This window comes from Colossoma macropomum, unplaced genomic scaffold (assembly GCF_904425465.1).
Source record: "Colossoma macropomum unplaced genomic scaffold, Colossoma_macropomum, whole genome shotgun sequence".
In the NCBI taxonomy this organism is placed as follows: domain Eukaryota; kingdom Metazoa; phylum Chordata; class Actinopteri; order Characiformes; family Serrasalmidae; genus Colossoma; species Colossoma macropomum.
Genome location: NW_023494786.1, coordinates 33,872,023 through 34,016,201, shown reverse-complemented (window position 1 = coordinate 34,016,201; position 144,179 = coordinate 33,872,023). Strand labels below are relative to the sequence as shown.

General features: G+C 40.0%; 2 protein-coding genes across 2 annotated transcripts in view; both read left to right on the top strand.

The window, feature by feature from the left end:
- Positions 1–45,298, top strand: part of grin3ba (glutamate receptor, ionotropic, N-methyl-D-aspartate 3Ba) — a 149,422-nt gene extending 104,124 nt beyond the window's left edge. The window contains exons 6-10 of the mRNA XM_036597834.1: positions 7,565–7,680; positions 17,149–17,300; positions 42,045–42,209; positions 43,718–43,788; positions 44,761–45,298. Coding sequence (XP_036453727.1) covers positions 7,565–7,680; positions 17,149–17,300; positions 42,045–42,209; positions 43,718–43,788; positions 44,761–45,298 — 1,042 coding nt within the window. The remainder of the gene's footprint in view (positions 1–7,564; positions 7,681–17,148; positions 17,301–42,044; positions 42,210–43,717; positions 43,789–44,760) is intronic.
- A 30,675-nt stretch (positions 45,299–75,973) lies between these two features.
- plppr3a (phospholipid phosphatase related 3a) lies at positions 75,974–118,160 on the top strand. Its single transcript, XM_036565416.1, has 9 exons — positions 75,974–76,029; positions 91,635–91,735; positions 95,235–95,420; positions 96,102–96,231; positions 97,264–97,459; positions 101,921–101,978; positions 109,560–109,733; positions 114,069–114,446; positions 116,866–118,160. Exons 2-9 carry the CDS (start codon positions 91,658–91,660, stop codon positions 117,781–117,783), a joined length of 2,118 nt encoding a protein of 705 aa, XP_036421309.1. The 5' UTR covers positions 75,974–76,029; positions 91,635–91,657; the 3' UTR covers positions 117,784–118,160.
- Positions 118,161–144,179: the final 26,019 nt, after the last annotated feature.

Sequence of the window (144,179 nt, the reverse complement as noted above, 5' to 3'; positions counted from 1 at the left end):
CTCAGAGCTCACTTTTAAGAAGCACCTAAAAACGTCTCTCTTTAAACTCAGCATTTAACTAAAACTGAACGTCTCGTGGTTTTTATCTTCTAATTTAATCTTCTTCATTTTCTTCTGATTCAAATTAAGTACTAACAATCTTTTCTATAACTGTTTTATCACCTATCTGTAAAGCACTTTGAGTGGCCACCGGCATGAAAAGTGCTATATAAATAAAAAATAAATAAATAAAAATAAATAATTGTTGAATTAGTTGAACATTTCACAGAAGACATTGAGTACATTTACATGCACTTAATAATCCAATAACTGCAAAAACATTGATTTTGTTAGCAATCCGATCAACGTGTTTACATACACTTGAGTAGTCAGACAATGTGAAACTCCAGGTCTATATGAGTCAGACAGTAATCGGATTTCTGCTTTCCAACCAGCCAATAAACTCACAGAAGATGACGTAACAAACGTAATGTAAAATTCACTTTACCTGAAAACATGAATGTACATCATCTAGAAGATGAATATTCAAACCCTTCATTTCGTCAAGCATGTATTTGGTTTCAGTGTCTCTCCAAAAGTGTTTTACTGCGTCTCGCGGCGACGCTGCTCGCTTATTTCCGGTGCTGCCGTCTGGTTTCACACATGCTCAGACTGAGAAATCCGAAAGAAATCAGAGTAAGACTTTTCATGCACCGAGGAATCTGATTACTGAGCTAAAATCCAGTCTCTTTATTGAATTTCTTAATCAGATTTTAGTGCTTTCTCTGATCTGACATCAGAGTGTTTTTTACATGACCATTTGAATAATCAGATAACTGCAGAAATCTGACTACAATCGGATCGCGTGTAAACACACTCAGTGTTGATGAACTGTAACACAGATGGAGCATTTATGAGACCATAGGGCATCACGAGATACTTGTAATGTCCTTTTGTTGTAGATGCAGTCCTTCGTTAATCTGTTCTCAGGTACAGATGAGGCCGTAGGTGTTTCCTAGGCTCAGTTTGGTGTAGAAGTGTGCTCTTCTCCAGTGTAGCGGGCGCCAGTAGCTGGCACATAACAGCTGTTGTGTCATACATGCAAACTAGTGGCCTTTCTGCAAAATTCGCCATATAAAATGATCACGCTGTTCATGTGATTTGAGTTTTTCATTTTGGGAAGTGGAGTATGGGGTGTCTACTGATGGCAGATAACTCTGAGAAGAGATTGGCTCCTCTCACTCAAAACAAAATTGCAGCAGCTCAGTCATTATTTGGCCCAACTACTGATTTTGGGTCCGATAAGGTATATAAGATAAACAGGTCAATAAAAGCTATTCATAGAGTCGATGCGGCAGTGATTAGTTCACCAGTGTCTTTTTAGTGCTGTGGTATTTTCACTGGTGCCCTGGGCAAGAGCCAATCAAATCAAAATCCACATGTAAATGAGGTCATACATATTAAAGACCTGCACCACTTTGTTTACCAAAATGGAAATAATGTGTCAAACCACAATTCTCAGAAACAGAGCTACAAATTGTAAGTGAAAAAGTGCTGACAATAGAAAATTGATTGAAAAAATTGATGAAAAAGTAAACAATGGAAGAATGTATAGGAGACAATTGTGATGCTTAATGTGGTCACAAATGTTTTATGAACTGCTGTCAACTGTCAAAGGCCATGATCGAATGAATAAAAAGAATTTGAAATAAAACGTATCCACATTTAGCTCAGTCCCAGGTCTTTAATGAAACTATTAATCAGGAAATAAAGTTTCTTTATCAGAAAATGTTGTTGAAAATGATCAATTTATATAAAGTATAAGTTATGCGTAAGATTTCATTTCACATTGGCAAGAAGGTTTAATGCTCTGTCCAGACAGATTCAAACATGCCTTTTAAATATGAGTTAATCAGCTTAAATGTGCTTACTACTAGCATGTGTGAGCAAACGTTTGGAAAAATTCTAGAAATTATAATTTAATCCACATCAAAATTACCATCAGAGTGATTAGTTCATGAAAGAATCAACATGTTACCTTCATGCTATTTACTCTTAACGTCATGGTAAATCCACAGTGCGTTTCATGAATTTGGCCCATAGTGTTTAATAGTTATGGGCCAATTAGAACTATCAAAACTATCAGAATGTTTTGTTGAATGGTGAAGTTTTGTTTCAGTAGCTTTCGGGTGATGGGCAAAGGTTAATATGTGTAAATGATCAAGCAGCGAAGACAATAAGTCTTCATTTAGTTTTCATTTGAAAAAGATGCCATGAAAACAGTCAACAATTTACATCACAAGTGGCAATCATAGGGGTCCAAGCATGGCATGCCATTAAAGATTTTTAAAAGAACACATGATAAAGTTTTTAAACAGAATCTATTTTAAAAAGAGGTGAAGTTTCAAAAGATATCTGCCAAGTTTGTACACACTGACCCGTTGATCATGATATCGAGCAACAGGTTCTTAATGAATAAGTAAAAATACAGTATTTGGACATGACTTGTACTTGCATAGTCATTCAACTCTATAAACTAAATAATTCCGAGGGGTAAGCAGTTACCCTGTATTTCAGCCTCAGAATGCATCAGAATTTTTAAGCTCCCTTTACCTTGTTAAAATGTCCCAACAGAGATGCTTCAATGCATGGATGTCTATCTTGTTGGTAGTAAAATGGATGAGCATATGGATTTGGAGCTTTCTGTGAACTACCATGTTTCCTATCACACTACAAAAGAAGTGCCATGCTGCCTTTATCGGTGGATGCTTTTAGTTTCTAGGACACATTCAGAACGTAGTTCACATCACACAGGACATTTATTATCATTGATCTGCTTAATCAGAGGAACAACAAAAGCCCTCTCAAGTGTGAAGCCCACTACTGTTGAAACGTTGTTAACAGTATACAACAAACTTGATATCAGATAAAAGTCTAAAAATATATGCTATGAATTAACATCCATAGCATTCAAGTAATAGTATGAAGCTGTAAATAGAAATGGAAAGAATGTTTGCTGTCTCCAGATAACAAACTGAGCTGGAGAAGATTCTAAAATGACTGAGAAAGCTGTAGAACATATACATACAAACATGCCTCATATTTACTAATTATAATATAGAATTTACAGTATACAGTAACTGAAGATGCTTGAAAACTAAAAATACTGTCTGATGTGGAAATATTTATTTAGATGTGTTACTGTTGTATACAAAAGGACACAAATGATTCACATAACATGATTCCCAGCTTTTGAATGATAATAATAATAATAATAATTTTAATTTATACAGTATGATATGTTCCTATTCGTACAGTGTCCTCCAATAGTATATAGGCTAGGCCTATTCATTTGTTTTTGCAATGCACAGAAGGCTTTTGGGTTTGAGATCAAAAGATGAATATGAGCTTTTATTACTATGAGCTTTTATCTCCTGATATTTATATCTTGGTGTGTTAAACAATTTAAACATGACACTTTTTGTTTGAACCCACCCAACTTTGAAGTGTGCAAAAATGACAGGTGTTTCTTAAATTGATTGTTTCAGCAGTTAATAGCTCTGAATGTCTACTCTTGGTTTGAGCCCTGGGTCTCACCTGTGAAGAGGTTAAGCATGAAGACCATAGGGCTGTCTAAGGGAGAAAAGCAAGCCATTTTGAAGCTGAGAGAAGGAGGAAAATCAATCAGCGCCACTGCTCAAGCATTCAGCATAGCCAATACAACAATCTGCAATGTCCTGAAACAGAAAGAAACCACTGGTGTACTAACACCCAGACAGCGAAGGGGTCAATGAAGGAAAACAACAGCAGTTGATGAAAGAAACATTGTGAGAGCTGTGGAGAAAAACCTAAAAACAACAATCAACAACCTCCACAAGGCAGGGGTTGAAGGTATCACAATCCACCTTTCGCAGAAGACTTTAAGCGCAGACATATAGAGGCCATTCCACAAGATGCAAACCAATCATCAGCAATAAAAACTAGAAGGCCAGATTGGAATTCAAGAAAGACAAAGATGAGCCACAAAACTTCTGTAGCTTCTGCTAAAGTGATGGAAAGGCCAAAATTTGGAGAAAGAAGTGATGCTCATGATCCAAAACATACATTGGTGAAGCATGGTGGAGGTAGTGTCATGGCTCGGGCTCACATGGCTACTTCTGAAATGGGCTCACTAATCTGTATCGATGAAGTAAATCATGATGGTAGCAGCCGAATGATTCCAGACATCCACAGAAACATTCTGTCTGCCAGTTTACAGAGAAATGCTTTCAATCTAATCAGGAGGAACTTCATCATGCACCAAGACAATGACCCTAAACACACTGCCAACACAACAAAGGGCTTCATCAGGGGAAATTAGACTGGCCAAGTCAATCACCAGACCTTAATCTGATTTAGCTCACAGAGGAGAGGAGACTGAATGGAGATCCCTCCCCACAAAAAGCTGAAAGAAGCTGTGGTAAAAGCATCACGAAAGAAGAAGGCAGCAGTTATTGCAAGCAAGAGAAACAAATAATCAAGTTTTGCTAACCTAAAAACTGGGTGGTCTGCAAAAGGTGTCATGTTCTAAGCTGTCTCATCTACATGTGAATATCAGTTAGCTGAAACTGTGGTTTAATGTCTTATTCATCCTTTGATCCCAAAGCAAATGTCTTTAGAGTGTAGCAAAAACAAAAAAACATTGGCCTTGCATTTCGGTTCTGTCAGAGAAAGTTTATGTAGTGTTTATGTAGTCTTGTGTTTATGTATCCTATTCAACAAAAACGCAATGAAGGATTAAAGAATTTTTGCTTTGTTAGATCAAAGCACCATCCAAACATCCCAGCATTAAAGAAGAGGAGCAGATTAAAAGGCAGAAATAGATGCTTGACAGTCTATGCGAGGCTTGCGAACACCATCCTTCGGTTTTACAAAAAGCCCAACAGAGCTGGGAGAGGTTGATTTATTTATTTATTTATTTATTTATTTATTTATTCCTTTAAGAGCTCTTATGTGTTTACCCTGGGGTCTCTGCAGAATCACTCTCCTCTTCCCAAAAGAGGAACTAGAGGCATCAAGCAGATCCCAGCTCTCAAATAAATGCAGCATGAGAGGAGAAAGGCGGCTGGAACGAGCAGCTGCTCTCGTAATCCTGACACTTGTAAGTCTGTCTCCATTCGCCCCTGAGAGAAACACGACCTGAGCAGCCTCCAAATTGCTAAAGAGTCGACGGCAGTCGCCCCCCAAATCCTCTAAACCCACCGCAGAAGGCCAAAGGTTCTCTCTCTTCAGCGGAGACCGAAAATTCCCCAGAGAACACCCCCCTCCCCCCCTCCGTCTCCCTCAATCTATCGCTCTCTCGCTGCCTCTCTGTCACTATCTCTCTCCCTCACGCGCTCGCAGTGAAGTATTTCTGCACTTTCTCTCCTTTTTATGACTGATGCTGTTTTTTCCTCTCGTGTCAAAACCACCCCGGCTCACTCCTCCAGAGACGTATAACACGGTCAGCATCTTTACCGCTCACATCCCGGGCCAAAAACCTCCACAATGCCAGAAACTCTGCACCACCGTTCTGTCAGATTGGTTTCCTCGGCAGGTTTTATTGTCAGATATTGCTGGATGCTGGTTATATAAGAGTTCTATCTGCCAGGATCTCAATTATCCATCCTGCAGGAAGCCAGATGAGATTCTTTAACATGAAGAAACTGATTAAGAGATGAATTCATGACCCCGTTTTTCAATTTATGATTCTAGGAATAATTAATTAGCTGAATTTTTTTCATTTCTTGCTAGTGGTATTTTTTTTTTCTGAATTTAATGACCCTTAAGTTAACTTAATGACCCTGAATTTAGTGACCCTTTCTCACAGTAGCCATAAGATGCAATTCCCAATTTCCTTGCAGTTTTCCCTCAAGAACGTTGATGGAATATATTTTTATGTATATGTGCATCGTTTACAAAACTGGAAGCAAATTTGATTTTTGTCTTTGTAGACAAGCAAAGAAGTCAAGATTTATATACAAATGATGGATATTTGGGGGGGAGGCGAGGGGGGCACATCCCTCCCACTTTTTGGATAATGATCGTTTTAGGGATTGTGGGATTTTTGGTGAAAAAGGAATATAGCTGACTCGCAAAAGAGCAGCCAGATCATTTATTCGTTCTTTATTATGAAGCTGTCTATTGCATTTTCAAACTCAACTGAAAGTGTAGTTACAGCCAGAAATGACCCAACTATTTAAGCACTAACCTGATCTGGAATCAACACTTCTTTACTGTAATATTATGATTGTTTGTTAACTCATGCCATACGTTTTTAAAGGTCCTTCCCAGGGGTGATTCTAGGATCAGAGCTTTGAGACCAGCGTCTAGACTAGTCTAGCACCCTGGCTTTAATATCAACACACAGGCCTACCAATGACAACAGCTCGCTTCTCTCACTCGGATTCAAACAGTGGACGGTCGTTGATTGACAACCTGCAACAAAACAGGACGACTTTTTACTCTTATTATTAGGGGAGCTTGAGCACCCCTAAAAAGGGGCTGGACATGCCTATGGTCCTTCCCTTTTTTTCTTATCTTATTATTATCATATATATCATCATTGGGATATTTTGTTGAAATATTTCTAGCATCATGCAGATCAGACTGACAATTTTAGTAATAAATGAAAAGAAAAAATGATGTTATAATAAACAACAAATCTATCTATCCATCCATCCATCCATCTTCTAAGCCACTTATCCTCCTGGGTCGTGTGGGCTGCTGGAGCCTGTCCCAGCGTTCATTGGGCGGAATGCAGGATACACCCTGGACAGATCGCCAGTCCATCACAGAACATGTAAACTCCACAGAGAGAGGTCCCTGGTCGCCCGGCTGGGGAATCGAACCCAGACCCTTCTTGCTTGCAACAAATCTATTCTATCTAAATTTCTATAGAGAATATACATGATGGTATTCTTGTTAACAATATTGTGTTTTTGTGTTGTGATATTTATATGTAAATCATCTGATTTGCATTTTCTTTTACTAACTTTTTGGAAATTTGGTTAAAATTTGGAAAACGTTAAATAGAAACCCCACTGTCAGCAAAATGAAAATGTGAAAAAGTTTCATACTGTGAGCAGTTTTTTAATTCTGTCCACACTGCCAATGTGACTCACTGTACACTGTTAGAAATAAAGGTTCTGTTTAGGTACATTTTTCATTCATCAAGGTACAAACAGTGTAAATGTTCCCTCAAAGCTCCAACAGTGGTTTTAAGGTCTGATTGTGAACCTTAAATAAGTGTTTCCAGGTGAAAAGTTCGTATTTGTACCTTTTCATAACCGAATGTTTTAAACAGAACAGTAAAATAAAAGCCTGGAGGCGAGACGGGGTGTGTGGAGTCAGTACAGCTTAGAACATATCATTTCAGTGGATTATGGTTCAGTTATGTTCCCTGACTAAAGGTACTGAGATGGAGCCTTTAGGGAACCATTGCAGCTGTGAAACTAAAGACATTTAGTCAAACACTTTTGTTCTGTGTAAACGTCTGGCCTGTAATTATCAGCAGCTCATTAGCCGTATACGCGTGTCTGACCGCTCTGCTCTCGTTGTGTTGAAGGACAGATCCGGCTCAGTTGGACGCCTTCATCATGGACAAAGCCCTGCTGGACTACGAGGTGTCCATAGATGCCGACTGCAAGCTGCTGACCGTGGGCAAGCCCTTCGCTATCGAAGGTAAAGGGCTGTTCAGGCTGTGAACGGCGCTCCAGAGCGAACGTGGGAGATGATTTTATTTTACCTGTTGTTGATTTTAAAGTATTTTTTTTAAAGGGCCGGTATCATTACTTCACCAGCATAAACATTATTTCACTTATATTGTTCAGTCCATATAGTCCATAAATGGAAGCTAGGTGCCAAAATCAGCCTGTTTTGAATTCATTGCTTGTATGAGGTCACAAAAACCAATACATTTGCATATACCTGCCTCTTCAGCCTGCAGCAGTTTAGCCCCACCCAGTCACACTGAAGGCAAGGCAGCTTTTGTTTAATTATATGTAAATAAATGTAAAATAAAAAAGTGCAGTGCATATACGTAATCAAAATTGAAATAAACACAAAAATACTCTAAAATAAATAAACATAACTGTAAAGAAGACAAAGTAATGACGTAATGAAAGTTATAAGGAGTGTTTCAGTCTCGTCTGCTTTTTGAATGAGACACAGCCAATTGGAACAGAGCTCATTTACATATATCAGCCTCAAAGGTGCAGTAATTCTAAGAGATAAAAAGAGGATGGTAAAATAATGAATTATGACTCTTTTTGGTACAAAAAAGCACACAAATGTTATAAATGGACCTCAGGGGAAAAATAAAGTTCATGAAAAATATAAGATACAGGCCCTTTGGGTCATTAAAATGCATGTTAGCAACGAGACCACCTTTGAGAAGACACTGTTTATTTAATCATTGATAAGAACGGCACTATATAAATAAAACAATGTAGTGCTGTTCTCAGAGCCAAGGATGCTTTATCAGTGCAAATATAAACTAACAGGATGAAATCAAATAAAAATCAGAACCACTCTCCTGCGGATCTGTGAAGGTTACAGGGTTTATATTCAGGAGTTGTCAAAGACGGGCTGCAGTGTGGAGGTGAAAGAAGGCAGATTTACCGAGAGACGTGAGGTTGAAGTGAGAGTGTTCAGTCAGAAGGACGCAGAGTTCGCCTCGTAACCGGCGCAGCTCTGACAGCCACAGCCTCACTGTTTCTGGAGTTACTCTGCAGTGCGGAAATGAAAACCCTGGTCAAACTCCACGTGGTGTTGATTTTCTCAGTGAAGACATGAGTTAACCCATCCTCTGCCTTGAATGTGCCTTTTTCTGCTAGTTTTAGTGCACAATTAAAAAAAAATACTTATATAGTAAAAATATGTGCCATAATTTTAGCACAGGCCACGTTTTAGGTTTGATTTTTTTTTTTCATAAAATGTGGAGAAGTGTGTGTTAACTTTTCACTTAGAACATCAACAAAACCTCGCATTTGAGTGAGGTCATCCAAACTGTAATCTCATGATATTTTCACACCGTATGTATTTACAATGTATTTACAACACACAGTATGAAGTATGATAACAGACAAAATTCAACATTTTTTTAAAAAAAAGGACATACTTAAAAAAAAGGGACAGAATAAAATAAAACCATACCTGGATTAAAATCGCTCCACAATTATTACCGTCAGACTGTAAAACTACACACTGCAGATTCATACTGGATTAAAATCACTCCACAATTATTACTGTCAGACTGTAAAAACTACACACACTGCAGATTCATACTGGATTAAAATCTCTCCACAATTATTACTGTCAGACTGTAAAACTACACACTGCAGATTCATACTGGATTAAAATCACTCCACAATTATTACTGTCAGACTGTAAAACTACACACTGCAGATTCATACTGGATTAAAATCACTCCACAATTATTACAGTCAGACTGTAAAACTACACACTGCAGATTCATACTGGATTAAAATCGCTCCACAATTATTACTGTCAGACTGTAAAACTACACACACTGCAGATTCATACTGGATTAGAATTAAGCTCATAGATCTTATCGTTAATCACTGAAATGACAGAACAGCCCAGGTAGAACTAAACTAGCTCCAGCGAGGCTTTAGTTCTTGGATCCTGCGTTTGGTTCTAGATCCAGTTCTCTCAGGTATTGTCCTCAGTGTGACTGTTCATTATGATTCCACATCCATTTGGCTGTGATGTTATCTGCCTGTTCTCTGACCCACTGCTGTGATTTTAATAGAGAAACACTACTAACGCTCGCTCACGCTTTCACCCGCAGCCTTCCGCACTCTTTCATTACAGTTTTACAGCTTACCTAGGGTGCCAATAATTCTAGAGGGCACCATGCCTGTACAGGAGCGGCAGAATGCATCCAAACGCTCGTCTGTGAATGAATACAGAATCAGGCTCTGCCTGTAACTGATCTGACTTTAAAGGACGTTAGTAATCGTGCTCCATCTGGGCTGAAGGCTTTGAGGCGTGTCATGTGGGAAGTGAAGCTGCACCTGTTACCACCTGCTGTGTGTGCAGGATTTCCCTCAACTTCTGGACTCTACGCTCACACGCTGCTGAATTATTTCTCATTTGTGGTTCACTGAAGAAATGATGTGGAAAGTGCAGATGCTGAACTTTAATTCATATCATGCTTATGTTTGTGAGTGGAGGAGATTTTATTATGACTTATATTTGATAAAGTTATTATGGTAACACTTTCTATGAACGTCACCTTTGTAAGCATCTATAAACGCATTCATAACATGTTATAATGCAGGCATAAGACATTATAAACATAGCTATAAATATTTATAAAAATGCATTACACGTTATAGCCATGTTTATTATGCATTATGATTTGTTAACATAATACATTATAAGTACTGATCATAACAAATTATAAGAGCTCATAAGTGGTATTTGTCCGCTCTAAGTAAAGTGAAGCGTACTGTACTAAAGCCTCCTCCAGTGTTCAGAGTGAGGCTTCAAGTTGAAGTATTTACTGAAGGATTTACTGAAACACTAAAACATTCACAGTAAAGCACATTACAGGCTTCAAATGTCAGAGTTTAAACTAGAGCTGCCATCAGTGTTTTACCCAATGTGGGAAAGGTAATGTTCACCACCGTTAGCTTGGTATTTGTCTTTACTTTACGCTCTCCAAGCTCTCCATGTTATTAACACTATTTATAATGCATTGTATTAACAATTCATAATGTATAATAAACATGGCTATAAAGTGTAATTCAGTGTAATTCTTTTTATAAATATTTATAACCATGTTTATAATGCCTTATGTATACATTATAACATGTTATAAATGTGTTTATAGATGCTTACAAAGGTGACATTCATAGAAAGTGTTACCATTATTGTGTGTTCAGACTTGATTTGCAGAACGAAAAAAATCTTCTACAGAGGAAAAAATGCCAGATTTTAACAGAATGTAAACGAGTCATTCTCTATTTGTGGTGGGAAACCATGTCACAGAGGTTGCAGGGCTTAAACAGATGCTCAAAATATTAGGCACAGCTCCAAACGTCAGTATGTACTTTTACACAGTTGACCTAAGATTAAATAAGATTAACCTTTTCCTCATGATTCTCTGACTTTTCTTTCTTTATCCTGTTTCATAGTCGCTCTGCATCTGGAAAACAGCTTGTCACAAAACCAATTTTCAACATTTGGGAAACCATTTTAATATAAAACAATATTTTTAAGAGGTTTAACTCAGGAACTTGTATAAAACAGATTCATGTTTATTATTATATCATTAAAAATATGTATTTTATTTTAAAAATTAATTTGTCACAGATTTTGCTCGCTGGTGTCATCAGGATTCTTATTTTACATTCTAACACAGTATTTTCAGCTCTGTTAAACTGCTTCTTTGGGTCGAGGCTCATCAGAGAGGAAGCATCTCAAGGCATGAGAAGGCGAGTCACACTCGCTCACTATATTTCATTCATTTATTAATAATTTTGTTTAATAGGCAGCACATAACTTCTGTGTGTCACCAGTGTTATGTTCTTTAATGGCTGGGTGATTAAAATATTGTCAAAATAATACATATATCATTTTTAGTACTGATTTTAAATACTTACACAAGGTCACCTGATCAGCCAACGAGTCAGCCAATTTACAGAATCCTCAGTTTTAACCAGGAGTCACCGTCCCAGTTACACCATATTCATACAACACCAGTGACTGTAAAATATGTTTGAATTAAGCTCTCCTTTCTGCATTTATGATAACAGGAGATATTAATGGACATAATAAAGTTATTTAGTTTTGGGGTGAAAGAAAGAGATTTTTTAAAAATGTATCCACCTGAATTCCCACTGCAAATGGAGAACGACCCCTACTGAACATTTGATTTAATAGACTGGGATTTAATATTTTAGGACTGCAACAACTAATCAACATCATTGCTAATATCCATAATAAAAGACTTTTGGCAATGAATCATGTTATCGATGTAAAAAGACGGTTTCCTGTATGATGTGTAAACCGAGCTCGGAGAGATTATACACCCACGGCAGAAACTCAGCCCAGTGAGATACTAATATCCAATTAAAACCACAATGAAAAGTAAACACAGCATCACTGTCTGCCTTTCAGCAGCACTGCTGTGTCTGATCCACTCAGACAAGCGCAACACACACTAACACACCACCACCACGTCAGTGTTACTGCAGTGCTGAGAATGATCCACCACCCAAATAGTACCTGCTCTGTGAGGGTCCATGGGGGTCCTGACCACTGAAGAACAGGGTAAAAGGGGGCTAACAAAGTATGCAGAGAAACAGATGGACTACAGTCTGTAACTGTAGAACTACGAAGTGCACCTATATAGTAAGTGGAGCTGATAAAATGGACAATGAGCGTAGAAACAAGGAGGTGGTCAGAATGTTATGCCTGATCGGTGTATATGTTTAAAATGCATTTATTTGTATTTGTTATTAAGCTCACCAGACAAAAAATTTGTCACGTGTGACTGAAACGTAACTAATAGCATATAATATCTCCACCAGCACATATAACAGCTGAGATTCAATTTGGCCTGAACTGGATACATTTCTGGATGTAGGCGACATCAATGTTCAGCCACTCCTGCATCAAAGAACTGTGCAGTTCATCCAGATTCAATGGAGCGTTCCCTGGCGTCTTACTCGCTGTTCCAGGCCCTCCCACAGATTTTCAAGAGGATTCAAATCTGGGGATTTTGCGGGCCAGTCCAGATGTGTGAACGCTCCTGAATGATCATCATGCCAATCAGTCCCATTTGCAGCCTTGGAATAACGGGAATGTGATGTTTCTCGGTAAGACGATGAGCAAAAGCCAACACCTGGTTGTCCAGCAACTCAATGTCGGCACTGTGGTTCAAATTTACTGCCACCTCAACCAAAGAACCAATTTCCATGTAATTAAAACACCCCCAGATCATCACAGAGCTCCTCCAGTTTGAACTACACATTGAATGCAGTCCTCTTTGAAGGCTTCCTGAGGCCTCTTGCGTGGCACTCTGCTCCATATGTTCATGGTATGCAGTTCCGTGCGGAGAGTTCTTTCAGAAATTGGTTGTGAAGAACCTGCGTTGACTTCTAGAAGCAATTCTTGTCTCGAAGCAAAGTGAGTTCTATTCCCAAGCTGTGAAACACACCAGCGTTCCCTGTCCTTCAGTTTTGTCTTTCAGCCACAATTCTGGTGAGAATTTCCTGTAGACTGGGAATTTTGCGACTGCTGGTCGACCTGTATGACCGTGCGCTTCGATACAACTGCAAACTCAGCTACTTCCTTCACACTGTGGCCTTTGATACACGCAAATGCAGTCCCTCCTTTTTGCTGATCATTAACGTCTGCTTTGCGACCCATTTTCGTTTCCCACACATCGAACGAGACACTCACTGCACTGTACCACCTCTTCTCAATCTATGAATCCCGTCACATACCCGCAGGTATTTATAGCCCAATCATCCTTGTGCAGCGCCATCTACAGGAACCTGAAGTTATTACCACAGTACTGACTTTACATTAACCATGCATGTATGCAGTAAGACACTCATGAAATGTCAAATGAACAAGATATAAAATCATAACTGTATTTTCAAGAGTATCAGTACCTACAACACTTGCTTTTGTCTTATTACAGGTTTATTTACATGCATTTATTGTTATTATTTACATGCATTTATTTTTGCATGGTACATTTCTGTGTGTAATGTTTCCCCCATATATTTTAAAGTAAATGCATTTTAAAATATATTTGGTTAATACGGCAACATATTCTGAAATAGATTACAGTGCTTGGAATGTATTTTGGCATGGACTGCAATGTATTTGAAATGTTCAAATATATATAAAAAAAAATGTCCATAAATTTTTTTCCATGTGGGTAGAATAAGCAGCACTGGCTGAAGATGAGCTGCAGTTTGAATCTGCTTGTCTAAACTGCTCGACTCAACGTTGCAGATAACAGAGCTGCTTTTAGTCTAATGCACACAGACCAGCTCGGGTGGTTTAAGTGTTTTTCTCCAGGTTTTGTCCTCCTGCTTCCCTGGATGTGTTGTTCTTATATTCTTTCTGCACTTTACAAAAATAGCTTTCAAGAGCGATGCAGGAAATCTGTTGCAGTGTCCTTGATAAAAGCTCTTTTTATAAAATATGAATAAGAAGATGCAGTAGATGTTTAGTTTTTTATAAAGGAAGAATAAATTTGCTAAATGAAACATAATTTCCAGCCTAAGATCTGCAGGTTTTCTCAGCTAATGGATTAACTGAAGTCATAATGGACCAACTAATCGATTAGGAAAATAGTTGCTAGTTGCAGCCAGTGTGTAAAATCCCCCCTGGTATTCAGGGGGTCCCATGTTGGCTGGCTTCTCCAGCATTGGCTGGCTGCTAACTCACTCATCGTAGCGGCTCTGATTGGTTTATCGGTTCTTCTTCTGGAAAGTCTCTGTTCTAGTGCGGTTCTGCGCTCTTCCTCACAGTAACTGAGATCTTCCTCGTCTCCTCTTCTGTAGAGTCTCTGTTCTAGTGCGGTTCTGCGCTCTTCCTCACAGTAACTGAGATCTTCCTCGTCTCCTCTTCTGTCTTCAGTGTGAGAAATGAGGAACAGTCACTCTTCACTCCAAACTCTTGGGAAACTGGGCGAGTTTTCAGATTTACAGATCTGCTGCAGCTCATTGGAAAGTTTTTCAGAGGAATCCGGGCAGAGGTACAGTTTCTAGACTATGAAGGACCAACTGGGTGAACCGGTCTGCAGCGCCACCCTGAGGCAGAGCAGTGCTGCAGCTTTAGTTAGTTAAGAATACCAAGCAGGACTGCTGTGTCTGATCCACTCGCACCAGCACAGCGCACACTAACATGCCGCCACCACCACATCAGTGTCACTGCAGTGCTGAGAATGACGCAACACCCATATAATAGCTTCATTAAGGGAAAAAGCATTAATGGTCTTGAAAATTTGGAGGCATGTTGTTAAAATAGATATAAATAATAATAAATAAAAACAGTGAACGTATTTGAATGGCAGTAATAATGTGAGAATTAAACCTACAGCACTAGAGAGCTGATCAAAACTTGACCACTGCACTCCCACTGTCGTCCTTCAGTGGATGGTGCTTTTGTGCCGTGGAGCCGTGAGTGTGGGAGGTGGTCAATGAGAGCCGTCCAGCAGCCGGAATAAAACAGCAGGCCGTTCAATTAACAGCTTAGAGTCTCTGCAAACCTTATGATAAAGCCTGGTCTAATGGAGTCAGGGCTAATCAAGAGAAGCCACCATAGAGCCGTGCTCTGTTCACACAGAGACAGCAGGAAAATCCTTCAGCCGCCGTTTTATAGAGTGCTGAGCCATTTATGACTCAAATTCACTCCATTAAGAATATTACAGCAGGCAGCCAGCTCAGCCACCTCACCAACAGCAGGGAAAGTTCAAAAACAGCAGGTTTGTTGAGCAGAGGAACGTGATTGAGAGGAGACAACAGGAAATAGGAGAAGAGAAGAGAGGACAGAAGAAAGAAGCAAGAGAGGAAAAAGAACAGAGGAAAAAGAAGAAGAGAAAAGAAGTAGAGAATATCGCTCAAAGCATTCTGTAATCACTCCGCTCCAGGTTTTCCGTTTACCGCTCCTCACTCCCTGACTTAGCACCTCACTTCATAAGATATGATTCAATAATCTGTGCTACCCAGGAGTTTTTAGCAGCAATTATCCAACTACAACCCAGAAAAACTGTAGAGGACTCTGTGGGGTGAAAAGGACAAAGTCTAAGTCTGGGCCTTCACACTCCTCCAGTTATTCTCCTCTGAAGGGCTTCTGGGTCCCATCTCTGAGTCCATTCCCTTGTCCCGTCTCTGAGTCCATTCCTGGTCCCGTCTCTGAGTCCATTCCTGGTCCCGTCTCTGAGTCCATTCCCTCGTCCCGTCTCTGAGTCCATTCCTGGTCCCGTCTCTGAGTCCATTCCCTTGTCCCATCTCTAAATCCATCTCTTGTCCCGTCTCTGAGTCCATTCCTGGTCCCATCTCTAAATCCATCTCTTGTCCCATCTCTCAGTCCACTCCTGGTCCCGTCTCTAAATCCATCTCTTGTCCCGTCTCTGAGTCCACTCCTGGTCCCGTCTCTAAATCCATCTCTTGTCCCGTCTCTGAGTCCATTCCTGGTCCCGTCTCTAAATCCATTCCTGGTCCTGTCTCTGAGTCCATTCCCTCGTCCCATCTCTGAGTCCACTCCTGGTCCCGTCTCAGAGTCTATCCTTGGTCTTGTCTTTGAGTCAGTTCCTGATCTCCGCTCCAATTCCATTTCTGGTCTTGTCCCTGTCACCGTCCTGGTCCCTATCTCTTTCCATATCCTGGTACAGTGAGTGTTACAACATGGGTCAATCTCTGTCCCTGTCCTAGTCCCTGTCTCCATCCCCAGCCTTGTCACTCTTTCTGTCCCAGTCCTTGCTACTCTTTCTTTCCATGTTTTTGATTACTGTCACTCTACCCATCTCTGTCTCTGTCCCAGTCCTTGTCACTATCTTAGTTCCATACTAGTCGCTGTACCTGTTCCAGTCCCTGTGCTTCTCCTGTTTTTTTGTTTTGATGTTTTTGTCACTCTTCCAATCCCTAAACCAGTTCATGTCACTGTCCTGTTCCTTTTTACTTTGTCTGTCCCAGTGCCTGTGCTTACATCTGTCCCACTCCATCTTATTCTTGTTCCTTCTATGTCCCCATCTATGTGCCCATCACTGTCCCTGCCTCTGTCCTTATCTCTGTCTCCATGTAAATCACCTGTGTTTAACCAACAAGTTCATGGGTTCAAGGAAGTGTAAACCATTCAAGCAAGCTGGAGGGTGATGGATGAGTTTGGGAAATGCAGAGGCTGTGCGCTACTGAATATGCACTGTTATGAACTTTGTGTAATTCAGTTCAACAGTAAAAAATAAAGTGGAATATTTGTTAATTATTATTTTATATATATATATTTTTTTTGGTTTCATGGCAAGATTCTATTGGGGCACACGTCCTGGCAATGCCATTGATTAGCACTGTAAATTACAGACATAATATACATATACAATCAAGAATAAAGCTTATGGATTATTAAATAATATGTAAAACATCTCACTCTGTTTCTCAGGTTATGGGATCGGTCTGCCCCAGAACTCTCCTCTGACCCGTAATGTGTCCGAGTACGTTAGCCGCTATAAGTCTGATGGCTACATGGACATGCTGCACGACAAGTGGTACAAAGTGGTCCCATGTGGGAAGAGGGTCTTCGCCGTGACAGAGGTGAGAATAATGGAGAAATGTGTTTGTGAGACTGTATGCTGTGTGGCTGTGTATAACCTGATATAAATGAGTGGAAAAACATAATGAGTGCAGATGCTTCCAGACAGGTGATACAATTAAACAATTAACATCCAAGCGTGCTCTGTGGCAGGCATGAAACCTGAGCAGACCCAGCTGACTTCAATTTTGGATCAAGATGGCAAGTGATTTTGAAAGAGGATTCATTATTGGGCCATGATTGGAAGGAAATTCATCCACAAAGACTGCGTTCAACTGGCTCACTAAACTAAAGTGACGTGCTTTAGATTTGTGGGAAAAACATCAGTAAACAGGGTTGCTAACTGTAGTCGAAATCACTCATTCAGTGAGCATGATGCTCATTTATTAGTGCGATATGTAGAAAACAGAACAGCAGCTGTTCTTCAAGGGACTGAGAACGTCACTAGCCACGTTTACATGCAGGCTGATAATCCGTTAATAGTCCGATTAATAGCTCAATCGGAATAGAACACATCCATGTAAACACCTCAATCGGAATAGTCTAGTCCGATTGAGGCCTTTCAGAATACAATTTCTATCCGACTGAACGAGGTGGATAAACTTCTAAATATTCTGTTAAATAGAAGAATAATATCAGTGTAAACGTCTGTATCTGATTACATTCCCTATCGGAAAGTTTAAGTCAGTTCTGATCATGTTCATCGCGTCATAGTGAAAGTTTATACCGTTCAACATGGCGGAGCAGAAACTGGTCTGCAGAGGAGACGAAGTTTATGCTCTGATCTTTAAAAGACGGCGGTGGGACGGACGTCCAGCTTATGTGTCTCAGAACACGACGTCTTCCTCTCGGCCTTCTTCAATAAGGACATGTGAAGGACGTTTTCCTGAGTCTGACATCATTTTAAAGCAGTTAAAAACACAAGCGCTGCTCACTGCTGCTCATCTCACTCTGACTGGACTCACGTGATGTTCGCTGTCATGGTAACGTTTACTCTAAGCGCTACTCTACGCATGCACGTCATTTTGCATCTGATTACTTGTAGTGAGCATGTAAACGAAGATTTTCCATCAAATTGTTGAATAGAGTGAATATAAACACCTCAGTCTGAATCTGTAATCGGATTGTATTCAATCGGTTTGGCAAAAATCTTTGCATGTAAACACAGCCAATGCAAGGCATGATCAGACTGTCAGTAAGAACAATCCATCCACAACTACATTGAGAGGGAGATTATAGTAGGGCTGCAGCACATTAACCTCTTTTTATAAAGATGAATGACCATCTGAGAGGTCAGTGGTGTAAAAAGCATCAGCACTGATCTACTGGGAAAAAAAAAAGTTGTCTGGTTAGATGAGTCACCCTTCACCATATTGCAGTGTACACCAAGAGAACACCAGGCTTGAATGCCGCTACAGTGAGGGGGTCCAGTGGCTCTGTTATACTATGGGGGACTTTTGCCAGCATGGTTTGGGCCCACTTGTCATAAGGATTGTAAGAATATTGTGAGATTATTTAAGTTATTTCTAGACGTTTTTACTTGTTTTAAGTAGTTTTATCTTATAAAAGTGTCTTATTTCATTGGCAGATCATGTTACTTGTTTTAAACATTATTGCTTAAAATAAACAAAATTATCTTCATTATTTTTCCAAAACAAGTAAACTAATCTGCCAATGGAATAAGACAGTTTCACCAGAAAAAATCACTTAAAACAAGTAAAAATGTACAGAAACAGGTGGAATAATCTTATTTCTACAATAATCTCAATGAGAATTATTAGTTTTTTGACTACATTTAAGATGTTTTCACTTGCTAAGATATTATTTTTTACAGTGTACTAAATTGTTAAACAGTTAAACATATACAATTGAAAACAGTACAAAAACATGACATTTGATGTTTTGTTTTTAGTTATCAATATACATTTTCCTGGTCCAAATCCCCAAAAAGTCAGGAGAGAAGCTCCAGATGTTGCACTAAAATGTGTACATGCCTTTCAGTGATTAAGTTATCCATGCCATGAGGGCTAATATATATATATATTGGGTCTAAACTATGATAAAGCCAAGCTTTTGAACTTTACACTGGTAAAACTCTGGATGGTCCTTTTCGTCTTTGGCTCAGAGCACACAATGCCTGTAATATCCATAAACAATCTGAAATGTTGACTCATCAGATCACAATGCATGTTTCTGCTGTACATCAGCCCACTTCAGATGAGCTTGAACCCAGAGAAGTCGGTGGTGTTTACATGTAGCAAAAAACTCCTATATTCACAGCCGGTTTAAAAACAAATTAAATCTTTTGTCCCAGTTGTTCTTTAATTTGTACTGACGGTCTCACAGAACTTGGGATGTATCCACAAATTGTGTTTTCCCACAGTTAAGAATTGATCAAACAGCATATCATCAGAAAAGATGACAACAGTCTCTAGTATTCAGTATTTTGCTAAATGAAATGGAAAGCTCTCGCCAGGTGTAAACACTGTTTAATTTCATGCTCTTGTTTTCTCTCCAATGCTTCAGTGTTACCGGTCATAATCCAACAAGTTAATCCAAGATTCTAGAGTAAATCCTCGCTTCGTGGCGAATCCACTTTTCATGACTCTTAGGAACCTGTTATTCCTTCCATCGTGTCCAAACAGAGAAAGAATGCAACAAAAAGTCCTTCTGCAAAGGGAAACACTGTATATGTTAACCTGTCCATTCAGTGTTTTTAGAGTACAGATACATACATACATGTAATACACTAAACTTAAAACCATAATCGTTTCCCAATATAATGACTCTAACATGAGAAGCAACGTAACGTAAGTTTGCTACTCTCCCTCACAAGTGTAAAACAACTATATGCTACATAATAAGAGTGGCTGACACATATGGCTTCCACTACATAGTACAGCCTTAACCTATATTTGTGGATGCAGTGATGAACAGTGTTTATTCACAACTGTTTGTCATAGTATATCAGAGGCATGTCTGTTTTTAAGGCAGTGCTGTCTGAGTGGTAGAAGATCTCAGGAATTCAGTCTTGGTTTTCAGCCTTGTCCTTTACGCACAGAGATTTCTCCAGGTTCCCTGAATCTTTTAATGACATTATGCACTGTAGAGGGTGAAATACCAAAACAAAAATCCTTGCAATTGTTTATTGAGGACCATTGGGCCTCTTTCACCAACTGTTCTTAACCCTCTATTGCACAATGTTGCCTCAGGGCAGCAAACTAATTTTCTTCACTTTACAATAACGGTATACATATTTAAAGACTATAATAGGGTTAACAATAAAAGGAGGAGTTTGAGTAAGTCTATAAAAGGCATGTGCTTGGTCAAACTATCTCTTAGTGGACACATTTAAACCTCTTTTTAACATTCAGTATCAATTTTTTTTCATGTGAATTTGCTGAAATATGTTTGTTGCATAGAGGCAACACTGCACGACAGTGGAATGGATTTAGCCAATCACAAGCCAGGGAACTCACCACTTTAGGGAACACAGCTCTGTATCATTTCATCTCTTTGATGCACAATGTTGCCTCAAAGCAACATACTCCAGAAGGACCCCTGCACTCATTATTTTTAAATGTTTTTGAATTTAACAATTGGGTCCAAAAAATAAATCAAGGATCATTTTATGCGAGAAAAGTGAATTGAACTTTTTTTTATTGCTCTCATAATGCATGCAGTAGAGGCTTAAGAAGAAATTTCTTCTAAAAACCCACTTACGCAGTTTTCACGAAGATTCTGACTCACCAGTGTTCTCTTATCTGGGATTTGTTCTTGGGTAAGAACAGAATCTACACAACAGTTCTGTGTTTTCAAAACACGTCATGAATCTGACGTAGACTTTTTCTTAGGACCTTTCTCAACAACACACTTAAGAACAAACTTAGGAAGAAATTGGTGAATGAGGCCCTTTGTTCTTAAACTTCCGAATGCATTTTTCGATGGTGAACCTTGACCCATCCTTGTTCATTAAAGACTCTCTTTTAATACCCAAGCATAATTGCATCATCTGTTTAAGATGTTTTTGAACATTCCACTACATCCTAAATTGGCCCGTCTCAACTTTTTTGAAAGTATTGCAGGCATTTCAGAATACAATGAAGGTAAAACGCTCCGTATCATGTATTTGTACTGTTTTGTTTAAATACAGTCAAAGTGGATTCGCAAATGTAGTGTATGGGAATTAGACTGTGGCCCCTACATAAAGGTTTTCCTGATGGTCTGCAGGGAGACATTTTCCTCTAAAAGCTTCTTCTGTCTGACTCGGCTGTCTCCCGCAGTCTGATAGCCATTTCATCAGAGAGGCGCTGTGTCACTGCAATCCATTCTCATTCCTGAGGGGTGTGTGTCAGCTCTACCACCTCACACCTGCGGCTCCGAGCCACCAGCGCACACTCCATCAGCGGAGATGCGGTCCAGCACCTCGCAGGACCTGCAGCGCTCCTACAAGACATGACATTGTCTCAGCCGGTCGGGCTTCATTAAAGCAAGCATCGAAGTATTTCGTGCCATACAAATGACAAACTGTTATCCATAAAAATGGTCAAAAGTGCAGACGCAATCCAGACTTCAAGATGGGCTACATTTTACCACTGTGCAGCGCTTTCTTCTATGTTCATATATACCACTCAGAGGAAAATGCATTACTCATATGTTCATTGCTCATGTAGGCATGAGATACTTCTGGCTAAGATAAACATTATAATAGTCATCCACAACATCAAAACTGAGAATCAGTGTTCAAATTACACTGTGGCTTTTAGGGAGGGTCTCTTTTCAACAGTACTAGGGAGGTGGATGGTCCAACTTTTGTCTCTACCTTGAAATTTTAGCTTAATGATGACCTGCATGGGTCCCTACAGATGTTTTTGTTTAATTTGCTGCATGCACTTAAATGATCTATATCATACAGTACAAAACAGCTCTTGTAATAATAATAATAATAATTATAAAACATTTTTATTTATATAGCACTTTTCATGCTGGTGGCAGCTCAAAGTGCTTTACAGACAGGTGATAAAACATAGTTATACAAGAAATCATCAGTATTTATTTAGAATCAGAAGAAAATGAAACCAATCAAATTAGAAGATAAAAACCATGAGACGTAGAGTTTTAATTAAATGCTGAGTTAAAGAGAGACGTTTTTAGGTGCTTCTTAAAAGTGAGCACTGAGCTTGACTGTCTAATAAAAGGTGAACTGAGCTCCACAGTCTAGAAGCAGAATAACTGAAAGAGTCTCTCCATGTTTCCTGTATTGTACAGAGGGTCTCTGTAGAAGGCCACTATCTGCAGATCTTAGATTACATGCTGGAACATAAACAGACAGACACTCTGTGATGTAAGCAGAGCTTTAGGTCTTTTTGAGCTTTAAAAACTAGTAGCAGAACCTTAAAATCTATCCTGAATGATACAGGCAGCCAGTGCAGCCCTTTTAAAACAGGACTAATCTGATCTGTCTGTTTAGTTTTTGTTAGGATGCTGCTGCATTTTGTACGAGTTGTAAGGGACGTATAGTTTTCTTAGGAAGTCCAGTAAGAAGATCATTACAGTGATCAACTCTGCTGTAGCAAATGCATGAATAAGTTTCTCTGAGAGAGAAAAGGCTGAAACTTAGCGATATTTCTCAAATGATAAGAAACTACTTTAGTGTCTGTGTTTACATGCAGATAAAACAGAGCTCAGAGTCTAAGATCACACCCAGGTTTTGTACTTCAGGTTTGGTAGATGAAGCTAAATAACCAAGTTCCTCATAAATCATTTTTCTCTGAGTTTCTGTACCAACAATCAGTATTTCAGTTTTTTCATGATTTAATTGTAGAAAACTGCAAAATCCACTGAGAAATATCCGACACACAGCTGGTTAGTCTGTCTACAGAGTCTTGATCTTCAGAAGGAATAGAAATGTATAACTGGGTGGTGAACACATACACTGACCTACATGCAGTGCTGTAGTGACAGGGTGTACTGTGTCTTCGTTGGGACCCCCACCCCAAAATGCATGCATCCATCCACACACTGTGAGCCAAAACCATTACGTATACCTTCTAACTAAAGAATCTAAATATGGGCTTGTATGTAAAAAAGGATGTCAATATGGACTTAATACAGCATATTATAAGCATATAGGGATCATTCCTGGCATCCAACAAACCAAGAGTCGTCCATCAGACTGTCAGTGAAGCTGATTCATCACTCCAGAGAACACGTTTCCACTGCTCCAGAGTCCAGTGGTGGCGCTTTACACCACTCCATCCGACACTTGGCATTGCGCATAGTGATCTTAGGCCTGTGTGCAGCTGCTCAGCCATGGAAATTGGTCTCGTGAAGTTCCCAATGCACAGTTCTTGTGCTGATGTTGCTTCCAGACACAGTGTGAAACACTGTAGTGATGAAACAGAGGCCATTTTTACGCGCTACATGCTTCAGCTCTTAGCGGCCCCGCTCTGAGTTTGCATGATCTGCTGCTTTATTGCTGAGCTGGTGTTTCTCCTTGATGCTTCCATTTCACTGAGGCAGATCTAGCAGGGAAGAAATGCCATGAACTGACTTGTGGCAGAGGAGGCATCCTATGACCGTGCCATGTTTAAAGTCACTGAGCTCTTCAGTTTGACCCATTCTACTGCCAGTGGGTTTCTATAGACACTGCAAGGCTATGTACTTGATTTTATACACCTGTTAGCAATGGGCGTGGCTGAAACACCTGAACTCAATAATTAGGAGGGGTGTCCCAATACTTTTGGCCATATATTGTATCTCTGGTTGTATTTAGGTGAGTATATGGTAAATCAGAGGAGGGTACCCACCTAGACCTGCATATACACACCACTACACTACTGTTTATATGTAATTCATACAAACCGGCGAATGTGAGTCACGTCCGTGTGCATTTGCTCTGATGATATTCCTGACCACTGAGCAATAACTAACAATACGCACCGGCTATCACATCCATTCAGTCACAAGCATGAGAAAGCTACCACCTTCCTGCCATTACTCAGATATAACCTAGTGGTGAACTGTTGTTAGATTAGGACTTCAATTTTGACCATAAATTCCAAAAAATTGTCAAAATATGAGGGGAAAAAAACAGTGCTTTGATAATGCTAACTTCTGCTAACTTATACTAAAAACAGATATTTGGAGCTTCTAAAAGACATTCCATGTTTTACGTGAAGCTTGTGTGAAACATATTAGCATGTACACCAATCAGGCATAACATTCTGACCACCTCCTTGTTTCTACGCTCGTTGTCCATTTTATCAGCTCCACTTACTATATAGGTGCACTTTGTAGTTCTACAGTTACAGACTGTAGTCCATCTGTTTCTCTGATACTTTGTTAGCCCCCTTTTACCCTGTTCTTCAGTGGTCAGGACCCCCATGGACCCTCACAGAGCAGGTACTATTTGGGTGGTGGATCATTCTCAGCACTGCAGCAACACTGGTGGTGTGTTAGTGTGTGTTGTGCTGGTCTGAGTGGATCAGACACAGCAGTGCTGCTGGAGTTTTAAAACACTGTGTCCACTCACTGTCCACTCTATTAGACACTCCTACCTTGTCAGTCCACCTTGTAGATGTAAAGTCAGAGACGATAGCTCATCTGCTGCTGCACAGTTTGTGTTGGTCATCCTCTAGTCCTTCATCAGTGGTCACAGGACGCTGCCCACAGGACGCTGTTGGCTGGATATTTTCGGTTGGTGGACTATTCTCAGTCCAGCAGTGACACTGAGGTGTTTAAAAACTCCAGCAGTCCACCGCTGAGTAGGCTGTTGCTCATACTCACAGTGATGTATCTAGAACTTCCAGAAGGCCTAGAGTGATGATTTTTCTCATGAGATCCCACACTTTGGAAACCAAAATGTGATTGGTTGATTACTCTGCCATTTACTAATTATGCTGAAAGTTAACCTGATGCATTAGGACTTCTCTTCAGCTCCTGAAGTCCTAACCAATAGGCGAGCTCGCTAAGATGTATCTACCTACATATCAAAGAGGAAATCAATTCCTGATTGGACAATTTTCTGAAGAATTTAAAACCTTTTTCATCAAAAACTTAACAATAAAGCAAGAGAACTGCTGTAATACTAGCAGAGATTAAATGTAAGCATTATTCTATTGAATAAAAATGAACATTTCAGTTCCCAGCAATCATTAGGCCTTTTCCGAAGGCCTTGGTCCCCTCCGATAAACCCACAGGACACAAACAAGCCAGCTCTCACAGGGAACTTCAAATCACAAGCGCCTTTATTTTACATCCAGCTTGGAATAGACACCTTGTTGGCGGAGAGCCAGAGCAAGCATTTGGGAGAGACGGGAATCTGTGGAGTCTAATTTGATTTAATTTTTATTCTTCGCATTAACCGAAGATGCATAAACTGGCTCCCCTAAATTTGAGATTTTATTGTTTTCAGGGGAGCTCACGTCTCTTTCAGGAGAGCTCGGCTCCCTCCAGCTCCTCTGTAATTCTAACACTGCTGAGATGCCTTTTAGTCTTGGATGAGAAATGAGTTTCTGTCTTTAGTTGCAGATAAAGATGAGCGTTATTATCTCAGCAAATCTAATGTGTGACTCTATTAAGATCTCCACTGAAACTCAGCAGGACTGTTCTTTCACTCAGGGCTCTTTGTCTCAGGAGAAACAGGAGCAGCAGGAGAGACGAACATCAATCTACATCTGACATCACTGTTGTCTCAGAGAGACTACAGTGATATTAAGCAGAGGTTTTTAGGTTTTTATCTTTTCTCCTGGCTGGTTGCTTTATGTAGATAAGTGCATTTTTAAGCAGTAGAACCCGAGAGGGAGTGTGTTATGGCGAAATAACATCACAGCTGTGATTTGGTCACCGTAGATCATCACAGCCGTGATGTTATTGGCGATAACACACTCCTCGAGTGTTCTACTGCTTTAATACAACAGTTAAATAAATACAGTAATAAATTAATAAACTGGGCCGTGAACGCGGCGTTTAATATGTTTTAATGTTCGCAGTTCCTTCACCAAATTATAGTTCCTTAACGAGCAGCTTGTTGCTATGTCAGAGTAACAAGCTCCGCCCACTCGCTGCACAGCCGGCAGTTTGTTCCCCAGCTCCTTACACTAAATTCCCAAACTGTCATCACCACTGATGATGATGGGTTCATTTCTGGCTGATTCCAGGTTGTTCAGCTGTTCTTCTGTCACAGCTGCCGACTGAAAAGCTGCTCAGTGGTGATGACAGTGATAGTGTTATGGCGAAATAACAGCACGTTTAGAGCGCTTCTCAACCAATCAGCTTGCGTTGTGTAAAGATAAATAGTTTAATCTTAAAACATTTTTGAAGTTCAAAAGTTTCATAAGAACACTGTATAGATAAAAACAGTATTTTTATTATACTTTAGTATAGTATTTATAGAAAACAGTGAGTCTTACAGTGTCAGAAACCACATAATCAGATCTATTAGAGACACTGAACAGCTCCACACAGTTTGAGGTGAGTGTAAGGGAATTTAGCACCATGGTAATAGGTGGGGAATAAACGTATGTGTTACATTACGTGCTACATTAGCCTCGTAGCTCCAGTGCTAAAACTAAAGAAGCAAAGCTTAAACACCAAAAATATCTTGGATGATCAAATACATTTTTTATTTAAAAATTTAACTAAAATCTCATATCTTGAAGTGAAAGGTTTTAAATAAATCTAAATCTTTTACTTCAAAAGAAATCAAAATCTGTTTCTTTAAACAAAAAATGTTAGTATTACTTTCATAAGTATAAATTTAGGGGTCAGGGTTTGGGTCAGACCCCTCCCAACAGATAGTACCCTATAAATAATTTTGTATATATTTAGCTTATTAATATCTCTAATAATGCCTTTGGTTTAAATAGATCAGAACACAATCCTTGTAAATATCGAAGGTCTGAATACATTTTTAAAATAGTTAAATAGTGAAAATAGTGAACTATTTAAGTAGAATGATCCGTATACTTTTACATCGCAGTTCTATTATAACAGTGTTCACCCTGTCTGTCTGTTTCACTGTCTAAAACATTAAAAACTCAGATTTACACCAATCAGGCATAACATTCTGACCACCTCCTTGTTTCTACGCTCATTGTCCATTTTATCAGCTCCACTTACTATATAGGTGCACTTTGTAGTTCTACAGTTACAGACTGTAGTCCATCTGTTTCTCTGATACTTTGTTAGCCCCCTTTTACCCTGTTCTTCAGTGGTCAGGACCCCCATGGACCCTCACAGAGCAGGTACTATTTGGGTGGTGGATCATTCTCAGCACTGCAGTAACACTGACGTGGTGGTGGTGTGTTAGTGTGTGTTGTGCTGGTATGAGTGGATCAGACACAGCAGTGCTGCTGGAGTTTTAAACACCTCAGTGTCACTGCTGGACTGAGAATAGTCCACCAACCGAAAATATCCAGCCAACAGTGTCCTGTGGGCAGCGTCCTGTGACCACTGATGAAGGACTAGAGGATGACCAACACAAACTGTGCAGCAGCAGATGAGCTATCGTCTCTGACTTTACATCTACAAGGTGGACTGACGAGGTAGGAGGGTCTAATAGAGTGGACAGTGAGTGGACACAGTGTTTAAAAATTTCAGCAGCACTGCTGTGTCTGATCCACTCGCACCAGCACAACACACACTAACACACCACCACCACGTCAGTGTTACTGCAGTGCTGAGAATGATCCAAATATTACCTGCTCTGTGAGGGTCCATGGGGGCCCTGACCACTGAAGAACAGGGTAAAAGGGGGCTAACAAAGTATCAGAGAAACAGATGGACTACAGTCTGTAACTGTAGAACTACAAAGTGCACCTATACAGTAAGTGGAGCTGATAAAATGGACAATGAGTGTAGAAACAAGGAGGTGGTCAGAATGTTATGCCTGATTGGTGTAGATCTGTATACACAGCTCAGAGTGGTGGAGTTTAAGCCTTTATTTCTTGTTGACTGCACCAAACACATCATGGCTGACTGACTAAAATTGGATTGAAGGGAAAACCTGAAACTATTCCTCTAATTCCGTATGATACGTGAATGGGTGACTTCGTGAGGAGGAACAATGACATTTGTGTTGAGCGGACACTGCCAGCTGGAGGACGATATCTCCATGCTGAGGAGTTGTCTGTCCCTTTTGGAGCAGAGCCAATCCCCAGCAGTACAGACACCCTGTAAACCTGCTCCCCACGGCCGTAAATCTCCACTCAGCAGCAGACTGCGGCCAACACAGCCTCCTGCCCAAGGGCATAACTGTTAAAGCCACTGTTTAGCCAACACATTTACACAAGTTTCCCCTTACTTCAAATACAGCCGGACAAATAGATAGATGATGCACTGAACCAAGGTTTCGGACACTGTATGACACTGTTTTCTTTGGACATAGACTAAAGTACGTTAGCATAACTTAAAGCAATAGCAGCCACCTGGAATATGAACGTCACTCAGCGCCGCCCTCTAAAGTTGTCGTTAACGAACATCAAATAAACAAACGTCGCTCAGCGCCGCCCTCTAAAGTCATCATTAACGAACATCAAATAAACGAACGTCGCTCAGCGCCGCCCTCTAAAGACGTCATTAACGACCATCAAATAAACGAACGTCGCCCAGCGCCGCCCTCTAAAGACGTCATTAACGACCATCAAATAAACGAATGTCGCCCAGCGCCGCCCTCTAAAGGCGTCATTAACGAACATCAAATAAACGAACGTTGCTCAGCGCCGCCCTCTAAAGGCGTCATTAACGAACATCAAATAAACGAACGTCGCTCAGCGCCGCCCTCTAAAGACGTCATTAACGACCATCAAATAAACGAACGTCGCCCAGCGCCGCCCTCTAAAGACGTCATTAACGACCATCAAATAAACGAATGTCGCCCAGCGCCGCCCTCTAAAGACGTCATTAACGACCATCAAATAAACGAACGTCGCCCAGCGCCGCCCTCTAAAGACGTCATTAACGACCATCAAATAAACGAATGTCGCCCAGCGCCGCCCTCTAAAGATGTCATTAACGACCATCAAATAAACGAACGTCGCCCAGCGCCGCCCTCTAAAGACGTCATTAACGACCATCAAATAAACGAATGTCGCCCAGCGCCGCCCTCTAAAGACGTCATTAACGACCATCAAATAAACGAACGTCGCTCAGCGCCGCCCTCTAAAGGCGTCATTAACAAACATCAAATAAACGAACATTGCTCAGCGCCGCCCTCTACAGGCGTCATTAACAAACATCAAATAAACGAACGTCGCTCAGCGCCGCCCTCTAAAGGCGTCATCGACGAACATCAAATAAACAAATGTCGCTCAGCGCCGCCCTCTAAAGGCGTCATTAACGAACATCAAATAAACGAACGTCGCTCAGCGCCGCCCTCTAAAGGCGTCATTAGCAAACATCAAATAAACGAACGTCACTCAGCGCCGCCCTCTAAAGACGTCATTAACAAACATCAAATAAACGAACTTAGCTCAGCGCCGCCCTCTAAAGGCGTCATTAGCAAACATCAAATAAACGAACTTAGCTCAGCGCCGCCCTCTAAAGGCGTCATTAGCGAACATCAAATAAATGAACGTCGCTCAGCGCCGCCCTCTAAAGACATCATTAATGAACATCAAATAAACAAACGTTGCTCAGCACCGCCCCCTAAAGCGTCATTAACAAATATCAAATAAACAAACGTTGCTCAGCGCCGCCCTCTAAAGGCGTCATTAGCAAACATCAAATAAACAACCGTCGCTCAGCGCCGCCCTCTAAAGACTTCATTAACAAACATCAAATAAACAAACTTAGCTCAGCGCCGCCCTCTAAAGGCGTCATTAACAAATATCAAATAAACAAACGTTGCTCAGCACCGCCCTCTACAGGCGTCATTCACAAACATCAAATAAACGAACGTCGCTCAGCGCTGCCCTCTAAAGGCATCATTAACGAACATCAAATAAACGAACGTCGCTCAGCGCCGCCCTCTACAGGCGTCGTTAACGAACATCAAATAAACGAATGCCGCTCAGCGCCGCCCTCTAAAGGCGTCATTAGCGAACATCAAATAAATGAACGTCGCTCAGCGCCGCCCTCTAAAGACATCATTAATGAACATCAAATAAACAAACGTTGCTCAGCACCGCCCCCTAAAGCGTCATTAACAAATATCAAATAAACAAACGTCGCTCAGCGCCGCCCTCTAAAGGCGTCATTAACAAATGTCAAATAAACGAACGTCGCTCAGCGCCGCCCTCTAAAGGCGTCATTAACAAATGTCAAATAAACAAACGTTGCTCAGCGCCGCCCTCTAAAGGCGTCATTAACAAATATCAAATAAACAAACGTCACTCAGCGCCGCCCTCTAAAGGCGTCATTAACAAATGTCAAATAAACGAACGTCGCTCAGCGCCGCCCTCTAAAGGCGCCATTAACGAACATCAAATAAACGAACGTCGCTCAGCGCCGCCCTCTAAAGGCGCCATTAACGAACATCAAATAAACGAACGTCGCTCAGCGCCGCCCTCTAAAGACATCATTAATGAACATCAAATAAACGAACGCCGCTCAGCGCCGCCCTCTAAAGGCGTCATTAACAAACATCAAATAAACAAACACCACTCACCGCCGCCCTCTAAAGGTGTCATTAGGAAACGTCACTTGCTGCCACGCTCTTAAGCCGTTAGTGCTCTCATTAGGAGCTACATTTGTTGTCTCAGTGAACGTGTTTTTCTGCTTTCTTTATTAATATTTTTTTTTATCCTTAAGGGGAACAAAATTACTTCTGCTTTTACATCGTAGGGCTTTGTTTCTCTCCTCCCAGGCTGAATACATAATTATTGTTTACTTTTGTGCTGTTTACAGATACACTCCAAATGCCCAAACGCAGACGGAGAGCATTGTATCTCCTCCTCACTCTCCTTCTCTCTTTTTTTCCCTGTTAATTAAATTAGCCAGAGCTCTTCAAACGGCTAATTGGTCCAAGTCCAACAGTAAAATCAGGAGAAGGAGCGAGACGTGGGATTGGACAACCAACACGAAGTGCTAAATTTGGCACCGTGTCAGGACAGACAGTCGATGTGTGCCATACCTGGATTAGCACGTGGGTAAAGGACTCTGATGTACAACAGCAGCAGAGACTTGTTTTGCTGCAGATCAAAGTCAGAGAGGAAGCTAATTGGATCTCAGAGTTTGCGTCTGTCTTCAAGGTGTTGAAAAGTGTCTTTAGCGACGGACGATACAGGCTACAAATAACGTTCAAATGGTGAAATCTTGAGCAGAACTCATGCTGACAGATATTTGAATACTGTGATGTTTTTACATAGGCTGTTCTCAGCTTTCAGCTGTGTTGTTAGAGAGCTGTGTGTGGCCGTGTGAGATCATATCTACCACAAAACCAAGGCCAGTATTGACAAAGATATTGATATGCTGCAAAAAATGATATCTTAGTGAGAGTAAACATCTTAAATGTAGTCAATATATCTACTATTTCTCATTATGAGACTGTTGTAAGAATATTGTGAGATTATTTAACTTATTTCTAGACATTTTTACTTGTTTTTAAGCAGTTTTATCTCATAAAAGTGTCTTATTTCATTGGCAGATCATGTTACTTTTTTTAATTATTATTTCCTGAAATGAGCAAAATTATCTTCATTATTTCTCTAAAACAAGTAAACTAATCTGCCAATGGAATAAACACTTTCACCAGATAAAATCACTGAAAACAAGTAAAAATGTAGAGAAACAGGTGGAATAATCTTATAATATTCTTACAACAGACTCATAATGAGGAATATTAGATTTGTTGACTACATTTTAGAAGTTTTTACTTGTTAAGGTCATACAATTGTGTGTACAAACTCTCAAGCTGTCTTCAGTCTTTCTTTACAGATTAGTTTCTCAATGTTATGCCAATCGAGCTGTGTTTCATTGTAAGTAACTAATAAATACACATTGCCAAATGAGTTTATTGCTAAAGCGTTTGGCAATAAATGAAATGCCAAATGTTGTCAATCAGCCAAGACATGCAAGATTAGGGCTGTAGTCAAGACCACCTTTGTTGAGTCCAAGACTATGACCAGTAGAGATCGATTCAAGTCCAAAGGCTGAGTGAAGCTCAAGACCCGAAAAAATCAAGTCTCTGCTAAACACAAAGAACAAAGTATTATAGTGGAAATACTAGACAAGATTAAACCAATCCCACCGCAAGCTGCGTAAAACTGCACTGCACTGAACTATAGGCTTGTAATCCAGACCAGGTAGGTTTAGAGAACTGCTGTCTCTTATAGGAAAGGGCTGATTTAGTGACATGCAAAAAAAAAAGCAATTGAAGAATGTTTAGCGCACCATGCATGCAACAAAAACAAACTTTGAATAAATCAAGAGTAGAGGTTTGCTGACGCCTGGAAAACTCACGTTTTCACGTGTTGTTTTTTTTTATATGGTTAAACATTACTCAGTAGTCGTCTACTTTTTCGAATGATTCATTGAGTGTGTTTGTATGCACTAGGAATCCGATAACTGCAGAAAATCAGATTTTGTCAGTAATCCGATCAATGCGTTTATATGCACTTGAGTAATCAGATGATAGGGAAAGTCCAGGTCTACTGAGTCAGACAGTAATCAGATTTCTGCTTTACAACCAGCCAATAAACTCGTGACGTAAAGGACATGAAGTAAACGTAATGTAAAACTCAAACTTCGTGCTGCAGCTTTTTTTTTTAAACATCGCGCCACTTTACCTGAAAAGATGAACATACATCATCTAGAAGATGAGGAGTTATTTAAATCCTTCATTTCGTCAAGCATGTATTCCGAAAGAAATCAGAGTAAGAGTTTACAGCACTGAGAAATCTGATTACTGAGCTAAAATCCAGCCTCTTTATCAGATTTGTTAAAGATCTCTAGACTTACTCCGATCTAAGAAATCAGAGTGTGCTGTTTACACGACCATTTGAAAAATCAGATAACTGCAGAAATCTGATTATGATCAGATCATTGAGTGCAGGTAAACAAACTGATGACTAATAAAAATTAAGTCATGCAACTCACTGTGTGAGCCTGTTGATCCTGCTGAATCCAGTAACTGTCTGCATCACTTTATCCCCCCAGTCAAACTCTCTGTGAGTGAACTGCTGTCTGTGATAAACAGAGTGTATCAAAACCTTCCACGAACTGAAGATGAACTCGGCCTCCCGGCAGCTGTGGGTGTGTTTATGTGTGATCAGCAGACTCTGTCACTTTAGCTCAAGGTCACACTCTGGAAAATCACAGCAAACAGAAAGATGGAACCACAGTTTGGTCTTATTCTGCCTCATGTGCTGTATATGTGCAGGTAAACGTCCTTTGACTGCTGTTGTTGACTAACATAAGCTTGGCTCCCACATTAAAGATGTATTATCAATCAACACAACTGCAACTTTCTTTAATGCTGCCTCTTCATGATCAGCCTTTGTGTTTAAGTGCTTTGTAATCAGGATGTCAAGAGAACATTTTCTTCACTGTCCTGTGCTGGTCAGCATGGACACGTTCACACAGTTTTGGCCCATGAAACACAAACACTGTCCACTTCCATACACTCTGTAACTTACATGCTTTTATTATTAACAGATTTAATACAAACTATTAATAGAAATCATATAAATAACACTGAGTAACTCAATGTTTCTCGTTAAACTTTTTTCCCTCTGGTTTTGAAAGTGGTAAACATGGGTTGGTTAGATCCTGCTGGTGTGGGTTCATGACTGTCTCTTCTCTAAATGAACATTAAAGCAGCTTGTGTGCTAATAGTGTCCCCTGCTGGAGAAACGTCAGACTGTAGGTCCACACGCTTTTCTGTCATTATAGCAGATGCCTTTAGAAACCCTAAAGGAATTTAGATTAAAAAATAAATGTAATAATTTTATGACTTTTCCAGTTTTGAATGTGTCCTTAGATTCATTAAGAATTTTGACCCTTTTGCTGGTGAACTAGCCCAACCTATTGTTGTATCTTCCCAAAAGTTTCCCATGTATAAATATACAAAAAGTAACCATATCATGTAATCATGAAGTTTTTGTGGTTAAGTGCTTTATAGTCAGCCACACGTCAATCTACTGAGAGAGGCATATATTACCTGATATGTAAACCGTGTTAGTATGTTTTTGTACATTACATTTACATGAATAATGCATACATGTGTATTTCTTTTTTCTCATGTCTGTCAGAATAATGCTCATCCTTTAATCATTTAATCATCAGAATAAAGCTGAGCTTATTTGGTAAATACACTGCTAACGTTAGCTAGCTAGCCTGATCTTCTTTGCTATCTTGATAACATTTTTTACACACTCCCAAAATGTACATGATGTAACTAACAGTTACTGAAGTTAGTGACGCTCTGATTGTTGATTTTTTCCGATTTCTGATTTCTTTACAGCCAAAATGACCAATGTACAGTTTACCTCACAAACCTGCAACACAGATTAGCCAAGATAAAAACAATAAACTGGACCCTGATTTCATGTTTTGAGCAAAAACCTGCAGATTCCGATCTTGGCTGATCCCGATTGTGCTTCCCTAGATGTAAGCAGATGTCTAGTCCAGGGGTCACAACCCAAATGTTAAGAAGAGCCATTTTGTCCTTCAACAAAAATCAAACACCTTGGGAGCCTCAACATTTTATATCCATCTTACCATCTTAGCTGTAAATATGTCTCAGTATGTGCTGATGTCCTAATATAGGCTAAAAATATAATATAAACAAAAACACAGACTCACTTTGCTCTGCTTTAAGCTTTAGCTCAGCTATAGCCGCTTTTCTCACATCTCCGGCAGGAAACTTTCCACAAAAGTAGAACAGTTTCTTGTAAAATGTCTCTCAATGTTTGACTTTACAAGACTGAAGTCGCTTCTCATTCTCCAACTTCCTGTTTGAATGAGAAGCTGGTGAATGCAAAGCGACTTCAGCTTCGTGACTTTTTAGTGTTGGTCAGTTTCTCGTTGCAGATTTAACGTATCAGGAAACCAGCTGGAGTGATTATAAATGCAAATAAGTCCATTTGTCTCCAAATTATCGTTATTCGTATTAAATCTTTCTCTTTGCCATTTCGTTAGCTACTAGCTAGGTGAGACTGTTGTCTGTGTTGCTATGGTGACCAGCAGTCTGCACTGATCTTCAGGGTTAAAGGGTGAATTAGCAGTTCTACATTAACTCCAGCATTTTAAGACCATTTATTGTTAAACTGTGTTGAACGATCAGCAGAGCTTTATTTTACTGTAAAGGAGGATTATTTTATTTTTACCTACTAATCTAATTCAGCTGTGGAGCAACAGGGCAGTAAAAGTTGCTGACGCGTGGTCCAGGGCCTAATCTGTGACTACTATTACAAGTTGCATTTTGAAAAATAAAGAATTACGTAGCATGGACTGCTGAAACGGTCCTTTCCTCAAACATGATGAAAAGTCAGTACAAAATCAGAAAGCTACTATTTTTATGCTTTCTAGGCCACAAACCCACATTGACGATAAAAGCATAAAGGCAGCGTTAAAACCTGAGTGACACTCACGTTTCTGCTTTGTATCCTTTAAAACAGGCACCAGAGATTCTCTACTGCTCTGTGTAAAGTCAGCATAACCTTAGTATGAGTTAAGAAAGCCGTGGAGTGGTTAGTTCTAGTAGAGTCATTATAAAATAGGACAGTTTGTTATGCTCAGTAAGGTGGGCTGTAGTACAGAAAGCCCCCCCGTTAAATGAAAAGAGACAATTGCCTTGTTGGTAGAGGCGTAAGCTGGAAAAATGCCCCCCGTGCTGTGATGTGCGCATGTGTTGAAGCCCGAACACCCTGAAAAATGCATGTTTTGTTCCTTTGTGCCCAAAACCAGAAATTATTTATTTGACTTTGACAGATTTTCAAATCTGTTAGCTTGGATATCAGTTTGGGCTTTGTAGGTGTCTCTGTACTCAGGTAGAAGAGTCTGATCTGTATGACTCCTAGAGTCCTAGAAGGCAAGATTTCTCCTGTTTGGTGCCAGAAAGCAGTTTTCTCCATAGACTTCCATTCTAACTAGACAAAATAATGCTTTTACAATGATATTTTCATCTCTATTTGCTTTTTTTTATCAAAATTATTCTTCTTCCTTCTCCCTTTGTTGTCATTGTCTCATACACGAGAGTGAAGAAACACAGCTTAGCTGTTGTCAGGACCACCGAGGTGAAGATGCTGATGACTCTCTGCAGGTCCTGTAGCTGAAAACTGCCTGGGGGCGAAACCAAACATCAAAACTCTCAGTGGTTCTTCCCTATGCTATTAGGGTTCTCCTTTTGAGTCTTAGTTCCCCTCAGTGGTTCTACCTCATGGCCTTAGAGAGGTTCTCCTTTTGAGCCTTGCTTCCTCTCAGTGGTTCTTCCTCATTCAATTAGGGAGCTTCTCCTTTGGGGTGTTGGTTCCTCTCAGTGATTCTTCCTCCTGCTCTTAGGGAGGTTCTCCTTTTGAGTCTTAGTTCTTCAGTGGTTCTTCCTCATGCTCTTAGGGAGGTTCTCCTTTTGAGTTTTGGTTCCTCTCAATGGTTCTTCCTCATGCTCTTAGTGAGGTTCTCCTTTTCAGTCATGGTTCCTCTCAGTGGTTCAGTCATTGTCTTGCTCAGTTGAAAGTTGGACGTTAATTTCAGTTGTAAAACTCGCTGTACAGAGACGTTTAGATTTGATTTGAGCAGATTTGATTTAACGCTGTTTCGGCAGGTGTCTCGTCTCCTCAGGTGTCTCGTCTCCTCAGGTGTCTTGTCTCCTCAGGTGTCTGTAAGATTGAAATCAATTTCTGGATCAAGAGAAGAATCAGTAACTCCTGGAGTATTTGGACGCAGCCGTTGGCCTGTAGTCAGCAGGAATGAAAGTTCTTGCTGGATATTGACTCTGTGGTCATACAGCTCCGTTCCCTGAGCCGCTCTGCCCCCTGTTGGCTGATACTGGAATCATCCATCATCCACTGATGCTTATCACAGCGCTGCTGAGAATCAGGCGCTCTCCAGAGTGACAGGCTGAAAAATCACCTGCAGATAAACCATCTAAATAGGCAGTGAGGTTCAGGCAGCTGGGAGATGATGCCTGAGGGGTGTGTGAGTGTGAGATGGTGCTGGAGGGGCTGCGGGGGGCTCAGAGCCCATTTAGCAAAGATACAGTGGCTAAAGTACCAGAACATTCCTGATTTAGTTGCTGCCTGAAACCATCCCTCTCTGTGTGGACGTTTCCGACTGTTGTGTACTGTAAACATTAACCAACACATAAACAATTATTCAACTATCTGCTTCCCATTAAACCAGACCTGCACTTCCTGGAGGAAATACAGACCCAGCAAAGCAATAAAACTGACATTAAGGTCATCATTCTGAGCCATGAGTCACAGAACTGAACTGTAATAAAATAAGAGGAGAAAAAGAGAGAAAGAGATAAATAAAGAGAGAAGGAAAAAGGGAAGAAGGGGAGAAAGGAAGTTAGAAAAATAGTGAAAGAAAAAAGAAAGAGAGAGAGAACGAAAGAAGGAGAAAAAGGGAAGAAGGAGAAACAGAGAAAGGAAGAAAGAGAAATAGTGGAAAAATGACAAAGAAGGAAAGAAAGAGAGAAGAAAAAGGAAGAAAGAAAAAGAGATAAGGGAAGAATGGAAGAAAGAAGGGAGATAAAGGAGGAAAGAAAGAGGGGAGAAAAAGAAGGAAAGAAAGAGAAAATAGGAAAGAGAGAATGGAAGAAAGAAAGAACTAAAGAGAAATAGTGAAACAAAGAAAGAAAAAGAAAGAAGGTCCTTGGGGAACGGAAGAAAGTGAAAAGGAAAGGGCAAGAGAAGAAAGAAAGAGAAAGAGGAAATAAAGAGAAAGAAAAAAGAAAATGGAGGAAAGAAAAAGAAAAAAGCAAAAGAAGGAAAGAAAAATGAACGAAAAGATTAATAAAGAAAAGGGAAAGAGAGAAAAAGCAAGAGAATGGAAGAAAGTGAAAAGAGAGTAATAAAGAGAAGAAAGGGGAAGAGAGAGAGAAAGAAAGGAACAAAGAGGGAAAAAAGAAAGCAAAAGAAAGAAAGATTAATGAAGAGGAAGGAGGGAGAAAGGAAGGAAAAAGAAGGAAAAAAGTAAATAAGGATGGGAGAAGGGAAGAAAAAAGAAAGAAAGAGATAAGGAAAGAAGAGAAGAAGGGAAGAAAGAGAGAATGGGAGACTGAAAAAGAAAGGGGAAGAAAGAAAGACAGAAAAGCAAAAAAGAAAGAAGAATGAAAAAGAAAGAAAGAAGATTAATGAAGAGGAAGGAAGGAAGGAGAAAAGAAGAAAAAAAGTGAATAACAAGGAAAGAAAGGAAGGATGGGAGAAGGGAGGGAAAGAAGAAAAGAGTAAATAACAAGGAAAGAAAGGAAAGATGGGAGAAGGGAGGGAAAGAAAGAAGAAGAGAGAAAGAAAAGGAAGGTGAAACAAAGGATGGAAGTAAAAAGAAAGGAGGAAGAGAGAAAAGGAAGGTTAGAAGGATGAAGCAAGGAGAAAAATGAATAATTGAGGGATAAAATATTAAAATGAGCTGCTTTAAATGCGGAGATGGAGGAATAAAAGCAGAAGGGATGATGAAGAGAAGAGAGGAGGCCATAAAAAGGATCTCCAGCTCCACTGAGCCAGAGCGCCGCTCAGGGTGTTTATGTTCGCTTTAACTCTGGCTGTAAAACAGATAAATAGAACTGTAGAACTTTAGAACGCAGAACGTTCAGTAGCTCATCAGCACATATTCCACTCATTTCATCGTCGTCTTTAGTTCTCTCTGTAATACAGTAATGAGCCGCCGTCAGCCCCTCCGATTAAACACCGCCGGGGTCTTACCTACGGTGGGTTTAAAGCATCGGGACGTTTTCTTCATAAACACACCGATTCCTGATTATTAATACTACGTTCCACTCTTCATATGAGCAACATGTTTTAATATCTCAGTGCACGAATACAGAACTCGTATATTAAAGCAGTGTTTAAAAAATTATTTTTAATGTATTTTAAATTATATTACAGTGGATAAGCGGTTTAGATGACGTATGTATGTATGTATGTATGTATGTATATTACAGTGATGTTATCACAGGGAAGACGTAAAACTCCTTCCCTGTTATACAATCACTGTAACGCATGGTCTCAAGTGGCTTATTGCTTTTATAAAACGGCGGCCAACATAAAATATGATAAAATACACATTTGTTCAGTAAATAATTTAAATTATTATTAATAACAATCGACATAAACAAGTATTCCGCCAAGAAATGTAGTTCCTTTAGAGTACAGATGAATGAGGAGAATGTTCGGTCACTGTTCACTGCGGTCATTTCATTGACTTTTTAACTATTATTCATATAACAGTGAACATATGATATCACAGCACTGTTCAATGCAAAAACTTTCACTTTATAAGAACTTTTTGGTTCTCAAATCACCACCACAAGTCTTATTTAAGACCAATCCAGCGGCGCCCTCTTCTCACACTGGGGCTGAATCTCTAAACTGCTCCCTACATAGTGCACTACGTAGGAGTTTAAATACTGGATGCTGCAGCCCAACAGAGCGAAATACAGCTAAGAAACAGTCATTTGGGTCTCAGACTCATCCACACTGGATCAATGATGCACAGTTTGGCTGTAGAGGCTAGAATCTCTAAACTTTCATAGCTAGAACACTATTTAGGGAGTACAGAGCCGTTTGGGGTTCAGTCTGGGTTTGACACGACTTCTGACTGAAACACGAACATTTGAAGTGTGTAAAACATTCAGGTGACATTTTTAGACTTTTATACTGTAGTTTTACAGTGAATCAGACCGCAAGTCCTTTAATTCAAGCCTGTGATATTAATGATGGAGCTGTTTAGGCTGTTTTCTATCTTTTAGCCTGTTAGCTAGCTGACCTGCCTAGTTCTAGTTAAGAACATAAGCTGTCAGCCCCTCGATTTCAACAGAAAACGGGTTCCTAGTCCATCAGTTCACTCGGTGCTCCATGTGAGCAGCATGAGAGTCAAAGATTATTCCATTAACAGCCCAAGGTTTTTTTTTTTTTGTGGTCATTGATGTGCATATATCATAGATTTTACAAAGGCTTTGAACACAGCTCAGCCAATCAGATTTCAGAGCTGTGTGTGTGTGTGTGTGTGTGTGTGTGTGGTGTGTACATACATACTAGCTGTTAATCAGCAACTAATGGTCAGTTACTGATCAAAAGTATTTGCCAAAAATTGATCTGAAATCTTTAACTTAATCTGTACTGAAGCAGGTTAGACATGCAGCACAAGTTGCCATGGTGATGCGGCCCGGGAAAGTGATCCACCAAATCCGGGATTAGATCAAACTATGCTTAGAGTTAGCTGACTTAGCAAGAAATCCTGCTTTATTAGACAGACCCCAGATCTGTAACAGGCCTGTGATGATATGTGTAATATACTATCAACTGACTGCTCTCTGTAGCAAATGCTAATTGACAGTAGCACCGTGGGGGCGTGGAGGCGGACAAACGTGAGCTGCTTTTCAAAAAAATGTAAAGTGCATCGCAGAGCAGCGCCGCCAGCACACGGTGTCCATTTTCATTAAAAAGAGCTGTGAAAAAGATTCTCTTAACTGATTTCTGCAGCTGCTTTCTCCAGTAACCTGTTTCAGCACAGCGGGTCATGTGGTAACACCACACAGAGGCCTGGTTACGCCACCTTCTGCTCAGAAACCTAGAATCTAACTGAGTTCTGGTTATGGTTTGGTTGTTCTCTGTGTGGTTTGGTAGTTATCTGTATGGCTTGGAAATTTTTTGGTATAGTTTGGGTAGGTTTTTGGTAGTTCTCTGTAGGGTTTCATTGTTATTGGTATGACTTGGTAGTTTTCATTATGGTTTTGTAGTTTTTGGTATGGTTTGGTGGTTTTTGGTATGGTTTGGTAATTCTCTGTGAGGTTTGGTAGTTTTTGGGTATGGATCTGTAATTCTCTGTGAGGTTTGGTAGTTTTTTGGTGTGGATCTGTAATTCTCTGTGAGGTTTGGTAGTTTTTTGGTGTGGATCTGTAATTCTCTGTGAGGTTTGGTGGTTTTTGGTATGGTTCAGTAATTCTCTGTGAGGTTTGGTAGTTTTTGGTATGGTTCAGTAATTCTCTGTGAGGTTTGGTAGTTTTTTGGTGTGGATCTGTAATTCTCTGTGAGGTTTGGTAGTTTTTTGGTGTGGATCTGTAATTCTCTGTGAGGTTTGGTGGTTTTTGGTATGGTTCAGTAATTCTCTGTGAGGTTTGGTAGTTTTTGGTATGGTTCAGTAATTCTCTGTGAGGTTTGGTAGTTTTTTGGTGTGGATTTGTAATTCTCTGTGAGGTTTGGTAGTTTTTTGGTGTGGATCTGTAATTCTCTGTGAGGTTTGGTAGTTTTTGGTATGGTTCAGTAATTCTCTGTGAGGTTTGGTAGTTTTTTGGTGTGGTTTGGTAGTTCTTGGTATTGTAAGCTTATTGTGTGAAATCAGCCTGCTGTTATTGTAGTTTTTCTTTATTGGGGCATACTGTTTCTAATAAGATATTATAAACAATAGGCTCTGTCTTTTTTATTTTTATTAACTATTATGAGAAGATAATTATCATGAGACATATTCATTTTGTGCATCTTAAATCCACAGGCAGTGCGTTTTCTGACCTTTAACCCACCCAACTGGAGTGGCAGTGTGAAAGATGAAACCTGTTGCTGATTCATGATGCAGACAACGGGCAAATGAAATGGATGTTCATGAATGTAGACGTTTGATCTAACGTGCGTCTGTGTGTGTAGACTCTGCAGATGGGTATCCAGCATTTCTCCGGGCTGTTCGTGCTGCTGTGTGTGGGCGTGGCCGGGGCGTTACTCTCCCTGCTGGGTGAACACGCCTTCTACCGCTTCATACTGCCTCACCTGCGCCACCAGCACAGGCTCAGGTACTGGCTCCACACCAGCCAGGTGAGACACAGCTTCCTCTGTCGGCTTTTAGTATAGTTCAGCAAATTGTCACAGCAGGACATGATCAGTGTCTTCTGTCTGCTTCTTTAGTTTTAGCTCTGGAGCTACAGGGCTAGTGTTCTGTTCTGTTCTGCTCAGGTCTGTTCTGTTCTGTTCTGCTCTGTTCTGCTCAGTTCTGTTCTGCTCTGTTCTGTTCCATTTTATTCTATATTTTTTTTGTTCAGGCTTTCCTGAAAACATTTTAGCATAAAGATAATCCTACAATGGTAGAGCGAGCATCACATGGAGCACTTTCTCTATCAGATAAGATTATTTCAATACTATGATGTTTTTGGGAAACTGGGCCCTTTTTTGTTCTGTACTGTACTCTTCTATACTCTTCTGTACTGTACTCTTCTATACTTTACTGTACTGTACTCTTCTATACTCTACTCTACTGTACTCTTCTATACTCTACTGTACTGTACTCTTCTATACTCTACTCTACTGTACTCTTCTATACTCTCTGTACTGTACTCTTCTATACTCTACTGTACTGTACTCTTCTATACTCTACTCTACTGTACTCTTCTATACTCTTCTGTACTGTACTCTTCTATACTCTACTGTACTGTACTCTTCTATACTCTACTCTACTGTACTCTTCTATACTCTTCTGTACTGTACTCTTCTATACTCTTCTGTACTGTACTCTTCTATACTCTACTCTACTGTACTCTTCTATACTCTACTCTACTGTACTCTTCTATACTCTACTGTACTGTACTCTTCTATACTCTACTCTACTGTACTCTTCTATACTCTTCTGTACTGTACTCTTCTATACTCTACTCTACTGTACTCTTCTATACTCTTCTGTACTGTACTCTTCTATACTCTTCTGTACTGTACTCTTCTGTATTTGTACTTTTCTGTATTGTTCTGTTCTGCACTCTTCTGTTCCAATCTCTTGTTCTGTATTCTCTTGTTCTGTATTCTCCTGTTCTGTATCCTCCTGTTCTGTATTCTTCTGTTCTGTATCCTCCTGTTCTGTATTCTCCTGTTCTGTATTCTTCTGTTCTGTATCCTCCTGTTCTGTATTCTTCTGTTCTGTATCCTCCTGTTCTGTATTCTCCTGTTCTGTATCCTCCTGTTCTGTATCCTCCTGTTCTGTATTCTCCTGTTCTGTATTCTCCTGTTATCTGCTCTTCTGTTCTGTACTCTTTTGTTCTGTTCTCTTCTGTTCTCTTCTGTTCTGTTCCGCTGTTTTACATTCTGTTCCATTCTATTGTTTAAACGATTTGTTGATCATTGTCTTTGTTTTGTTTATATGGTCAAGCTTTCTACACTTATTTCACCAAATCTTGATAACGATCATGCTTCCCATATAAAACATGGAGCTTGTGCCCCCTCTAGTGGTAAAGGGGTGTGAGCACAGGTTACTGCATGGTGGAGCTGATTCACACTGTGCTGTCATTACTGTAGAACACATCTAACACATTTCACTGTTTGTGCTGTTGTGATTGCAGAAGATCCATCGGGCCTTAAACATGGTGTGTGATGAGGACAGTAAAGCAGAGGCAGCTATTACAGACAGAAGGTGACCAAACACACTAATATACCTCACTGTACAATTTAACACTTCACACAGAGGTCTGCCTCTCTCATTTATGAGCTGTAATTGTTATTAAAAAAGCATATATTGTGTAGAAAATCTGGTAATTATGTGTACAAACAACTTTTCATCAGACTTAAATCACAAAATATCCCTTCTTCTATATATAAACACTAAACTGTTTAAATTGAACATTCAGAAACTGCACTTTTCCACAGCCCTGCTCCTGAAAATGTACTCATCCTGTATCCAGTGTCGATTTCCAGCCCTAATCCAACATACTTGATCCACCTAATCAAAACAATGAAGAATGTGTTGGGCTGGGCTGCCTTGTTGGGCTGGGCTGCTTTGCTGTAGAATATAGAATTTTTTATATAGAATATTTATTTTTGGGTAGCATAAAAAAAGAATTCTACTAATTTATCATTATTTCTAAATTCAATTTCTGTTAACATGTAAACAGAGTGATTCAGAGCAGTTTGGTGTGAAATGGTTCAGATGTCTTTACAGTGGTGGTGATAGGGAACCAGGGGTCGCCATGACTACAACACAGATATAGACATTTTATTTACTATCCAAAGCCACCAGTGAACCTACACGAGTCTTCTGAGTTTCATATATAATGTTGATGATGGGAAAATAGTTGAAAATCTGAAATAATAAGAAAACTTTTTTGCCCTGTATGTACCTCCTTCACCATAAATGGATTTAAAAGTATGTTTTAGGCAAAAATCTTAATAAAACAATCATTAAACAGTGTCTCAGACATCAGGCAGCGTGTTCATAACCATTTCATGCAATAACTTTCTCTAAGATGCATTAAACTCTTGGTTCCAATCATTACGGCATCTTGAGCATTTTATTAAGCGGAACTTTTGACACAATGCTGGAATTCCCTTTTAATACAGTTCCAGAAATGTATTTCAGCAGGTAATTAGAGCTTTTCTTTCCCTCCAGCCCCTCTTTGTGTCTGTCAGAAAACTGTAACCTCCACCGCGTTCGCACTGCTGTGCCCTCCATCTCCACCTCCAGCAACTACAGCTCTGCTCCGAGGTGGAACAACGAGAGCACCAAGGCTGAGCTTAAGGATGCCAACCATAAGCGTGTCCACTTCAACCTGGAGACCCTAAACAGTTACCGGCTGGACCAGGGCAGGAGGGGTTTGGTGGGCAGCCCCCCGACCCAGCTGTGTGCCAACGGTGGTCCCACTCCCGGACTCAGCCTGGTTCTCTCCCCACCATCTGGAGCCTCTGGACGCCCCTCCTCTCCTTGGGAGCTAGAGCTCCAAGAGCTCCAGGTGAGGATCGAGGAGTTTCGTGGCCAGCTCAGGGCCGCCCTGGCCAGGAGAGCAGAGCTCCAGAGGACTCTGGAGAAAGAGAGACAGAGCAGGACAGAGGGTCAGAACCGGGGGATTTCAAACACCATCCCTGCTGGACTCTCTAACTCGTCCACTGCCTCCAATGTGGCAGCCAAAGACATCAACAAGAGGAGATGATGAGAGTTTGTATCTGCATCATACAAGGCAGAGTAATGGAGCGCAAGTGAAGTGCAAAGTCTGTTTATGGAGGTTCATCATGGTCATTAGCATTAGCATGGATGAAGGCACAGAAAGACAGGGCTATCCTGTGCATATCTGAAGTGGTTAACAACCTGGACAAATTAAGGAGTAGCCAGCAAGCAAAGAGTAAGGCTAAACAAACCAGGCTTAAACATGGGACCAGGCTAGGGATTGCAAAGCTGGTGGGAAGCCTTCTCAGAAGAAGCGAGGCTGTTACTGCAGTATAGTGGAGACCAATACCCTGTTAATACCCTTGATTTTGGAAGAAATGTAAGATGAGCAGCTGCCTCGATACAAATAGTGTACTAGGCAGTGAAATAGGTTGCGTGCAGGTCTGTTTACTGAGGTTCATCCAGATCATGGTGTCCATTCATAGCTAGGTTCAAGGCACAAGCAGATAGGGCTAACCTAGACATCTGCAAAGTCGACAAACAACAAACAGACAAGGTCAACAACCTGGAGAAACAGCTCTGGGCTGCTCTGGCCAGGAGAGCAGACCTGCAGATAAAGCCAGGAGCCTCTAACTCCATCCCTAGACACTCTTACCCTTCCAACGCAGCAGCCAAAGGCAGTATTGAACGTCTCTGTAGCATACAAGACAGTAAATTGAGACATTGGCAAGCCAAGGTCCTGGAAAACACCAGGAAACAAAGCGAAATTGCTTAAGCAAGAGACTAGAGTTAAACCAGCAACAAAGCCTGGAAATTGCCAGGATAGACACACAGTGAGCTCCAGGTGATAGTAAAGGAGGTTCATAGCTGCTTAAGACTGCCCTGGAATGGAGAACAGAGCTCCAGATGAGCCTAGAGAAAGAGAGACAGCCGTGAGTTTTTCAGTCCCCACTGGACATTCCAGTCCATCCACCGTGGCAGCCAAAGATGTCAACAGGAGATGATGAGAGTCTGTGTCTGTTACATGTAAGGCAAGGGTAGTAGGAGCAAGTGAAGTGCAAGGACTGTTTATTGAGATTTATCTAGTAATTATGGTCAAGTTGTAAAATAAGACAGAGGAAGGCAACGCCCAAGAAACCAAACAAGGGAATAGGTTTAAACACAAGGACAGTGCTAGGAACTGCAAGACTAATCAAATATGGAGCTCCAGGTGAGCTCAGAGATCTCCTAGCAAGGCAACTGGAACGCCAAAGGAGCCTGGAGAAAGAGAAACAGAGCCGGACAGAGGGACAGAGATGCTGGATTTCCAAAATGATCCCTGTTTAACACTTATAATCGTGATATATATCCATTACATGGGTCAAGGTACAGGCAGGCGGGGCTTACCCAGCCATACCCAAACAAGTCTTAGGACGCCCAAGGTCATAGTAATCAAAGAACAAGGCTTAACCGTGAGACTAGGGTTAAACCAGCAACAAAGCTAGGAATTGGCTAAACACACAATGAGCTCTAAGTGAGAATAAAGGAGGTTCATAGCTACTCAGGGCAGCTTTCACATGGAGAGCCAGCAGAATGAAAAGCAGAGCTGTGGGCCTTCCAACACAGTCATGCTGGACACTCCAATCCATCCATTTTTTTTCTTAATACAGTAATCATAGTCAATATCCAGGGCATTGTCCCTGGTACCAGCCGACCGGACCATCCTAAGGCATAATCATGGTCAAAAAGTGATACGTCAGCAGAGAAAGTTTAACAAGCAGGAGAAATTTCTAGAAAACAAAGAACAAGGGTACAAATATAGACAGTATGAAGTACTGTTAGGTGAGACTGTCTACATTCGTAGTCAGAATGACAGGCGATGGCGGTACCACAGTTAGGCCTTATTCACATATACTGCGTCTGTGTGCGGTGAGCAATGCGAAAAGTTAAATGCACTGAAACTGCACGGTATTTAGAAAATAGGCTATGCGCCCATTTTTTTCGTGTGCTGTGTGCATCACACAGCAAAATACACTGAAATAAGCCATTAAAATCAATGAAAATTAAACAGAATTTAATTTAATTCAATTCATGAAAATATACTAGTTATTCTGCGCTGCAAACAGATTTCCTGGTTGGTCTAGCAGGCTTTAAACTTTGGCCTAATCACAAGTTAGAATGCTGTCGAGGATAAACAAACATGTCGCGCACTTTTATAAATGGTATATTTGTTGATCAGAGTGACTGATGTGAACATTTATCTGTCTGGAAACAGGAATGTCTGTATAATTATATAATGATATTCTCACTTTTCTGCTCTGCAGCTCAAATGCTGTATGTATGAAAGGGCAGCACGTTCCAGCTGTAGCGCTCATGCTGCACAGATGCAGTATGTGTGAATTAGATCTTAGTGGCTGTGCATTTCCGTCAGTGCCTGTGTCTGTGTGTGTGTTAGGCCTGGGTGATGTTGAAAAATAATTAGCATGACATTTTCTTCTAAAAAATTGTGAATATCTGTTTTATCCCCCCCTCCCAGCCCACAGAAGACACACATGGTTTGCTACTTAAGCCACTTTTCCACTGCGTGATACAGACTCGTCTCGACTCTTTTGGTTCTCCTTTAGGCAAATCTGGTACCTGGTACTATTTTTAGTATCACCTCCATCAAGGTTCCAAGCAAACTGAGCCAATACCAAAAGATGATGTGGAAAAACTGCAGAGTGCTGATTGGTCAGAGAGAATCATCAATATCACCCTAAACACATGATAATGTTAGCTACCAGGTTAGCGTAGCCTCTTGCGTCACTTTTGAGCACCAGAATCATCTCGTCGTCTGAACTCTGATGTAGTTTTTCCCAAACTTTGTCAGCCCCTTCTGAACAAAACTTGTCTCCTTCACGTCATGGTAGCTTCATTTGGCGTTGCTATGACGACTGGCTACATTGAGGGGGCGCTATATCTGCAGTGAAAAACCAGTAGCTGGCACCAAAAGCAAGTCGAGTAGAGTTGAGCCGGTACCACGGAGTGGAAAAGTGGCTTTAGACCGACTTTTTATGCTATATACTTCTATACTTATATATACATTTTAAGTGTTAATTGATTTGATACATCTTAATGGAAATCACCTATGAAATAATACAATTCTGTAAATAGAATATTTCACCTCTCATTTTGAAAGCTGCAAACGCAAGTTCATGAGCTCCTGCTATGTGGGTTCATTGCTGTTTCTTCCCTTTAAAGCTTCACACACAAAAGTGACATGCTAATAGCGCCCCCTGCTGGAGAAATTACAGACTGTGAGTGCATCGGTTCCAAATCTACGTCCCTGTGCTTTAGATCTAAACAAAATAAGCCGTTTTCCATCATTATAGCTGAGGTACTCTAATTCAGCTGCAGATGCCTGTGGGAAATGGTGAAGTAATATATTTCAGAATATTGAAGCTCAGGGTTGAACCATTGGGACACTTCAGATGTATGGAAAATGCTTACAATTTTACTTAGACGATATGTCACATTCTGGGAAACCTGAAGCCGAGACAGCGGGGAAATCTACTATGCTAATAATTCACCCTAATAATAATCTTTATTTATATAGCTCTTTTCAAAACAAGGTTACAAAGTGCTCTACAGTGCGCAACAGAATACCAGATGAAACAACAATAAAACAATAATTAAAATGAAAAATAATGCTAACGATCAAATTATGCAGTGGGAGGCTGCATCACTATTCAACATGCCAGAGTTTCATTTTTTGGAATTAGCAAAACAAATTGCTAGACCAGTTAGCCTCATGGCTTCTTAATGCTCTGTAATAATCCATTTTTTAAAAGTATGTAAATGAATAAAACATTAAATACCACATAAAAGCAATATAACATGAGAGGGAGTGCATTATCCTGAATAAAAACCTCCAGCATTCTATTGCTTTTATACCACAATTCTGCAAAATAAGAATGAAGATGCCTTGAATATTGTATTAAATGTGCTTTAATATTGGCAACACCTTACAAAAAAGTCCCCATTTTCATTACAGATACTGTTCCAATATCAGGTTCAGCTCAGCTTTTTTCAGCATCTTCCAGGTAAACCAGGTGAATGTGGTTTTATGGTTTTATTTCAGTCTGTAAAGCATTTAAAAGTGTTTACAATTTATTTTTCCTCTCTATCAGTTTTCTTTTTCAACACAGCGTTTATCACCTCTGAAGCCTTGTCACTGGGTGACCCTCACTGAAATTCACTCAATCACCCAGGCCTAGCGCGTCCCTGTGTTTATGTTTTAAGTCTGACCGGTCCAGCACAGCTGTCTGAGCAGTAGACTATACAGCTGGACATTGCTACCATGAAAAACACTTTTGATTCAGCTGGGAGAAACTGAAATCTCCGTCCACACGCTGTCCAGTCTCCCAGAGACAGAGGAACGGGGTTATACAGGTTGCACAGACAGTGGGTCATCAATCATCTCCTAAAATGGACACAGCTTTTGAAACCTCAGCAAAACCACTTCAAATCTTGCAGTGGTGCGTTTTTACCTGCCTAAATCTGTAAATAGATGTGGGGTTTACTCGTCTGTAGAGAAGTTCCAGTGGTGATACAGTGCGGTTCTGTTGGAGGTCTTATACAGTGGATGGTGAGTGTGTATTACATCATATTATCTAAATGTAATAAGTCTTGTTAATACACTTTCAAATAAATATTCTTTCTACATAGAGTGACGTGTTCATTTGAAGTTAAACTTTCTTCAAGCGTGATCAACGATCTGAGGCATGAAATTCTGTTCTATTGTCCTGGTGATGTACCTGCGTATCTAATCACTACGGGAAGCAGTATTCTGGTTTCACAGAGCTCCAGCCAGAGCTACTTTTGCACTCCTGCGAGGTTTTGATGCACAGCACACTGCAAAAAAATGATATCTTAGTGAGTGTAAACATCTTAAATGTAGTCAATAAATCTACTATTTCTCATTAAGAGACTGTTGTAAGAATATTGTGGGATTATTTAACTTATTTCTAAACATTTTTACTTGTTTTAAGCAGTTTTATCTTGTAAAATTGGTTTATTTCATTGGCAGATCATGTTACTTGTTTTAAGCATTATTTCTCGAAACAAGTAAACTAATCTGCCAATGCAATAAGACACTTTCACCAGATAAACAAGTAAAAATGTACAGAAACAGGAGGAATAATCTTATAATATTCTTACAACAGTCTCATAATGAGAGATATTAGATTTGTTCACTACATTTAACGTTTGTGATGCTAGTAAGCATCGCCCATTTACAGGCTATACATTTATATACATTTAAATGTATGATGTCAGAATTTTTGTGCTGGAGATACACAGATGAGCCAAAACATTATGGCTGTGCACAGATGACACGAATAATGTTATCTCGTAACAATAGTGCCTGTCTAGGTTATATTAGTTGGTAAGCAAAGTCAGTTCTCAGAGAATGATTTATAATGGGTGGGACTTTCAGGTCTTTCAGCCACACCGATTTCTAACAGGTGGAGTGGAGTAAAGCGCCACTGGACTCTGGAGCAGTGAAACGTATTCTGTGGAGTGATGAATCAGCTTCTCTACCTGTCAGTCTGATGGACGAGTCTGGGTTTGGCGAATGCCAGGAGAACGTTACCTGCCTGACTGCACTGTGCCAGCTGTAGAGTTTGGTGGAGGATGGGATGATGATACGGGGCTGTTTTTCAGGGGTTGGTCTAGAACCCTTAGTTCCAGTGAAGGGAAACCTTAATGCTTCAGCACCAAGACATTTTGGACAACTGTACACTTCCAACTCTGTGGGAACAGTTTGGGGAAGAACCTTTCCTGTTCCAGCATGACTGAGCCCCAGTGACCAAAGCAGCTCCATAAAGGCCTGACTGGGTGAGTTTGGTGTGGAAGAACCTGACTGACCCTCACAGAACCCTGACCTCAACCCCATCAGACACCTTTGGGATGAACTAGAACGGAGATTGTGAGCCAGGCCCTCTCGTCCAACATCAGTGTCTGACCTCACAAATGATCTTCTGGATGAATGGGCAGAAATTCCCACAGACTCTCTCCAACATCTTGTAGAAGCTTCCCAGAAGAGTAGAAGCTGTTAGAGCTGCAAAGGGAGACTAACTAATGTAGCTAATGTACTTTAGTCCATGTTACTATACATCAGTGTGTCATACGACACATAAGTAAGTCTATTAGAGATTAATGAGCAACTCCACACAGTTTGTGATGGCATGCAGTTAGCACCATGCTAATTGGCAGGGTACAAGTTTCCATATTTGTTAGCTACATTAGTCCTGTAGCTTCAGTGCTAAAACTAGAGAAGCAAACTTCAGACACCAAATGTCTTTTGGAGTAGGAGGTAAAAAATGGGCAAATCAGTGTTTTCTTCTATAGCTTTAAGCCTAGCAAGCCTGCAAAAGCTCGATTAGGAAGGAAAAGTGGGTGTCTCGTCTGTTTAGCCTGATTATTATTCAGTATAAAAGTGCAGCTGTCTTGTACTGTCCTACTAGACTGGAGTTCGAGGCGAGTCCGGTCTCGTTTCTTCTTACGTCAGTCATTAATGCAAAATGTATGACTCAAATCATGTACAATGACACCTGCAGTCTTTACTCTGTGCTGAAGAGCCTGTAACAACGCCAACAGCCTGCAACACATCTGTCAGCCCCTCAGCCGAGACAAAGAAAGCACTCCTCTCATCTGTTTTCAGAGGAGACGTCAGAGTAACTTTTAGCGAGCAAATTGTCTGGGAGTAGACGGTGCGGGGGCTGAGAGCGGCGCGTCCGTCTGATTGAGGAGCCGTGTGAGTTTTCTTGAGGGACGTCGCTGAACAATGGCTTCATTAAGCAGAAGCTGTTCTCTTTGAGAGCGAAAGCATGCTTGGCTGCCCATTAACAGAGTGACAAAGTGCGCAGTGTCAAGCGGCTGTAAGTGGATGTGGGTTCCCACCGTCTCCTGCCGCTCAGGAACACAAACATCTCCAAGTAAACTTTTCGCTCAAACTCTGGAACGTGGACTTAAAGTAGGAGTTTGGCAAAAAATCAAATGAACCCACTCCCCCCACCCCACTCCCCCCACCCCACTCTTACCCCAGATGTAGCTATGAGGCTAATGTAGCAAACAAATGCAATGATGTGTAAATCATTTAAACCCTATATTTCACTGAAAATAGTACAAAAACAACATATCAAATGTTGAAACTGAGAAATTATATTATATTTTGAAAAATATTTACTCATTTTGAATCTGATGCCAACAACACATTCCAAAAAAGTTGTGACAGGGGCAACAAAAGGCTGGTAAAGTTGTGTAATGCTTACAAAACACCTGGTGGTTGATTGGCAACAAGTCAGTAACATGATTGGGTATAAAGAGCATCTCAGAGAGGCGGAGTCTTTCAGAAGTAAAGATGAGGAGGGGTTCACCACTCTGTGAAAGACTGCACCATCAAATAGAGCGACAATTCAAGAATAACGTTTCTGAACGTAAAACAGCAAAGAACTGCTTCTCATCATCTACGGTACATAATAACATTAAAAGATTCAGAGAATCTGGAGAAATCTCTGTATGTAAGGGACGAGGCTGAAAACCAGTATTTGCTGGCCGTGATCTTTGGGCCCTCAGGCTGCACTGCATTAAAAACAGACATGACTCTGTAGTGGAAATCACTGCATGGGCTCAGAAACACTTCTGAAAACCACTGTCTGTGAACACAGTTCATCACTGCATCCACAAATGCAAGTTAAAACTCTAAAACGCAAAGAAGAAACCAAATATAAACAGGATCCAGAAACACTGCCGCCTTCTCTGGGCCTGAGCTCATTTAAAATGGACTGAGGGGAAGTGGGAAAGTGTCCTGTGGTCCGACGAATCAACATTTGAAATTCTTTTTGGAAATCATGGACACTGTGTCCTCCGGGCTAAATGATATGAGTGGCGTGCTCATCTGTGAAGGCGCCATTAATGCTGAACGATATCTACATGTTTTGGCAACACATGCCTCCATCCAGATGACGTCTTTTTCAGGGAAGGCCTTGATTATTTCAGCAAGACAATGTAAAACCACATTCTGCATGCATTACAACAGCATTGCTCCGTATTAAAAGAGTCTGGGTACTAAACTGACCTGCCTGCAGTCCAGACCTGTCACCACTGGAGGCCAGTCCATCACAGGGCCTTTTTTGGATCAACAAATACTTATTAAATAATACAGTTCTGACCACCATCATTGGCACCCTTTTCTTTTTTATATCAAATTTACTGTATCTTCAAAAAAAATTTATTTTTTTTTATCGTTAGAATGTTTTAATGGATGTCAAAAGTTATTAAGCAAAAAAGTAATTTGTAGGATTCTTTTTTTTAAAGAAAAGAAACAAAATATGACATGGACAGTAGTAATGGCACCCTTTCCGAATATTTTGTTGCACACCCTTTAGCAGCAATGACAGCCTCCAAAAGTTTTTGGTAGCATGGTAGCATCTACAAGTTTTCGTATTCCTCCACTGCAAACCTTTCAAGCTCTTGGAGGTGTCCAGGGTGTCTCTTCCCTATGGCAGATCTCCAAAGATTTTCACTGGAGTTGAGATCAGGACTCACTGCTGGCCAGTTTAAACCAGTCCATTTCTTCTTTTGCAGCCACGCTGTTGTGCTTTTTGTTGTGTGCTTTGGGTCTTTATCCTGCTGGAGGACCCATGATCCTTGACCCAAACCTAGCGTCCTTACACTAGGTAGCACATTCCGCTCTGAAATGCCTTGGTCATCTTCTGATTCCATTATTCCTTGAATTGTTGAGGCCTCCATTACCTGAGGCAACAAAGCAGCCCCACAACATTATGGATCCACCACCATGTTTGACTGTCGCTAAGGTGTTCTTTTGCTTATAAGCTTCAATATGAAAAAACAAATTGCCTGTCTGCATCACCAAAAAGCTCTGTTTTTGTTTTGTTTGTCCACAAAAATTTTGCCCATAAGAACTGTGGTCTGTCCAGGTATTTGTCCATGTTTTGGCGAAGATCAGTTGTGTCGTCTTATGTCTTTCTTACAGCAGCGGAGTCTTCTTTGGCCTTCACCCATGGAGTAAACTAAAAAAGCAGACTTCAGACAGCAAACACGTCTTGGCTGATCGGCTACATTTGGAGTAAATATGATTTTCCCCAAACTATCACTTTCAGTCTGAGCACAAAAATAAATCTAAAGAAATCAGAGTCGTACAAAGACCTGGCGTTTTTCTGGCTCTGTTAGTTATTGCTATAAAAGGCTTCTGGGGTTTGGCAGAACTAATGGCTTCCTCAGGAGCCGTCTGCCTTCTGTTCATTTATGACTAACTTCCCAGGGGGGATAAATAAATAAATAAAAATACCACACAGCAGATAAGCTCAATGCTGCTCATCAGTATTCACCGTGATGCGCAGGAGTGCCGCCAGAGACTGCTGAACAAAAACTATTTGGGGAAAAGGAAATTCACATGATGATTTGATGGTTTTTGATATGAACCTGTTAACTGTGGACATGACCCGGTCACTTTATCTGAAACAGCTCCCTGGTAGCTGCAGCTTGACGTTGTACAGTTAGAGCCACTCTTGACTGGTAAGTTCTGGGTGGTGGGCCAATCTGGAAGATGTGATTAACTTTCTGCTTGTTTTGTTTTGTTGTTTGTGTACGAAGAACTCAGACTTGTTTTCGTGCCATTTTGCGAAGCTTCATGCTGCTGTTTGTAAGAGTAGCTAAATATGAAACATATATAGTTTGAAAATCTGGAATAAAAGAGTTAATAAGATTGTCTATACAGCTGAAGAACGTAGGTAGGCTTCAAATCTACTCTTTACAAATATTTTAAAATATTATATAATTTTTATATATATAAAAATATATAGTCGCTGTCCAAAAAGAAATCAGCATTTTTGTTCATTTTTATTTGTCTTTATCATTTGAATTCAGTGGTGGTGTGTTAGTGTGTGTTGTGCTGGTCTGAGTGGATCAGACACAGCAGTGCTGCTGGAGTTTTTAAACACTGTGTCCACTCACTGTCCACTCTATTAGACACTCCTACCTTGTTGGTCCACTTTGTAGATGTAAAGTCAGAGACGATAGCTCATCTGCTGCTGCACAGTTTGTGTTGGTCATCCTCTAGTCCTTCATCAGTGGTCACAGGACGCTGCCCACAGGACGCTGTTGGCTGGATATTTTTGGTTGGTGGACTATTCTCAGTCCAGCAGTGACGCTGGGGTGTTTAAAACTCCAGCAGCACTGCTGTGTCTGATCCACTCAGACCAGCACAACACACACTAACACACCACCACCACGTCAGTGTTACTGCAGTGCTGAGAATGATCCACCACCCAAATAGTACCTGCTCTGTGAGGGTCCATGGGGGTCCTGACCACTGAAGAACAGGGTAAAAGGGGGCTAACAAAGTATCAGAGAAACAGATGGACTACAGTCTGTAACTGTAGAACTACAAAGTGCACCTATACAGTAAGTGGAGCTGATAAAATGGACAATGGTGGTCAGAATGTTACGCCTGATTGGTGTGTATATATACATATACATGTTATGCATTGTGTCACAAAAGACATTTAAAAACCACTGAAATTCAATGCAGTCTATGATCCACACTTACTGCCAGGGAGACATTATGTCTCTTATATGTACATCTGTGGCTCCTTATAATGCAATAAGTAAACACAGCTGCCATGTGAATGAAGTGAGTGACGAATAGAGGTGAATAATTGTGCATGGCAGCCGATGGGCTACAGCAGGGATGACCTGGTCCTGGAGATCTACCACCCTGCAGAGCTTAAATCCACCGTTAATATTATATTCCTCATCCAGGTAACGAGGGCCTTTAGGAGCATCTGAAGATCACAGCCAGCGGAGGTGGATCTGAACTCTCCAGGGTGGTAGATCTCCAGCACCAGGCCTGAGCACCCTAGGCTACAGTCTATAACTGTACATCTACATAGTGCATGGTGAGTGGAGGGAAAGTGCAGAACTACGCCGCCTGCTGGTTGCGTTCCAAATATATTGTCTTGCCATTAATTTCTGCACAAGGGAAGTTTTGATTAAAACTACTTAAAGCTTAAAATGAATATCATATAATAGCAGAATATTTTCCCCTTTTTGGGGAAATGCACATAAACATTTTATTTCTGTCTTTTACTGGCAAATAATCACTTCAGTCACTGACACAGTGTCAAATATAACTGGAAATATGCAGCACCTCAAATTCACTTTCCACTGAAGAGCTGAGTCAGTGTTGCCAGATTGGGTGGGTTCCTGCCAAATTGGGTGGATTTTGGTTGAATTTGGCGAGGTGTGGGGGGGGTGCTTTGGCGTGTGGGCCTGTTTGTCATTATTTTGGCAGGTTTAGAAAAAGAATAAATTTAATAAACTGCATTACTTAATAATGCAGCTGCAGTTTGAATAGATCCACACCTCCAATCAGTTATGAAAGCTTTGACTGATATGTTAGTCACTTCTTTTGAAAGACGGCTGTTGCCAAGCCCATCTGTATTGTCCATAATTGACATCGGCGTTTAATGTACAGGGTTTATTATTGGTATCGGTATGGCAAAGATGATCCAGATCACTCTGCAGTACTGACTGTACAGAGTTCTGTGAGTAGAAAATCTCAACAGATTCACAAATGTGTATGAGAAATAGTTACGCTTGGAGAATTATTGCTATTCATTTGCTCCTCTGGTTGCATGGGTTTTATCATAAACAGTGCATTAAAAAGGTTAATACTCTGAAACTTTGATGAGCTTGCACGAGCTCTAAGTTACTTTGTCCAAGTATTTCTTTGATGTTTGACTGGGACACTAAAAATTCTGTAAAAAGCTTTTTTTTTTCTTCATAGCAGCGATAAAATAAAAGGCGGCAGTGCCATCTAGTGATAGCTTAAATACTAACCTGCACATTTTTGAAGGCAGGACATCAGCAGTTAATGTACCCAGACATTTATTATTGATGTCATGTTGCTTAAATGCTGTATTATTTCCCTGCTAGACAAACCAGCATAGCTGGTCACCAGCAAAAGCAGCATAGGTTGTGTTTTGCATGCTGGTATGCTGGTCACTTGTGTGACTTGCTAAACCAGCACCAGAAAAGAATGGACTTCATGTTGGTCTATGTTGCTTTGTTCCGCAGTATTTTAGTTAAAATGACTTTAGACTTCAGTGTTTTTTACGCCTTTAAGAAGAGTTTTTGAACGTTTTTTTGTCTGGGATCTGTAAATGCAATCTGGCAACCCAGAGCAGAAGGATTCACATGGCCGTATGGTGCTGTTTTGTTTGAGTGTAGGCTCATGAGACCTGAGCAAGGCAGCCCCAGACCATCACACTACCACCACCATGTTTCACTGTTGATATGATGTTCTTCTGGTGGAATGCAGTGTAAGCTTTACGCCAGATGTAACGGGACCCATGTCTTCTAAAATATTCCAGCTTTGACTCATCAGTCCACAGAATATTATCCCAAATGTCTTGGGGGTCATCTTGATGTTTTGTGGCAATTGTGTTCTTCCTTTGTGTTCTTTATGGTCAGCAGTGGTTTGCACCTTGCAGCTCTCGCATGGTTGCCATTTCTGCCCAGTGTCTTTATTATTGTGGAATCGTGTACATTGACCTTAACTGAAGTGAGTGAGGCCTGCAGTTCTTTAAATGTTGGTCTGGGTTCTTTTGTGACCTCCTGGATGAGTTGTTGATGCGCTCTCTGTGAAAATTTGGTAGGCCGGCCACTCCTGGGAAGGTTCACCACTGTTGTGAGTTTTCTCCATTTGTGGATAATGGCTCTCGCTGTGGGTTGCTGGAGTCCCAGAGCCTCAGCAGTGGCTTTATAATCCAGACTGGAGGATTTCAATGACTTTGTTTCGCATCTGTATTTGAATCTCTTTATTACGTAGCATCATATGCAGCATTCTGAGACCTTCCAGTCTGCTTCACATTGCCAGACAGGTTCAATTTAAGTAATGTTTAGTTTCAGCAGGTCTGTGAGTGATCAGCTCGGTGTGGATAGTGAAATTGAACCCAGTAGTCAATTGAATTGGTTAACTGGTTGATTTAATAGTTAAAGGGGCACTTACTTTTTCACACAGGGCCAGGTAACAGGCTGAACAACTTTTTTTTATTCAATAAATGAAAATCATATAAAAACATAATTTTGTGTTTACTTGGTGATCTGAAACATTCTGGTGTGCAAAATATGCAAATATGCAAAAATAGAAGAAATTGGAAAGGGGCAAATACTTTTTCACAGCACTGTATATGAACTTCCCTTGTATCCAACTAAGATTTTGTCATGTATGGATATATATGTCACATATATGCCAACTTTTTGAAATTGACCATTTTCAAATATGAAACATATATTTCAGCAATACATCAACAATCATACAAATATTTCTGTGAAATACACATATTTAACAATATATGATAGAAAACATTGATCATATACATGGATGGAATATAATACTCTTATAAGCTTCATGTTATATAAGATTTTGTCTTATTTTGATTTTTTGCTTAAACATCTTTCAGTGTTTGTATCAGATGGACAGTTCATGTGTGATCTACATTTTATGCACGTACACCATATGGACAAAAGTATTGGGACACCTACACGCAATGGTGGACAGTAACTAAGTAAATGTAATTTGTTTCTGTACTTAAGTAGTTTTTTCGTGTATCTGTACTTTACTGAAGTTTTTCCATTTTGGGTGATTTTTTCCTTTCACTCCACCACATTTCAAAGTCTAATATCTCACTTTTTACTCCACTACATTATGAGAAATCTGTCGCTCCTTTTGGTTTATGTGTGTATAAAAACGTAACATGTCAAAACTAAAGAAGCGCAAAGTAAGAACACCAATCAGGGCACAGCGGTCACTTTGTTTAGAGCTTGTTTTGACCTGTTGGTCATACCGACCCAGTGCAGCACACGGTTCAACATCAGTAATAAATGAATAAACATAAATGATGAACTAACCTAACTTTGTGTAAATAGACCACAATATAGAAATATGTACTCATATACAGTTGAGACTGACGTGTCTTTATTCTGAATTTATACAAACACATTTCATTTTATAGTAAATTAGTTTTGGCTAGTTTATGTTTATGAACAGAGACCTACAGATGCAGTTTAGTAAAGGAAACTCATTTGTGAATCTGAGTTTAAAGTTTTTATTAATCTTAAACTTGTAACTAAGTTCAAATAAATCTTAAACTGAAACTTTGCTTGTTTGTAAAAAGTGATTTCAGAGCCACTCAGTTCTACCTGATGGAAACTGTTTGCCTTCAGTGTTTTGAGCTTATGATAATTTTAATAGACATCAGCGTCACTAATTAATGACTCTATTAAAGACTGGTTTACCAAGAGAGACACTGGAGTATTTTCACCTGAAATGAGTTAATGAAGCGAGTCTTGTTATAAAAATGATAACAGGACATTAAAGTCATAATTAATCTTTTAGTACTTTTACTTTTGATACTTAAGTACATTTGAAGGTGAATAGTTTAGTACTTTTACTCAAGTGGAGGTCTAAAGGGAGGAACTCCTACTTTTACTGCAGTAATATTTTACCTTGGGTGTCTCTACTTTAACTCAGGTACATGGTTTGTGTACTTCGTCCACCACTGCCTACACATCACACCTACAGGAGCTTTTATGAATCCCATTCTAAATCCATAGGCATTAATAAGGAGTTGGTCCCCTTTGCAGCTGTAACAGCTTCCAATGTTCTGGGAATCTTTCTACAAGATTTTGGAGTGTCTATGGGAATTTTTGCTCATTTATCCAGAAGAACATTTGTGAGGTCAGACACTGATGTTTGACGAGAGGTCCTGGCTCACAATCTCCACTCTAGTTCATCCCAAAGGTGGAACCGTGTCCAGTGGAAATACCACTGGAATGGTTGCTCTCCATACTCATAGCCATTCGGCCGTCGGCGGAAAAGAGTGGAAACAGCACGGGGCAGTTATTGCTGCCAAATCAAAAAGAAGCCTTTTTTCATTTGAAATCATTTCACTGTATTACAAGATAATTCTGCTTTCTTTAAGCATGTTTCTGAAAGCAAAGCAAAAATACACGGATCAGGGATAACATTATGACCACCACCTTGTTTCTGCACTCATTGTCCATTTTATCAGCTCCACTGCAGTAACACTGACGTGGTGGTGGTGTGTTAGTGTGTGTTGTGCTGGTGCGAGTGGATCAGACACAGCAGTGCTGCTGGAGTTTTTAAACACTGTGTCCACTCACTGTCCACTCTATTAGACACTCCTACCTTGCCAGTCCACCTTGCAGATGTAAAGTCAGAGACGATAGCTCATCTGCTGCTGCACAGTTTGTGTTGGTCATCCTCTAGTCCTTCATCAGTGGTCACAGGACGCTGCCCACAGGACGCTGTTGGCTGGATATTTTTGGTTGGTGGACTATTCTCAGTCCAGCAGTGACACTGAGGTGTTTCAAAACTCCAGCAGCACTGCTGTGTCTGATCCACTCAGACCAGCGCAACACACACTAACACACCACCCCCACGTCAGTGTTACTGCAGTGCTGAGTATGACCCACCACCCAAATAGTACCTGCTCTGTGAGGGTCCATGGGGGTCCTGACCACTGAAGAACAGGGTAAAAGGGGGCTAACAAAGTATCAGAGAAACAGATGGATTACAGTCTGTAACTGTAGAACTACAAAGTGCACCTATATAGTAAGTGGAGCTGATAAGATGGACAATGAGCGTAGAAACAAGGAGGTGGTCAGAATGTTACGCCTGATCGGTGTGTATGTTAGTATAGTGGGAATTTAATTTAAATAATTATAAATTATTAAAGTAAAGTAACTAAGTAAATATCTAAAATGAACTTAAACAATCCTATAATAAGCAACACTCTCTACATGATACTATTAGACATATTGACTGATATAAAACAGCATTTGTGCAGTGAATATTTCATTACCAATAAAAATGGTCTGATAATCTCTCCACATTACAGCACATTAAAGTTACATATGTTTGTTTTCCATTTCACTGATGAGATTTTGTACAAACAGTGATGGCATGCTAATCGCTCTGGTTAGCCCCCACAGAGGAGCGCGATCGCAGCACTGACAGCCATGGAGGTCCTGTTCCAGCACTGTCTCTGCTGCCACAGCCAGGCGCTCCACGTGAATCGCCCTCCGGTTACCAGCCTCACCGTCGTCTCCTTTCATTTCCGTCATTCTGATCAGCGCAGTCACGCCGTCAGCATATTTCCCCTCAGCGCTCGCTCAGCCCTGCTGCCTCGCTTTGCACAACACGGCCAGGCCAAGCGCTGCCATATGTCAGTGCGATTAGAGCCGGCAGCCACTGCTGATCCCTCGCTGGAGATAAATCTGTCACTTTTAGCTCCACTCCAGTTCTGTACGCTCCCTGTACTGGACCAGCACAGCACCACTACAGGCCAATGTGTGGGAGCAACAGTGGCTTTGTACAGATAGACAGGAAACCAGTATTTTTTCAGGAAATAAGACAGTTTATGTGCTTATTAACAAAAAAATAAGAGTCCTGGACTGGGTGGCACCAGTTTTGTGAGTTTGTACTTAAGCTGGTGTGTAGAGTCTTTACTGAGTCCTTAGTTTAGACTGTTTGGATTTCAAACTGCCATTTTAGTAAATTCAGTTACCTAGCGGTTTTGCTTTCTAGTGGGAATTGGCTTAATCTTTTCCAGCAGAGACCACTAGCTTCCAGTAGAACACCTTTAGATCCCATTAGGAAACCATCAGATGCATTTAGAATCAGCCACTGGTCACTTGTCAACCATTAGGAACCTTTACACTGTAAAATCAATCCATTTAAAAAGCCAAAACACATTGCAAAACTTTCAGGAACCAACAGGAACATTTAAGCTACATTCACATTACAAGCCTTGTTGCTCAAATCCGATCTCTCTGACACGATGGTTCACACTCGTTTAGGTAAGTGATTCAGATCCGTCATTAATGTGAACGAACCGGCATCCTGAAATGACCCTCATGAGCTCATCCTACTCAGTAACGTCACGTTAATGAATCACGTTCATCATCAGCACAAACTAACGAGCAGAACGAGCTTCGCTGAGAAGATCATTAACTCTGATCAGCTCTCAGCTTCATTATTAGAGCGAGACGAAGGAGAAAAAGGTGAGATGAGCTGCTTTTCCACCGTTTACAGGCTTTAACTTCTGCTCGGCGCTGCTGCCATGGTAACGCTGAATGATGGCGCAGTGGGGAAAAAAAGCACATGAATTCCGATCTGAGCGTCACATTAAGGTCACATGGCCACGAATTGGATGCGTATCCGATCTAGGACCACATATGAAAGTGGCTCAGGTTGGATTTGACGAGATCAGATTTGTGTCCACACAGCTCTGAAAACATCAGATCTGAGTCACATTAGGGCAAAAAATCAGATTTGTGCCACTTCAGCCTGGTAATGTGAACGTAGCCTTAATGGTTTTTAATGGGTTTTTCAGCAGGGGCATCACAAATCAAGGCCCAATCCCATTTCATCCCTCGCCGCTACCACTGAGCCCTTAGCCCTCCATTTCGCGTGTTCACGTCTAGGGGTAGGGTGTCCCGATTCTTGTTGAGATAGAGGGGGAGGGTGAAGTGTTGGGGCTACATGACCCTCCAAACGGAGGATTTTCAGAGACTCCAAACAGAGACTTATGAGAAAAAAAGAAAAACTGGCAAGATGGAGAACAAGAGACCAAAGAAACACACAATTGTGAGAATTTTCTCCATTAAAAAATTACGATAATCACTGTATTACCTTAGTTTAATGTAGTTTCAGTGTATTATGGTCCTTTTCTTCATAACAAGCATAAAAAATCTCTAATACTATACTAATGTCTCAGTAGCTAGCTAACTTTCCCATTCCACCTTAAATAGTCCGGCAGTTCTGACGCCTGGGGCCCAGAATGTTACTTCTGCTCCATTTAAGGTGGAACGGGAAAATTCTAACAAGAATCTGGTGAATATCTGACTTCAGCTTCATATCACTGAAGAATTAGGGGTGGGTGATAATAAATAATTGCCCCCCTGTTTGAAGTCATATGATGCCCTAAATGTAACTAAAGCCCAGCAGTGAGGAGCTGAACTTTACCCTCCTCTGCTGTCACTGCAGACTGGCAGGGTCGCCTACAGAGCAGCGCTGGTAGCTGTTAATGAAGTGATGCTCTTTTTATTTGAGGGTCCCATTTCAGAGGGAAGATTTCAACCACTACCCTGTAACTCAGCTCCAAGGGGTTAAGGTGACACTGGAAAACAAGGGGTAGGGGTAAAACTAAGAAATGGGACTGGACCCAAGTTGTCTTAACTAGTAACAACTGACGAATAGCGCACATCACTCACTTTAACGTGATGACAGCATGTTCTGAAACAGTCTATAAACCTGCTGCCATTGAAACATGATGGCAGCTTGTGACTTTTTCCATGGAAAAAATATCCAGTATAGAAGAGAACGATGTGTACAAGACCAACTGAATAAAACTGAGTACTGTAGCCACTGTCTGCTCTTTAATATTCCCTCACCAAAACCAAATAAGCAGCATTTTAAAGCATTTTTTTTTTTAAGCAGTTTCTGGCTAACAGACACAACAGCAGCCTTAGTTTAGAGTGTCAGCAGCTGCTGAGTCTCTCTGAGCTGGAGCTGTGGGTGTTTAGATTCATGGTCAGAGTTAAAGCCACAGTAATGATTAGAGCTGTGAGGAAAATCAGCAGCGATTAGGTTTTTTTGCTTAGTTAACCGAAAAAGGTCAAGGTCTTTATGCTGTCTGTGGTTTCCATTGCTTTCCCAACACTTACAGCTGCTGAGAGGGGGTGTATGTATTTAATAACAGTTAAGTTCAGTGTTAAAACAAGTTTATGTGATGCAACTAGTTTTGGTTTAGTAATACATGAACCTGAACTTAGTAAAACGTATAAAAAAATTATTATTATTATTATTATAAAGTTACAACAAGCCTACATTTGATCTTAAATCTAGCTGGTTTAACTGGCCCCTGGGGCCTCCTGGGGCTCAGACAGGGCCCCTAACCAAGTTTCAGTTTACTGACCATTACAAACACAGCTGTGGTTTTCATAACTTTCTCTGTTAATCCAGATTTAGATATTTAGGCTGTGATTTTGCTGTGTGGTAAGAAGGCTGTCCCTGATTGGTCAGAAGCTTAACCCTGAGTGGTCAGAAGGCTGTCCCTGATTGGTCAAAAGGCTGTCCCTGATTCGTCAGAAGCTTAACCCTGAGTGGTCAGAAGGCTGTCCCTGATTCGTCAGAAGCTTAACCCTGAGTGGTCAGAAGGCTGTCCCTGATTCGTCAGAAGCTTAACCTTGAGTGGTCAGAAGGCTGTCCCTGATTGGTCAGAAGGCTGTCCCTGATTGGTCAGAAGCTTAACCCTGATTGGTCAGAAGGCTGTCCCTGATTGGTCAGAAGCTTAACCCTGATTGGTCAGAAGGCTGTCCCTGATTGGTCAGAAGGCTGTCCCTGATTGGTCAGAAGGCTGTCCCTGATTGGTCAGAAGACTGTCCCTGATTGGTCAGAATGCTGTCCCTGATTGGCCAGAAGCTCAGACTTTAAAAGTGATCCACGTTTGTGAGACAGAAAATCCAGTGTTATGTCGACCTGACCTGAAAGTTTACTATATAAAGAAGTCCTACGTAGTGAGACAGACTCCTGTAGGCTGCCGTAGACATCTGTGACTGTATGGATCACAAAACAGCAAAGTTGCTCTTGATTTCTTCACTCTAGAACAAAAGAGTTTGACTAATTTGACTTGACATCAAAAACAAGAATTCAAAGTCAATTTTTGAAAAATAAGTCTGTTTTTACAGTTTAGCTTCCATATATGGTCTGAATGGACTGGGGAGTGAACAGCACAGTACATATGAAAGCTTTAACAGTGTGTACAAACAAACAGTCTCATTTATTTTAAAAAGTGAGGAAAGTTCAGTTTTTATGATTTGGGTTCTTTAAACAAACTCCTTCCTCACTGGCGTGTGCTTCTGCACTGACGGTTATTTGCGGCGGAGCTGCTGGAGCAGATCCTGGGAGGCAGACAGAGACAGATTCGCTCCATCTGATCTGATGGTGTATAAAAGCTCAGACGCAGCGTCAGACAGAGATGCGCTTGATAATTGTACAGCAGCGGGGATTATTTTTAGAGCTTCTTAGAGCTCCAACTGGGTTTAGGGACGTCTTAGCTGCATTTTAACTTTACCTGCTGCATCCCACATGGGACACTTTGAGTAATCTGGTGCCAGAATGCAGCTGGGAGAAAATGTGGTGCTTGTTCTTCATCAGCTGAAGAACACTGCTTAGTCGAGGAGCCTTATAAAAGCGTCTGAGTGTTAATGCGCCGAGAAAAATGTATTTATATCCATATATAAATATGTGTACTTGCATTCAGCGAGATTATAAAGACTCTTTTCTTCATGTTCTCAAGAAAGGCTTGTCGTTCCATCTGTGTATAAGAATATCCTCGCTTTCGTAGGGGAATCTCATATATCTGAAATGGCACAAACATTCAAACTAATGTAAGTTGATGAACTGAGATTTAATTTCAAGTGATTTTGGTTTATTTCTATTGGTTTCTATAGGTTTTCAAAAATATACAGAGAAATAAAATAAGTGAGTAAGACACAGTGAATTAAGGAAGAGGATATCAGTCTTTTCCACCTCAAGGCCCATCTGTTTATCAGTAGAAAGCATGAAAGCCCATAAAAAAAAACTATTTTTTTGCTTAAAAATGTAATTTATGGGAAATGTTCAATGCAGTGATATATGGGGGCCTACTCTAGCAGTATGTGAACTGCAAAAGATAATACCTTAACAAGTGAAAACCTCTTAAACGTGGTCAATAAATCTAATATTTCTCATTATGACACTGTTGTATGGATATTATAAGAGTTTGCTTCTCCTAGTTTTAGCACTGGAGCTACAAGGCTAACAAATAGCAGAAGCTTGTACCCTGCCAGTTAGCGTGGTGCTGACTGCATGCCTACATTATCACAAACTGAGTTGTTCGGTATTTCTAGTAGACTTATTTATGTGGTTTTTGACACTGTATGACACACGAACATATATGAATATGGACTAAAGTACATTAGCGTAGCTAAAAACAGCAGGAGCTGTCATTTAGAAACCTGATTCATGTCCATTTTTGTAGATAATGATATGCAAGTGCATGGTGAACCATGGATAAAGTTAGGTCTTCATAGACACTGCAAAAAATAATATCTTAGCAAGTGTAAACATCTTAAATGTAGTCAATAAATCTAATATCTCTCATTATGAGGCTGTTGTAAGAATATTATAAGATTATTCCACCTGTTTCTGTATATTTTTACTTGTTTTTACTTGTTTTAAGTGATTTTATTAGTGAAAGTGTTTTATTCTACTGGCAGATTAGTTTACTTGCTTTGAGAAATAATGAAGATAATTTTGCTGATTTCAGGAAATGATGATTAAAACAAGTAACATGATCTGCCAATGAAATAAGACACTTTTATAAGATAAAACTGCTAAAACAACTCTTAATGATTCTCCCTCTCTCTCTCTCTCTCTCTCTCTCTCTCAATTCAATTCAATTCAATTCAATTCAATGTTGCTTTATTGGCATGACAAATATTAACACTTGTATTGCCAAAGCTTTTGTTGGGAGATTAAGAACAAAGTACAACATATACAAAAAGCAATAACAGATATAAAGCAATAACAGATATAACAGGTCTCTCTCTCTCTCTCTCTCTCTCTCTCTCTCTCTCTCTCTCTCTCTCTCTCTCTCCTTCTTTCTCTGTCTCTCTCTCTCTGTCTCTCTCTCTCTTCTCTCTCTCTCTCTCTCTCTCTCTCTCTCTCTCTCTCTCTCTCTCTCTCTCCTTCTTTCTCTGTCTCTCTCTCTCTGTCTCTCTCTCTCTCTCTCTCTCTGTCTCTCTCTCTCTCTCTCTCTCTCTCTCTCTCTCTCTCTCTATCTCTCTATCTCTCTCTCTCTCTCTCTCTCTCTCTGTTGTGATTCATTGATCTATTAATTTGTTGCTTCACCGATGTTCACCGTTCTGTTTAGTGAAACCATCGAGTACAGAGTTCCGCGCTGCACAGTCCACGCTCTCGTCTATCTGGGACGGAGGAAGAAAATGGAGCGCGGAGGGCACCTGCAGTTTAGGGTGGGCTGGCTGTGTTCTCATTTACTTTTTAAGAGAGTGAAATATGACACACACACTTCCTGTCTTCCAGCCAGGTGCCCACATCTTTGGTATTCATCAACTGTTATGTTTTGCACAATAGATTCAATAACTTAAGTCTCTTAAACATTAATATAGTGACTGTGTTTACATGCAGGATAAAACAGCGTCAACTCATTCTGAAACTGTGCCTGAGAGGCCTGCCCAGTTTTCAAGATCTGGACTTATCACATCGCTCATCAGTAACGTACTGCACTGTAAACGGCCCTCTGTGTGTTTACTGTACTTATACATACTGACAGCACTGTAATGTGGTGCACAAAACTGTATGGCTTAATTCAGGACTTCTCAACCACCGGGCCGAGGACCACAAGTGGGCCGCAAAGTGGTCCTTGGACCTGTACTGAGCGGAGCCAGTGGTCCGTAGTGGGCCTGAGATGGCACTTTGTCAAAAAAATCAAAAATATTATTGTCTTAACAATTAAAAGAAACATAAATTGTTTATAGATGGTTTACAACATTAATACAAGCCCCTCAATAACAGCACACAAAGACAGCTCTCTAAAACAAGTAAACTAATCTGCCAATGGAATAAGACACTTTCACCAGATAAAATCACTTAAAACAGGTAAAAATGTGCAGAAACAGGTGGAATAATCTTATAATATTCTCACAACAGACTCATAATGAGGAATATTAGATTTATTGACTACATTTGAGATGCTTTCACTTGTTAAGATATTATTTTTTGCTGTGTGGACTGTAAGAGTTTACAAGGTTAATGATCTAAAATAAATTTGCAAATATATGATACCAATTTGAAGTCTGTATTGCTGTAATGCCAGTGTTTGGCCACAGGGGGGCTGCTGGGCTCTTCTGGAGCTCACTAAACCCATCAGAGGCATCAGGACATGGAGAATGAAATGGGATTATTCTACATGACTGAAATCTCCCAGAGCACAAGCTGCAATTTTAATTTAGAATATCACAAACTGACCAGCGGCCAATCGTTATTTCATTAAACTGTGTGCAGAAATGAAGGAAACAGTGCTGCGTTGAAAACTCTGAAGGTCACGTCTTCGTTCTTTCATAGTCTGAATTATTCAGCAGCACACCTGTCTGCTTCTTCACTTTAACCTTGTCTAAATCAGGGTCATAATTATGTCACCTGGGAAAACTGAGAATGCCAAACATTTAAGCCACTGGCTTTTAAACATTGAATGGATCTGTGTTTTCTCCAAATGTTCACACAGCTCTACTCTAACACAAGTGGACCCATCCACAAAAGTATATTATAGACATATTGTTTAACACAATGTCTGCTCTGTGATGGACTGGCGACCTGTCCAGAGTGTATCCTGCCTTCCGCCCAATGACAGCTGGGATAGGCTCCAGCACCCCACCGCGACCCAGAAGGATAAGCGGTTTAGATGATGGATGGATGGATGTTTAACACAATTTCCAAAAAAGTGGGGTGCTTTGCAAAATGTAAATAAAAACAGAATGCCATCATTAAAACCCTGTATGTAATTGGAAATAGTATAAAGTCAACATCAAATGCCAGCAACGCCTTCCAGTCACTGTTCAGCAGCTGTTGCCATCCACCCTTACCTCAGCTTTCGGTTCATTAGCAGCTCGCCAGCTTTTCCCATAAACATAGTTGGAGTTTGATGCTCCAAATATGGTTGAGAGATGTGCCTGGGGGACTCGTCTTCCACCCGCTTCCACACCTACAACAAAGACGAGTCGCTTCATTCATTTCAGTGTGTAACATCTTCATATGAGCTTTAGGATATTTGAACTGCATTTCATTTTGCCTACCAAGCAGGTCGGAAACAACAATGACTCTGCCTCCTTTCTAAAGTTATACAAACCTAACACTAACAAACTGACCAAAATAAACAACATTGGAAATAATAAACTGAGTCTGTTCTACAGTTTCTCATTAGGCTGAATGAATAACTGACTCTAAATGTAGGTATTGTGATATAAACCGAGTCTGTTCTACAGTTTCTCATTAGGCTGAATGAACAACTGACTCTAAATGTAGGTATTGTGATATAAACCGAGTCTGTTCTACAGTTTCTCATTAGGCTGAATGAACAACTGACTCTAAATGTAGGTATTGTGATATAAACTGAGTCTGTTCTACAGTTTCTCATTAGGCTGAATGAACAACTGACTCTAAATGTAGGTATTGTGATATAAACTGAGTCTGTTCTACAGTTTCTCATTAGGCTGAATGAACAACTGACTCTAAATGTAGGTATTGTGATATAAACTGAGTCTGTTCTACAGTTTCTCATTAGGCTGAATGAATAACTGACTCTAAATGTAGGTATTGTGATATAAACTGAGTCTGTTCTACAGTTTCTCATTAGGCTGAATGAACAACTGACTCTAAATGTAGGTATTGTGATATAAACTGAGTCTGTTCTACAGTTTCTCATTAGGCTGAATGAACAACTGACTCTAAATGTAGGTATTGTGATATAAACTGAGTCTGTTCTACAGTTTCTCATTAGGCTGAATGAATAACCGACTCTAAATGTAGGTATTGTGATATAAACTGAGTCTGTTCTACAGTTTCTCATTAGGTTGAATGAATAACCGACTCTAAATGTAGGTATTGTGATATAAACTGAGTCTGTTCTACAGTTTCTCATTAGGCTGAATGAATAACCGACTCTAAATGTAGGTATTGTGATATAAACTGAGTCTGTTCTACAGTTTCTCATTAGGCTGAATGAATAACCGACTCTAAATGTAGGTATTGTGATATAAACTGAGTCTGTTCTACAGTTTCTCATTAGGTTGAATGAATAACCGACTCTAAATGTAGGTATTGTGATATTAACTGAGTCTGTTCTACAGTTTCTCATTAGGCTGAATGAATAACCGACTCTAAATGTAGGTATTGTGATATAAACCGAGTCTGTTCTACAGTTTCTCATTAGGCTGAATGAATAACCGACTCTAAATGTAGGTATTGTGATATAAACTGAGTCTGTTCTACAGTTTCTCATTAGGCTGAATGAATAACCGACTCTAAATGTAGCTATTGTGATATAAACTGAGTCTGTTCTACAGTTTCTCATTAGGCTGAATGAATAACTGACTCTAAATGTAGGTATTCTCAAAATGGCATAAAATGTTTTATGAAGTTCATGTCACTGTAATATGGACTCTTTTCCATTTGTAACTCTGTTATAAAGCATTATTCTTAAGTAGCCTTTTACATAACTTGTAAATGGTGTTCTTTCGTCTGTCTACCTTATAAATTCAATTACTTGGAAATGATGCTTCATAATAGTGTTGTAAATGAAAGTGTCACTTTAGTTTGAGGTCCCCATGTCATTGTCAGATACTTCATAAAACATCTTACATCACCTTGTGAATATTTCACATATCATAAATAAGTTCATAAATACTGTCTGTGTTTACATGCAACGATTTTTGCCAATCCGATTGAATACAATCCGATTACAGATTTAGACTGAGGTGTTTATATTCACTCTATTCAACAATCTGATGGAAAATCTTCGTTTACATGCTCACTACAAGTAATCCGATGCAAAATGACGCGCATGCGTGGAGTAGCGCTTAGAGTAAACGTTACCATGACAGCGAACATCACGTGAGGTCCAGACCAGTTTCTGCTCCGCCATGTTGAGCGGTGTAAACTTTCGCCGTGACGCGACGCACATGCGCAGAACATACTTACACGTTCCGATTGGAATGTAATCGGATTCAGGCGTTTACACAGCTATTATTCTTCTATTTAACGGATTATTTAGAAGTTTACCCACCTCGTTTAATCGGATAGAAATTGTATTCCGAATGGCCTCAATCGGACTAGACTATTCCGACTGAGGTGTTTACATGGACGTGTTCTATTCCGATTGAGCTATTAGTCGAATTATTAACGGATTATCAGGCTGCATCTAAACGTGGCTACTGAAGTATTTCTTTCTCCATTCAATCATTCCATTCATTGACTTCTGAGAAAGCGTTACCCAAAACATTTTAGTGACAAAATGGATAGTAACAAAATGATATAGTGAAGTATATTTCACTTTATTTTAATATTCTGTTTTTCTGTTCAACAGACCGCATTACAAATTATAGAACATGCTTTAAAACTACTTACAGAACAGGTTCTAAGCTTAGCTATATCAAACATACTGAGCCACACTTTACAGTATCACATCTAATTGTACGTTTCGTTGTTGCTAAATTGTTCAAAACAAAAAGGTAGAGGAGTACTCGTTAGACAATATGGCCAAAAATATGTGGACACATGACTATCACAACGATATGCGTTCTCCTGGCATCCACCAAACCAGATTCGTCCTTCAGACTGCCAGTGTGAGTGCATCCAGTGCTCACACTCCAGAGAACACGTTTCCACTGCTCCAGAGTCCAGTGTGCTTTACACCACTCCAGACGACACTTGGCATTGCGCATAGGTTTGTGTGCAGCTGTTCGGCCATGGAAACCCATTTCATGAAGCTCTTGACACTCAGTTCCAGTGCTGATTTTGCTTCCAGGCGCACTCTGTATCGAGTGATTCAACAGAGGTGATTTTTACATGTTATGTGCTTCACAACTTGGTGAGATTGCATGGTCTACTGCTTTGCGGAGGAGCCGTTGTTGCTTCTAGACACTTCCATTTCACAAAGATGGCACTTACAGTTCACCAGGGCAGATCTAGCAGGACTGAAAATTTACTAACTGACTTGTTTGAGTGTTTGTCTATGGAGTTTGCAAGGCTATGTACTTGATTTTATACACCTGTAAGCAATGGGTGCGGCTGAAACACCTGAAGTCAGTAATTAGGAGGGGTGTCCACATACTTTTGGCCATTTAGTGCATGTAGTGACCTAAATAGAAAAGAAATGAAAAGGAAGTAATGAGGTCAAAGGTCACTAGTGACCCACGGTATGCCTTTGAGGGTTAAAAGCACATGTGGGCGTGAGAATATCTGCTCTGCAGCCGGAGCTCCAAGCAAAAATCAATCGCAACACAATAAGTGACTGCCAGGGCCGTAAACACAGAACTTAACTCGGTGTGTTTCAGACGCTGTAATCGGGTCAGTCGCGCGAAAAGTCAAGAAGCTTCTTAATCAGAACGAGAAACAGATTAACCCCTGAGGCCGTCAATTCCCACTCAAGAGGATTCTGTGCTTCAGCCTCCAGAAGACATAACATTTAAGTGCACTTCAGTGACTGCTATGCTATTATACTATTGCACTTTTGCTTACACTGCAAAAAATGGCATTGAAATCTAGTTGATGTAGCTAATATCTCTTCTGTTGATACTCAGTTTATATCACAATACCTACCTTTAGAGTCAGTTATTCATTCAGCCTAATGAGAAACTGTAGAACAGACTCAGTTTATATCACAATACCTACATTTAGAGTCAGTTATTCATTCAGCCTAATGAGAAACTGTAGAACAGACTCGGTTTATATCACAATACCTATATTTAGAGTCAGTTATTCATTCAGCCTAATGAGAAACTGTAGAACAGACTCAGTTTATATCACAATACCTACATTTAGAGTCGGTTATTCATTCAGCCTAATGAGAAACTGTAGAACAGACTCAGTTTATATCACAATACCTACATTTAGAGTCGGTTATTCATTCAGCCTAATGAGAAACTGTAGAACAGACTCAGTTTATATCACAATACCTACATTTAGAGTCAGTTATTCATTCAGCCTAATGAGAAACTGTAGAACAGACTCAGTTTATATAACTGACTCTACATTTAGAGTCAGTTATTACTGCTACTGAGTGCTGATTGGTTGACATTATTGGTTGACAAATTACAATTTTGCTCAAAAGCTCCACAGAAATGCATTCATTTTAGGCAATCTTTAGCGCCCTCTAGCGTCAGCCAAACCCCCGAAGACACTGACTAACAATTCTCCCCACTACACTTTATCTTATTAACTTAGCTAGCTAGCAAAGCTAAAATAATTTAACAACAAAATAAAACTGCACCTGATCTAACAGTGTGAGATTTCACACACACAAATAAATATCATTTCAAATTAATGCATTTTAATCAATATATATCTGCAAAGCCTGAGTGCTGCGCTAACATTTCTCTTTAGGTTGAAGGGGATTTTGGCTAATATTCTCTGACGCTTGTCCAACACTAGCTGTAAAAGGACACATCTGTGGGCGGAGCCCGGGTCGCTCAATTAGCCAGACTGGACACAGGGAGCGGGGCAGAATCACAGACTGATGAGGTTATTAGCCGCTCCACAGCTGGGTCCAACCGTAAGGTACGGCAGCGCTGCCCGAGAGGCCCAGCTCAGTCTCCTGGGAAACGGAGGGAAAATCCTGACTGTGGAGAGAAAGAGAAACCCCCACTATTCTGGCAGTGTGGGGGAGAACAGAGGGGGCAGGAGGGGGGCAGGAGGGGGTGGTCCTTTCCCAGCTCACTCTCCACTATACAGTGTTAGTGCACTGCCTGGGAAAAAGCTCTGAATGTGAGCGTATTTACATGCAGCACGACTACCTGCCCCTCTTTAGACTGAGAGGGCTGAAGGTTAGAGGATGTGGACAGTCATCAACAGCAGACCGGCTGGATTGTAATATGAGACAAAGAGCCTCTTTTATTGTGTAAAATGCATATAAAGTATTAATAACCGTGGGATTTTTACCAGGTCAGTGGTTTGTTTACATATAACCACACCTACATGCAGCAACATTATTGAAAAACCTTTATATTTATTTATTTTTTTAAAAGTACTACCAGGCAAAAGTTTGGACTGGATTTAAATTCATGGTCAAAATCCAATTTAAATAATTACTATATTTGTAAGATAATAAATACTGATATATTATCATAATTATATCATCATGCAAAATGATATATATAACAATTTTGCATATAATGAGTTTTTGAGAGGAATAAACACACAATGGAAAACACATTTTATCATCTCTAATAAAGTTAATATTAATTGTAATTTATCCCTGATATGTCTTGTTTGTTTAAAGTCCACTCCAAACAATGGATAACAGGGAAAAAATCTCTTTGGAATGAAACCCATATATGAATTAATGAATGTAATGAATCAATATATTATATACTTGAAATATTCTATAATTGAATGTATTCTATAATTCTATATATTCTATGATTTGATGTATTCTGTAATCCAATATGTCCTATAATTTGATATTCTATAATTGGACATATTCTATAATTCAATATATTCTATAATTCTATATATTCTGTGATTTAATGTATTCTGTAGTTCAATATGTCCTATAATTTGATATATTCTATAATTTCATGTAAACCGTAATTAAACAGATTCTAAAATTTGATATATTCTTTAATTCAATATATTCTGTAATTTGATGTATTCTGTAATCCGATATGTCCTATAATTTGATATGTTCTATAATTTGATGTATTCTATAATTCTATATATTCTATCCTGTTCCAGTGTGAGCAAAAGAAAAGACCATTCATATAAAAATAAACTAATATTATAACATGTTTACAGCTTATGGATTCCTGGCAGGTTTATTTTGAGAACTTTGAATTATTCCATTTGAAATGATTTCAGGCACAAATGCTTACAGACCATTATTACTACTAATAATAATAATCATCAGAATGATGACAGTATTCATTTATATATCACCTTCCACTCAGTGAAATGCAGCAGTCTTGTTTCAGGCTGGCAGTGTGACCATGTGCTCCTCACACACACTGAGACACAAAGACACGCATGGCTCAGACCAGCCCAACACCACCCAGCACCACCAATCACCCACCACACAACCCAACACCGACCCCCCAGCACCCCCCAACACATAGGGCTTCAGCTCAAACCCATCACAGCATCTCTAAGCAGCTGGACAGGGTGGAAAGGAGAGAGTTTGGATCTCCAGCTGAAAGCCGTGCTCGTCTCCACCATCCATTTCCAGTGTGTGTGTGCTGGGGGGAGGAGACCGGGAGCAGATGGTGCACAGGCGCGTGAAGACAGGCCACGCGCTCCTGAACGGAACTCCCCCACGGCCACACAGCCACACGCTCTCCTCCCTATTCTTCCACTATCCCTTCATAGTAAACGGATGGAGACAGTAGATAGAGAAGCACTGTGGCTCCAGTAGGTACGTATACGCATGTATGTGTTTAAGGATGTGTGTATGTGTTTGTGCATAGTAGCCCTCCTCCTCCTCCCTCATTTACTCTGTCGCCTCCCTCTAACCCCCCCAAAACCCCCCTCTCCTCCCCTCCCTCTACCCCCCTCCCCTCCCTAAAGTCTTTGTGTTCACGTTTCTCTCCACATTCCGTTCAGCCGGAGTCCTTCAGGAGGCTGCGAGGAAGTCACTGCACCTCCATTCATTCATTCAATCATTTATCGTCCTACCTTATCTTCTGTCCATCCATCTACACACACACACACACACACACACGCCCAGTGGAGACGGCTGCGGAGCTTCACACACTCCAGACTGAGATGGATTAGACTCTACTGGGTCAAACTGGAGCATCACAGACGGAGAAAACGACGGGGACGGGGGCGCAGGGAGACGGTGTGCGCTCACCATCACCACCAGAGAGAAAGAGGTGAGAGAGTGTGTGTGTGTGTGTGTGTGTGTGTGTGTGTGTGTGTGTGTGTTGTGCTCTATGAGGAAGTATTTTAGCCTGCTGGCTTTCAGAGTGTAGTATGGATTATTGACTGTAATGTGGCGTGTTGGGTGTAGCGTAGCTCATTGAGTACAGTGACTCATTGAGTGTGGTAGAGTATAGTGTCGCTTATTGAATATATTGTGCCAGACTGAGTATACTAGAGTATAGAGTAGCTTATTAAGAATACTGTGACTCATAAAAATAGTATAGTGTGACTAATTGAGTATGGTGTGGTTGACTCAGTATACTATAGTTTAGCTTATTAAGTGTACTGTGACTTATTGAGTATACTAGAGTATAGTGTAGCTTATTAAATGTACTGTGACGTGTTGAGTATACTAGAGTATAGTGTAGCTTATTAAGTATACTGTGGCTCATTTTAAATAGTATAGTGTGGCTAACTGAGTAAAGTGTGGCAGACTGAGTATGCTAGAGTAAATGGTTGCTTATTAAGTGTACTGTGGCTTATTGAGTGTACTAGAGTATAGTGTAGCTTATTAAGTATACTTTGGCTCATTAGGGTATAGTAGAGTCTACAGTGGCCAGTTGTTTATTAGAGTATGGTGTAGTTTATTAAACATACTGTGGCTCATGAGGTATAGTAGAGTATTGTGTGGTATATTGAATATAGTCTGGCTGACTGAGTGTACTAGATCATAGTGTAGCTTATTCAGTATACTGTGGCTCATTAAGCTTATTACATATACGGTGGATCATTAAGTATAGTAAAGTATAGAGTGGCTAACTGAGTTTGTGTGACTGAGTATACTACAGTAGAATGTAGCTTATTAAGTATATTCTGGCTCATTAAGCTTATTAAGTCTACTGTGGCTCATTAAGTGTTAGAGTATAGTGTGTCTAATTGAATTCATTGACTGAGCATACTGGAGTATAGAGTGGCTTATCAAGCACAGAGTGGATTATTAATATAGTGTTACTCATTGCAGAGTATATTTTGGCTAATTGACTAAAGTGTGGTGAGAGTATTGTGGCTTACTGTGTATAGTTTGGTTTTCTGAATATACCATGGCTTATTGAACATAGTTTGGCTTATTGAATGTGGTGTGGCTAAGTGAGCATTATGTGGCTCACTGCATATACTGTGGCTCATCGAATATGAAGTGGCTTATTGAGTATATACTGACGATAGTACAGTAGAGTATAGTGTGGCTAACTGAGCATGGTTTGGCTCATTGATTTACATGGCTCATTGAGTATAGTTTAGTGTTGCTTATTGAGTATAATGTGACTCAGTGTAATGATATATATTGCACTTCATTGAGAAAATAATAATATATTAATATTAATATAATAACTATGGTATGGTTTACTGAGTACAGTATAGTGTAGCTCATTGAGTTTACTGAGTATATTGGTTGTAGAGTGACTCAATGATATATTGTCATCCATTAAGTATATTAGAATACAATGTGGCCCACATACTACTGTATGTGTTCCATTGAGTATAGTTGAATACAGTGTGGTCCATTGAGTATAGTAGTATGTGGTCCACTGAGTATAGTATAATACAGTGTGGTCTACTGAGTATAGTATAATACAGCATAGTCCATTGAGTATAGTAATATGTGTCCATTGAGTATAGTAGAATACAGTGTGGTCCACTGAGTATAGTAGTATGTGTTCCATTAAGTATAGTATAATACAGTGTGGTCCATTGAGTATAGTAGTATATGTTCCATTGAGTATAGTAGTATGTGTTCCATTGAGTGTAGTATAATACAGTGTGGTCCATTGAGTATAGTAGTATATGTTCCATTGAGTGTATTAGTATGTGTTCCATTAAGTATAGTAGTATGTGTTCCATTGAGTATAGTATAATACAGTGTGGTCCATTGAGTATAGTAGTATGTGTTCCATTGAGTATAGTATAATACAGTGTGGTCCACTGAGTGTAGTAGTATGTGTTCCATTGAGTATAGTATAATACAGTGTGGTCCATTGAGTATAGTAGTATGTGTTCCATTGAGTATAGTATAATACAGTGTGGTCCATTGAGTGTAGTAGTATGTGTTCCATTGAGTATAGTAGTATGTGTTCCATTGAGTATAGTATAATACAGTGTGGTCCATTGAGTATAGTAGTATGTGTTCCATTGAGTGTAGTAGTATGTGTTCCATTGAGTATAGTAGTATGTGTTCCATTGAGTGTAGTAGTATGTGTTCCATTGAGTATAGTAGTATGTGGTCCATTGAGTATAGTAGTATATGTTCCATTGAGTGTAGTAGTATGTGTTCCATTGAGTATAGTAGTATGTGTTCCATTGAGTATAGTATAATACAGTGTGGTCCATTGAGTATAGTAGTATATGTTCCATTGAGTGTAGTAGTATGTGGTCCATTAAGTATAGTAGTATATGTTCCATTGAGTGTAGTAGCATGTGTTCCATTGAGTATAGTAGTATGTGTTCCATTGAGTATAGTATAATACAGTGTGGTCCATTGAGTATAGTAGTATATGTTCCATTGAGTGTAGTAGTATGTGTTCCATTGAGTATAGTAGTATGTGTTCCATTGAGTGTAGTAGTATGTGTTCCAGTGAGTATAGTAGTATGTGTTCCATTGAGTGTAGTAGTATGTGTTCCATTGAGTGTAGTAGTATGTGTTCCAGTGAGTATAGTAGTATGTGTTCCATTGAGTATAGTAGTATGTGTTCCATTGAGTGTAGTAGTATGTGTTCCAGTGAGTATAGTAGTATGTGTTCCATTGAGTGTAGTAGTATGTGTTCCAGTGAGTATAGTAGTATGTGGTTGATTGAGTATTGTATAACACATTGTGGTTCACTGAGTATAGTAGTGTGTGTATTGTACAGTATGGTGTAGCTCATTGAGTACAGTAGTATGTAGGGTGGCTTATTAAGTACCGGCTTACTTATAGAGTATAGTGTTGCTCTTGTAGTATAATGTTTTTTGAGTATAGTGTGCCTTCTTGAGTGAAATAATGTAGTGTGATTAGCTTTTTTTTAAGAAAGCTATTCACTATTATATCATGTGATCATATTGACAGATTAGCCCAATGTAATCTATGGTGCATGTTCACCATCAGCACGAGAGAAAGAGGTGAGATCATCATGTGTGGTGTGGTGTGGTGAGTATCCTCTCTGCCCTAGGGAGGCTATATCAGCTGACACGACGAAATAAGGTGGAGTATCAATAGCATTGTGATCATTACTGCATGACTGTGCTGCTTTCTGGTCATTTTATTACACAGATGTGGATCAGCGAAGATTTTAAAGTGGGCTGAGCTGCTTTCTTAGACCCCTGATGTGATTTTGTACAATTTTTAATGAGCTTGTAACATATTTTCAATATATTTTATATGGATGAGAAGAATCCCAAGCTGCTTATTGTTCTCCCCCTCAATAGATAAGAAAAAGAGAGAGAGAGAGAGAGAGAGAGAGAGAGAGGAGATGCATTCATAACTTTGTAGCTTTAAATCTTATTTCTCCTGTTCTGTGTTTTATTATTAGCATGCACTAAATCCAAAATATCCAAAATGTCCTTTTTCATGCTTAAATTTATACTTTTATGTATGTAATGATTTAAAATGATCAGCTGTATGGACAATAGACTGTGCATGTCCAGCATAATTATGATATAAAGAGAATATTACGGACATTATATACAAAAAAAATGTATAAAAAGAACAAAGAGTCTTCCTGTTACAGCGTGTCTAGGGGGTGCTCCCTGCACCTCCCTCCAGTTCCCCCACTCAGGCTTCACATTCACTTTCTTTGGGTTTCTCTGGATGCCAAAAACACTCACCATCATTTAGCATTTGACAACAGTTAATGAAATGTTGTGGGATAGTTCTGTGGACAGTGCTGGACTGCTGACCACAGTGGCTCTGATTTATAATCCCATTGCAGAAATGACAGACTGGAGAATCCAGTGCTGTGCAAAAGTCAAAGGAAGCAAAAGGACGTTTGTCTGGGCAGTGTGTGTTTACCAGTAAAACCAGTAGATAATATCAGAATAAACATAAATAAACAAAAAAACACAAATAAAGAAGAACCATTAACGCGAAAACTCTCTCTTGAAACACTTCTACAGTCTGCTAGCCGTTTACTGGATCTTGTTTGTATGTTAGCGTTCATATAACAGCCATTCACATGAACATTTTCGTCCATCCTTGATTAAACACGGACATGTGAAGCTTGTGAAAGACGTTCCACACGTTTTACATGAAGCTTATAATATACTTTAATGTATATTAGAGCTTGTGCTCTGCAAAAAAGCTGTTATTGCAATGAAATTATCTAATATGTAGTCACTATGTCTAATATTTCTCGCGGGGAGACTATTTAACTGATTCCTAGGCATTTTTCTTGTTTTAATAATTTTATCAAGTAAAACTTTCTCACTATATTGGCAAAGTTTTGTGCTTATTTTAAGATAATATGCTGCCAGTATAGTGAGATCACTTTACCTGACAGAATTACTTAAAATAAGAAAACATTTAAAATAATTTAGCTGATTATTTTAAGTAAGTTTATCAAGTTATTAACTGATATAAGAAATATTAGACATATTGACTAAATTTGAGATAATTTCACTTACCAAGATACTTTTTTGCAGTGACGATATTTGAGTGTAAATATAAAATCTAGTCAATATATCTATTATTTCTCATTATAAGATTGTCATAAGAATATTGTGAGATTATTTAAGTTATTTCTGGACATTTTTACTTGTTTTTAAGCAGTTTTATCTTATAAAAGTGTCTTATTTCATTGTCAGATCATGTTACTTGTTTTAATCATTATTTCTTGAAATGAGCAAAATTATCTTCATTATTTCTCAAAACAAGTAAACTAATCTGCCAATGGAATAAGACACTTTCACCAGATAAAATCACTTAAAACAAGTAAAAATGTACAGAAACAGGTGGAATAATCTTATAATATTCGCTACGGCTCGTATTCACAGACCGTGGCGCATCTAGAACCTCTAGAAGACGTATTTTCTCACAAAATCGGTCCCATTGTAAATCAAAGTCCAGCTCCTGAAGTCCTAACCAATGGGAGAGCTCGCTCGGCTGTGCCTACCTAGATATGACAGAGAGAAGAATCCTGATTGGGTCATTTTCTATTGGGTGTTTTGAGGATTTAATCCTTTTAATCCAATCAAAACAATCCAGTCAATCATAAGAGTATTACTACAACACTTACAGAGTTTAAATACAACAAGCATAAAGATCATATTAAATATGAATAAAATAAAAAATGTCAGAAATTGTCCTGCAAACGATCATATGTACAGTAGTCAGTGTCAGAATGTGCTGTAAGTCAGTAAAGTTGTGAATATGTAGATTAGTAGATCTCAGGTTTGGTGCCTGACTTCTCACTGCTGTCCAGACATCACATAGATTATTTAAACCCTCTACTGCACGCATTGTGAGAGCAATTAAAAAATCCATTCAATTCACTTTTCTTGCATAAATGGTCCTTGATTTATTTTTTCGAACTTGATTATTAACGTTAAAAACATTAAAAAAATGTGTGCAGGGGTCCTTTTGGAGTATGTTGCCTTGAGGCAACATTGTGCAACAATGGGAAGAAACGATATAGAGCTGTGTTCCCTGAAGTGGTGAGACCTGGCTTGCGACTGGCTAAATCCATTTCACTGTCACACAATGTTGCTTCTAGGCAACAAATATATTTCTGCAAATTGTCATAACAAAAAAACAATTGATACTGAATGTTAAGGTTTAAATGTGCCCACTAAGAGAGAGTTTGACCAGGGATAAGTTTTTTATTGACTTACTCAAACTCTTTCCTTTATTGTTAACCACATCATTGTCTTTAAATATGTATAATGTTATTGTTAAGTGAGGAAAATGATTTTGTTGCCCTGAGGCAACATCGTGCAATAGAGGGTTAATTTAATTTAATGAAGTATTGAAGAGATAAAGCAGGTACTGGGTGGTTACTGTAAGTAGAGCGATTTGGAAATTATTGAACCCATAAAACAGAACAGTGATAATGCAATGTTTATTTGCACTTATTCTAAAATTAGTGTTTTTTACTGCTCAGCTAAACAGCTGTACGGGTCATTTTCTCAGACTGCACAGTGCTTCAGGCCATAACATGAGAATATTACCACCTTTATTATATCCAGGCTGAGAACTCTGGAACAAACACATCTGGATTTCTGTCATTTCCCAGTATTATTATATCCTGAGGCTCTTTATTCCATATTTACATACACGGTGAGTTGTAAGAGTAAAGAATAGAAATCTGTAAATCTCAAGTCTAGAGTAAATATTGTGGTTTTAATATACATTAGATTTGTGTGATATAGTGATTTTAACTGTAATTGCATTGTTAAAATGTTAATCAAATAGTTACATCATAAATTACATTTATATTCACTCTCATTCTGTACAGACAGGTCCAAACCTGCACATCTCTCATTTGTGACTAAAGTGACTAAAGGACGTCTTTCTGCAAAACTAGATCATAATAATTGTAATTTAATATCTTCTCCTCTGCTTATGAACACTGATGTGGTCTGGATTGAAAGATTACAATCTGCACTTTCCACAGCTGTTTCGATGAGCTATGAGGCTAAATAATTCATATAAAACTGCAGCCTGATTTTATCGCTGGTGATATCTGTGGATTTTATCGCTGAAGTACCTTTACATGAGCAGTAACACTTTATCTGAATGTGACCTACACAGAGACGTCAGAATACAAGCATGAGGCGACACTTGTTTTGACGAGTGTAAGCTGAACTCCTGAGAACAGGAAAAATAGGAAATCGAAGCTGAAACAGCTTTTCAGAGTAATTACAATTTCAGTGAGTCAGTTTTTTCAGTTGTGTGGAAAAAAGAAATTCCACATGTTAAACAAGTTGTGTTAGTTTGAGCTTTCACTGCAGCTCTAATAAACTGGATAAAGACTTGAATTCTTACCAGTGAGGAATGAAATCTTTCATGCCAAAAATTATTATTCTGACAATTAAAAGTTAACATGTCAATTTTTAAATACACATATATATATATATATATTTTTTTTTTTTTTCTTATTTTTTGGATGGACTGAAAGTTTACAGTCTGTGTTTCAATGAACTGTGAGTCAAAAATGATTCCGATAAGCATGACTTTATCACTGTTTTTTTGTTTTTTTTTATATTGCTGAAGCACCTTTGAATCAAACAGTAACTCTTTATCTGATTGTGACCTACACAGAGACGTCAGTATACAGACATAAGCATCAAATAACCCATGAGGCAACACTTGTTTTGACGAGTGTAAACTGAATTCCTGAAGAAGAAGCTAAAAGGGTTTGCCATAATAATTACCATTTCAGTCATTTTTTTAATTGTGTGGAATAAAATCCAACTTGTTAAACTTCAATTCGTGTTAGTTTGAGCTTTCACTGCAGCTCTACTAAAGCTTGAATTCTAACAAATGAGAAATTAAATCTTTATTATTTCCACAATTAATAGTTAAGATGTCATCAATTTTTATACGCATTTTTTTTTATTTTTTGGATGCGTTTCAATGAGCTACAAGTAAAATGGCAGCATGACTGAACGATGGCTATTTTTTTATTGCTGAAGCACCTTCGAGTAAACGCTAGCATTTTATCTGACAGTGACCTACACAGAGACGTCGTTATACAAGCATAAGCATCAAATAAAGCAGTTATGAAGCAGCTCTTGTGCATTTATGTACAGCTTTAATCAGTATCTGCGAAACGTGAGACTACTAGAGGGGCCACAGGAGCAAATATTGTGGCAGATTACAGACGTGTTTTACCCCTTGTGTGACGAGAGGCGTGGCCGTGTGTTCATTTACATATTAATTTAATTGCGATTCATAACAAAAAATAACACCTAAAGCTCTCTGATGGTAATTTACTGCAGTAAAGTGGATTAAATTTGATTTTCTACAATGTTCTAACATGTTTGTTCTCACCTGCATGTAATCAATTCATGAAGCACATTCTGCCAAACAGCCGATTAACCGATATATAACAGACACGTATTGATTCTCGTGTTCAGTTCAGACTGAACATCAGCAGAGCTTCTAACTGCTGCTGTAGGAGAACAAACAGGATTCAGATCAGCAGGTTTGACTGCGCTGTATTTAAAACAGCCTCTTCTTCCTGCGACAGATTCCATGTTTGGTGAATCTCTAATCTGTGTGGAGAGCAGGTTTAGCTTATTGTAACCAGTCAAATCAGAGGCTCGTGGATAAAAACCAGTTTTGAGGTTCTAATGAAAAAAGGGAAATCCAAACTCACAGTGATTAAACAGGTGAAGGTCAAAACCGAGAGAGAGCGAACCAAAGCCAAAAGGGACGCCCAGCGAAAGATCAAACAACACAAGCAGAGTCAAGAACCAGCGAAGACAAAACAGAACAAAAAAGGGAGTCAAAAGAACAAAACAGGTTGAAAACACTACAGGCCAGGCAGTAAACACCACTCAGTACACTCAGTGAAACTTCACAAAGAAGGAAGAAGGAAGGACAAACAAACAGTATATGCTCTGCTATAACAGGGGTCGCAACCCAAAAAGAGCCATTTTGTCCATTCAACAAAAATCAAACCACCTTGGGAGCCACAACAGTTTATGTCCATTTTATTATCATCTTGGCTGTAAATATGCCTCAGTATGTGCTGATGTCCTAGTATAGAGTAAAAGATATTAAAAAACAGACTTAAGCTTTAGCTCAGCTACAGCTGCTTTTCTCACATCTCTGGCAGGAAACTTTTCCACGAAAGTAGAACAGTTTCCTGTAAAATGTCTGTCAATGTTCGACTTTTTACGAGGCTGAAGTCGCTTCTCATTCGCCAGCTTCTTGTTCAAATTCCCCAGTTCCACCTTAAATGGTGGCTGAGATGCCAGAATGTAACTGCTGCACCATTTAAGGTGGAACGGGACTGGTGAACGAGACGCAACTTCAGCTGTACGACTTTTTAGTGTTTCAGTTACTCACTGCAGATTAAACATATCAGGAAACCAGCTGGAGTGATTATAAACACAAGTAAGTCCATTCGTCTCTAAATTATCGATGTTCATCTTAAATCTCTCTCTTTGTCGTTTCGTTAGCTACTAGCTAGGCGAGACTGTTGTCTGTGTTGCTATGGTGACCAGCAGTCTGCGCTGATCTTCAGGGTTAAAGGGTGAATTAGCAGTTCTACATTAACTCCAGAGTTTAAGACCATTTATTGTTAAACTGTGTTGAACGATCAGCAGAGCTTTATTTTACTGTAAAGAGGATTATTTTATTTTTACCTACTAATCTGACTCAGCTGTGGAGCAACAGGGCAGTAAAAGAGCTGCATGTTGCCGACCCCTGTGCTAAACACAGGTGAGGAGAATGGCTAATCGGGTGAACCTGATCTAGGATTGGCTAGTGCCTGAGAGTTCTGAGTCATGTGATCCTCCTTGGAATTCTGGGAGTTGGAGTTTGGGAGCACAAGAATCCGAGTAGCGGAAGAGTCGGAGGGAGGCGTGTCTTCTAAATCAGTGAAGAGACTTGACTTGTTGGGATATTATTTACAAGTTTGAATTGATTTTATTGCATAAAGATGTTTTATGATGTAAGTGAGATTGTATTGACATAGAGTTGAGGTGGCAATCATTTGGTCCCTTTATAACAGTGTTATGAAGCATCATAGCAAAGTAATGTAACTATCTAAGAATGCTTTATATATTTTTTTTCAATGTAAATCACTTTGGTGATGTCACTTTGTCAATACAGTGTCATTTAAACATCTAAAACATGAAACAATACTGTCATACGCTGTTCATAAACGCTCCAGTAATGGTTTATAAATAGGTGATTCAGCAGTTATGCACACTGTGCAGCTCATAAATAAACCAAATAAACCTTTCCAGATAAAATCTGAGACGAGCGTCTCTAAATGAATGAATTTTGCACGTTTTACTGAGGGATTTTAAAGCCTTATGTGTCCTCTATGCTTTCTGTGCTCTGTAGATGTTTGACCACTGACTGGCCACCAGCTTGAAGCATTGTGGTGGAGATATCCGCTGAATGGAGCGGCTGCTCTTTTCCAGATTCCCTCTCTTTCTTTAGTCCGTCCTCTAGTCTCTCCGAAGACAAACAGGACAGAGGAAGACAAACAGCCCCCTCTACACTAAAGACTGCCTCCTTTGTGTGGAGCGTAGAGCTGAGATGGTCACTATGTGGGGGGTTGAGCTCTGCTTAAAGGGGAATTCCACCAGGTTTCCAAATTTTCCTCAATAATTCAGTGGTTAAGCTGTAATCAGAGTCGTTCAGAGTGGTTTGGTGTGAAACGCTCTGTTCTAGAGAAACTGACCGAGTCAGAACTGTTCACAGTGGTGGTGATAGGAACCAGACGTCCACCTCTAAAAGCTCCCTCACAGAAAGTTCCTACATGAAATGGTTATGAATTCACTGCCTGATGACTGAGACACTGTTTTAGGATAGTTTAGAGAAGATTTTGGCCTTAAACTCCATTCATGGTGGAGGGATACATGCAGGGCGCTGAGAGTCAAAGATAAGTTATCATTTCAGATTTTCCACTATTTTACCGTCATCAATATTTCAATTTTTCAAAAAAAAACCAAAAAATTATATCTTAACAAGTGTAAACATCGTAAATGTAGTCAATAAGTCTATAATATCTCATTATGAGACTGTTGTAAGAATATTGTGAGATTATTTAACTTATTTCTAGACATTTTTACTTGTTTTTAATCAGTTTTATCTTATAAAAGTGTCTTATTTCATTGACAGACCATGTTCCTCGTTTTAATCATTATTTCTTGAAATGAGCAAAATTATCTTCATTATTTCTCGAAACAAGTAAACTAATCTGCCAATGGAATAAGACACTTTCACCAGATAAAATCACTTAAAACAAGTAAAAATGTACAGAAACAGGTGGAATAATCTTATAATATTCTTACAACAGACTCATAATGAGAGATATTAGATTTATTCACTACATTTAAGATGTTTGCACTTCTTAATATAATATTTTTTGCAGTGTAGGTTCACTGGTGGTTTTGGATAGTTAATAAAATGTCTATATTTGTGTTGTCATGGCGACCCCTGGTTCCTATCACCACCACTGTAAGAAACTGTAAGAAAACTGAACCATTTCACACCAAACCACTCTGAATCTCTCTGATTATTGATGTTTATTATGCAGATCTTCTGAAAACTAGTGGAACGTCATGTTGTTCTGCAGTTTTTGAGACGGTGTTTGTGTCCTGGTCCAGCACACGGCCTTCGTCTCAGGTTCCTGCCTCTGTTCCCAGGACCTGAAGGCTAAATGACTTTTTTACGGCACAGATGAGGCCTTTTCAGACCGGCTCAGACTTTCTTTTGTATGTGTGAGGAGCGTTTCTCCATGCTCTGCCCCACTCTGTAATTGATTTCTATCTGCTCTGAAGATTAAAACTGAAGTGCTCAGGATCAGAGGAGCTGCTGTTATCAAATTTAGCCTCCAGCCAGTGAAAGTTATCCACTTTTTTTTGTTCTTTTAAACGATTTAAACAGATTGTTTTGGATTTAGTTCTTGCGTTTCTGATTTTTTAATCTGATCGTTTTATTAAAATGGCAGATGGAAGAGAAACGTGTGTCACACACCTCTCAGAATGTAAACAGCGTTAATAGTTTAGTAGGTCAAGCTTAAAGTGGACGTAATGGGTTTCCCTATGGACCGAGAATGAAACCATCTGCATGAATCACACATCACTGAGACGTGGTTAATAAAGCATTCACTAAACTGATTTATCCACACACCCCCGAGATATTTACCATCAAACCAGGTTGGACTTTAAAAAATGACTGTTTTATACATTTTAGGCTGTCGTCATCTTTAGATGGCATTTTGATGTCTTATTAAAACTCAGAGCCCCTCAGAGACCCCGGTGTCCCCTCTGCACAGGCCATAGTTAAAGGAATAATTCGGTGAAAAATCTAATTTGCATTTTTCCTCTTACTGCAGACGTAGGAAATGCCAATTTATGCTTATTTAGTTTAGCACTGGACCTACGAGACTAATGTTGCTAATAGAAGTCAATAGTCACCCAAATCTTTCCTCTAAGTTCATCCCCAACACTTCCCTCAACACACTCAAACCGCATCCAGGTCTTCATTAAGGCGGCACAGACTTGTCAGTGTGGTTCAGGACACAGTATGACTTACTGTGAGCTATAAACATGAACAACACTTGACTGCGTAGCTGAACGCCGTGGGCAGACACTTTAGACATCAGCGGCCGTGTTACAGAAACTTCCTATCTTTTTGTCTTAAGATCTGACAGGTCAAGATAAGATTTTCACAAATCCGTATTACAGAACAAATCTTATCTTATCTTACAGCATCTTTTCTTATCTCAAGTTAGGAAATCTTAACTTACTCGATTGAAGTCGACAATCAACTGTCATGTCTGTTACCTAGCAACCGACCATACAGCACAGCTGAAACATAAACATGTAATCTAGTTAGTTAGCCAGACAGCTAACGTTAGCTACTGTTACTGATGTAAAAAAAAAGGCAAATAAAACTAAAGTGTGATAAACTGAGAGTTAAGAATATAGTGAGAGCGCCCTCTGCTGTTTATCAGAGTCACTGCCCCATAGTTTCAGTCTCCATTTCCCAAACGCTTTAGCCGAGCGCGCTAACGTTACTCCTCCTAATAAACAGACACACGTTCAGCTCCATCTCCTCATTATTCACCACCATCGCAGTAATATTTGGTGGAGATCAAGTCTGCAGCGTCTGGGCTTTTAAACGCTGTTAGAAAAAACTCACAACTCAAAGCACCGTTTTCAGTGTAGATAAATGTGGAGTCATTATGCTGGTTATAGTGAACTGTGCTGCCTGTCACAGCACAAAAACAACTGTTTATGTACAGTAAAATAAGTTATAAAATAAGAGCTATGATATGTATGGTTGTACACTTTCCATATATGCAATATGTGAGTCTAAGGTAGATAAATGAGATGCTTGGTACACTTATATAGCATTTTATTTATTTATTTTTTTGACGTTTTTCAGTCTTTTATATAATTTGAAAATGCCTGTTACTCTTTACATTGTATGTAAATTTCATGACAAATGGACTAAAAGAATTGACCAAAAATGGCTCGTAAAAAAGTCTGGTTCCATTGACTTACATTAAAAGTAAAGTATGTTTTTTCCTTCTCCTGTAAAGTTACCATATTGGAGATAAAAGGTTTTCTTCCAACAACAGCGATGTGTATATATATATATATATACATATGTATATATATATATATACTAAATTACAAGATATGGATAGAAAATGTACAGGATGCCAATCTGTATGTGCAGGTATAGAATTGCTAGATTCAAGCTATAGTAAGAGTCTGAACACACTACAAAGCTAGCAATGTAGCAAGTGTTTACAGCAGACTCCAGAGTCCACACAGAGAAGAGCTGTGGTGTTTCAGGGTGAGGCGAGGAAAAGGGGGTCATGAAACCCAAAAACGCTGTTCTACTGTGCGCTGCCCCCCAGAACCATTGGCAAGCTGCCAGTAGTTGGTACAGCAGATTTGCTTAGTAACCAGGTTTCTTAGCAGCCTGTTACATACATTTTCATGTGAACGCACTGCTAACACCACTCTCAGTTCAGCCTCGGTATAACTTCGGTGCAACTGGTGCAAAGTCCTCTCTGAAAACTGGTCTTAGCTACAGCCTGCTTAGCAGTTAAAGGGGAACTCCACCAATTTTTCAAAAGTTCTTCATAATTAAGTGGTTAAGATGTAAACGGAGTGGTTCAGAGTGGTTTGGTGTGAAACGCTCTGTTCTAGAGAAACTTAGAGTCAATCGTTCACAGTGGTGGTGATAGGAACCAGACGTCTGAGGAGTTTAATGATTCTTAAAATTACATCACAAATAGTTTAATTACAGGAAATGGTTATGAATGCACTCCCTGATGTCTGGCACATTGTTTTATGATAGTTTTGTGATAAAGTTTTGGCTTAAAGTGTTAAGCCATTTATTTGAAACTTTTCATGGTGGAGGGATACATGAGGCAAAATAGTCCCCAAAGAAAACTTGGTAACACTTTCTATGAATGTCACCTTTGTAAGCATCTATAAACACATTTATAACATGTTATAATGTATTCATAAGGCATTATAAACATATACATTTTTATAAAAAAGAACTACACTGAATTACACTTTATAGCCATGTTTATTATACATTATGAATTGTTAATATAATGCATTATAAATAGTGTTAATAACGTTATAATGTCAGTGCCAAAGAAGTCAGTCCCAGCTTGGAGACTGCAAAGTAAAGACAAATACCAAGCTAACGGTGGTGAACATTACCTTTCCCACATTGGGTAAAACACTGATGGCAGCTCTAGTTTAAACTCTGACATTTGAAGCCTGTAATGTGCTTTACTGTCAATGTTTTAGTGTTTCAGTAAATCCTTCAGTAAATACTTCAACTTGAAGCCTCACTCTGAACACTGGAGGAGGCTTTAGTACAGTACGCTTCACTTTACTTAGAGCGGACAAATACGACTTATGAGCTCTTATAATTTGTTATGATCAGTACTTATAATGTATTATGTTAATTCATTATGCATAATAAACATGGCTATAATGTATAATGCATTTTTATAAATATTTATAGCTATGTTTATAATGTCTTATGAATGCATTATAACATGTTATGAACGCGTTTATAGATGCGTACAAAGGTGACATTCATAGAAAGTGTTACCAAAAACGTATTATTTCAGAAGGGTCAGTGATATTCTGTCTATCTTTACCACCAAGTACACCGTCAAATGCATCATCATCACAAAATTGAGTAACAGTTTGATGGGGTTAATCAGTGTTAGCTTCACATTAGCTTAAGTCAGTGATGCACAACTCCAGTCCTGGTGTCAGTTCTTCTACTCAAATACACCTTTTAAATCTGGCAATTAACAGATGAGATCAATCAGGTGGTTTTGAGCAGGTAAAACACCAAACGGCCCTCCAGGACTCAAATTGTGCACCTCTGGCTTAAGATATGTGAGCCCTGCTAATGTCCTGCTGTTAACAGCATTCAGTGTTGAGCTACAGCAGAAGAGATCTAGACATAAATAGTTGCATAAGTCAATCATCAATCAGTGTCAGTTATCAGTGGTGAACACTGTGAAGTGATCAGAGCTGCAGAGCTCCTCCTCCTCCTGACTGTCCAGCTGTGTCAGACTGATGAGCTCAGACTCTGGTAGTGTTATGAGGAGATGCTGAAAGCTCCTCCTGTTTATTCTCTCAGTTGAAGATCTTCCTCAGCTGGAGCTCTTCAGCCTCTTTCCCCTCATGGCGTCGGACAGCCGGGATGCTAAAAAAGCTCACAGTGTTTCGTTTACTGTTGCTGGTGTTACTAAAGCCGTGAAGCAGCGGCTCAGCATGGCTTTACTTCAACTGTCAGGATGCTTTATTAACTAACGCTTGACCGGTGGTTTGTCAACAAGTGTGACGTCATTTGATCTATAATCCTGTGTTACATGAATTCTCTTAACTGTCTGATTTCTGCTCCCAGCGCATTCCCGATCCAACCCCAAGATGATGTCTCCCAAAGAGAAACCCAAGAAGCCGCCCAAAGACAGTATGACGCTGCTGCCTTGCTTCTACTTTGTGGAGGTAGGAGCTGAATTTTGAGTTTTTTGGGGTGAAGAACTTCTGTAAGATAGTATTTGACCTGCAGGCGGTTTGGTCAGTGAAATGCTTTACAGACTAACTGGGCAAAACAACATTCAGGTTCATCTGGCAAACAGTGATAAAGCTGAGCTGAACCTGCGACTGAATCACAGCCGTGATGCTCACGATAATGTGTTCCCTCTTGTGTTGTATGGCTTAAAAAGCACACTTGATGTAATTTCACACCAGACTCCGAAAAATGATATCTTAGTGAGAGTAAACATCTTAAATGTAGTCAATATATCTAATATTCCTCATTATGAGACTGTTGTTAGAATATTGTGATTATTTAAATTATTTCTAGACATTTTTACTTGTTTTTAAGCAGTTTGATCTTATAAAAGTGTCTTATTTCATTGGCAGACCATGTTCCTTGTTTTAATCATTATTTCTTGAAATGAGCAAAATTATCTTCATTATTTCTCTAAACAAGTAAACTAATCTGCCAATGGAATAAGACACTTTCACCAGATAAAATCACTTAAAACAAGTAAAAATGTACAGAAACAGGTGGAATAATCTTATAATATTCTTACAACAGTCTCATAATGAGAGATGTTAGATTTATTGACTACATTTAAGACGTTTACACTTGATAGGATATTATATTTTTTGCAGTACAGTGTTCTATCGGTTACAACAGTATTGCAAAATGAAGAAAAAGTAAAGCAAGCAAGCCCTGAAAAATTGTACTGAATATTTAAATATTGTCAGATTATTCCACTAAAAAGTAGTTCCAGCAGCGTAGAGTGTTGTTGCTTAGCGACCAGTGGTCAGTGGAATGACACAGTTATGGTAACATATTCAAATTGATTCTCTATCAGAGTAATCAGATTGTACAGTAAATCAATTCATGATGCCCATATTAGCAACTCCAGATCTAAGTTGTTTCTTCTTTATGAGAAAAATGAACAGCATTTTCAAAAATTGCCTCCATCATGTACTGAGATAAAGAAAACTACCCCAAAGCTGATATATGTACCTTTTCTCCTCGACCGTCACTGGATTCTCTGAATTAGGAGGTTGTTTAGCAGTTATAACACTAGTCTACATACTACAAGCACACTAACTCTTCTGAAATGACGTCACATGAGAAAAAGTCTGCTAATAAACTTGTTTAATACCAACACCAGTTACTCCTAATGTGCTCTACTGCTGCCAAAGCCTCTTAAGGTCAATCTCAAATCAAAATGGACATTTTTACCATGTTAGTTTATGTACTTGGTCATTTAAAGCACAATCAATTGTGTCGTATCATTCAAACGATGAAATTCTCTTCTCTCTGTAATCTTTGATCGAAGTGTAGTGCCTCTAAATGGCATCTAATGTTTGGCCATGTCACCACAGAGAGTGGACACTAAAAGCCTAGGCTGCTAAATGGCGCTTTGCCTCGTCTATTTCTTAAAAAGTACCTGACTTTCCTCCAAAACAGAGGTAAAAATATATATAAAAATAATATAAAGAAAGATCTGACCTTTCTAATAAATTAAGCACAATAAAGGCCCATTTGTGCTTTCTTTAGAGTGGAGTTTGTATTTTTCTATTTTATTTATACATTATAAAAAAAACCTGCAGCAGCCTTGAACTGTTTAACACTATATTTCAATACACGCCATTATAAATAAGGTGCAGGTACATTTTTCATTAATCAAGGTACAACAGTGTTCCCTTTGTTCCCTCAAAGCTCCAACAGTGGTTTTAAGGTCTGATTGTGAACCTTAAATAAGTTTTTCCGGGTGAAAAGTTCATATTTGTACCTTTTCATAACCGAATGTTTAAACAGAACAGTAAAATAAAAGCCTGGAGACGAGACGGGGTGTGTGGAGTCAGTACAGCTTAGAACATATCATTTCAGTGGATTATGGTTCAGTTATGTTCCCTGACTAAAGGTACTGAGATGGACCCTTGAGGGTTCCACCCCAGTGACCAGAGGGGAACTGACCCAGTGACGGTTATTTCTGAGAGTGCAGTGAGCTAAATTCAGAGGACCTGGTGATGCCCATAGGGGGAAAATATCTGTACAACGAAATGTATCAGCTTTTACGTACCACAGATAGCAGTGATTTTCCAAAACACCATGTATTTTTTTCCATAGCGAAAACCAGCTCAGACCTGGGATTCATAATATAGGCATGATGCTGACTACAGAATGACGACATCAGAGCCACTCATGGCATCATGATGTGTTACGGTTAAGGGATGTCGTTAGGCACAGTTCTTTTTAATGCACCAAAGTTTAAGAAATCAATACTTGCAAAACAATTTTTCTGCCACTCAGTGTGTGTTAAGAGTAGGTCATGGATGCTATAAACAGCACACCAGCTTAATTACTTTTCTTATTAATACAGATTGAAGTTGTTTTGAGGTGGTCATATGTGCGTATATCAAGTATTTTTCATCGGACGACTCTGGTGCTATTCATTTCATAGGTCTGATCAGAGATATACACCTGTATTTGTCACGTTAGTAGTGCAAGACAGAGCGGCTGTGACTCGCAAGTGAGATCCTGGTTGATTTGAATGAATATTTGGCAGCTAACATGCTAATTTATTCACATTTACTGGGTCAGGAGCTCAGACCTCCTCCCCGATGCTCTGAGCATGCTCGTGGATAATGGAAGGTGATGGGAAGCGGTTGTGTGTTTTTATTAGGAAGAGTTTAATGAGATTAAATGGAATTACAGACCGGATTAAGGAGACTTAAGTAGCTATCGGACGTATTCGGCCTGATTAAGAGTTAATGAACGCACTTTAGCTGAAGTAGGCATGCATTAAATGAGAGAAACAGTAAATGGTTCATTCAGAAAAACCCATTTTCACTCTGTTAGGTTCATTCTGTAGCTGTAGATCTGGAGGTGGTGAATTATGTATGACTGCACCAGTGAATTTTCACAGATTTCTCACAGTGAAATCCACTTAACCACCTCTGCCACCCCACCCACCATCCGCCGCCCGCTCTGTCTCTTATGGAGGATACACTTGTTTGGATTCAGATTTTACGGGAATATTAAAGTTTAAACGATGAAATACCTGTGATAAAATAAGAAATTAAATGTAAATAATGAGAATTGTTCAGACTGAACATTAAATTTTGCAAATTTTGTGACTTTTCAAAGTCAAAGTACATAAAAACAGGCAAGGTAAGTTTATTTGTGGAGCACATTTCATTCACAAAGATAATTCGAAGTGCTTTACATAAATAAAAACAAAGCATAAACAACACGAAAAGCATACACAGGAAAATAAAGCCATAAAGCACTTGTTTTTGATGTTTTCATGAACAATGTTGGTCTGAAGTGAACCATGTATTAATCTTCCATTCTCCCTCTCTGTTCCTCTCTCTCTCTCCTCTCTCTCACTGTTCCTCTCTCTCTCCTCTCTCTCCTCTCTCTCTCTCTCTCTATTCCCCTCTCTCTCTCTCTCTCTCTCTCTCTCTCTCTCAGTTGCCGATCGTGGCCTCCTCTATGATCTCTCTGTATTTTTTGGAGCTGACCGATGTTCTCCAGCCGGCTAAAGTGGGGTTCCGTTGTTTTGACCGTTCTCTCAGTATGCCGTACGTGGAGACGGGTGATGAGCTCATCCCGCTGCTCATGCTGCTCAGCCTGGCCTTCGCTGGCCCAGCCGCTTCGGTCAGTAGCTAAAAACGCACACTTTCATCGCACTTCACACTCTCACACTAACTCCTTCTAAATAAGTCCTTCTAAATGCTGCTTGTCTTTTATTCTGTTTATCTTTAAGCTGATTAAATTTGATTAATTTCCTATAATAAACGATAGTGAGTCTTACCTTTTTGTAATGAACAGTTTTGTCTCCTGTTTTGAAATGCATGACTTCAACTGTATGTGCACTCCTGCTGGTGTGGGTTTCCTCACACTCAAATATGCAGAAAGAATGCTATTTATAGCAGCCCTGTATTATTAATAATAATCTGTATGATCATGTAGAAAATTGTACATCTGTACCTGAACATTAAAGTATAAACCTTTTACACGTTTTCCGCAGTTTATATAATGATTTGTTCCACTTATTGAGATTCATCTGCTCAAAAATTTGACATACAGCCCTGTTTAATATGAGTGTGTGAATAGTAACCCAGTTTTTCAGCTCTCATTCTTTTGCACTCATCTGCTGTTTTACTTGATAAGCCAGGTATAAGAACTCTTCAGACAGGCTTACTCTCAGAATGTCTCACTTCGGTGTGTCTGAGGCTAATTTTAGCGCGCTAGGTGTTTAAAGAAGAGAGTGAGGGAAGCGTAGCCTCGGGCAGCTGGAGTGTAAAGTGAGTAACCTGTGATGTTTGTGCGTCTCAGATCATGCTGGGTGAGGCTTTGATGTACTGCATGCAGTCCCGGCTGAAGGCCCGGCCCGGCTGCGAGGCCAGCATCAACGCCGGCGGCTGCAACTTCAACTCATTCTTACGCAGGACTGTCAGATTCGTTGGTAAGCTCGGCTCTTTCATACACTTTTAGCTGCTTGAAACTGCATTTCACCTGTCTTGCATAATGTAAAGCCTTGTGGAGCTTGTTTGGTAATCACCTGCAACCAGCTTATCTTTGTGAAACATTTTTTTTTTAAATAGCCAATTGTAGCATCAATATCAGGTTATTTCCTCTTCCCTTCATATAGGATATTAGATGCAGAATTTAGCATCAAAAACAAATCTCAGGTGGGTTTATGTAGCTAAAACTACAGTATGTTTGGTTTTGTAGTTTTATACTGTGGCATGCGCCCGTCCCCTGGGCCCTGATAACGGCTGCGAGAGCTGGCAGAAAGGTGAGGCCCGAACTCTGATCCCAGACAAAACCCCGCAGAGACAGAAGGGAGAGGATGATATACCTAAGTGAGTGGGGGATGGCACGCAAGTCCCAAGCCCCACCTCCTGGGCACCGCCTCCAGTCCCGCAGCAAGGCTACTTCAATTTGCCTCATGTTCGACCCCGGCGGCTGAGATGCGGAGCGGGGGCGGTAACAGGGAGGCAGAGCAACAAGCTCTCATTCCCTCTCGGGTGCTTGGCCATCCAGGTCAAATGTTAGGCAAACCAAAGTGGCCTAGCTGCGGGACCGTATGTGTTGCCCAGGAGGTGGGGCACCGGACTTTCACGCCATCCCCCACTCCGGGGGGGATCGTTTGGGCTCAAAGTTCGGGCTCCGGCTTCCTGCTGGCTCATGAGGCCATCCCTGGGGCCCTGGGGACGAGCACATGCCACATGTACATATTACAAAAACTAGCTACTAGTAGCTGTTTGGTATAATTGAGAGTAACTCATGCAACACAAATAAGGACAGGAATAGTACAGCTACATAACTTACTAGTTACCTGGCTAACAAGCAACACAGCTGAACTAATTGTTTAACAGTACAAGTGACATGTAGCTAATAAACTGGACACTCAGTATATGGGAGAGTAAGGTCCATTTTAGAACAGCTTCCTACTGAATGTGTCACAGTGTCCTCTGTCTCTCTCTCTCTGTAGGTGTCCATGTGTTTGGTCTGTGTGCCACTGCTCTGGTTACAGATGTTATTCAGCTCTCCACCGGCTACCACACTCCGTTCTTCCTTACTGTTTGCAAACCCAATTACACGTTGCCTGGTGTGGCCTGTGATATAAACCCGTATATCACCCAGGACATCTGCTCAGGACGAGACCAGTACGCCATCCTGTCCGCCAGGTACACACACACAGTCACTATACGCCATCCTGTCCGCCAGGTACACACGCACAGTAACTATACGCCATCCTGTCCGCCAGGTACACACGCACAGTCACTATACGCCATCCTGTCCGCCAGGTACACACGCACAGTAACTATACGCCATCCTGTCCGCCAGGTACACACGCACAGTCACTATACGCCATCCTGTCCGCCAGGTACACACACACAGTCACTATACGCCATCCTGTCCGCCAGGTACACACACACAGTCACTATACGCACAGTAAACGCCATCCTGTCCGCCAGGTACACACGCACAGTCACTATACGCCATCCTGTCCGCCAGGTACACACGCACAGTCACTATACGCCATCCTGTCCGCCAGGTACACACACACAGTCACTATACGCCATCCTGTCCGCCAGGTACACACACAGTCACTATACGCCATCCTGTCCGCCAGGTACACACACAGTCACTATACGCCATCCTGTCCGCCAGGTACACACGCACAGTCACTATACGCCATCCTGTCCGCCAGGTACACACACAGTCACTATACGCCATCCTGTCCGCCAGATACACACACACAGTCACTATACGCCATCCTGTCCGCCAGGTACACACGCACAGTCACTATACGCCATCCTGTCCGCCAGGTACACACACACAGTCACTATACGCCATCCTGTCCGCCAGGTACACACACAGTCACTATACGCCATCCTGTCCGCCAGGTACACACACAGTCACTATACGCCATCCTGTCCGCCAGGTACACACACAGTCACTATACGCCATCCTGTCCGCCAGGTACACACGCACAGTCACTATACGCCATCCTGTCCGCCAGGTACACACGCACAGTCACTATACGCCATCCTGTCCGCCAGGTACACACGCACAGTCACTATACGCCATCCTGTCCGCCAGGTACACACGCACAGTCACTATACGCCATCCTGTCCGCCAGGTACACACACACAGTCACTATACGCCATCCTGTCCGCCAGGTACACACACACAGTCACTATACGCCATCCTGTCCGCCAGGTACACACACAGTCACTATACGCCATCCTGTCCGCCAGGTACACACACAGTCACTATACGCCATCCTGTCCGCCAGGTACACACACACAGTCACTATACGCCATCCTGTCCGCCAGGTACACACACAGTCACTATACGCCATCCTGTCCGCCAGGTACACACACAGTCACTATACGCCATCCTGTCCGCCAGGTACACACACACAGTCACTATACGCCATCCTGTCCACCAGGTACACACAGTCACTATACGCCATCCTGTCCGCCAGGTACACACACAGTCACTATACGCCATCCTGTCCGCCAGATACACACACACAGTCACTATACGCCATCCTGTCCACCAGGTACACACAGTCACTATACACCATCCTGTCCACCAGGTACACACACAGTCACTATACGCCATCCTGTCCGCCAGGTACACACAGTCACTATACGCCACCCCTTTCAATTAAACAGACTGTTTTTGTTACTGTCCCTTTAAGACTGATATTTGTAAAGAGCTCTGTTCTGAGTGGCTGCCCTGTATTTTGCCTTATTCAAAAATAAATCAGGGCTGAAACACTTCTTATAACTTCAGTGTGAGTGGGTGGGGCTAAACTGCTGAGGCTAAACAGCCAGATATTTGTTTTTGTGACATCACAAAAGTGGTAAATTCGAAATGGATTGTTTTTGCAACTTAGTTTCCATATACGGACTGTTTAGATTTTGGGATATGTTTTGAAACTTTTATCACGTTTGCATACTACTATGGGAGGCAAATCCAGCCAAAAAAGAAATTAAAATTAAAACCATAAAATGAAAATGCAAACCTCTTTTTGCCATTTCTTTTTCCAAACATCTGCGCAAATATCCTGCCAAAATTGAAAATGAAATGAAATGCCTTCATTTGCAATTTCATTTTTCACATGAGCGCGAGCCATTTGTGACAAAAATAAAAATAAATGTAAAACACCTATTTTTCATTTCATTTTAGTCGTAATTCTGGTTTTTCATGGCCAAATCTAAAATGAAAAAGCTGATAGAGAAAAGAAAATCCAAGCTTCACTTTGGCTTTTGGCTTCTCTATGAAATGCAGAATACGAGTCAAAACTAAAACCAAAATGCAGCGTTTACATTCTTATTTCTTCTTCACAGCAATCGGCTGCAGATCTGACAAAATGAAAATGAAAATGCAAAACTGATAAATCAACAGCAAAGTGACAGTTTGTGATTCAGTTTTCGGCGTCGACGCGCTTTAAGTGTCAGAATGAAAAGGCAAATGCAAACGAACATCAGCGCCACCTGCTGGACATTTACTTTACATTTTCCACTTTTCGATTTCGTTTTCAAATTGACCAACATGCAAATATATGTTAATTAGCACTAGGCGGGGCTACGGGGTACATTTTGGGACATCCTCAGACCTCCGAGTCAGAACGGCATCATTCCTCAAGCTAAACGACTTCGAGTCTCGAGAAAAACCATCGTCATGTCTCAGATCTGGTGAAACTGAACGTCAGCACAAACACCATCAGAAAAAAACTGGAAATGTTATACTGGCATTTATATCGAGATACATAATAGTTATACAAACCACTATGTGCTCAACCAGGCCTGCGTTTGATCTGACACCTTTTCTCTGAGGCCGTTTGGTCTGACAGCATTTGGTCTGACGTTCAGTTTCACCAGAGTCACAACGATGGTTTTTCTCGAGACTCGAAGTCGTTTAGCTTGAGGAATGATGCCGTTTTGACTCGGAGGTCTGAGGATGTCCCAAAATGTACCCCGTAGCCCCGCCCAGTGCTAATTAACATATATTTGCATGTTGGTCAGTTTGAAAACGAAATCGAAAAGTGGAAAATGTAAAGTAAATGTCCAGCAGGTGGCGCTGATGTTCGTTTGCATTTGCCTTTTAATTTTGACACTTAAAGCGCGTCGACACCAAAAACTGAATCACAAACCGTCACTTTGCTGTTGATTTATCAGTTTTGCATTTTCATTTTCATTTTGTCAGATCTGCAGCCGATTGCTGTGAAGAAGAAATAAGAATGTAAACGCTGCATTTTGGTTTTAGTTTTGACTCGTATTCTGCATTTCATGGAGAAGCCAAAAGCCAAAGTGAAGCTTGGATTTTCTTTTCTCTATCAGCTTTTTCATTTTAGATTTGGCCATGAAAAACCAGAATTACGACTAAAATGAAATGAAAAATAGGTGTTTTACATTTATTTTTATTTTTGTCACAAATGGCTCGCGCTCATGTGAAAAATGAAATTGCAAATGAAGGCATTTCATTTCATTTTCAATTTTGGCAGGATATTTGCGCAGATGTTTGGAAAAAGAAATGGCAAAAGAGGTTTGCATTTTCATTTTATGGTTTTAATTTTAATTTCTTTTTTGGCTGGATTTGCCTCCTATATACTACAACATCAAACTCTTTTATTTTAAAAAAAAGGGAAAAAATGTAGTTTTGATGATGTTATGGATCCTTTGTTATCTTTACTTAACATTACTGCTAGCTGATGTTAGCTTAAGATTTCTGACTGCTAGATAGCTTCATAATTTTGATGCTAAAAGGTACTAAAACATACTAAAGCTTACTAAACAAAGGATCTTTCTGATTGATCTTTTAAAGTGAATTCGAAAGATTTTTATTTATCATGAGTTTAATTTTTAAATTAAAAAAAAAAAACTTTTAATGTCACAACTGCAACATAACGTTAAAAAGTTTTTTAGCCACGCCCCTGCATTTCAGAGCAGGAAGTGGGGCTGCATCCCTGTCCCTCATGGCCACATGGTGAGCAGGTAGATCCCATTGTTTTGAAGTAAATGTGTCCCAAAGTCTGAAAATCAGTGTGGAACATTAAGAATCATCATATTTTCTGCAGTTCAGCACTTTTTAGTGTTTAAGTGAAAAAATGATGATTTTCTGTGTGAACAGCTGTTCAGAGCTGTGTTTGCTGGTCATGAACTGGCTGAGTTTCTGAGCTCAAAATGACCTAAAATTGTCACTGAAACAGTCACAACTGACACATTTGGAAAAGTTTGGTAGAGTTATGGTTGTTTCGGCAGTGATGAAATGTTCAATCATTAGTTTTAATAAAACGATCATAATTGAGGTTTAGAGTCACTCAGAGCAAAAGGATTTTAGTCTAAAGTCCAAGATCAGTTAAAATCCCACGTGTTTCAGCTCTGACTTCAGCAGAAAGACCCAAACACTTCAAATATACTACCGATGTTCTTTTTCACAGAGGTAGTCATTCATGTAGACACTGTTGTTCCTCTTTCTCCCTCTTTTCCTCCTCTGGGCTCTGGTTTTACATGAAACTCTAACAGTCTCAAACTCAGATTCAGTGCTGGGATGTTTGTTTTATTTTCATGTTTCACTGAAACACCTTCCTCTCTCTCTCTCTCTCTCTCTCCCTCTGTTTCTCTGATCAGGAAAACTTTCCCCTCCCAGCATGCAACGCTCTCCGGCTTCGCAGCTGTCTACATATCCGTAAGCATTCTTCTAGATTTCCCTCCGGCACCGGCAGCGAGACATGCGAACAAACCCTCTGTTATTTTTTTATCTGAACTCAGACAAGTGTTGATACTGACATAGCAGCACTGCGTTACAGCATCTGTCTGAATCCTCCACAGCGCCGATCTAATGTACACAATGCCTTTCTTATCCCGCAAGAAGTCGATCAGCCGAGACACATTTGGTGTCGTTAGTTTTAGCAGTGGAGCTACGCAGCTAATGTAGATAACAAGTAATAGAAGCATGTATTTCACCAATTAGCAATATTAACAATATTTAGACACAAAGACAACATATCAAATGTTGAAACTGAGAAATTTTATTGTTTTTGAAAAATATTTGCCCATTTTGAATTTGATGCCAGCAGCACATTCCAAAAAAGTTGGGACGGGGGCCTGTTTACCACTGTGTTTCATCACCTCTTCTTTAACAACACTCTGTAAGTGTTTGGGAACTGAGGAGACACTGCTGTAGTTTAGAAACTGAAATGTTTCCTGTTCTTGTTTGATACAGGATTTCAGCTGCTCAGACAGTTCAGAGTCTCCTTTGTTGTAATTTTCACTTCATAATGCGCCAAATGTTTTCAGTGGTGACAGGTCTGGACTGCAGGCAGGTCAGTTTAGCACCTGGACTCTTTTAATACAGAACGATGCTGCTGTAATACATGCAGAACGTTGTTTGACATTGTCTTGCTGAAATAATCAAGGCCTTCCCTGAAAAAGACGTTGTCTGGATGGCAGCATATGTTGCCAAAACATGTATATATCATTCAGCATTAATGGTGCCTTCACAGATGAGCACGTCACCCATGCCATGTGCACTAATGCCCCCCTAAACCATCATGAATACTGGCTTTTGAACTGTGCACTGATAACAAGCTGAGTGGTCTTTAGCCCGGAGGACACAGCGTCCATGATTTCCAAAACGAATTTCAAATGTTGATTCGTCAGAACACAGGACACTTTTCCACTTCCCTCTCAGTCCATTTTAAATGAGCTCAGGCCCAGAGAAGCTGGCAGCATTTCTGGATCCTGTTTATATTTGGTTTCTTCTTTGCGTTTTAGAGTTTTAATTAGCATTTGTGGATGCAGTGATGAACAGTGTTCACAGACAGTGGTTTTCAGAAGTGTTTCTGAAATTTTCTTTGCTATTTTACATTGAGAAACGTTATTCTTGAATTGTTGCACTATTTGATCGTGCAGTCTTTCACAGAGTGGTGAACCCCTCCTCATCTTTACTTCTGAGAGACTCATTTTATACCCAATCATGTTACTGACCTGTTGTCAATTAACCACCAGGTGTTTTTTTTAGCATTACACAACTTTACCAGTCTTTTGCTGCCCCCGTCCCAACTTTTTTGGAATGTGTTGTTGGCATCAAATTCAAAATGGGCAAATATTTTTATATGTTGTCTTTCTACTATTTTCAATGAAATTAGATTTAAACTGAACTATTACATCTAATGTTATGAGGTTGTTTCAGCAGTTAGCTGTTCCATTTGAAGTCTGTCTGAAAAGTCAAACGTTCTCTTGAATGCTGTATTAAGTGAGCAGCTCTAGCTAAGAATAAGAATGTAGAACGTATTACTGTATTTCAGACAGAGTGCTGGTTTTCTAGTATACAGTCAGTCTGTTGACCCCCAACCCCCAGCACACAGCCTCCCCGCTTACCCCTGCATAACGAGCTCCTCGTTAGTCAGCTTCAGTTAGCTCTGCCTCGTTGACCTCAGTGTAAGAACCCAACTGTTAATTAAGACACCAGCCTCATCTTCATCTTTAATTGACACAGATGAGCAGATGTGGCACATCAGGACTGTGTCAGTGAGCAGTCGTCTCTCAGAGTGAAGACTAGAAAGCTGGTTCACGAAGGATCTAATGTAAACGATGCAAATGACACTGTACGCTACCATTCAACAGTCTGAAATATACAGTATGTATTAGACCTGGGCCACAGTATTAAACACGCACGGTAACGTTGTTGTTACAGGAGATGTTGTAGAGATGCAGATTATCTCTGCTTTACAAGCTCTGCTCACATGGTCATTTTTCTCTGGATCAGATTTGCAGGTTGGCTCTCACATTGGCTGTGTTTACATGCTGGTCAATCTAATTGAATACATTCTGATTATAGGTTAAGACTGAGGTGTTTATTCTCACTCTACTCAACAATCTGATGGAAGATCTCCGTTTACATGAGCACTGCAAGTAATCAGAAACTGAATGACGCGCATGCGTAGAGAACCGCTTAGAGTGTAGACGTTACCATGACAGCGAGCATCACGTGAGTCCAGTCAGAGTGAGATGAGCAGCAGTGAGCAGCGCTTGTGTTTTTAACTGCTTTAAAATGATGTCAGACTCAGGAAAACGTCCTTCACATGTCCTTATTAAAGAAGGCCGAGAGGAGGACGTCGTGTTCTGAGACACATAAGCTGGACGTCTGTCCCACCGCCGTCTTTTAAAGATCAGAGCAGAAACTTCGTCTCCTCTGCAGACCAGTTTCTGCTCCGCCATGTTGAACGGTATAAACTTTCACTATGACGCGACGAACATGATCAGAATGGACTTAAACTTTCCGATAGGGAATGTAATCAGATACAGGCGTTTACACTGACATTATTCTTCTATTTAACGGATTATTTACAGGATTACCCAACTCGTTCAGTTGGAGAGAAACTGTATTCAGAATGGACTCAATCAGACTAGACCGTTCCGATTGAGGTGTTTACATGGACGAATTCTATTCCGATGGAGCTATTAGTCAGATTATTATCGGATTATTAGGCTGCATGTAAACATGTTTATTTAGAAGTTCCGAAATTTTTTCCACCCAAATGTAAGTACCATGAACTGTTCTCACCAAAATACCCCACACAAACTTTGCTCAGTGTGGTAGTTCAGAGGCGTTTGGCAATTTTAGGCTGCAGTTTGAGGAGCAGATGTTGGTATAAAACTTGTAGTGCTCTGTAGCATTAACTCGTTAGCTTGATGCTAATTTAACATAGGGAGAAGCCATTGGGGAGCTAGTAGAAATGATCATCATCAAAGTGGTGGACGAAGAAAGGCTGTTTAGAACGTACAGACTTCTACACTGAGGTTCCACAAAGGTTCGAATTATTGTTTTTATCATTAAACCACTGAATTCCAGTGATGTTAGCTAAGCTAATGTTATACAGTCCTAGCGCAGGACTGAACAGGGACATGGGAAGGTGTTTTAACCCCTTGAATGGCCAGTGCCCCCCATTTCATTACACACTTCTATAACCTAAGAATAACTCAGCCAGTTTGCATCAAAGTCCGTGTAGTTACTGAATAATAAGCTGTAGTATGTAATAAGCCCGAGATTTTAAGGAGTTAAGTTTGGGGTGCTGAAATTTAAGCAGTAGATATGTGACGTGAATTTAGTGACGTCACACAAAATTATTTGCCTTTTTTCTTTCTTTTCTTTTAATTTGGTTTGATAATTTACATCAACCAGTGCGTGTCCTGACTGACGTATCATAAAAAAGTGGCGAGAGACGACAATATAAACAGATAACCGACACATCAAACTGCTGATGCTCACCCTAACTCCTCTGGATAAACCTTTGTGCAAAAGAATAAAGTGACATACAATCAGATTGTTGTTGTGTGGTGTGGTAACCAACTGTGTCACTCGAACAGTTACACACTTGAACCCACACCAGCAGGAGATATAACAAAAAACGAATTTATTAAAAGCATTTTGGGGATCAGAAATGGCCTAAAGCTCTGCACACACTGTCCCTCCTTGCATCTCAAGCTGAATGTGTTTTAGTGCCGCAGCCCAAAGCGGCCAGCAGGGGGCGAGAGAATTTGGATCACTGTAGTGAAAATAAATTGTTAAACAGTGCAGCTACTGCAGGCTTTTAAAATATACAAATAAAAATATAAACATAAAAAATTTCAGTTCCCTATTTATTTTTCAGAAGCTTCATATTTTGTCAACCTTTTAGGCCCCAACAGAAAACACTCTTATTTAGGACGGTTTTAAACTAGATATTATATCATAAAACCAGAAGAAAATGGCGATTACTTAACGACGGATGTGATTTTAGGCTATGAAATATCACGTCATACCCACGTAACGTTCACTGATGGTTAAACACAGGTTTATTATTGAAAGCAATACTTGCAAACTTATAAACTGTGGTGTTTTTGTTGTATCATTTCATCTTATATGTTGTCAGCATGATCTTTTACACAGTGTCTATCTGTAGAACTATTTCATTATAAATTCTGGTGCTGCAGCTTTCGCCCACTCACAGCTGTTTCTGCCATTTATTCTGACCGAGGATTGTGGGTGAGTGAAGGTCTGGAAGGATCCACCAGCCAAGTCCTTCAGATTTTCAGTTTGCGTTTGTCTGCCGCTTTCAAAGTGTCTCACAGAACGAGACGACCTTGTGATGTGATGTAACGGCCGACCGCAGCCGCGAGTCAGACATCCGTTGTGAGCAGAGGCAGGTGTGGGGAAGGAAAAATCCAAAATGAGATCCAACATCTCAGTATAGGGGGGCATATAACGCTCTTATTAGGCCTAAAAATGTGAATAGCTGGTAACAAAATCATCAGCTCTATAACTGCTGATTAACTGGCTGCTAAGTGTTACTTTATTTAGTGATAATTATAGATTACACATTTCCAGAGTGCTTGTATTTGTGTATTATACAGTGGAGGAAATAAGTATTTGATCCCCCACTGATTTTGAAAGTTTGTACTCTGACAAATAATTAAACAGTCTATGATTTTTATGGTAGCTTCATTTTAACAGGGAGAGATGGAATATCAAAAAGAAAATCTAGAAAATTAAATAATATTTAAATAAAAAATAATTTGCATTTCATTGAGGGAAATAAGTATTTGATCCCCTAAAAACCATGACTAATGTTGGCTCCCACAGACCACTGACACACCCTAATCTCAGTGAAGTCGTTACCTGCATGAGAGACACCTGTCCCAAATTGTCACCTGTATAAAAGGCCACCTGCCAACAGACTCAGTGACACTCCAACATCTCCACCATGGGCAAGACTAAAGAGCTGTCTAAAGATGTCAGGGACAGAAACTGTTGACCTATACAAGGCTGGAATGGGCTACAAAGCCATAAGTAAGAAGCTGGATGAGAAGGTGACAACTGTTGGTGCAATTATTCGGAAGTGGAAGAAGTACAACATTACTGTCAATCAACCTAGGCCTGGAGCTCCATGCAAGATATCACCTCGTGGAGTCTCAGAAAGGCTAAAAATCAGCCAAGAACTACACGGGAGGAGCTGGTTAATGATCTCAAGGCAGCTGGGACCACAGTCTCCAAAAAAACCATTGGTAATGCACTGAGACGTAATGGTTTAAAATCCTGCAGTGCACGCCAGGTTCCTCTGCTCAAGAAGGCTCACGTCCAGGCCCACCTCAAGTTTGCCAATGAACATATTAATGACTCCAAGAGAGACTGGGAGAAGGTGCTGTGGTCAGGTGAGACCAAAATTGAGCTCTTTGGCCTCAACTCAACTCGACGTGTTTGGAGGAAGAAAAACACAGAATATGACCCTAAGAACACCATCCCCACCGTCAAGCATGGTGGTGGAAGTATTATGTTTTGGGCACAGGCCAACTTCACCGCATCGACGGGAAGATGAACGGGGCCATGTATCGCAAAATCCTGGGTGACAACCTCCTTGCCTCCGCCAGGGCACTGAAAATGGGTCGTGGATGGGTCTTCCAGCACAACAACGACCCAAAACATACAGCCAAGGAAACAAAGGAGTGGCTCCATAAGAAGCATATCAAGGTCATGGAATGGCCTAGCCAGTCTCCTGACCTCAATCCCATAGAAAATCTATGGAGAGAGCTGAAGCTTCGCGTTTCCAAATGCATGCCTAAAAACCTTAAGGATTTGGAGATGATCTGCAGAGAGGAGTGGCCCAAAATTACTCCTGAAGTGCAAACCTTATAAAAGACTACAAGAAACGTCTGACTGCTGTGCTTGCCAACAAGGGTTTTGCCACCAAGTATTAAATGATGTTTTACTAGGGGGTCAAATATTTACTTCCTTCAATGAAATTCAAATTAATTTTTATTTCTCATTTCATGTGATTTTCTCAGTTTTTCTTTTGATATTCTATGTGTCACTGTTAAAATAAAGCTGGCATGAAATTATGAGACGTTTCATTTATTTTTTTTGTATTAAAACTTTTAAAGTCAGTGGGGGATCAAATACTTATTTCCTCCACTGTATATCATAATCTTTTGCATAAAACTTGTCTATTATAATGACCTTATCAGTGCAACGCAATGCACAACACTATAGTTGCCAGACAGTATGTTCTTTTTCTTCTTCTTCCTCTTCGTCATATTTTTCTGCCACATTTTGTCTGTAACTCGTCCTGCAGTTTGTGAGAAATCGGTACCGTTCCAACTCCAGAATGTTTGCTTCATCAGGAATGGATCAGCAACGGTGTGCTTGCGTACAGGTTTTTGGACGTGCAATTTTTGTACAACTCTCAACAAATGGCCGATAGGAAATGAATGGTAAAAGTGAATGTGCATTACACTTACAGAACAATAATAGCAGCACACTAGCAACCATCTGGGACACCCTCGCAACCATCTAGCAACACCCTAGCAACCACTTGAAATACCATAGCAACCACATAGCAACACGCTAGCAATCATCTGGGACACCATCACAACCATCTTGCAACACCCTAGCAACCACTTGAAATACCATAGCAACCACATGGCAATACGCTAGCAACCATCTGGGATACCATCGCAACCATCTGGCAACACCCTAGCAACCACTTGAAATAGCATAGCAACCACATAGCAACACGCTAGCAACCATCTGGGACACCATCGCAACCATCTGGCAACACCCTAGCAACCACTTGAAATACCATAGCAACCACATAGCAACACGCTAGCAACCATCTGGGATACCATCGCAACCATCTGGCAACAAACTAGCAACCACTTGAAACACCCCAGCTTGCGTCTTTATGGAATACTATAGTAAATGTCTAGCAACATCCTAGCAATCAGCTGGGATGCCATAGCAATCACCTAACAACACCCTAGTAATCACCTGGGACACCATAGCAACCACCTCAGATACCATATATTGCACTATATGGGGAGCAGGGAGAGATTCAGTCTCAGTCTAGCAGGTTAGGTATTAACCGTGTTAATAAGCACACATCATTCGAATGTGTATAGAACTATGAACATTCAAAGAACCCTCTGCATGATTAATGGGTTCTTTGCATCATGAAAGGGTTCTTCAGATTTGTAGAGAATGTGCTGTAGATGAATGAAAATTAATAAATAAAATTATGAACGTTGAAAATTAGCATAATAGCTCGCCTTTAAAGTACACAGCTGGACCTTAAAAGCACTGTTGGACGTTTGCGGGTGCTTTTACAGCGTTTCTGCCTTTAGGAGTGAGAAACGTACCTGTACAGTATCTTTATTCTGACAGTGAGGTTTTGCTGATAGAGAGTGGAGGTGCTCTCAGTGCAGTAACCGTGTTTCCTCCTCTGTCCTGCAGATGTATTTTAACTCCACCATCTCAGACAGCACTAAGCTGCTGAAGCCTGTACTGGTGTTTGCCTTCGCTATCGCAGCCGCCCTGGCCAGCCTGACGCAGATCACGCAGTACCGCAGCCACCCCATCGACGTCTACGTGGGCTTCGTCATCGGAGCCGGAATCGCCGTGTATCTGGTACGACACCCACCTAGACAACCACAGCTCTGATTACAGTAGCTCTCCTTTTACAGGCCTTCTGCTTAACCAGCTAAGTGAAGGACACCAAAGTACTAGATCATTATTTTGTGTAGCAGGATGGTAAGTTCCAAACTACATCACAGTGCTGTTTAATTATCTGGGGTAAAAGGTACCAGTGAGGTGAAATTGCACGTTTTGCTCATTTTCTGTGTGAAAACAAGTCAACACATCCAGTTAGCAGTTTCATGCAAATGTTGATGCACAGTGATTTTACTAAGTGATCTCACTGTGTTGGTAGATCTTTTTGCTTATTTTAAGAAACATGCTTGAAACAAGCAACATTAACTGCCACTATCATGAGATACTTTCACTAGAAATAATGTAAATTAATCTTATAATATTCCCAAAATGAGAAATATTAGATACTTAGACAAGATTTAAGATGATTTCACTTGCTAAGATGTTATTTCTTGCACTGTATGACACACTGTTATCTATAAACATGGACTACACTGCAAAAAATAAGACCTTAGTGAGTGTAAACATCTAAAATGTATTCAATAAATCTACTATTTCTCATTATGAGACAGTTGTAAGAATATTGTGAGATTATTTAACTTATTTCTCGATATTTTAACTAAATAAAGCAGGTTTATCTTATAAAAGTCTCTTATTTCATTGTCAGATCATGTTACTTGTTTTAATCATCATTTCCTGAAATGAGCAAAATTATCTTCATTATTTGCACAGTTTCTATTTACTTACTGAGTTTAATACATTGGAAAAAATAAATAAATAAAGCAAAACGTGGATAACTGGCATGGCTGGCAGCAGACGGGTGGCTTGTGTGCAGCTGTGGTTAGCCAATGAGCTAACATAGCAGTTATCTAGTTGGCTTACACACCAACCATAAACAGTAAAACTACAGAAGATACACTGAAAAGGTATATTAGCAAGTGAAAACATCTTAAATGTAGTCAGTAAATCTAATATTTCTCATTATGAGTCGGTTGTGAGAATATTATAAGATTATTCCACCTGTTTCTGTACATTTTTACTTGTTTTAAGTGATTTTATCTGGTGAAAGTGTCTTATTCCATTGGCAGATTAGTTTACTCGTTTTGAAAAATAATGAAGATAATTTTGCTCATTTCAAGAAATAATGATTAAAACAAGAAACATGATCTGCCAATGAAATAAGACACTTTTATAAAATAAAACCGTTTAAAACCAAGTAAAAACATCTAGAAATAAGTTAAATAATCTCACAATATTCTTACAACAGTCTCATAATGAGAAATAGTAGATAAATAGACTACATTTAAGATGTTTATACTTGCTGAAATATCATTTCTTGCAGTGTAATTATACAGTCTCCTGACAGACTGTGTATCATACAGTCTCTAACGGGTTTATTTATAGTCAGTGGGGAAGAAATGTTTAAAACTTTGTGCTTTTACGCTGCTAAAATTAAAGCTTTCTAAATTTTGGATCCTCGGTGCTGCTTGATGAAGCCCCACCCCTTAAAAGGTCAACGTAGCCATTATTGCAGAAACGTTATGGGTTAAAGATGTTAATTTACATGTCAAAGTTCCCCAAAGTTAAACTCGAACACACAATTTCACATGCAAGGTTTATTTGCTTCTGAAGTTTGGAACGTGAAATCGCAAATTCCATTCAAACGAGTGCAATTTCGCTTAATTTCACTCAAATCATCACACAATCGCCTCAGACTGTGTGGAGTCAGTCAGTAATCTCTAATAGACTCTATTACATTGTTTATCACTGCAAAAAAAATCTTAAGTGATTTTACTAAGTGATCTCACTGTGTTGGTAGATCTTTTTGCTTATTTTAAGAAACATGCTTAAAAACAAGCAACATTAACTGCCACTATCATGAGATATTTTTACTAGAAATAATGTAAATTAATCTTATAATATTCCCAAAATGAGAAATATTAGATACTTGATTTCACTTGCTAAGATGTTATTTCTTGCACTGTATGACACACTGTTACCTATAAACATCGACTACACTGCAAAAAATAAGATCTTAGTGAGTGTAAACATCTAAAATGTATTCAATAAATCTACTATTTCTCATTATGAGACTGTCGTAAGAATATTGTGAGATTATTTAACTTATTTCTCGATATTTTAACTAAATAAAGCAGTTTTATCTTATAAAAGTCTCTTATTTCATTGTCAGATCATGTTACTTGTTTTAATCCTAATTTCCTGAAATGAGCAAAATTATCTTCATTAATTCTCTAAACAAGTAAACTAATCTGCCAATGGAATAAGACACTTTCACCAGATAAAATCACTTAAAACAAGTAAAAATGTACAGAAACAGGTGGAATAATCTTATAAAATTCTGACAACAGCCTCATAATGAGAGATATTAGATTTCTTAACTACATTTGAGATGTTTTCACTTGTTAAGATATTATTTTTTGCACTGTTATCTCTAAACATGGACTAAAGTATATGAGCATAGCTGAAAACAGTAGCAGCTGCCATCCAGAAGCCTGACTTTTGTCCATATGTTCATCCAGCCAATTCTATTAGACATGACTTTGACACAGTTTGAGGCAACCCAGTTAGCAAAATTTGTCTGACCCACGTGTGGACCACATTCCTGTGTTTGTTCTGGTCCAGTGTACGGGCTGGGTCCTTGACCCAGATCTGGCCCGCATACTGCATAAGTCAGTAGAACTAATGGATGTGGCCCAAATCTGGCCCAACTACATTGTTGATCCACATTCATGCCAGAGTTGGTCCACAAACAAAGTTGTCCAGGATCTGGCCCACATGCCCAACATCTGCCCAGTAGTCAACCAACACTCACGTAGGAAAGCTGGAATTGACCCAGAATGGTCTGCTGTCAGGGAAGTGTGTGATGATCTAGGCATGCAGTTAGCACCATGCTAATTGGTAGCTACATTAGCCCTGTAGCTCCAGTGCAAACCTCAGACACTAAGCATGTCTCAGCTGCGTTTGGGGGAAGAGGTAAAGTGTGAAATTGTGACTTTTTTCCCTTAAAGTTTTCTGTTTTAACGCTGTTTTAGCGGTATGGATGCGGATCTGTGCCCACGGTTCCCCAACCGTTTCGTTCATCTTTTTGGTTCTAATTACTGCTGATGTGGTTGAGTCTCTGGCCTGCCTGCTGAGATTCTGGGTCAGACGCTCAGCCTCAGATTTATTTCTGCCTTTTCTCGCTGTGTTTTCTAAGCCATCTACTGCAGCTCTATATATAGGATTCTGTTCTGTTACAGAGAGAAATCTTCCCCGACTCGCCGGGAACAATTTCACAGCTCTTTTCTCTCTCTCTCTCTCTCTCTCTCTCTCTCGCTCTCTCTCTCTCTCTCTCTCTCTATCGCTCTTTCACACAATCTCGCTTTCTCTCTTTTTTTATCTCTGTCATTTCTTCACTCAGACACCTTTCTGTGACATGTTGTTATTTCTTCTTCCCAGAATGCACTATCGTGGATAGATTCATAGATAGACTCCTGCTTGTGTTTGAGTTGGAAATGAATTCTTGGAAGTGTCAGACGGTGTAACAGTTAGAGTGCAGGTGATCGTGAATAACACCGTCTTCTGCCTTCATGTCTGAGTTAATACTCTTGTTTTGCTTTTGGATGCTGTTCAAATCTAATCACATAATTCTCTATTAATTACGTGGTTCAGAGAGTGAACATTTACATTTGATTTACATGTTGAATCCACACACTTGTGGCTTTGTTCATTTGTTTCAAGGTCAAAAACTTTATAGTAAAAATGTATAGTAATTTTATAGAAATAGAAATTGTTTTTTTATAATTCCTGATTATGCAGTGATCAATCTTAAGACCTAGTGTTGTGTCTACGCTGAATTGTTCAATAACTACTTTTAATTATTCAAAAACTACTATCAAATTTTAGTATCTACTATGAATTATTCAGTATCTGCTATGAATTATTCAGTACCTACTATGAATTATTCAGTATCTACTATGAATTATTCATTATCTACTATGAATTATTCAGTATCTGCTATGAATTATTCAGTATCTGCTATGAATTATTCAGTACCTACTATGAATTATTCAGTATCTACTATGAATTATTCAGTATCTACTATGAATAATTCATTAACTACTACAAATCATTAAGTATCTACTCTAATTTATTCAGTGTCAGTTATGAATTATTTGCTTTTATTAGCCAAGGCCTGTTTTGTTTATTTATTTGTATATATTTTAATACTCACTTTAAAGTTAGTAGTTCATCCTGCTGTAACTTACTAATTTCCTGCCAGTCTTACCTGTTGTGTTATCTATTGTGTTATAGGCTCTGTACGCTGTTGGAAACTTCAAGCCATCTGATGACTCTCCTCCTCGGCCGGTGAAGCAGCAGGTCCGCCCGCCGAGGAAGGACGCCCTGCGCGCTCTGACCCAGCGCGGTCACGACTCCGTCTACCAGAAAGCCCACACGTCCGAGAGTAACGACGAGCTGGCCATGGCTCCGCCCCACGTGGCGGGTCTGAACCGAAAGGTGCGGCGAGAGAAGGCATCTATGGGCAGTCTGAAGAGAGCGAGCGCAGACGTGGAGCTCCTGGCCCCCCGCAGCCCGATGGCCAAAGAAACCATGCTGACCTTCAGCAACACACTGCCTAGAGCCAGCGCTAACGCCGCAGAGGAACCAGCCCAGCGTCACATGACCTTCCATGTAGGGCTGGACAATATGTCCAAAAGTCTTCTCACTAATAGAAGTAATGCTTATACATAACATTCAGAATCAATAGTGGTGGATCATCAAAACTCACCTTTGCAGTAATTGCAATAATGCTAATTTCTGCTAGCGCCCACATGGGGTTTCTAGTGGTATGTTAGCACTAAGCTAATGCTGGAGGACTTGAATATTTTATTCATTGTTCTAGATCAGAGGTCACTAATAGGCGGACCGCGGTACGGGTCCGGACCCAGACGTCGCCCTATCCGGACCCGGGCCTATAATCGATAAACTATTGAGAATTATTTCATTTTGACGGAGTATTTCTATTAGACAGCAGCACCTTTCTAGCATTTACGGTACGGATTTAGCGGCCCCGGACACTCACACACCAATCGCGTGCGTTATAAAAATCACTTGAGACGCTACTCATCCAATCAGATCTGTGCCTTACGATGAGCGCGGCGACTCGAGTGAGTGACGCGCACACAGGGGAGATAAGAGTCGAGATAAGAGTCGAGTGAGAGGAAAGCCAGTTAAAATGGCGTGATCTAAAAAAGTGGTAGGGGAGTGGGTGGGGGGGGATACAAGAGTCAAAGAAAGAGAAAAGATGGTGTTGAAGCGGTTCAGCTGTTAGGATGTGAGACGGTTTATTATAAATTGGTTCATATTGTTAAGATGTGAAACTGAGTTAACAAAAATGATGAAAAAGTGCAACTCAAACTACACTTCCTACTTTTTCTAAAATTAAGCTGCACATTTTTTCAAAAGTTTTATTTTTTATTTTTTAAATGCAGCCCTTGTTTTTACCTGAAGTGAGAAAAGAACATTTATTTGGAGTATTTGTTATTGTTCCAGTTCAGTGTGAAAACTGACAGTAAATATTGTTAAAATATAATTAAATTGTACTTTTATTTGATTTGACATTCAGTTGCTAACTACTGATTTGCTGCTGATATAACTACTAGGCCAATTCAATATATATTTTATGCCACTGAATCATAGTTGTGATGTTCCGGACCTTTGCTTGAGGCAATTTTCTTTAACTGGACCTTTTTGAATTTTAATTGAATACCCCCGTTCTAGATTAAACACAGACATCTAAAGCTTGTAACAAACATTCATATATTGTCGCTGTTGAAGAAAAACATGTTTCTCCATTGTATTTTATTTTTCTGCAGCATTTGAACATGGCAGCTGTTCTTTACATTGCATGAAAATGTAATGTTGAATGGACCAATAGACATGCTCTAAAATTACTCAGAGTAAAACTCTTTTTACATTAATTTACATTAAAGTTAAGAATGTTTTTGCCTTCTGCTGAACAGTAACTATTCTGGAGATACTTGTTTCTCGTTGGACAGCGACAACATATCTGAGCTTGTATGTGTCAGTTTTTCAGTGACTCTTTCAGTGAAGAGCTCTGACATAGAGCTGCTGCTGCTGTTTTACATTCCTAACAACTGACCAAAACACTGCTTATACTACAGGTCATATTCACAGACAGGTGCATATCTAGGACTTCTAGAACGTTTTTGGTCCCATTGTAAATCAGAGCGTGATTAGTTGGTTCCTCTGTCACTTCCTAATTATGTTGGTAGTGAATATAATGTGTAAGGCCTTCAGTCCAGCTCCTGAAGTCCTAACCAATAGGAGTGCAGCTCAGCTGTATCTAACTAGATGCCACAGAGAAAACAATCCTGAATGGACAATTTTCCACTAAGCGTTTCAAGATTTTAACTCATTTGTTTTGATCTAAACCTTAACAGTGAAATAAGAGTATTATTGACTTTTTTGGGGTTCCAGAGATCATTAGGTCTTCTCTTGAGGGCTCCTGGCTGATATGTACCTGCTCATATCTCCAAAACAGTGGCTTTGTTCAAATAAAAACTGCTTTAAACATCTCTGATTAAAAGAATGCATAACTTTTCACGTAGGTAAACGGTACAGTAACGGAAATGATCTACACAGTTAAAAGAAAAAATGACATTAAAAGGTTTTCTTACAACAGCAACCTACACCTAGCAACTCCTGATTCACAGTCTGAATAGTGTTTACAAACACTGAAAAAACAAGAGGCTCATTTTGGTCTAGCATATAAAAATAGATATACATTAGATATACAAAGTGAACTTTTTATTTAATACAGAAAACTGAGTATATACACAAGTAGCTAGCCAGCTTTAATCTCCAGCTGCTGTTGCAAGAGAATAGTTAGACTTCTTCAGTCCCCCCCAGTCACGTACAAGACACACAACACAATATAGTGTGGCAAGGAGCAACTGTTCAGAGTTTAAGCTCTTGCTGCTAATACTGAATGGGATAATCATTTTATCACAAAATACTTAAAGTTTCAAAATTATTATAAGTGGAAAAGATGATGTAGATTAACTGTTTTTATCATTTTATCATCCAGGCCTACTTCCATGCTCCTGTGGATCCACAGCGCTCCAAGCAACTGGTGTCAGAGTGGAAGCAGAAGTCTGTGGAGATGCGGAGTCTTAGCCTGAGGGATGACGACGAGCAGGGCAGCGCCGTGGACGAAGCAGAGGAAGAAACGGAAGCCGAATCCAAGGAAGAGCTGGACATGGGCGCAGCGTCTTCTTCCCTGTACTCAGCCATGCAAGCCAGTAGAGGGGCAACAGCAGCACCACCAGGAGGCACCAAAGTGACAATGCCACAGAGGCCTGGTGCTCCACAGCTGGTTCACATCCCAGAGGAAGCCTCCAGACCTCCACCAGTGTCTCCGAAGAGCGCCACCACCAGGGCCAAGTGGCTGTCCATGACGGAGAAAGGATTACCGGTGCCTGCAGCCACTCCAGAGCCGCCGAGGCTTCCTAACCAGCCGAGGATTGTCCAGGTTGTTGCCATGGCCAAGCAGCAGGCCAGCCAGATCACTGCGGTCAACATATCGAAGTCTTCTGAAACAGCCTCATCCTGCGGTACGTCCAGCACGGGATCCGAGTCACCGTACTATCGGGACGGCTCCAGCATTGTTACGGTAGACGCTCATGCGCCTCATCACCCGGTGGTGCGACTGTCTTCCACAGGTGGAAACACCTGGGACTGGAGGAGCAGCACCAACGGGAGCACCGAGATCCATGAGACCAGCCGTACGTTGCCCCGGCAGGATTACCGGCCGATCAAAATGGACGAGTCCAGCCAGGGTCCGCTTCCACCCCCACCACATCCGGACCTGTTGCTGGACAGCCACAGCCACCGCAAATCCTCAATTTCAGCCAAGGAATGGGAGCCAGGGCAGCCCCATCCAGAGCCAGACCACTTCTTCAAGAACTTACAGACTGACCGGCGGTTTAAGGACGGAGGCCTATAGAGTGGAATGGTGGACAAAACTCTTTTTTTCTATCTCTATTAATTGGGAATACAGTGTTGTGAGTTTGGGAGATGGGAGAAGGAAGACTGCTCTCGACCATCTGGGGTGGATCAGATGGAGGTTTGTAGAGCAGAACTGGAGACGAAACTCTTGTTTTCTACAGCACAGTGGTCACCAACCCTGTTTCTGAAGATCTGCTTGCCTGCAAGGTTTAAGCTCCAGTCTTTATCCACCACACCTGATCCAACCAATACAGTATATATACAGTTTATATCACCGTACCTACATTTATAGTCGGTTATTCATTCAGCCTAATGAGAAACTCTAGAACAGACTCGGTTTATATCACAATACCTACATTTAGAGTCGGTTATTCATTCAGCCTAATGAGAAACTCTAGAACAGACTCGGTTTATATCACAATACCTACATTTAGAGTCGGTTGTTCATTCAGCCTAATGAGAAACTGTAGAACAGACTCGGTTTATATCACAATACCTACATTTAGAGTCGGTTATTCATTCAGCCTAACGAGAAACTGTAGAACAGACTCAGTTTATATCACAATACCTACATTTAGTCAGTTATTCATTCAGCCTAACGAGAAACTGTAGAACAGACTCGGTTTATATCACAATACCTACATTTAGAGTCAGTTATTCATTCAGCCTAACGAGAAACTGTAGAACAGACTCAGTTTATATCACAATACCTACATTTAGAGTCGGTTATTCATTCAGCCTAACGAGAAACTGTAGAACAGACTCAGTTTATATCACAATACCTACATTTAGAGTCGGTTATTCATTCAGCCTAACGAGAAACTGTAGAACAGACTCAGTTTATATCACAATACCTACATTTAGAGTCGGTTATTCATTCAGCCTAACGAGAAACTGTAGAACAGACTCAGTTTATATCACAATACCTACATTTAGAGTCGGTTATTCATTCAGCCTAACGAGAAACTGTAGAACAGACTCAGTTTATATCACAATACCTACATTTAGAGTCGGTTATTCATTCAGCCTAACGAGAAACTGTAGAACAGACTCAGTTTATATCACAATACCTACATTTAGAGTCGGTTATTCATTCAGCCTAACGAGAAACTGTAGAACAGACTCAGTTTATATCACAATACCTACATTTAGAGTCGGTTATTCATTCAGCCTAACGAGAAACTGTAGAACAGACTCAGTTTATATCACAATACCTACATTTAGAGTCGGTTATTCATTCAGCCTAACGAGAAACTGTAGAACAGACTCAGTTTATATCACAATACCTACATTTAGAGTCGGTTATTCATTCAGCCTAATGAGAAACTGTAGAACAGACTCAGTTTATATCACAATACCTACATTTAGAGTCGGTTATTCATTCAGCCTAACGAGAAACTGTAGAACAGACTCAGTTTATATCACAATACCTACATTTAGAGTCGGTTATTCATTCAGCCTAACGAGAAACTGTAGAACAGACTCAGTTTATATCACAATACCTACATTTAGAGTCGGTTATTCATTCAGCCTAACGAGAAACTGTAGAACAGACTCAGTTTATATCACAATACCTACATTTAGTCGGTTATTCATTCAGCGTGAGTCGTGTTCCACTAGTTTATCATTGGGCTGAATGGGATTTTTGCCAGGTTTATCTGATCTCACATCAGTGTGAAAGAACACGTTTGCCTGCAGACGTCAATTAGCTAATTAGTTGTATCAGGTGTTTCACAGCGGGAAAACATAAACTGTGCAGGACGGGGTTCTTTATCAGGGTTGGTGGTCACTGCTCTAACAGGTGGGTTCGGTGTGAGTACAGTCGTGTTTGTCAGTGAAGCTGAGGGAAACGAAGGCGGCTCTTGGCCGTCTCATACGGAGCATCTGGAGTGGATCAGAGCGCAGCAGAGCCAGCAGGCGAGCACAGACGCCGAGGGAACAGCAAAGACTGAGCACAATCTGGAACGAAAGCTTCAAATCTGACCAGCGAGAAGGAGCTTGTCATGAATTCTCGCTCGAGTGGAACATAAACCAAACTAAACCAAACACAGATATCAGGAGGTTCCGCTCACTACCGTTCAACAGATTGACAGCGCAGAGGCACTTGCTGATCCACACCAAGGAGCCACTTTGATATTTTGGTGACTTCACTGCAGGGCAGTGTTCAGAAGGCTGCATGGTGCCTATAAGCCTGTCATAGACCTACATAAACACTTATAAACCCTGATTCCAACAGACGTCATTTGTCATAAAGGTTGCGTTTGCAAACTTTGCTGTCAAGCTGACATAATATCTCATTCAGGTGACTTTCTTCTGTTTTCTGACATAAAGTGGTGTCATAATACTTTCTAGTGACATTATAGATGATAGAGCTCAGATGTCAGGCTGGTTGAACAAAAGTGAGCATTTTCTGTTGCCCTCAAATGAATTTAGTTTACATGAATAAGATTTAAGCAGCATTATGTTCCTGCAGTGTACATTAAGCTACAAAGTCAGTTGTGACAATGTTTCACCCTAAAAAGTGTCATGATGCAACTTAATATCAGGAAAAACTGATGTCTCCTCAAACTTGACCAAAGCAGCCTTGACTGCAAAAATGATATCTTTACAAGTGTAAACATCTTAAATGTAGTGAATAAATCTAATATCTCTCATTATGAGTCTGTTGTAAGAATATTATAAGATTATTCCACCTGTTTCTGTACATTTTTACTTGTTTTAAGTGATTTTATCTGGTGAAAGTGTCTTATTCCATTGGCAGATTAGTTTACTTGTTTTGAGAAATAATGAAGATAATTTTGCTCATTTCAAAAAATAATTTTTAAAACAAGTAACATGATCTGCCAATGAAATAAGACACTTTTATAAGATAAAACTGCTTAAAAACAAGTAAAAATGTTAAAGTTAAATAATCATAAAATTCTTACAAACGTCTCATAATGAGAAATATTAGATATACTGACTGCATTTAAGATGTTTACACTCACTAAGATCTCATTTTTTGCTGTGTTTATGACAGACGACACTGTTGGAATAAGCATTTATAAATGTTTATGTGGGTCAAAGTCAGTTGTCCTAATGAGCTTAGGTAGGTGTCGTGTAGCCTTATGAACGCTTACCTACAGTAAAGTGTTAGCGATACATTTTAAAAGCATAGTTCACAGAAAATACGTTTACACCCACCCACCACCCCCACTCTGAATGTAGACAATCAACCAACATCCACAATTTTTCTCACGTAGTTTTTTTTTCCTGTTTTCAAAAAATCTTCTTAAGCGTTCACACAAGAACGCAGGTTCGACTCAAACACACTCCCATGACCGTTCCAGCCCAGTCGACACAAACATTTTACGTCAGACACCTAAAGAAGAGCTGTGTCAGCGTGCATATTGCACAAAATATAGAACAGACGATCAGTAGGCTTTACATGCAGGCCGCTCAAAATCTGAATGACCTGAATTACAAAGTCTGATTCCTGCCAGAAAATAAAAGCTTAAAAACGTGAAAGAACAGCTACTGCTTGCTGCAGTGGTTAACACTGCGCTGAGCCAACTGAGCCAGCTGAGCTTTTTACTCCATTTCAATTATGGAGTTTGAAGTAGATTTCTTTCCAAATCTGACTTTGGTTAATATTCATCAAGCCACAAAGAGCATCTTCAGAACAACTGATGTGTTTTAATATTTGACTCCCCATTTAAAAGAACTGAATAGCATGAATACATTTGAGCAGAGCCTTAACTTTTGCGTAAAACTGTTTATTTTTAAATTTTATTTGCCTGATATAGTATTTAAAACTATAATACTATACTTAATATAGATACTATTTGACATTTCCTCAAATATGTTTTTGATTCCGTATTTTTTGACACAGATTTTGACACAATACATAAACTTTTATTTAACTACAGTTTCTGTGTTCTATTAACTTTAAACCTCACCAGATATCGTCATGGAAATCTAGCTCCTTGCACACCTGAATTTTGTCCACTTTAGTCCATGTTTATAGATAACATCGTACAAGTCTATTAGATATTACTCAAAGAGGAAATCCACCAATTTTTCAAAATTCCTGCATGATTAAATGGTTAAGATGTAAACAGAGTGGTTCGAAGTGGTTTGGTGTGAAACGCTCTGTTCTAGAGAAACTTACAGAGTCAGAACTGTTCACAGTGGTGGTGATAGGAACCAGACGTCCACCTCTAAAAGCTCCCTCACAGAAAGTTACTACATGAAATGGTTATGAATTCACTGCCTGATGACTGAGACACTGTTTTATGATAGTTTTGAGAAGGTTCATAGGACCTGAGATAAAATGGTCCCCAAAAATGTATTATTTCAGATTTTCCGCTATTTTCCATCATCAACATTCCATATAAACTCAGAAGACTCGTGTAGGTTCACTGGTGGTTCTGGCTAGTAAATAAAATGTCTATATTTGTGTTGTAGTCATGGCGACCCCTGGTTCCTTTCACCACCACTGTAAAGAAACCTGAACCTTTCCACACCAAACCACTCTGAATCATGTTTACATCTCAAACACTGAATTATCAGGAAATTTTGAAAATTTGCTGAATTCCTGTTTAAAAACTTGGCTGATCAACTGCATTTTGGGGAAGGGGAGGGTGGGGATGGTGTAAATTCATTTTTTTGCTGAACTGTCGCTTTGATACCTGATTAAACTCCTTTGCTAACATGTTTCTAACTTTTCTGTCTGTCATTGTGCCATAGACTTTCATTCATGCGTGGAGATCTGTTGTTTATTCACAGAGACTTTTCCACAGAGGTGCCGAGAAGCGAGCACCGTTTTTTCAGTGACTCTTTAACGGGCCGTCGGGTTCCGAATCTGACTCTTTTTATACTTAACCAGTGAGTACTGTTGCTTGTCTGTGCGTGTGTTGCATGTGCGTTTATTTATGTGTGTGCTAAACTGTGAACGGACTGTTAATATATCAGCAGGAAAAGCTTCTTTCGTATCGCTGAGTGTTGTTGAGCTTTTGGTAACAAAATAAAATTGTTATGATACTAACTTTCCTTTGGTTCAGTAGTTTTTAATGAATTGAAATACATAATGATGCTTTAATTTATTTTGGATTTTAAAAAAAGCATGACATTTAATATGGATTGACAAACATTAGTTATACAGTGATGACCCATTATATACACACGTACACCCATTCACACTTAGCAACCACCTGGGATACCATCGCAACACCTTAGCAAGCACCTGTGATAGCATAGCAATGGCGTAGCAGGTAAAGTGTGTATAATCACTAAATAAATTAATCAGCAAATAAATTAAATCAATTAATCAGCAACACCTTAGCAGCCATCTGGGATAGCAACGGCCTAACAACACCATAGCAACCACCTGGGATATGATTGCAATTGCCTAGCATCACGTTAGCAACCACCTGGGACACAATTGCAACTGCCTAGCAATGCCTTAACAACCACTTGGGATACGATTGCAATCACCTAGCAACGCCTTAGCAACCACCTGGGATACCATAGCAACACCCTATGAACCACCCTATCAAACAAAATAGCATCCACCTACGAACATCCCAACAATAACTTCAGATACCTTAGCAGCCACTTAGCAACACCCTAGCAACCCCCTAAAATACCATTGTAACGAGCAGCATCATGACATTTGTAGCATTTTCAATGTTTAAATAACCTCTTTCACTTTAAACACCTCAAACTACAAACAACGTAAAAACCTTCTAAGGGTGTAAACAACGTACTACCCTCAATAACTCATTACTATATAATGTAATCGAATGATCAAAAACAATCAACAGTAACATGAACAGCTATGACCTCCTGAAAAGCATAACTGAGGTTTGTTCAGAAACTTTCCCTCTAGTTTAGTTTACAGTGTGCTTTTGTTCCTGTTTACAAAACTGTGCATTGTTCACTGTCCAGCGCACATCTGAAGCTCATATTCAGGGAACTTAGTTCAGATTTGTTTAGGGCTTTGTTTATTGATTTATCAATAACTATTAATAATAGAAAAGTAGAACTTGTCCTTTTTTCAAATTTACATTATATAAAGTTCGGTAGTTGATTTTCTAGATGTAAATAAATGAACACATCGTCTACAGAGACACAGTCCTGCACATTTTAATACACGCTTACTGTTTATTTACTGAATTTAACAAACTGAAAAAACAGTAAAACATAAAATGTGATCAATGCAAAAGTTATGGCGCATTATATATTTTATGTTTTATTTTCAATGTCGAATATGATAATCTTAACAAATAAACAGAAACTATGCGATAAAATTAGCAGAAAACCTGGAATAACTAGCAACACCTTAGTAACCACCTGGGATACCATAGCAGTGGCCTAACAACACTCTAGCAACCACCTGGTATAACATAGTGACAGCCTAGCAACACTTTAGCAACCACCTGGGATACCATAGTGGAGGCCTAGCAACACCTTAGCAACCACGTGGGATTTCATAGCACTGGCCTAGCAACACCTTAACAACCACCTAGGGTTCCACAGCAGTACCCTGGTAATCACCTGGTATAACATAGTGACAGCCTAGCAACACCTTAGTAACCAGCTGAGATACCATTGTGGTGGCTTAACAATACCCTAGCAACCACCTGATATAACATAGTAACAGCCTAGCAACACCTTAGTAACCAGCTGGGATACCATAGCAGTGGCCTCGCAACATCTTAGCAACCGAAAAAAAAGTTCTTTCATAAACTTTCCCCTCTGATTAAATTTTCAAACTTCCATATTTTTTTCTTCTGTGAAAAGGCCTTATGGCTTTATCGCCCCCCTCTGGTGCCCACAGAAACTGTCCTAGATATACAGAAAATGTAACTCAAAATATCTGCATTTTTAATAATGAAGGATATATATTAATCAATGCTTTTGTCCAGATTTGTTTAGAAATAATGTGAAATTGTTTTTTTGTTTTTTTTTTGGCCTTAAAAAGTAAACTGTGGTGTTTCTATGTTAAGTATGAATCACAAATTTAGGTTTGGCAGTTCAACATAAATGATTTCAGTGGTAACAGCAGTTTAATTCAGCTCAAAGAAATACGAGGCAGAACAAAATAAATAGGTTACTGAACACCACTAAAGAAGGAAGCGTGTCTTGGCTGATATGTATATATAAGGGGCGTGTAAATGAGGTTTTTCACTGAACCGCTCCTTTAAAGAGAGAATGCTGTGCCATATGTGAGTGGAAGTCGGCGATCAGATGGTATAGTGGTTGGAGGCTGAAGAGACGTGCGGAGCCGGAGGGCAGAACCGTGCGGTGACTCAACACTGCAGCGTCTCTTTACTGGGTCACACTGAGCGGAAGCCTCCTCCAGCTCCGGCACTCAGACACAACCGAGATAAAACAGGCTTCTCTGACCACTGTACTGACCTCAGCCCCTTACACCGCAGGCTTACTGTACACTTACTAACATTAAAGGGCCCATACTGCGGACATTTCCCCGTGGGTTTTAAAAGAAGAGTTTAATGTAGTCTGTAAACAGACTAAACTGCAAACGCAGCCCCTTTTTGAAGTCAGTGTATTTGTGATGTCACAGAATACAACACATTTACATACATCCGCCTGTTCAGCTTACAGCAACTGAAGTTATAAGGAGGATTTCAGCCCAGACTGCTTTTTTGAATGAGCCACAGCCAATAACAACAGAGCTCATTTACATATACAACCTGTTTAATAGGCTAAGAGATTAAGAACAGGTTGGAAAATAATCATGTAATAATTAATTATGACTTTTATATTTGCATTATTAATAATGGCCATGGGCTTGTTAAGATTTCTTGTTTAATATCCATTGTAGATTATTTAGTAACTGCAATAAATGATTAAATAACTACTGTAAATTATCCAATAGCTACCTTAAATTATTCAATAACTACTATAAAGTATTCATTAACTTGTTTAAATGATTTAATAACAACTGTTATTATTCAGTAATTACAATAAATTGTTCAATAACATAAATTATTCAATATAAATGATTGAATTACTACTTTAAAGTATTCAGTAACTGCTATATATTATTTAATAGCTACTTTATTATTCAAAATCTATTGTAAATTATTCAGCAACTACTATAAATCATTAACAAATTGTTCAGTAGCTGCTGTAAATTGTTCAGTAGCTGCTGTGCATGACTCAGTAGGTAAGAGTGAGTGACGGGCTCTGTGCTGATGAGAAGGAGAGCGGGCAGCTCACAGAGTCACTGCGTGCCGTGGCGGATGGAGGAGCTCACTGCGCTCCGTCCTTAGTGAGATGTTTCCTCACTGAAGCTCGAGCCTGAGTGAGCTGATGTGGATCTGCCTGCAGATGCGTGAATGGGGGGGTGGGGTGTCTTCATGCTTTAGCTTTTCTGAGCATGTCCTGCAGGCCTAGCGCACACTAACACACTGACACAATTACTGAACCACACTAATCAGCACCACTCTAACTGTGTGAGTGTGTGCTTGTTTTTAGACATTATCAGGATAAAACGAGAGAGAATTTCAGACAAGAAGACATTATTATTACATTTAGGTACATTTAATGACATATACATTTAGGCATTTAGTATGTATGGGACATTATTATGTAAGTAATTATATAACAAACATGGAGTAGTGTGTGTGTGTGTGTATGTGTATATATATATATATACATACACAAACATATATTTACTTATATGTAATAATAATTAAACATAGAATTTCAGAGAACAACACATTATTATTAGATTTAGGTACATTTACATATATATACATTTAGCCATTTAATACAAGTAGGCATTTTCAAATAATGTCAAAAACTGAAAAACGAGGTTTTCTTCCGATAGCAGTGACATATATATATATATATATATATATGGAAAATGGGAATTATTATTTCATATAGGTACTAACATTTATATTATATACATACATATATATATATATATATATATATATATATATATATATATATACATATACTATAGTATATACTTTTATGTACTAATGGTACAGTATAGTATATAGTATAGTATAGTTATATATAATGTATGACCTCAAGTCCCAACAAGCTATAAAAAACCATAGTGTTTGTGTATCTGTGCTAATGCGTGTATGATTGTGACAGGCAGAAAGAGAAACAGAGGAAACGCATCACTAGTGCTGTTTATTTTCCTCAGTGAGAGCGTTTTAACAGGAATACAAATAAAAACGCAGCTTCTCATGAAGCACTTAACCCAGCACAATGTCTCATTACAGTTCATGGCCGATCAGCAGCCGATCAGCAGAGATGAGCAGAGATCCATCAGCCTCTTATCTCACATCTCCATTACTCTGAGACACACTGCACGCTTATCACGCCTCTTTCAGACTAACACAGAAACCAACACCCGTTACTGCTCACAATTTTGGCACGTCTTGCTTTCTTTTGACGCTTTCCACATCATGCTTTATTTTCACTGTGACTTTTCAATGACGTAAATAAATAAATAAATAAATAAATAAATAAATGAAGGCTTTGTTAAGACATCCAGACCCCTGAAAAGGCTTTATTAAAGCACCGCTCCAGCATCACTGAGCCTGAGCTTTATCTGCTGCATCTGAAAGGTTTGAGTGCTGACGTCACAACACAGGGATACAATGAGCGGCCTTTGGCTTTATTCCCCAGATGGAGAGCTTTCAGCATCTTTCTGTTTAATATGTTATTCCAAACTGACAATAAAACACTGTATTAGAGCACGTTAGAGAGATAATGTCTCTCCACTTTACATCTGCATCATGCAGGACTCACTATAGGAGGCCCGAGGCAAGATTTTACCTTGGAGGACCACCCCTCCCCCCCAGCTCAACCCTGAATTATCTTGTTCATTTGTTTAATTAATCGTTTATTCAAATAGGAAAACACAAACTGTGTTGTTTTGTGATGATTTTCCTTACTGTGTCGGGTTCAGGGCTTAATTTGTAAATTACGAGGTGTCGGAGCAGTGAGCACCTGGCAGGTTGTTGGAGCAGGAGGGGTCACGGAACAAAAAAAAGAAGAAGAAGAAGAAGATTGAGGTTTCCCCATGACGCTGGATCTTACAGCTAACGTGTATTAACAAAGCTCTTAATGCCCCGTCAGCATGGTTTCAAATCACAGCCATAACCAGTGGTGGACAGTAATGAAGTAAATATAATTTGTTTCTGTACTTAAGTAGTTTTTCGTGTATCTGTACTTTACTGAAGTTTTTCCATTTTGGGTGACTTTTTACTTTCACTCTCACTACATTATGAGAAATCTGTCGCTCCTTTTGGTTTATGTGTGAATAAAATCGTAACGTCAAAACGAAAGAAGAGCAAAGTAAGAACACCAATCAGGGCACAGCGGTCACTTTGTTTTGAGCTTGTTTTGACCTGTTGGTCATACCGACCCAGTGCAGCACACGGTTCAACGTCAGTGCAGCAGCGTAAAATTCTGGGAGAGTCTATTCAACATAAATGATGAACTAACCTAACTTTGTGTAAACAGACCACAATATAGAAATATGTACTCATATGCAGTTGTGACTGACGGGTCTTTATTCTGAATTTATACAAACACATTTCATTTTATAGTAAATTAGTTTAGGCTGGTTTATGTTTATGAACAGAGACCTACAGATGCAGTTTAGTAAAGGAAACTCATTTGTGAATCTGAGTTTAAAGTTTTTATTAAACTTAAACTTGTAACTAAGTTCAAATAAATCTTAAACTGAAACTTTGCTTGTTTGTAAAAAGTGATTTCAGAGCCACTCAGTTCTACCTGATGGAAACTGTTTGCCTTCAGTGTTTTGTGCTTATGATAATTTTAATAGACATCAGCGTCACTAATTAATGACTCTATTAAAAGACTGGTTTACCAAGAGAGACACTGGAGTATTTTCACCTAAAATGAGTTAATGAAGCGAGTCTTGTTATAAAAATGATAACAGGACATTAAAGTCATAATTAATCTTTTAGTACTTTTACTTTTGATACTTAAGTACATTTGAAGGTGAATACTTTAGTACTTTTACTCAAGTGGAGGTCTAAAGGGAGGAACTTCTACTTTTACTGCAGTAATATTTTACCTTGGGTGTCTCTACTTTAACTCAGGTACATGGTTTGTGTACTTCGTCCACCACTGGCTGCAACTACCTAACCAGCGTACTAGCTACATAGAAACAGCGCCATCATGATAATACAGTCTACTCAGGGGCGGAGCTACAGTGTCACAGACCTACCCAGAATATTTATAATGAATCATTTTTAATGATATAAAATTTGATTTGTTTTCTGTGAGCGCTGTCACTCTGTTATGGTCAGTCAAAATCTGGCAAGCTCCACCTTATTTTCCTCAACCCTCCAATCACTGCTTAGCAAACGTTCCTATCTGCCATTGCTTCAGTAATCAGTGCCTGTGATCTTCGTGACTAGCGTTGGGACACCAAGCTCCTCTGTAGTTTCTGAAGGGCTTTATTAGATTCACTGTGGTAAAAGCGATGAATCTCCCTAATGAGCATCGACTGGTTCTCAGCTGACCTCAGAACAGCTGTGGTTTGGCCCTGGACTGAACTGCCCACTCTGTTTATCTCTGTGCAAGATGCTACGCTGCCCAGAGATCCAGAGTAACGTTAACTGTGACTTGTTGAGATGTTCAGGTGTGCAGCACACATGCTATAGGCTAACAGATAACATCGCTATGGTAAACATGTAGCTAGGTGAGACTTTATGAGCATAATTAACACATTAAGATTGTAAAATGCAAACACTGCATTTCTTTTTTTGTTTGGGCTGCTCGTAATGTTGCTGGCTAAATCAGTGTGTTTTAGTCCAGCTCCAGCAGCTGCTCAGTTTAGGCTACAACCTCTATTGTAGGCTATATTAGTGATTATATGAGAAATCAAAGCTGTATTTTGTTTCCTACTCATAATAAACTGTGACCAGCATGAGACAGTTCACTGTTAACCAGAATATATATGGTATACCATCATGTAGCTAAACATTAAGAAATCAGCAGCTACATTGGGCTGTATTTAGTCTCATTAACTGTATGAGTAGCTGCCTTTCCCTGTAGCTGGGGTTTGACAGAGACAGCCTTTGATAACATCTGTTTAATGTGTGCTTTTTCAGTAATCAGGGAGGACAGAGATGCAAAAGAGACAAGTACATTATCTTGTTTTTCAGGTTTAATAGTCCTGGAAAGCTGTTTGTTCCACCGACCTATAGGTGGCGCCGACCCTGGCATCCTAAAAGATCACGGCTGTATCACTGAACATACCAAACTTCTCCTCAGAAGCTGCAGATGACACCGTCCTCCAGTACAGAGGCTTCTGAAGCGCTCTGATCGTTCTGACCCACCTTCTCTGGAGGAGCAGTGTGTATGTGTGTTAGAGGACCTGCTGTTGGGACCCCAGTCTGTGTTCTCAGATGCAGCACCCAGGGGGTCCGGCAGGCAAACATGCTCCTGGTGAAAAATAGCAGGCTGCTGCTGATGGGGAAGAAAAGAGCTCCGTGGTGAGGAAAATGCCGATAGTTTGTTCTCTGCAGTGCGTGTTCATGTTCCACCATGACCATTAGATCAATAGAAGAGCAACGAGGTCAAACATGGACATTATATTTTATTTATGCTCAGCAGTGCAGCACGGAGGAGACAGGAGGAGGAGGAGGAGGAGGAGGAGGAGGTGGACCTCCAGACTGAGAAAAGAAGAGGTGAAGGCAAACATTTCCAACACTGGAGCAACACATTATGATGGGGAACACAAATGGTCCCCTTATCACTGTTCCTTACATTAGAGCACTACATAAAACACTATTATAGGGAACACAAATGGTCCCCTAATGACTGTTACCTACATTAGAGCACTGTATAGAACACTATTATAGGGAACACAAATGGCCCCCAATCACTGATCCCTACATTAGAGCACTACATAAAACACTATTATAGGGAACACAAATGGACCCCTAATGACGGTTACCTACATTAGAGCACTATATAGAACACTATTATAGGGAACACAAATGGACCCCTAATGACTGTTCCCTACACTGGAGCAATACGCAATATAGGGAACACAAATGGTCCCCTAACACTGTCGCACACAGCACTATATAGGAACACAAATGGGACACAATCACTATTCCCAACACTGGAGCAACACACTATTATAGGGAACTCAAATGGTCCCTAATCACTGCTCCCTACACTGGAGCACTATATGGAACACTATTAGACCCAGAGCTCCTCATATGTGCATGCATGACTACTCATCACCCTCAGGCAGTGGTCAGCTGCCGTTACCTTACACAGGAATGCATGTCTGTGCATTACGACGCGGAAGCTTCGCTCTCTGCGCTCATTATCCTTATAGAGCAGTTCTCCACCGAACCCCTCATTCACACTTCTGACCTGGAAAAATCCCAGACTTCCCTGAAATCGTCCTTGAGGAGAGACTAAATTGATGCGCTAATCTCCGTAGCCCCGACTCTCTGCTCCTCGGAAACCTCCAGCGTTTGATTTAACTCTATGATTAATTTCAAAAAGGGGGTTTCGCCTCGGCGCGTGCAGACAGAGCAGCCTGTTTGATCTGAAAGTTTAAGGCCCCTGAGGCCATACCTGAGCCTCTACAGCTAGAGAGAGAGAGGGAGAGAGAGAGAGAGAGAGAGGAGAGAGGGAGAGAGAGAGAGAGAGAGAGAGAGAGAGAGAGAGAGAGGGAGAGGGAGAGTGAGAGCATAAGGCCCAGTCCCATTTCACCCCTCGCCCCGACCACTGAGCCCTTAGCCCTCTGTTTTGCGCGTTCTCGTCTAGGGGTAGGGTGTCCCGATTCTTGTTGAGATAGAGGGGGAGGGTGAAGTGTTGGGGCTACATGACCCTCCAAACAAAGGTTTTTCAGAGACTCCAAACAGAGAGTTATGAGAAAAAAAGAAAAACCGGCAAGATGGAGAACAAGAGACCAAAGAAACTCACAAATGTGAGAATTTTCTCCATTAAAAATTACAATAATCACTGTTTTATCTTAGTTTAATGTTGTTTCAGTGTATTTTGGTCGTTTTTTTCATAACAAGCATAGAAAATCGCTAATAGTGTGCTAATGTCTCAGTAGCTATCTAGCTAACTTTCCCGTTCCACCTTAAATAGTCCAGCAGTTCTGACGACCGAAGCGCCAGAATGTAACTGCTGCTCCATTTAAGGTGGAACGGGAAAATTCGAACAAGAATCTGGTGAATATCTGACTTCAGCTTCATATCACTGAAGAATTAGTGGTGGGTGATAATAAATAATTGCCCCCCTCTTTGAAGGCATATGATTCCCTAAATGTAACTAAAGCCCAGCAGTGAGGAGCTGAACTTTACCCTCCTCTGCTGTCACTGCAGACTGGCAGGGTCTCCTACAGAGCAGCACTAGTAGCTGTTAATGAAGTGATGCTCTTTTTATTTGAGGGTCCCATTCACTACCCTGTAACTCAGAAGAAATGGGACTGGTCCCAAGTCTTCCCTCTGGGAAAAGGTGCTTACTGTAGTTAACAGGGATGCATGATATATCAATGGCCTATAAATTATTATTATGGCCAATAATTACAGCTGATTGTTATCAGAAATTCCATATCCTTTATTTGTGGAGCTCTTGCTTCTCGAGCACGTTCGTAAACACTAGGGCACTACAAAAATTTGTTTTGAATATAGAACACTATTATAGGGAACACAAATGGACCCCTAATCACTGTTCCCTACATTGAAGCGCTATATAGAACACTATATAGGGAACACAAATGGACCCCTAATCACTGTTCCCTACACTGGAGCGCTATATAGAACACTATTATAGGGAACACAAATGGTCCCCTAATCACTGTTCCCTACATTGAAGCGCTATATAGAACACTATTATAGGGAACACAAATGGTCCCCTAATCGCTGTTCCCTACACTGGAGCAAGACAAAAAATGGTTTCTTGTTAAGTGAAATTATCTTAAATCCAGACAATCTAATCTAATCTAATCTAATCTAATATTGAGATTATTATAAGCTTATTTTAATGCTATTTATGTTTTAAAATAATTTTACTTGTTGTACACATTTATAAAGATGGTTCTTCAAGGGTACTTTAGTAAAAAAAGTGGGTCTCTGTAGAACCATGAACACTCAAAGATCACTTTGCATGATTGAGGGTTCTTTGCATTGTGAAATGGTTCTTCAGGAACCATGGAGAATGTGCTACAGATGGTTCGATATAGAACCTTTTTGAAAAGCGTTCTTCTATTGTCACAAGCTTGACATTGGTGCTATATAGAACACTTTTCAAAAAGGTTCCCTATATAGATGGTACTACATGGGACCTTTTCTGTTCTATATAACACCAAAAAGGATTCTACTATGGTTGCGATGTCAAGTTTGTAACAATAGAAGAACCCTTTTTGGTGCTATATAGAACCATCTGCAGCACATTCTCCATCAATCTGAAGAACCCTTTCCAAAAAGGTTCTATATAAGATGTGCTGTAGATGGTTCTATATAGGGCTTTCTTGAAAAGGTTCTATATAACACCAAAAATGGTTCTACTATGGTTGCGATGTCAAGCTTGTAATAATAGAAGAACCATTTTTGGTGCTACAACCATCTGCAGCACATTCTCCATCAATCTGATGAGCCCTTTCATGATGTAAAGAACCCGTTAACCATGCAAGGGGTTCGTTGAGTGTTCGTGACTCTACATAGAACCATTTTCTTTACTAAAGAACCCTTGAAGAACCGTCTTTTTAAGTGTGAGGGATTTTACTAAGTGAAATGATCTCACTATACTGGCAGATGATATTGTTTCAAGTATATTTCTTACAACATTATCTGCCAAAATAGTGAGATATTTGGACTAAAATCACTTAAAGTAAGTAAGAAATGTGTAGAAATGAGTTAAATAATCTTATAATTAGCTTACAACATTCTCAGCCTGCTAAATATTAATATATAGACTACATTTAAGATAATGTTCCTTGCCAAGATGCCATTGTCCTCAGTGTGTATGTGTGTTTGTGTAGGCAGCTGAGTGTGGGCTGTTGGCTGAATCCTCTCGAAGCCTCTGTGTGAGTCATTAATGTCCTCAGGAGAAGAGCGTTAAGGTGCTTCTCATTCACAGTGTGCATCTCATTCGAGTGACTGTAATCGTGACTGTACTGTAGGCCTTCACTGACTGAAACATGAAAAATAAATGAACCGAATGCGTTTTTCCAGCGTGCGGCTGTTGACACCTATTGAGATCCTTGATGTGCATTTGCACGTCTGCGCTGGCAGAGCGCTAACCCACTTCAGAGCACGCTAACCTGATTTTGAAGGTGATTATGCCTGGAAAACGGCCCAGTGGATACCCGGCCGTGTCCTCTTAGCTTTCACCCAGCACAGGCTCCTGCTGAGGAAGCGCCGAATGGCATCACTACGTTCCTGATGCAAGCAGAGGAAACGGTGCGTTTCCTTCCATGGTATCATTTCAGGAAATGACATCATGTGTTAGCATTATGATTTCTTGTTAAAATATCATATATTATTAGCAATTATATCACCCACTCCAAACACACACTTGGTCCACTGCAGTCCAGACCCACTTTCAATGTCACCTTCAGCTTCATCTTTTCCTATGTTATCTTTGATCTTTAACCTTAAAAACTTCATCTCATTTTAAAGACACAGTATATGATTCTGGAGAACGACTGTCCCCTTCCTTCAGAAGTCACCCCCCCTTAAATTCAGAGACGTGCATTACGAGGCAAATAACGCTTTTTTAGATCTTTGTGTTCATTAAACCCTTTACAAACATTGTACAGACAAATACTGTGACATAGCATTAGAGTGAACAACTACACAGCACGTAATGTAACTAACGTTAGGTCGGCTGGGGGTTAGCAAACTGTCGCTACAATTGCTGCTGTGAAGCTAATAAGTTGCTATCACAAACATTCGCAAACAGGACACAACACACACACACACACACACACAAACACACACACACACACGTCTTCTAATCCACTTATCCTTCTGGGTCGCAGGGGGAGCTGGAGCCTATCCCAGCGGTCATTGGGTGGAAGGCAGAAAACACCCTGGACAGGCCGCCAGTCCATCGCAGATGTATGTCTACACAGAGAAACATACGTATACATTCACACAATTAGTATACAACGATACTGACCTATTGATTCTGTGAAACAGCAAAAATTAGTTAATATTACCCACCTGTCAGGCAGGAGCGACCTCCTCATCCTTTTTCTTTCATTTCAACTCTCAGTGAAGCTAAAGTCGGCTTCTTTGTCGCCGTCTTCTTGCTCACATTTTTTCCATTCCACCATAAAAGCTGTATCGGCTGGACTATATTCAGGCGCCTCAGCTTCTTGTTTGGATTTTCCTGTTCCACCTGAAAAGGTGTAGCAGCTAGACTACATTCGGGTGCCTCAGCCTCTTGTTTGGATTTTCCTGTTCCACCTGAAAAGGTGTAGCAGCTAGACTACATTCGGGTGCCTCAGCTTCTTGTTTGAATTTTCCTGTTCCACCTTAAAAGGTGCAGCAACTAGACTACATTCAGATGCCTCAGCTTCTTGTTCGGTTTTTCCTGTTCCACCTTAAAAGGTACAGCAACTAGAGTACATTCAGATGCCTCAGCTTCTTGTTTGAATTTTGTTTATCACCTTTAAAAGTTGTTACTGCAAAGATGTGCATCTATACGCTCCTGCTGGTGTGGGTTTCTGGCAACTTGCATGTTAATAGTAGCTCCCCCTTGTGGAGAAATTTCAGACTGCTAAACGTGTACGAGTGAGTGAGCAAGTTCCAAAGTCATGTCCATGTGCTTTACAAATTAAAAACCAAGGAGTTTTCCGTTGTTCAGCTTTAGATGCCTGTGGGAAATCATGAAGCATTACATTTTCATATTTTTACAATTCACATCAGGTCACTGAGGCTGAACGGAAAATGGGATGCACTGCTACAGGCCTTGATCCGGGCTAAACCAGCCAACAGCTCAATAATTTTACCCATCACTTTTCAAAGTCCCAGAGGAAAAAGAAGCCATTACGCTTACATAAAAAACTCTGCAGAGCTGTAGACACAAACACACAGAGTCAAACTCAGAACCAATCAAAATTTCCATTTCAGCTGGGGGCAGAGCATTTTTCTAACAACAAAACCTCGGTGAGGTCAGAAAGAGGAGCTGCAGATCACTGATCCAGTAAAAATGCTTTTACTGAGATACTTAAACTAATGCAGTCGCAGTTTATGTTCCACTCTGTGTTGAATTCAAACCTCAGTTTCAATATTTCTTGCTGCTACCACTAAACTAAGGCCTCGTCCACACGTGTCCAGATATCTCTGTATTTCTCCCTCCTGTTTTTTCATTCACTGAAAATGGAGGTTTTGGAGGCTGGTGATTTCTAAAAGCTCTGTTTTCAGTGTTTTCATGTTGATGCAGCTTTTTGAAAACGCTGACATTCTCACTGTGAACGTCAGCATATCTGTAGCTCTTTTCGTTTATTAAATATGCAGAACTCTGTCTGAGATATGACCGATGACTGGGTTGTTTGTGTGCTCGGGGTGATTTGGGAGTTATAATCATGTTTATAAGTGAATTTGACTTTACTTATAAACATGATTTTACTTTTACTTATTTGACTTTCATAAAATGCACTGCAGAGGTATCAGAATGTGCACTCAGTTCATGTAAATGAGGAGTCAATATTAAAAATACCTCAGTGATTCTAAAGGTATATGACTGTATGATCATTAACCAAAGTTAGATTCAAAATACACCAATCGGGCATAACATTATGACCACCTCCTTGTTTCTACGCTCATTGTCCATTTTATCAGCTCCACTTACTATATAGGTGCACTTTGTAGTTCTACAGTTACAGACTGTAGTCCATCTGTTTCTCTGATACTTTGTTAGCCCCCTTTTACCCTGTTCTTCAGTGGTCAGGACCCCCATGGACCCTCACAGAGCAGGTACTATTTGGGTGGTGGATCATTCTCAGCACTGCAGTGACACTGACGTGGTGGTGGTGTGTTAGTGTGTGTTGTGCTGGTCTGAGTGGATCAGACACAGCAGAGCTGCTGGAGTTTTTAAACACTGTGTCCACTCACTGTCCACTCTATTAGGCACTCCTACCTTGTCAGTCCACCTTGTAGATGTAAAGTCAGAGACGATAGCTCATCTGCTGCCGCACAGTTTGTGTTGGTCATCCTCTAGTCCTTCATCAGTGGTCACAGGACGCTGCCCACAGGACGCTGTTGGCTGGATATTTTTGGTTGGTGGACTATTCTCAGTCCAGCAGTGACACTGACGTGCACAACACACACTAACACACCACCACCACATCAGTGTTACTGCAGTGCTGAGAATGATCCACCACCCAAATAGTACCTGCTCTGTGAGGGTCCATGGGGGTCCTGACCACTGAAGAACAGGGTAAAAGGGGGCTAACAAAGTATCAGAGAAACAGATGGACTACAGTCTGTAACTGTAGAACTACAAAGTGCACCTATATAGTAAGTGGAGCTGATAAAATGACAACGAGTGTAGAAACAAGGAGGCAATCATAATGTTATGCTTGATCGGTGTAGATCTTAACTGCATAATTAAATGGGGTGAAAAGCTAGAAAAACTCAGCTGCTCTGCCTGATCAGGACTGCTGGATGTTGGCGTAGTCTGAATTAGAATAAGAATCAGAATCAGAATCACTTTATTCCACCAAGGATGTTACACATACAGGGAATTTGTCTTGGTGAGTGACACATGTATGACAAGTAACACACTAAACAGACCAGACAGCACATAGACTATTAACAGTACTGAGCGAAGGGAAAAGTAAAATAAAATACAATAAATAGAAAATAGAATAAAGTCATAAAACAATAGCCAATGTGAAATGAGCTCAGGAGATGTACATATAAGTATATAGTCATGGCAACATAAAAAAACCCATGGCAGATGGGAGGTTTTCTTTTGCTTCTGTACAGCTTTTATTTTCTGGCAGGAGTCAGATTTTGAATCTGTGTGAAATATTGAGTTACGGAGGTCAGACAGCCTGCAAGTCAAAGTCTACAGAGTTTGTAACATGATGTCATCACACTGTTAGAAAATCTCTGCTTTAGCTTCACAACAAACTTATATGACATTAAGCTTTAAAGGTTATTATCGCCCCTGCTGGGCTGGCATGCTCACACAAGCACTTTCAGGTCATTTTTGCATTCTCATGTGGACACAGAGGAGGGAAACAACTGTTTTTTTTTAACAATATCCAGGTACGTGTGGACAAAGCCTAACATTTTGGTGTTCTTCAGAAATGGCATCTGGCAAAGTCTGCTTATTAGAGCAGAACCAGAGACATTATAAAGGAGGGCAGTTATTTCCACTCATAAAAAAACAGCTCCTTTCTCTTTGAATGGGGAGAAACTGACAGCCGCATTAATGCTTCCACAACAGATTCGAAATCTACGGAGCCCTGCTGGTGACATTCAGTATAAATAAAAATAATGCACGGCTACGACTTACTAAGACATGGGAACGAGATCCTAATGCGTGGCCGTGACTTAGTAAGGCATGGGAACGAGATCCTAATGCGTGGCCGTGACTTAGTAAGGCATGGGAACGAGATCCTAATGCGTGGCCGTGACTTAGTAAGGCATGGGAACGAGATCCTAAAGCGTGGCCTCGACTTATTAAGGCGTGGAAATCAAATCCTAATGTGTGGTCATCACTTAGTAAGGCATGGGAATGAGATCCTTATGCATGGCCATGACTTAGTAAGGCATGGGAACAAGATCCTAATGCGTGGACATCACTTAGCAAGGCATGGTAACGAGATCCTAATGTGTGGCCATGACTTATTAAGGCGTGGGAATGAGATAATTAAGCCTTGATCACAGGTTAATAAGGCATGATTTCGTTCCCACGCCTTACTAAGTTGTTGCCACGACTGAATTATCTCGTTCCAACGCCTTACTAAATCATGGCTACGTATTAGGATCTCATGCCCATGCCTTACTAAGTCATGGCCATGCATTAGGATCTTGTTCCCATGCCTTACTAAGTTGTGGCCACGCATTATTTTCATTTATACTGGGTGTCACCAGCAGGTCTCTGTAGAATTCACTGGTAAAATATGAAGTGTGAAGAATTTGGTTTAAATATTCAAAAAAACATCATTTTTAGGTCGTTTTCCTTACTGCGCATGGTGCCGCCCCTGGGCATGAGCACGAGAAGCCAAAAACTAGCTGCTGTTTCTGGCAGAATAGACCTGAGTTTAGGTTGTGGAGGAGGTGGGACACAAAAATTGCTGTAAAATGCATTCATCAGGTCAGGGTTATCTGGCCTTGGCTCCTTTATTCATAGATACCTCTTTCTCTCTAGAGCCTAGACTTTTTTCTGAAATGTACCCTACACAGCATCACAGAGTTTTCTCTTAGCAGCCTCCACACTGGCAGACTGGAGCAAAGAGCTCAAAGCGGCTAGCAATGAGAAAGAACCTCTGGTCCTCTTTGGTCCTCTTATCAAATGATACCACATATTAAAAAGTAAACGTGGTTCTGGAGACTCACGACGGCTGCTTCACAATTCAGCTATGCAGAGACGTTTATTTTTGTGTTTATAGATCAAAGTAAGTCATACTGTGTCCTAACATTGATGAGTCTGTGTGAAACTGGATCTGGGTGCGTTTTGGACTGAGAGATGTTTTTGGTCTTTATTTAAGGAGATAAGTGGTGACAGGAGTGTTTGTTAGCAACGTTAGCCTAAAGTCTCCCATTAAGTTAAGTGACCCTTATTAGTCCCACACCAGAGAAATTTAACCTTCGCATTTTGACCCATCCGTGCTGTGAAACACCACATACACACTAGTGAACACACACACTAGGGGGCAGTGAGCACTCTTTGCCCAGAGCAGTGGGCAGTCCTATCCACAGCGCCAGGGAGCAGTTGGGGGGTGAGTGCCTTGCTCAAGGGCACTTCAGTCACCCACTGTCATAACCGGCGACCTTCCAGTAACAGGGCTGGTTCCCTAACCTCCAGCCCAGGACTGCCCCATAGTAAACTAAAGAAGCATACGTCAGATATCGAACAGGTCTGGGCTGATCGACATGCATCTGGGTGAGTGAAAAATTATGTTAATTAGATTTTTAACAAACTTTTACCTTAATGTCTAGCTGGCTAGTACAGTTTAACACTGTGAATGTCATTTTAAACAGACAATAAATACAATGCAAATTATTTAACTTTACGTTTTGCTACATTAGAAATTTTCCATTTAAGAGGTCTGTTTGTACAGCTACATGAGTACCAAAATAAATCAGAAGAATATATTCCAAATCCATAACACAACGTAGATAAGCAAAGATGAACTTGATTGAGATAACAATTTCCAAAAAAACAAAAAAAACAAAAAAAAAGGTTCCAGGTAGGGGCTCCCAGCCTTCCTAGGGTTCTAAGAGCACCAGGTAGAATTGCACTGTGCTGAATTTAACATGGCGTAGTCAATTTGGCACTTTACAGAAAATAAAATTTCAGCTAAGCGCTGAGGAAACCAGTAGTTCCAGTCGTTTCATGCTGAGTTATGACTGGCTAATGGGGAAAGGCAGTCGTATCTCCACAATACATACATACTGCACCAGCTGCTAAAGCAGAACGGCATCAGTTAGCTTCTGAGCTAAGGTGCGTGAGCTAGAGGGAAAACCAGCAGTAGCCCCGTGAGACACAATTAAATTCACAGCCACATATAGAACCAGGAAGAAAGGAGGCGAAGCGACTGGGGAAAACCAGCTGTAGCTCCATGACGTCTGCTTAGGTGTTTGGATCAAGGAAGTAGCAGAAGGTGTACTTCATAACCAAAGGATAGTAGGGAGAGAATGAGCCGTAGCTCCACAAGGCATAGCTGGATATCACAGCTAACACTAGCCGAGGGCTAACAATTAGCTTGTGCTAAGGCACCAGAGCAGCAGAAGTTGAGGGGAGAACCGAACAAAACTGGCTGACGCTGTCAAAAGCCGAGAGAAGATTCTCAGAGCAAAACTGTAAAACTGTAAATGTTAAAAGTTGACACCATGAATGAGGGAAGTGGGGCACTGAGAGGGCGGGAGCACCCCCAGATTTCAAGGTTGTTAACTGTAACTGCTAAAAATAATAAAAAAAGATCTGAACTTGAATCTAATTTGAACAAAGTAAAGACCTTTATCTAGAGTTGAGTTTGTATTTCTAGGTTTTGTTCGTTGGCTGTGTTTACATGCAAAGACATTTGCCAATCTGATTGAATACATTCCGATCACAGATTAAGACTGAGGTGTTTATTCTCACTCTACTCACCAATCTGATTGAAAGTCTTTCGTTTACATGCTCACTACAAGTAATTCGATCCAAAATGACATGGGTAAACGTTACCATGACAGCGAGCATCACGTGAGTCCAGTCAGAGTGAGATGAGCAGCAGTGAGCAGCGCTTGTGTTTTTAATTACTTTAAAATGATGTCAGACTCAGGAAAACGTCCTTCACATGTCCTTATTAAAGAAGGCCGAGAGGAAGACGTCGTGTTCTGAGACACATAAGCTGGACGTCCGTCCCACCGCCGTCTTTTAAAGATCAGAGCATAAACTTCGTCTCCTCTGCAGACCAGTTTCTGCTCCGCCATGTTGAACAGTATAAACTTTCACTATGACGCGACGAACATGATCAGAATGGACTTAAACTTTCCGATAGGGAATGTAATCAGATACAGGCGTTTACACAGATATTATTCCTCTTTTTAACGGATTATTTACAGGATGACCCACCTCGCTCAGTCGGATAGAGATTGTATTCTGTATGGCCTCAATTGGACTAGTCTGTTCCGACTGAGGTGTTTACATGGACGTATTCTGGTCCCATTGAGCTATTAGTTGGATTATTAATGGATTATCGGGCTGCATGTAAACATGGCTAGTGTATTTTCATTACAGTGAGTCGAATTGCTTCTCTGGCCCCCTGGCGGCTGCTTTTGGGGGGGGGCGTGTCACTAAAACACAGGTTAAAGTGCAAACAGGGAAAGTGTGTGCAGAGCTGTAGGTCATTTCTATAATAATTTATTATTGTTTTTGCACTTAAAAAAACAGAATGATGTCCCACTCTTTGAATATCAAAATATATCCATTATCCATTAACAGAGCCTGTCCTCATTCATTCACCAACTTAATCCACAGGAACATCAGCAGCTTTAAAGAAAACAGAGTCTACTTTCTCTCTTCATATAGACAGACAGACAGAGAGACAGACAGACAGACATAGATAGATAGATAGCTAGACAGAGAGATAGACAAGACAGACAGATAGATAGGTAGACAGACAAACAGACAGACAGATAGATAGATAGATATATAGATAGATAGATAGATAGATAGATAGATAGACAAACATATAGATAGATATAGAGATAGATAAATAGATAGATAGACAGACAGATAGATAGACAGACAGACAGACAGACAGACAGACAGATAGATAGATAGATAGATAGATAGATAGACAAACAGACAGATAGATAGATAGATAGATAGATAGATAGATAGATAGATAGACAGACAGACAGACATAGATAGATAGATAGATAGACAGACAGACAGACAGATAGATAGATAGTTAGATAGATAGATAGACAGACAGACAGACAGACAGACAGATAGATAGAGATAGATAGATAGATAGACAGACAGACAGACAGACAGACATAGATAGTTAGATAGATAGATAGATAGATAGATAGACAGACAGACAGACAGACAGACAGATAGATAGATAGATGGATAGATAGACAGACAGACAGACATACAGACAGACATAGATAGATAGATAGATAGATAGATAGATAGATAGATAGATAGTAAAATTATCAAAAAAAAAACATAAATTGTCATTTAAACATAAATTGGCATCATAACAAACATCACATAAACCTCTAAAGGTATTTCACTGTTTAAGTGATGTTACAAACACCAAAACATTCACATGAATCCACCTCTTTAGATAACAGCAGCTTAGCTCCACCCATTCATACTGAAGTTATAAGGAATATTCCAGCCTTCTAGGCAACAATCAGATCAGACCTCATTTACATATATCCGTCTTAAAGGCACAGCCGGCTTAATTCTAAGGGATAAAGAGAGGATGGAAAATGGAAATGTAATAATGACTATGACTATTTTTGGTGCACAAAGCATCACTGGTGTCATGAGTGGACTTCAGTGCAAAAATTACAAGACAAATGCAGGATATGGGCTCTTTGAATACTGTGTTGTTCACTCCAGCATTGATTTTAACTTGAAAGAAGTTCCATCCACTGGTGGTGCTGATGTATATTCTCTAGGGGCCTTATCACAACTCCCCTCCCTGAAGACAAGAAAGGATATATGAGTGGAACACTTGCACCATCTACAGGTTCAGTCTGACATCGCATGTCACAGAGGAGTAGCACACAATGGCATCTTAAAGGGGAACCCCACAGGTTTTTCAAAATTCCTCCATTACTCAGTGTGTGAGATGTAAACAGAGAGATTCAGAGTGGTTTGGTGTGAAATGGTTCAGATGTCTTTACAGTGGTGGTGATAGGAACCAGGGGTCGCCATGACTACAACACAAATATAGACATTTTATTTACTATCCAAATCCACCAGTGAACCTACACGAGTCTTCTGAGTTTATATGGAATGTTGATGATGGAAAATAGTGGAAAATCTGAAATACTAAAGTTTTCTTTGGGGACTATTTTGCCTCACAGCGCCCTGCATGTATCCCTCCACCATGAATGGAGTTTGAGGCCAAAATCTTCTCAAAACTATCACAAAACAGTGTCTCAGTCATCAGGCAGTGAATTCATAACCATTTCATGTAGGAACTTTCTGTGAGGGAGCTTTTAGAGGTGGACGTCTGGTTCCTATCACCACCACTGTGAACAGTTCTGACTCAGTAAGTTTCTCTAGAACAGTGTTTCATACCAAACCACTCTGAATGACTCTGTTTACATCTTAACTGTTTAGTTATGCAGTTTCATGCAGTAATGAAAAACTCCTGCATGAGCCAATCAAATGTTCCCGATATAAGATAATGCATAATGTTGTCTGTTAAACATGTTTTAAATCATCACTGTTATTTGTGTTAAGAGCTGAACAATGAGATTAAATAGACAGAATAAACTATAAATGAATAAGTAATATGAGGGCTTCGTGAAGGAGGATGATGAAAGTGCTCAGTAATAGACATTTAAAGATGGTGACGACTGAATAAACACATAATGAGGCTCTTATCCATTAACAGAGCCTGTCCTCATTCATTCTACACCAACTTAATCCACAGGAACATCAGCAGCTTTAAAGAAACAGAGTCTACTTTCTCTCTTCATATAGACAGACAGA

What these genes read in the sequence shown, in the direction of transcription:
- plppr3a (XM_036565416.1), top strand. Translation starts at nt 91,658, where the DNA reads ATGATGTCTCCCAAAGAGAAACCCAAGAAGCCGCCCAAAGACAGTATG. An exon ending in TCGCTGGCCCAGCCGCTTCG is followed by an intron (nt 95,421 to 96,101) that starts GTCAGTAGCTAA and finishes TGTGCGTCTCAG; the next exon opens with ATCATGCTGGGTGAGGCTTT. An exon ending in TACGCCATCCTGTCCGCCAG is followed by an intron (nt 97,460 to 101,920) that starts GTACACACACAC and finishes TTCTCTGATCAG; the next exon opens with GAAAACTTTCCCCTCCCAGC.